This window comes from Lutra lutra, chromosome 7 (genome assembly GCF_902655055.1).
Source record: "Lutra lutra chromosome 7, mLutLut1.2, whole genome shotgun sequence".
Classification (NCBI taxonomy): domain Eukaryota; kingdom Metazoa; phylum Chordata; class Mammalia; order Carnivora; family Mustelidae; genus Lutra; species Lutra lutra.
In genome coordinates this window covers 104,810,984-104,955,162 of record NC_062284.1, presented here as the reverse complement: position 1 = coordinate 104,955,162, position 144,179 = coordinate 104,810,984, and the positions used below count along the sequence as shown (strand labels likewise).

The 144,179-nt window shown below is 36.5% G+C and overlaps 2 protein-coding genes and 1 pseudogene across 2 annotated transcripts; 1 reads left to right on the top strand and 2 right to left on the bottom strand.

The window, feature by feature from the left end:
• Nucleotides 1-35,734: 35,734 nt before the first annotated feature.
• LOC125103806 (60S ribosomal protein L10a-like) lies at nt 35,735-38,371 on the bottom strand (annotated as a pseudogene).
• A 9,145-nt stretch (nt 38,372-47,516) lies between these two features.
• Nucleotides 47,517-68,577, bottom strand: AP5M1 (adaptor related protein complex 5 subunit mu 1). The gene is made up of 8 exons (XM_047735666.1): nt 68,357-68,577; nt 62,586-63,231; nt 57,606-57,833; nt 55,373-55,512; nt 54,409-54,494; nt 54,202-54,320; nt 51,050-51,146; nt 47,517-48,237 (listed from the first exon to the last, which is right to left on the bottom strand). Exons 1-8 carry the CDS (start codon nt 68,428-68,430, stop codon nt 48,155-48,157), a joined length of 1,473 nt encoding a protein of 490 aa, XP_047591622.1. The 5' UTR covers nt 68,431-68,577; the 3' UTR covers nt 47,517-48,154.
• Nucleotides 68,578-68,881: 304 nt separating this feature from the next.
• EXOC5 (exocyst complex component 5) lies at nt 68,882-138,182 on the top strand. The gene is made up of 18 exons (XM_047735665.1): nt 68,882-69,133; nt 89,010-89,104; nt 89,793-89,940; nt 91,929-92,123; nt 96,002-96,066; nt 99,265-99,293; nt 100,473-100,582; nt 105,727-105,771; nt 105,879-106,019; nt 107,011-107,093; nt 108,117-108,326; nt 110,096-110,243; nt 127,094-127,202; nt 131,112-131,232; nt 132,445-132,531; nt 134,796-134,904; nt 135,102-135,317; nt 135,954-138,182. Exons 1-18 carry the CDS (start codon nt 69,107-69,109, stop codon nt 136,140-136,142), a joined length of 2,127 nt encoding a protein of 708 aa, XP_047591621.1. The 5' UTR covers nt 68,882-69,106; the 3' UTR covers nt 136,143-138,182.
• The last annotated feature ends 5,997 nt before the right edge of the window (nt 138,183-144,179 follow it).

Below are 144,179 nucleotides of genomic sequence, written 5' to 3'. Positions count from 1 at the left end.
GTGTTGCTGGTACACGCATCCTTTGGCGATAGTTTTCATCTTTCCCCCCGCCCCCCCCAGGCTCCTCCGGACGTGCGTTCTCAGCACCATGGTTTATGCTACCACACGTCTCGCTGCCCTATCTGGTGAAAGCACATCTATTTGTGTTTTTTTCCCTACTAAGCTGCAAGTTCTTTGAGGAAAGGGATTGGGTCTTATTCAGATTTGGGTCCCATGCCCGGGTTTGGAGTCTGACACATAGCAGACCCTTAATAGTCATCTACTGAAGAATAAATGAATGGATGGGTGAATCGGGGGAAGGCGTGCCATTAACTTCACTTCTTTGACTCTGTGAACCCATTCTCTTCTAGAGCATGATGATTCTATGAAGCACTGCTAGATCAAATCTTGCTTGGACACTATATCCTCATGAAAATTTCTTTTGCTATTAAAGCTGGAAATAGATTTCTTCATTTTTACAGACGAGGAAGGTAAGGCACTGAGAGGCTACGTGACGCGCAAGGGCACACAGCAGAGCCCAGGCTGGGTTAGGATCCTGGTCTCCTCTGTCCTGACTTTTTTCCCCCTCTACTCAGCTGCTTCCCTCAGGCACCTATAATTGTTTCTTTGAGGAATGTGTTGAGCATTTTAGCCGCAGGAAATGAACATTCCCACCTTGCAGACAACTCCCAATAGATATTGAACTCCTTTCTGAAAGGATTTTACTCCATGTTTTAGGCAGGATGGTTAAATGGAGCACCTTCCAATTCAGCTGGCCCTGGTTGCCTCAAAGGTCACCTTCTCCTCTCATCTGGCCGGGAACATGAACATGGTCTCTGAGCTAGGATCCATTTGGTGGGGTAGTGTGCCTTCCTGGTAGGTTTTTATAAAAACCATTCATAGGTTAGTCACGAAACTAAAGCATTTGGTGCTGGAGGTGGTTGGGTGGGTGTTGAGAAAATAAAATGCAAAGCTGAGAGCTGTTTCCAGGATCATTTTTCATAATAGTTTCAGCTTCTTTTCAAGCCAGACCTGGTTTTAGTGCGTGCTTCTGTTGTCTTTTCTCCCCTAGTCACTCTGTGTATCTGCCCCCATCTGTTAAAATGATGTCTCTTGATTTGTCTTCACTTTCTTTCTCTGATTACTGTACTTACTGCTTATGGCATTTAAACAGGTTTAATAAGTCAGCTTGACTGAGGTGTCCTTTAGTTATATAACATAACCCAGTTTAAATATTTGATTTATTCGAATTGTTGATTTCAAAAGTTTGTTGGGTATTTTACATTAATTTAAAAAGAGGATGTCTTATATATGGCTGGTCTGCTTGTCAAATGATTACTTTTATTATTTCTCAGGAGTTTTCATATTTCTTGTGATTGTTAAGGATGTTTATTCACCCAAAGAATAATAGAAAAAAAGCCATAAACCCAAACCCTAAGGGGCAAACTGATGCTGAAGGCTTGCCATCTTATCAAGGCTTCTCTAGGATCCATTTTGAAGCACAGATTACACACAGTGTACATATATATATATATATATGTATATATATATATATATATATATATATATATATATATACATGCTGTGGGTATGTACATATGTATCCATAAATAGATGTATTAAATATAGCTACCGTGCATGCTTGTTGGAGTATTAGGTCAAAGCACCCTAAGAAACATTCTCACCAAGGACAGGAATAATTTTGAGCACTGTGGGGAAATTCAAAGGAAGCCTGATTAAAATTATTGCATGAACTGATATTGCTTTTTCATATCAAGTATTTATCAGAGAATTTGACATTTCTTTAAAAAAAAAAAAGGCACTCAAAATGTTTACTAATAAAATCTTCAGAATCCATTTCTTGCTCACCCGTAGTTGAGAATTAATAAAAATTCTAGGTGATGGGGCACCTGGGTGGCTCAGTGGGTTAAGCCTTTGCCTTTGGCTCAGGTCATGATCTCAGGGTCCTGGGATAGAGCCCCGCCCGCATTGGGCTCTCTGCTCGGGGAGGAGCCTGCTTCCCTCTCTCTCTCTGCCTGCCTCTCTGCCTACTTGTGCTTTCTCTCCCTGTCAAATAAATAAATAAAATCTTTAGGAAAAAAAAATCTAGGTGATATGCTTAAGGTCTGTGATTACACAATAGAGAAGAAATGATTCTGGGACTGATGATGCCTTTGGATTCCCTGGCGGCGCCCCCCCCCTTCCCCCGGTCAGCGGAGGTCTGAGAATCCTCAGATTCCTTTCCCCCTGCCGGTTCTTCCCAGCAGCCTCCAAGAATGCCTGTCCAGGCAGCCTCAAGCCTCCGGTAGGGGGTGCTGTTGTCTAATATAAGGCCTATTGTTCTCAGTACAATTTGATTATCCTTCAGATCATTTCTAACCTTTGCCCTTTCCCAGGATTTAATCTGTTTAAATTGATATGGGTTATTTGCTCTTGAGTTTAATGTGAATTTAATCTTATGTTACTGTCTAATACATTACAGTGTTATTTTGGTTGCTGCGGCTGTACTGATTAGCATTAATTTTCCCCAGAATGTGTTCTGAATATCAGTGAGCCTGTCTAGGAAAATTTTGTTTTAAAAACAGTGAAATATTTGATCACTTTATAAAAATGCTTGGAAGTGAATTTTGAAGTGATCGGTTCTGGAGTCAAATGAAGACTTTAAGAGGAATTGAAATACTGGCCTTACTATACAAGTTCTGCCTTTAGAATTTTATTTTTCTACTGGTAGACAGATGCATTATATTTGCATTTTTGAGCCTGAGTAATTTTAATTCCATTTTTATTGCACAAACCCAAGAGGAACATTTACTTTGTTTTCATTGATTAGTTATACAATTATTCTTTTCAGATACTACAAGAACCATGAACCATAATATTATATTCCTTGCTAATACATTTGGCAAAAGTATTTACATGAAAACACAATACATAAATGTAATGACTTTCTCAAATGAGTACATTGTTGCCAATCACCTTTATTTTAATACAAGTAAAATTCATTAAATTTTTCTCAATTAGCAAAGCGATTTTTCCAAATGAACTAGTGAAGGAAAAACATTGCCTGTTTTATCCTAACCCAGCTGATTGGCCTTTTATTACCAGATGCCTATTTAAAGAGGAGGAAAAAAAAGGTTTTAATTTAAATACACTGGATGCAATGCTGACTTCTAGGAGATTAGGTATGCTTCTGATACACTTAGTTTCTTTTTGGTTAGTTTCAAAGTAAAAGTTAGATTCAAATGCAAAACCCTTTCAAGCAAAGATTCTACCTTCAAGACTCTCTCATGTTGAAAGAAGGAACTTGAAGGCCCAAATGAACAAATCCTTTGAACTGCAAAATTTAATTTAAACAAAAAGAATATTGTATTTGTCCCCTTTCACTAAAATGCTTAAATCTCCCCATAAGTCTAATGACCAGATTAAGTCATTTGACACAGACAGTTGAATTGAGCCTTATATCTGTAAGTGCAAATGTAGTTTTTTGGAAAAAGAATACAATTAACTTTGAATTCACATTTATATAGTATAGATTTCAGATTAATTTAACTGTCTCTTTCTAAAGTAATTTTTAAATTCTAGTGTTGGTTATTCATTTTATGTGTCTAGTGAAACATCTTTTTTTTTTTTTTCTTAAGAAAAATGACACCAGCTAGGCACACACTGAATGACTCAGGGTATGGGATTTATAAAATCTGTTAGATAGTCCTAATAAAAATGCAAAGCTAAGAAGTTAACTATCCTATGTATTTATGGGGTTCCTACTCTTAAAATACTTAATGTCACTGAATCTAATTCTTGGAATGCCTGTTTAGCATTCTTTAGATGGGTTGTAAAATGTTAGTCAAATAATATTTCTAAGGATATGTTAAGACTGAAAATTCCAATTTCTTTTTTTTTTAAGATTTTATTTATTTATTTGACAAAGATCACAAGTAGGCAGACAGGCAGGCAGAGAGAGAAAGAGAGAGGAGGAAGAAGGCTCCCTGCAGAGCAAAGAGCCTGATGCGGGACTTGATCCCAGGACCCTGAGATCATGACCTGAGCTGAAGGCAGAGGCTTACCCATTGAGCCACCCAGGTTCCCTGAAAATTCCAATTTTTAACACTGTTTTCTAGGATAAGGGACAATTAATATAGTCTCTGTCTTGTAAGAAGCTAGAGTAAGGTGTTAAAATAAATTCTACATTAATCCTGAGGAAACTTACCAAAATCTTTCTCTTTCCCTATTATTCCCAATAGCTCTTAAATTGACAGAATGGTGAAGTCCTAAAGAAAAAGGAAAAAAGAATCACAGCATTAAATTAGGGCAATATGATATTCTCTAATAAAGGAACCAGGCTCCTTGGGGACATGGCTGATTATAGGGCTGAGGGAGCAAATATTCAAGATGAACTGAGGGGATCCTGTAATGTTAGAGAGTAGGGAAGTGCTCAAAACACAAGCAGGAAATGAGGCATAATCAAGGAAAACAGGAGCCAACCTAGAAGAGCTACCAATGGACATACCTGGAAAAATTTAGGCAACAAAATAAACAAGACGGTGTTAGATTATAATCCAAAGTATAAAATAAATACGCAGTTGAACAAATACAAGTAAAAAGGGAGAGGGGAATATTTCCAAATGATTTATATAGACACTTACCACCCATCTTCATTCTTCACCCCTTGCGTGTGGGCTAAGCTTAGTGACTTGCTTCTGGACAGGAGACTGTAGGAAGGAGAAATAATAGCTTTACATGGATAAATGTGGCAAATGCTATCTGGGCTAGCTCATCATGGTTAACATCATCAGTGATGTCACACTGATAGCATGTATCCCAGATACGCTGTGACAAAAATGGCACTCACCTCCCTGGTCTTCCTCCCAAATACCCATAATCCCCAGTCTAACCATGATAATAACCATCAGAAACCCATATTTAGGGACATTCTATAAAATATTTTATCAACACTCTTCAAATTGGCCAAAGTCACCAAGAATAAGAAAAGTCTGAGAAATTGTCAGACCAGAGGAGCCTAAAGAGACATGTATATAATGTGATGTCCTAGAATATGATCCTAGAACAGGAAAAACTGATGAAACAGAATAACTATGGAGTTTACTTAATGGTAAATAAAGTACTGGTGTTGATTCCCTAGTTGTGACAAATGAATCACTATATGATGTTAACAATGGGGACATTGAATGAGGTGTTACCAGAGAACTCTCTACTGTTTTTCCAAATTTTCTATTAATTAAAAATATTCTAAAATTAAAAAGTTATAAAAAAAAAACAAAGCAAAAGGTTCTGTTACATAGGTCTTAATAGGTTTGGGGGGAGTTGGGAGTGGGAAAACAGGAAAATGTGAAAAACAAGAACTAATCCTTCCTTTAAACAGCATGTTTTAAAGTATCACACAGTAGAGGCGCCTGGGTGGCTCAATGGGTTAAGGCCTCTGCCTTCAGCTCAAGTCATGGTCCCAGGGTCCTGGGATCCAGCCCCGCGTTGGGCTCTCTGCTCAGTGGGGAGCCTGCTTTCCCCTCCCCCCGCCCCGCCTGCCTCTCTGCCTACTCCTGATCTCTGTCAAATTATAAAAAAAAAAAAAAAATCTTAAAAAAAATAAAGTATCATACAGTAAAACTGACCTTTTTTGTTTCTTTGTTTCAAAAGAAAGCACAAATAATATGTGAAAAATGCTCCCATCCCACACCCACACCCCAACTTTTTCCGCCCTTCGAGATATTAGTGATTACAATGCAAATTGGATTTGAAGAAGTCTTCCGTTTTGTATTAAGCTAATGGTTAACACAGTGGATATGCCTGACTGTGGAGGTACAGGTTAGAACTGTGATTCTGACATAACCTAGAGGACATTGGCATCTGATTGCTTTTATTCCAAGGACTCCATTTGCCTCTTGAATGTGTGGGATCCCCACTCTGTTGGACTCCCAAGTTTTTCAAAATTGTCAACCTCACCAATTTTGGGGGGTCACTTTCAGTAGCTCCATGAAAAAGGACACATAAAAAACAAATTTTGGGGAATTTGAATCTCTGAAAATGTCTCTTTTAAGCGATATTTATTTATTTATTTATTTGAGAGAGAGAGCACAAGTGCGGGCGAGGGGCAGAGGGAGAGGAAGCAGCAGAGCTCCCTGCTAAGGCTTGATCTCAGGACCCTGGGATCATGACCCGAGCAGAAGGCAGACATTTAACTGACTGAGCCATCCAGGCACCCCTCATTTAAGTGATATTTTGGCTGAGCCTAGAATGACAGAATGGAAATTATTTTTCCTGAGAATTTTGTAGGAAATACACCATTTTCTTCTAGTTTCTTGCAGTCTCTAGAGAAGTCTGTTTCTCAATCTTGATTGTTTATATTTAATCTGTTTCCTTTCTTTGGAAACACTGTGAATCTTCTAATTATCCTCTGAGTTCTGAAATCTGATATTTAGGAGCCTATTATAAGTCTACTTTTTATTAACTTACTGGATATTTTCAATGTGGAAATCATATTCTTCATTTAATTTTGGGAAATTTTCATGAATGTTTTTGTTGGTGATTTCTACCTTATCTTCCTTGTCATCCTATTATTCAGGTATAATCTCCTGTATTTCTCTTAAGCCTACTCCTGTATTTTCTATTTGTATTTTAATCTGAGTTCTGGGAGAGTTTCTCAGTTTTTCTTCTAATCCATTAATTGAATTTCTCATTTCTTTTATCAAACTTTTAATTTCCAAGAATTTTTTCTTTTACATTTTTCTGAATATTCCTTTGTAATGGAAACTCCTATTTCATGGATGCAATATCATCTTTTATTTCTCTGAAAATATTTTGTTTTCTCTGAAAATTTTATTTTATTTTATTTTATTTTTTTAAAGATTTTATTTATTTATTTGACAGAGAGAAATCACAAGTAAGCAGAGAGGCAGGCAGAGAGAGAGGAGGAAGCAGGCTCCCTGCTGAGCAGAAAGCCCGATGTGGGGCTCGAACCCAGGACCTGGGATCATGACCTGAGCCGAAGGCAGCGGCTTAACCCACTGAGCCACCCAGGCGCCCCTCTCTGAAAATTTTAATGATAGCTTTTTAAAAAAGTTCTCATGTTCCTCTGTAGTCTTTGTTTTCCTCTAAGTTGCAACTTACTTGTTTTTTTCTTTTGGTTCATTTTGTACTTTATCTTTTATGTTGGAAGTATCCCTCAGATATCTAATAATCTGTAGCTGCTTGATAATAATGAGGAATGGATTACTTAAAACCTCAATGAAAGTTCTCCGGTTAGCCTGGGAAGCTTGACGATTATGGGTCTTGCTGCAGAGTCATCAGTCTGTTCTGTTTATGAGAACTCCCAGCCCATATCAGTATTTCTAGGTCATTTTTCTTGGTGGGGTCAGATTTCCAAAAAAGAACCTTTATTACGCCTCCCTGGGTTTATAAAGCTGTCTGCTTTCTGGAAGCCAGGTTGGGAGGCGTGCAGGCAGTAGTTTCAACATTTAGTAGGGATACATTTTCGGTATAGGGTCAACATTAGTAACTTCTCCTAGGCTCCCCTCCCCACAAGTCCAGAGGCCCTCTTTCTCCTAGCTCTGTAAGGGAATAAGGTACTGGTTTTCTCCCAGGTAGAAGAAAGAATGGCATCTGGTTTAATCTGTCTACCACTCTTCCCGTTTACAGTTCATCTTCATATACATCTTCTTAAGTCTCTGGGGCTGTCAATCCCTGAGGATTTAGAAATTCAATGTGCAAAGCATGCTGGGTTTTTGTTTTTGTTTTTTTTCTTTCCCATAATTGCCTTAAGACTCAACTTTCTCTTTGTTGGCTTTCCACCTTCTAACATTCTGTTGCTATCATCTCCTTTTCTACTGTCTTTGAGACTTTATAGCTAATTAAAAAAAAAAACTTTTCAAAAACATCTTAATATTATACTTCCTGTGAGTTTTGGTAAGGGTGTCAGAGGAAATGTGTATGCTTAACCTGTCATCTCCAGATGAAGTCCTACATGTGTTTACTGACCATCTACCTGAAACATGCTGTACGACTTTAGCCTGTTGTGGCCTTGTGGAAATGAGCAGTCCAGGTTGCCCAGGGAAACCAGAAATCTGTATTGAGTATGAAATATTGAAATGAGATATTATAAATTAAATACTACAATATTAGTATGAAATAGCCCAATATAAAGTTTTTAAATATTAGCAAGTAGTTAAAAAATTTTAAACACTGTACAAAGAAAACCAAACTGAGTTGTAGATTTCCAACCTATGCCACAGTTCTATTTATCCTGGGTTCATGTTTCAAGCTTATATATACAGGGTAGGTCATTCTTAATTTTCATGGCAACTGTTGCCCTAAATTTTGATGTTAATTTCTGGGGAACAGTAAGCTTGTTAATATGCAAAAAAAAAAAAAAAGGAGATTTGGATATATTAAGAAGGGAGCCTAGAAATTCTGTATATTCTTTGCCATGGAGCAATCCTATTTTCTCAGATAGAGTTGACCCAACTCCTCAAAATCAACCTGATTTTCCAAGGTCCTTCTAATCAAAATGGATTCTGTAATACTATCTAGCTGCATAAAGGAGGAAGTCCTCTATCTATTGAAAGGAAAATTTGGACAAGATACACTGTTAGGTGGAAAAAAGCAAGATTGAAAACTATGTCTATATCATTTTCTGTGGTAAAATGGAGAAAATACAGATTTTTTTAAAGATTTTGTTTTTTATTTATTTGACAGAGATCACAAGTAGACAGAGAGAGGCAGGCAGAGAGGGAGGGGGAAGCAGGCTCCCTGCTGAGCAGAGAGCCCGATGTGGGGCTCGATCCCAGGACCCTGGGATCATGACCTGAGCTGAAGGCAGAGGCTTGAACCACTGAGCCACCCAGGCGCCCAATACAGATGCATTTTTATAGTTGCTTGTATATGCAACTATAAAATTAAAAAATCTTAAAAATTAAGAATGACTATTATTAACCTATGGGATGGGAATGGGCAGATGAGACAAGGTGGAGAGGAGGCTTTTGCTTTATGCCATTTTCTTCAGGTATGATATCACCTTTTTGAAAAATAAAATTTTTTTTTTTTTAAGATTTTATTTATTTGTCAGAGAGAGAGGAGAGCGAGCGAGCACAGGCAGACAGAATGGCAGGCAGAGGCAGAGGGAGAAGCAGGCTCCCCGCCAAGCAAGGAGCCCGATGCGGGACTCGATCCCAGGCCGCTGGGATCATGACCTGAGCCGAAGGCAGCTGCTTAACCAACTGAGCCACCCAGGCGTCTCGAAAAATAAAATTTTTTAAAGATCTTACTTATTTGAGAAAGAGAAAGCATGAGAGAGAGAGAGAGCACAAGCAAGGTGAGGAGCAGAGGGAGAAACAAAATTCCCGCTGAGCAGGGAGTGTGACGTGGGGTGCAATCCCAGAACCCTAAGACCATGATTTAGCGGAAGGTAGATGCTTAACCATCTGAGCCACCTAGGTACCCTGAAAAGTTAAATTTAACATATACACGACTTTAATGACAAATACATATCCATCTAACTTAAATTTGAAAAGGGTGTTTTGTTGGCTTATGTACTAGAATTTGTTTCTTTCTTTGTTTCTTTGTTTCTTTCTTTCTACTGGAGTTTGTGTCAACTCTCAGCTCCTGGGTGTTGGCTGCTCTCTCTCACAGCAGATGAGTGCCTCAAATGTTCAGTAAAAATGGCCACAGATGCATGAGTCATAGGCTTATATTACTCTGATAGCTTCTGAGGAAGAGAAAACATCTTTCCTTCTCTGGCAGTAAAGGCCTAAGAACTCTGGGCCATCCTTCTTGATCCCTGAACCAATCACTGTGGTCAGGACTTAACATACTGTGCCCTGATTGGCCATGCCTGGGTCACATGGGGTTGCCTTCACTTGGACCACACAGAAAAGGGAGATGTGTAATGAACCGTTATCTTCTGTAAAGCCAATTGTGCTTCAATCCAGAACAAACCTAAAGGCCCAGGCCTTTATATCTAGACTTGCTACAGAATCCAGGGAGCCATGATGTTAGGAACATGGAAAATGACCATTAACTCTCCAAAAGTACACTCTCCATTTATGTGGGCTGCCAAATTGAAACTGGAATATGACATCTTTCTCTAAGACCCTACCTGATTGCAGTTATTGTTGCAAACTGGGAAACACAATTAAGTCCCTTCCCCTCACAGACTGTTTATTCCCTCCTGGTATGGTTTTTGAGTCTAAACTTGAATGGTGAGACAAAGGAAGATTTCTGCTAAAAGAAGGAACAATATAAGAAGCTCTGGTTTCAGAAATGCTGAGTTAATATTCACAAAACTGCCACCTTTTTAGAAAATGAAAAACTCAGCTAAGCTTATGAAAAAGTCTTCTAACCTAGGGGCACTTGGGTGGTGCCAGTTGGTTAAGCATCTGACTCTTGATTTCAGCTCAGGTCATGATCTCAGGGTCCTGGGATCAAGCCCTGCTCTGGGGCTCTGTGCTGAGGAGGGAATCCACTTGGGACTATCTCTCCCTCTCCCGCTGCTGCTCCTCCTCAAATAAATAATAAATCTTTTTTTTTTTTTTTTTTTAGAAAAGTCATCTAATCTGATACCTGGAGATAAAAGAGTAGGTGTGCAGTTAGGAAGGTACCTAATGCGTGCATCTTGCAGCTTTCCAGAGCCTTGGGAGAACACATCTGCTTCAGGAGAGAATGCAGTTCTACTCAAAACTGGCCACACCCTCCATGCGTTGTGAGAGGAAACAGGGTGAGCTAAACCACTCGAATCCCTGAAATATTAGCTCCCTCAACTATAAAATGGAGATGATGAGTCTGTTTTATAAAACTGTGAAGAGTTATATAGTGTCCTATTGCTGTTTCAACAGATTACCCCAGATTTAGTGGCTTAAAACAACATGGACTCACCATTTATAGTCCTCGTGGTTAGAGGTCCTAAATGGGTTGTCAGGACCACATTCTTGCCAGAGTCTCTAGAGAGATAATCCATTTTCTTGCCTTTTCCAGCCTGTGAGGCTGCCCACATTCCTTGGCTCATGGCCACATCACTTCAACTTTTGCTTTTGGGGTCATATTTTCCTCTCTGACTCTGACCCTCTTTCCTTGCTCATAGTGATCCTGGTGATTACATTGGCCCACCTGTGTCCATTAGGACACAGGCTTGTTCGGAGGCCATTGTTCTGCACTACCACAGGAGTTTCATCTCTGTGAAGATTTTCAGTGTTGTGCTTGTCACATAAGAGTTAATTGACCAAATGCCAATTTGCAGAATATAAGTTTTGACAATTCATATATTTGACTATGCATCCAGTCTGCCATTTAATTCTTGCATGTTCAATCATCTAGTGGGGGTGGGGCAAATAATTCTATGTTCTCATGGATGTCAGCCTCACTTGTTTATATATATGAGCTCTGTGTATTGACCTCAGAAGATACCTTCAGTTTGGAAGTGAGGAACAGTCCTCGAATGGAACTATTTTAAACAGCAAAATCGTTAATATGCAAGTTCTCCATAGTGACCCTTTAATGAAAGCCAAATAGAACACATAGGTTGTGGAGAATTTTCAGAGAATACTCTGTGTCCTAAAAGATGTTCCAGCTTGTAAAAGATAGTTAAAGGGTTATTTTATCAAAATATGTTGTAAGAGGTCAAGGTTAGGCAATAGAGATGTTTGTGCCTCAGCAGATCTCCTCATTTGTATTATCAACAGGTTCCTAGGGTGTCCCCATATTCCTCCTCTGGGGAGGGTCCTGCTGACCTTGGGCTGTACTCAGTACACCCCAGTGTCCTGAATCAGGGTGGTGGATGCTAAATTTTGGTGTTTCTCTCATGGCCCATTATGCTCCAAGGACTTCAGTGGCCGAATAAGGCTCCCCATTTCTTTGAAGATTGCAGAATCCCAGAAAGATTCGTGAGGCTTTGTTAATACGTCTAAAGAAAGGTAAAGAAAGACAAAAGTCTTCATTAATTTTATTGAAAAAAAGAAATATCCATGATACCCAGAGGGGTCATTTTTTGCGGTATGATGGGCCATCCCTAGTACGTGTTCCCTCTGATTAATAATGGTCTTTGTTTGGTAGGCACTCTCCTAGGAGGGAAGGCTAATGTAATACTCACTGAGTTTTCTGTTGCTGGCTGGGAATTATCAATAGGTCATAAATAAACTACCACCACATAGGAAAGACAATAAGATTATATATACTCCTACTACCTCCAATTACAGTAAGAGCAACAATTATAAGGTTGTACTCCTACAGCCACCCTAGGGAGAAAATGAAAGCAAAATGTTCCATTAGCTTAATGAAGAGAGCAGAGCAGAGCTACAGTCAAATTTTCTCACTATTAGCACCTATGGTGTGCCCCAGCGCACAAGGGAAGCTTGGTACAGGGTAACAATTAAACTTTCTGACAATTAGCCCCTACCATGTATGTTCCCTGAACCCAAAGGAGACATTTCAAAGAATTACATTTACGTTTTTCTCTCACCTCTTGACGATGAAATTTTAGTGAGTCATTTGCTTGTGAAAATGGAGTCAGGACTGAAAGTTTATCTTACGGCTGACGATCAAGTACCATTGGCAGGCTTGCTGGAAAGTACACATAAACTGAGTGGTACATCTTGTTAAAGGAAGGGTTGTGAAAGACGGAAGTGGAGAAATGGTCACACTGACCTAATTAGGGAACAGATGGACTGAGTCAGTGTTAGTAAGTTCAGGGTTTAGAGTAACTTCATTCTTACCTGTCTTAGGAACGAGACCAGTTGGTGGGGGTGGTGCTGGAAAGGGATGTGAGGTCTCTTTATTCCAACTGCCAAAGAATCAGGTTTGCTTCCTGGGAGACACTGTATAGAGGAGGGTACTCCTGAGACTGGCTGCCCTGTGCCCAGATTCTGGCCCATCACTCCATCTTGCCAAACTCCAATTTCCCTCCTCTACGAAACGGAGGTACCAAACTTCCAGGGGTCATTGGGAGGATTGAGAGAGAAAATGCCTAAGGATTAATCAACAGTAAGTGCCTAACAAATGCTAGTTGCTACAATCTCCGTTCAGAATCAGCCTAGCACATTACGCATTCGTATGGCATAAGTAAATATTTGTGTGCAATGAATCCTTAAAATTTCCCTCTGGAGACCAAGATTTAAACTTCACTTGAGTGGCAGAGGGTAAACAGTTGACTTTGTTTCTTTTCAATTTAAGAAGTAAAAGATGTTTTTGCAATTTGGGGAGGCAACTGTCTGAACTGTTCTACAAATCGTCCATAAATATATGGATAAATAGGGACATATAACAGGTCCCCCACAGCCCCCGTTATCCAGAGCATATGAGGCTTTTGCTTGGTCCAACTTCTCCTCCACCCCACGAACTGGAATACTGACCTTGATCACACTAATCCACAATTGGTCTTGCTTCTTATTGCCACGTGGAGTTGCTGTTGAAAAATGGGTGCCCCCAGTCCAGCAGGCCCCACCTGTACAAAGAAGTCTGGGCAGGACAAAGCACTTCTTAAGTGAAGGCCAACTCCTCTTCCTTGAAGCTGGCTTTGACCAAAGGTCAACTCCAGTGTAAGCCTTTTCCCGTTTTATACCCCAGGACCGCCAGGACACCTGTTGGCCTCAGTAATTCTGAATTAGAATGAGTTCAACACAGAAGCCTCTCTTACCACACTTCCCTGGAGTTCACGCCTCCAGGAATCAGGTAACTTCTCAGTTTAAATCCTATAATTACTGATAGAAAGCTGAAAAGGAAAATGTCAAGTCAAATAGCAGACTCTATCTTATTGAGAAACAGCATTCCCTGGGATAGGGTGTTTGAAGCATTATTATCCTTAGTATCTGTGGATTTTGCTGGTGTTTCGGAAGGTAGTTTGCAACTGCAGTTAGAATTTAGGTGTTTTATGATACTGCCACCGTTATTTTATTTTTTCAAGGGAGGTTTTTATTATTTATTTATTTAGAGAGCATGGGAGGAGGGTCAGAGGGAGAGGGAGAGAAAATCTTAAACAGGCTCCATGCTCAGTGTGGAGCCTAACCTGGGGCTCGATCTTACGACCCTGAGATCATGACCTGAGCCAAAATTGAATGGGACACTTAACTGACTGAGCCACCTGGACACCTCACCACAGTTGTTTTAAAATCATTTAGTTTGTATGAAGATACTGTATTTGAAAAGTAAAAGTCCTTCACCTGTCCTTGTGACACTTGCTGTTTTGTGATAAGCAAGGTCACTTCCTGAATGGTGTAGAAACTGTTTTTCATAGCACTTGCTGCTCTCTTCTGATCACCAGAAAGTTCACTCTTGCCCCCCACCACACCTGCCTTTGGTTTCTATGACAATTGTACATTATTATGTTGTAAAAATTGTACCCCACTTCCATCCCCCAGAACTCTTCATTCTTCTTCCCCTGCCTTTTTTTTTTAACTCTAAAGAATTTATCACTACTGACATACTACATATTTTACTTATTGTTGTGATTTTGTTAACATTTAGAGCTCCAAGGTATGGGATGGTGGGCCACAAAAACCGTAAGGGAAAGTGAAAGGGAAAAGAGAGAGAGAATAAGAGAGAGAGAGAGAGAGAGAGAAACCCGAACAGGAAGCTTCCATAAGAGAAAGATTTTTATAACTCCACAACTTGCTTTCCTAACCTTGAGTCCTGTGATCATTGTCACTGCCATCACATTTTCCTATTACTAACAATTTGTCTCTTCTCTTTTTTTTTTTTTTTAAAGATTTTATTTATTTATTTGACAGAGAGAGATCACAAGCAGGCAGAGAGGCAGGCAGAGAGAGAGGAGGAAGCAGGCTCCCTGCTGAGCAGAGAGCCCGATGCGGGGCTCGATCCCAGGACCCTGAGATCATGACCCGAGCCGAAGGCAGCGGCTTAACCCACTGAGCCACCCAGGCGCCCCAATTTGTCTCTTCTTTTTTCCCAAAATTATGTGCCTAGAAATGATAAAATTTGGTTCATGTAAAATTTGTTTTATATGTACAATAGAAATACAGAAGGTGATAAGGACCTTAGAAATCATCCAGTCATCTTGTCTTCTTCCCACGTTTTTGGGATAAAGAAACTGACAATAAGTGATATAGTCATGATTGTATATGCACCAGCACTGCCTTCTGTTTCAGTTTGGGGATAGGAAAGTCTTGTGCCTCTTTTTTTTTTTTAAGTCTTGTGACTTTATAAAAAAGATTGGAAACCTATCCTTATCAAGACAGAAGCTCCCATAAACTCATGATGCCCATTTGCAATCTTGAGGTAACGACATAGGATAAGTCACTGTATCAGATGGGCTGTGTGAGTAAGATGAGCAGAGTGGTTGACGTGCTGTGATTTGAGAGGTGGTATGAAGGCCCTATAACCCAGGATACAGAACACTCTCAGGGTCAGAAATTACCCCTTTGGTTTTTATGCTAAGCTTTACTCACTCTGCAGTCCTATTTGAAAAGCAATTCCTCTGAATGGTGGAACACACAGGTTCCTAATACTTGAGTTGGGACACAGAAACTTTGAAGTGGTCCCAGAAATCTAGGATACAGTAGCACTGAGATTCTAGGATTGGGGAAGGAACAGAGTGGAAACCAGGAATGTGCTCAAAGATGAAGCAAACGTGCCGAGAGTCTGCTGCCTACTTAAGGCCTGCTCTGAGTTTCTTCTCCAGTTAAATGGGTTAAATAAAATTAAAAAAAAGGCTTTATAGTGTTAATGGTAGGATATGATGCAGAACTAGTCATGGTGTACAATGGCCCTGGAAAGCAGTGACACACAGTTATTTAACAACTGTTAATTTTACTAATTAACTCTTGGTTCTTCTCACTAAGTGAATACTGATGAACATGTAAAGATTGGTGCAGAACATCTCTGAGTGTTTTCTTCCTTTGATGTACTGGCACAAAACAAAGCCTGTTTTGTAGGCTGAGATGAAATGAAGGTATGCTGTCATGTGTTTAGGGCAGGGTGGTCACCTTCTGAGGTAGGCATTGGAGAGAAGCTTAAACACAACAATAAAACTGACCAAACATTGGTCTGGTTTTTATTGTCACGTGCCAACAATTCTAAACAATGTTAGTGGCAAAACAATTCTCTCCAAAACTGTATCTTGTGGATCTAAATTCTAAATAATTCCTGTGGTTATTGTTGAGTTGAAATAAAATATATATAAATCACAGATTAGCACATTCTGATAACTTAGCTTTAAGAAACAATGCATCCTGCATGTAAGTTAATTTGGAGAATTCCCAATTATACCTCAGCCCCCACACATGGACTTGGCTGCATCCTTTCCTTTCCATAGTAATAGCTATTGAGGATTGTTAAAGCCTGCTCTGAAGGCAATTTCGATCTTCAAACTTCGTGGTACTCCATAATACTGTGTTTAAACAGTATACTTGAAATTTATAATTTAGCACAGTGATTTTAAAGATTAAGAAACAGCTTGAGTCACTTCAATCCAGTCATTCTGGGAAGTTGTTTTTTTTTTTAGGATTTTATTTATTTGTCATTTTATGGGATTTTTTATTTTATAGGATTTTTTATTCATTTGTCAGAAAGAGAGAGAGAGAGCGAGCACAAGCAGGCAGAGCAGGCAGAGGGAGAAGCAGGCTTCCCGCTGAGCAAGGAGCCCGATGCGGGACTTGATCCCAGGACCCTGGGATCATGACCTGAGCTGAAGGCAGCTGCTTAACCGACTGAGCCACCCACGTGTCCCTGGGAAGTTTTTATTACAACAGTGAGACAACACGCTAAATCTGAAATATGAACTTTTTGCCTGAAAAGTGTAAATCTTTTTTCAAACATTGAATCTCTTACTAAATTTGAATTGTATTTCTTTTTTATTGAATTTTATTTGAATTATATTTCTTTTGTTGTATTGAATTTTTTTTGTATTGTATTGAATTGAATTGTATTGTATTTTATTTGAATTGTATTGAATTTTATTTGAATTAGTATTTCTTTTTTATTGTTAATCATTTTTTTTTTTCAAGTAAAAAATAACTCAAGGAGGGTGCCTGGGTGGCTCAGTGGGTTAAAGCCTCTGCCTTTGGCTCAGGTCATGATCCCAGGGTCCTGGGATCAAGACCCGCATCAGGCTCTCTGTTCAACAGGGAGCCTGCTTCCCTCCCCCCACCCCTGCCCTGCCTGCCTCTCTGCCTACTTGTGATCTCTGTCTGTCAAAAAAATAAATTAAATCTTTTTTTTAAAAAAGCTTTTAAAAAAGGAATAACTCAAGGAAATAGAATGCTACGTAGTGGTATGATTTAGTTATCTAAATTGTACTTTTTACAGATGTTTTGATTTTATTAAAATTATATCAGTTACTATATGCTATTATGCATTAACTGTGACAGACCACTGTGTAGGTATTAAGTTCCCCCCTTTAAAGTGCATTAGTGTAACTTATAAGTATTCATACTTTTTATTTGTTCTGTATAAATATTTCATTTTATTTTTTTCCCCATTGGCATGATTATTATGCCAAAAAAACCAAAACAAACAAAACAAAAAAAAACACCTCCCCAAAATATCCATATACATACGGTCAATAAAAGACAATTCTCACTATCTGAATTCCTTTTCTGGACATCATTCTTATTCCTTTCATGATTATCACTGAAAATAATTTTATCACATGGAGGTGATAGGTATTAAAAATAATCTACTCCAGGTGCCAAATACTCTAGTATGCCACTAATATCTACACTGATTCTACACTGAGATCTTCAACTAGGATCTAGTAACTAGTTGCTGCTTTGCAATAAGGCTTTGCCCTGTGGTTGATTTTTCCAGTGATTACTAAGCCAATGAGCCATGTAAGTACAATTCGAGTTCCATTTTTAACTTCATCAGAAGAAAGGAGTTCTTATTATTACCATTACTTTGTCTTTACTGGTTAAATTAACATTAAGCTATTGAGGTTGCTGTGCAACAGACGATATTATTTTACCTACTGTGTGTTCAAAGTAGTCTTGTCACAGTAACAGCATGCTAGCTTGAAAAGCTTTATAACAATTAGGTAAATACATGTCTCTTGTGAATCAAAAGGGGGTAATTATGTCAGCTTTATTGCCTTTGTGGGTGAACAGCTAAAAATAATTGAACTAAAAATGTCAGATAATATTTAACATTAAATACAAATAATCACAAGATTGTTATAAGAATGAGAATGACCTATAAAACATAATTTTTAGTTTCTCTTGATAAAGTATTCAAATTAGAATATGAAAACACATGCATAACTACTCCGTTATTTGCCCTTCATTTTAGGCAGCCCCAGTTCTATACACTAGAGTTTCAATTGCTGCAATTTTCCTATCAAAATAGATCTTTGCTATAAAGACCCCCAAATTATTATTTTTATTTAAAAATTTTATTTTTATGCTTTAATCAAACAAAACTCAAATAAATCTTGATATTGAAAATATTTTGGCTTCCTAGAAACATGTAAATTATCTGTATGGGATGTGCTTATTACTGAGATGCATTTAGAAACAAACACCCAAACTTGCAACAGAGCTTCAAAGTAGTCTCTTTGGTTAACTAAACACTTATTCCATTGAGTCTGTCATCGTACCAAGTCTTTCTGGAAATTCCGTTTTCTTTGTGAATGGCCTTCAAATCATGTGGCATATTCATCCAAATATTTGATTTCTTAAAAATTGAGTCCCATGAATATAAGACAGTTGATTAAGCTAGATAAAGTAGGTTTTATTTAAAGAGAAGAGGCAATCATAAAGTTTATTTTTCTTCTGTAGCTTCTAAATTAGCTTTGAAGGCTTTTGCAAAGAGAAGTCCCCTCATTATTTTTCTGGCTATGATGGATTCACTAGAATCATCTCTAGAGGAGACTAATTTGAAAGACGATATGCATTTGAATACATAAGCTGGTAGAGTTAGTGAAGTGAGTCTCATTTAAAAAAAATAGTCAAACAGATTCTAATGGCTTTTGATATAAAGCAATAATTGGTGGCATTAACTAAGTTCACTGCGTTTTAGCAAGAATGAACTGCTTAAAGTTAGAAGTCACTAGGGAACTGTCTGACATGACCAGTTTCAGATCATATTAAATTCTCTCCAATCTTTTTCTCTTAAATTTTGCCTAGAACATTATCAGTGGTAGGTTAACTACACTATTTTGCATATATAATTATTCTTAAACTTATTCTAAAAATGACTTGAGGAAACCAACAATAAAGGATATGACAATAAAGATCAATTAATGAAAATCCATATAATAGGATAGTAATATCAAATAAAAATTAGATACAAGGAGAAAATAGAGAATAGTAAAAGGAACACAATACAAAGATGATAACCAAAAATATATTTTAAAAGCTCTAGAAAATGTTGAATAAAGGTCAACATTTCAGCTTTTAGCTTTTAGTTACCAAAGCAGAGGAAATTATCTGTTAGAAGAACGTATATGTGTTTAAGTTCATTTATTCTGTGCATAAAAGGAGAAGCAGTGAAGCTGGTTAGGTTAACTAGGTGAAAACTCTTACACTGTTGGTGGGAATGCAAGTTGGTACAGGCACTTTGGAAAACAGTGTGAAGATTCCTCAAAAAATTAAAAATAGACCTACCCTATGACCTGGCAATTGTACTACTGGGTATTTACCCCAAATATACAGATGCAGTGAAAAAAAAGGGGGGCCATATGTACCCCAATGTTCATAGCAGCAATCTCCACAATAGCCAAACTGTGTAAAGAGCCAAGATGTCCTTCAACAGACAAATGGATAAAAAAAGATGTGGTCCATTTACACAATGGAATATTACTCAGCCATCAGAAAGGATGAACACCCAACTTTTGCATCAACATGGATGGAACTGGAGGAGATTATGCTGAGTGAAGTAAGTAGAGAAAGTCAATTATCATATGGCTTCACTTTCTTGTGGACCGTAAGGAATAACATGGAGGATATTAGGAGAAGGAAAGGAAAAGTGAACGGGGCGGGGGGAATCTGGAGGGGGGAGATGAACCATGAAAGACTGTGGACTTGGAGAAACAAAGTGAGTGTTTTGGGAGGTGGGGACGGGTGAGTCTGGTGGTATTTTTTTTTTTTAAGATTTTATTTTATTTATTTGACAGAGATCACAAGTAGACAGAGAGGCAGGCAGAGAGAGAGGAATGGAAGCAGGCTCCCTGCTTTTCGAAGGGAGAGGCTTTAACCCGCTGAGCCACCCAGGCGCCCCCCTGGTGGTCAGTATTAAGGAGGGCACATATTGCATGGAGCACTGGGTGTTGTACATAAACAATGAATCTTGGAACATTGCATAAAAACAAATGATGTATTTTATGGTGACTAACATAACACAGTACAAATTTTTAAAAAAGAATATTTTAAAAAATACATAATTGGGACGCCTGGGTGGCTCAGTCGGTTAAGCTGCTCCCTTCAGCCCAGGCCATGATCCCAGGGTTCTGGGATGAAGTCCCACATCGGCTCCTTGCTCAGCAGGGAGTCTGCTTCTTTCTTTGTCTCTGCCTGCCTCTGTGCCTGCTTGTGCTCTCTCTCTCTCTAACAAATAAATAAACAAATAAAATCTTTTAAAATAAATAAATAGGAGGAGTCAAGATGGCGGAGAAGTAGCAGGCTGAGACTACTTCGGGTAGCGGGAGATCAGCTAAATAGCTTATCTAAAGATTGCAAACACCTACAACTCCAACGGAGGATCGAAGAGAAGAAGAACAGCAACTCTAGAAACAGAAAATCAACCACTATCTGAAAGGTAGGACTGGCGGAGAAGTGAATCCAAAGCGACAGGAAGATAGACCGCGGGGGGAGGGGCCGGTTCCCGGCGAGCAGCGGAGCAACGGAGCAAAAATCAGGACTTTTAAAAGTCTGTTCCGCTGAGGGACATCGCTCCAGAGGCTTAACTGGGGTGAAGCCCAGGCGGGGTCAGCGCGGCCTCAGGTACCGCAGGGTCGCAGAAGGATCGGGGGTGTCTGAGTGTCACAGAGCTTACCGGTATTAGAACGGGGAAGCCGGCTACAGAGACAGAGCCGAGGAGTGACTCTCAGCTCGGGGTTGCCTTGAACCGGTCGCAGGCTCGGTCAGCTCGGAGCGCGGCCGGAGGCCAGGGTGACGGGAGTCATTGGGCGCTGTTCTCAGAGGGCGCACTGAGGAGTGGGACCCCGGGCTATCGGCTCCTCCGGGCCGGAGACCGGGAGGCCGCCATCTTCATTCCCGTCCTCCGGACTCTACGGAAAGCGCTCAGGGAACAAAAGCTCCCGAAAGCAAACCCAGCAAACCGGAGCGGATAACTCAGCCCGGCCCCGGGTAAGGGCGGTGCAACTCCGCCTGGGGCAAACACGCTTGAGAATCACTACAACAGGCCACTCCCCCAGAAGATCAACGGGAAACCCAGCCAGGACCAAGTTCACCTACCAAGGAGTGCAGTTTCAATACCAAGGAGAGCGGCAGAATTCCAGAGGAGAAGAAAGCAAAGCACGGAACTCATGGCTTTCTCCCCATGATTTTTTAGCCTTGCAGTTAATTTTTTTTTTCTTATTCAATTTTTTTTTTCTTTTTCTCTTCTTCTGCTAAATTTTTTTAACTTTTACCGTTTTCTTTTTTAACGTTTTTAAAATAGTTTATCTAATATATATATATTTTTTCCTCTTTTTATATTTTTTCTTTATCAGCTTTCTTTTTTTTAATAGTTTCTTTTTTTTTTTTTTTCTTTCTGAACACCTTTTTATCCCCTTTCTCCCCCCTCACGATTCGGGATCTCTTCTGATTTGGCTAAAGCATATTTTCCTGGGGTTGTTGCCACCCTTTTAGTATTTTACTTGCTCCTTCATAAACTCTTATCTGGACAAAATGACAAGGCGGAAAAATTCACAACAAAAAAAAAAAAGAACAAGAGGCAGTACCAAAGGCTAGGGACCTAATCAATACAGACATTGGTAATATGTCAGATATAGAGTTCAGAATGACGATTCTCAAGGTTCTAGCCGGGCTTGAAAAAGGCATGGAAGATATTAAAGCAACCCTCTCGGGAGATATAAAAGCCCTTTCTGGAGAAACAAAAGAACTAAAATCTAACCAAGTTGAAATCAAAAAAGCTATTAATGAGGTGCAATCAAAAATGGAGGCTCTCACTGCTAGGATAAATGAGGCAGAAGAAAGAATTAGCGATATAGAAGACCAAATGACAGAGAATAAAGAAGCTGAGCAAAAGAGGGACAAACAGCTACTGGACCACGAGGGGAGAATTCGAGAGATAAGTGACACATTAAGACGAAACAACATTAGAATAATTGGGATTCCAGAAGAAGAGGAAACAGAGAGGGGAGCAGAAGGTATGTTGCAGAGAATTATTGGAGAGAATTTCCCCAATATGGCAAAGGGAACAAGCATCAAAATCCAGGAGGTTCAGAGAACCCCCCTCAAAATCAATAAGAATAGGTCCACACCCCGTCACCTAATAGTAAAATTGACAAGTCTTAGTGACAAAGAACAGATCCTGAAAGCAGCCCGGGAAAAGAAGTCTGTAACGTACAATGGTAAAAATATTAGATTGGCAGCAGACTTATCCACAGAGACCTGGCAGGCCAGAAAGAGCTGGCATGATATATTCAGAGTACTAAACGAGAAAAACATGCAGCCAAGAATACTATATCCAGCTAGGCTATCATTGAAAATAGAAGGAGAGATTAAAAGCTTCCAGGACAAACAAAAACTGAAAGAATTTGCAAATACCAAACCAGCTCTACAGGAAATATTGAAAGGGGTCCTCTAAGCAAAGAGAGACCCTAAAAGTAGTAGATCAGAAAGAAACAGAGACAATATACAATAACAGTCACCTTACAGGCAATACAATGGCACTAAATTCATATCTCTCAATACTTACCCTGAATGTTAATGGGCTAAATGCCCCAATCAAAAGACACAGGGTATCAGAATGGATAAAAAAAAAAACCCATCTATATGTTGCCTACAAGAAACTCATCTTAAACCCGAAGACACCTCCAGGTTTAAAGTGAGGGGGTGGAAAAGAATTTACCATGCTAATGGACATCAGAAGAAAGCAGGAGTGGCAATCCTTATATCAGATCAATTAGATTTTAAGCCAAAGACTATAATAAGAGATGAGGAAGGACACTATATCATACTCAAAGGAACTGTCCAACAAGAAGATCTAACAATTTTAAATATCTATGCCCCTAACGTGGGACCAGCCAACTATATAAACCAATTAATAACAAAATCAAAGAGACACATCGACAAGAATACAATAATAGTAGGGGATTTTAACACTCCCCTCACTGAAATGGACAGATCATCCAAGCAAAAGATCAACAAGGAAATAAAGGCCTTAAATGGCACACTGGACCAGATGGACATCACAGATGTATTCAGAACATTTCATCCCAAAGCAACAGAATACACATTCTTCTCTAGTGCACATGGAACATTCTCCAGAATAGATCACATTCTTGGTCCTAAATCAAGTCTCAACCGGTATCAAAAGATTGGGATCATTCCCTGCATATTTTCAGACCACAATGCTCTAAAGCTAGAACTCAATAACAAGAGGAAATTTGGAAAGAACCCAAATACATGGAGACTAAACAGCATCCTTCTAAAGAATGAATGGGTCAACCAGGAAATTAAAGAAGAATTGAAAAAATTCATGGAAACAAATGATAATGAAAACACAACGGCTCAGAATCTGTGGGACACAACAAAGGCAGTCCTGAGAGGAAAATATATAGCGGTACAAGCCTTTCTCAAGAAACAAGAAAGGTCTCAGGTACACAACCTAACCCTACACCTAAAGGAGCTGGAGAAAGAACAAGAAAGAAACCCTAAACCCAGCAGGAGAAGAGAAATCATAAAGATCAGAGCAGAAATCAATGAAATAGAAACCAAAAAAAAAAAAAAAATAGAACAAATCAACGAAACGAGGAGCTGGTTCTTTGAAAGAATTAATAAGATTGATAAACCCCTGGCCAGACTTATCAAAAAGAAAAGAGAAAGGACCGAAATAAATAAAATCATGAATGAAAGAGGAGAGATCACAACGAACACCAAAGAAATACAGACAATTATAAGAACATACTATGAGCAACTCTACGCCAACAAATTTGACAATCTGGAAGAAATGGATGCATTCCTAGAGACATATAAACTACCACAACTGAACCAGGAAGAAATAGAAAGCCTGAACAGACCCATAACCAGTAAGGAGATTGAAACAGTCATCAAAAATCTCCAAACAAACAAAAGCCCAGGGCCAGACGGCTTCCCGAGGGAATTCTACCAAACATTTAAAGAAGAACTAATTCCTATTCTCCTGAAACTGTTCCAAAAAATAGAAATAGAAGGAAAACTTCCAAACTCATTTTATGAGGCCAGCATCACCTTGATCCCAAAACCAGACAAGGATCCCATCAAAAAAGAGAACTACAGACCAATATCCTTGATGAACACAGATGCAAAAATTCTCACCAAAATACTAGCCAATAGGATTCAACAGTACATTAAAAGGATTATTCACCACGACCAAGTGGGATTTATTCCAGGGCTGCAAGGTTGGTTCAACATCCGCAAATCAATCAATGTGATACAACACATTAATAAAAGAAAGAACAAGAACCATATGATACTCTCCATAGATGCTGAAAAAGCATTTGACAAAGTACAGCATCCCTTCCTGATCAAAACTCTTCAAAGTGTAGGGATAGACGGCACATACCTCAATATTATCAAAGCCATCTATGAAAAACCCACCGCAAATATCATTCTCAATGGAGAAAAACTGAAGGCTTTTCCGCTAAGGTCAGGAACACGGCAGGGATGTCCGTTATCACCACTGCTATTCAACATAGTACTAGAAGTCCTAGCCTCAGCAATCAGACAACAAAAGGAAATTAAAGGCATCCAAATCGGCAAAGAAGAAGTCAAACTATCACTCTTCGCAGAGGATATGATACTATATGTGGAAAACCCAAAAGACTCCACTCCAAAACTGCTAGAACTTGTACAGGAATTCAGTAAAGTGTCAGGATATAAAATCAATGCACAGAAATCAGTTGCATTTCTCTACACCAACAACAAGACAGAAGAAAGAGAAATTAAGGAGTCCATCCCATTTACAATTGCACCCAAAACTATAAGATACCTAGGAATAAACCTAACCAAAGAGACTAAGAATCTATACTCAGAAAACTATAAAGTACTCATGAAAGAAATTGAGGAAGACACAAAGAAATGGAAAAATGTTCCATGCTCCTGGATTGGAAGAATAAATATTGTGAAAATGTCTATGCTACCTAAAGCAATCTACACATTTAATGCAATTCCTATCAAAGTACCATCCATTTTTTTCAAAGAAATGGAACAAATAATCCTAAAATTTATATGGAACCAGAAAAGACCTCGAATAGCCAAAGGAATATTGAAAAAGAAAGCCAAAGTTGGTGGCATCACAATTCCGGACTTCAAGCTCTATTACAACGCTGTCATCATCAAGACAGCATGGTACTGGCACAAAAACAGACACATAGATCAATGGAACAGAATAGAGAGCCCAGAAATGGACCCTCAACTCTATGGTCAACTCATCTTCGACAAAGCAGGAAAGAATGTCCAATGGAAAAAAGACAGCCTCTTCAATAACTGGTGTTGGGAAAATTGGACAGCCACATGCAGAAAAATGAAATTGGATCATTTCCTTACACCACACATGAAAATAGACTCAAAATGGATGAAGGATCTCAATGTGAGAAAGGAATCCATCAAAATCCTCGAGGAGAACACAGGCAGCAACCTCTTCGACCTCAGCCGCAGCAACATCTTCCTAGGAACATCACCAAAGGCAAGGGAAGCAAGGGCAAAAATGAACTATTGGGATTTTATCAAGATCAAAAGCTTTTGCACAGCAAAGGAAACAGTTAACAAAACCAAAAGACAACTGACAGAATGGGAGAAGATATTTGCAAATGACATATCAGATAAAGGGCTAGTGTCCAAAATCTATAAAGAACTTAGCAAACTCAACACCCAAAGAACAAATAATCCGATCAAGAAATGGGCAGAGGACATGAACAGACATTTCTGCAAAGAAGACATCCAGATGGCCAACAGACACATGAAAAAGTGCTCCATATCACTCGGCATCAGGGAAATACAAATCAAAACCACCATGAGATATCACCTCACACCAGTCAGAATGGCTAAAATTCACAAGTCAGGAAATGACAGATGCTGGCGAGGATGCGGAGAAAGGGGAACCCTCCTACACTGTTGGTGGGAATGCAAGCTGGTGCAACCACTCTGGAAAACAGCATGGAGGTTCCTCAAAATGTGGAAAATAGAACTACCCTCTGACCCTGCAATTGCACTGCTGGGTATTTACCCTAAAGATACAAACGTAGTGATCCGCAGGGGCACGTGCACCCGAATGTTTATAGCAGCAATGTCTACAATAGCCAAACTATGGAAAGAACCTAGATGTCCATCTACAGACGAATGGATAAAGAAGATGTGGTATATATACACAATGGAATACTATGCAGCCATCAAAAGAAATGAAATCTTGCCATTCGCGACGACGTGGATGGAACTAGAGGGTATCATGCTTAGCGAAATCAGTCAATCGGAGAAAGACAACTATCATATGATCACCCTGATATGAGGGAGAGGAGATGCAACATGGGGGGTTGAGGGGGTAGGAGAAGAGTAAATGAAACAAGATGGGATTGGGAGGGAGACAAACCATAAGTGACTCTTTTTTTTTTTTTTTTCAGCATATCAGTATTCATTATTTTTGCACCACACCCAGTGCTCCATGCAATCCGTGCCCTCTACAATACCCACCACCTGGTGCCCCCAACCTCCCACCCCCCACCCCTTCAAAATTCTCAGATCGTTTTTCAGAGTCCATAGTCTCTCATGGTTCACCTCCCCTTCCAATTTCCCTCAACTCCCTTCTCCTCTCCATCTCCCCTTGTCCTCCATGCTATTTGTTATGCTCCACAAATAAGTGAAACCATATGATAATTGACTCTCTCTGCTTGACTTATTTCACTCAGCATAATCTCTTCCAGTCCCATCCATGTTGCTACAAAACTTGGGTATTCATCCTTTCTTTTTTCTTTTTCTTTTTTTTTCTTTTACAGCTTTATAAACATATATTTTTATCCCTAGGGGTACAGGTCTACGAATCGCCAGGTTTACACACTGCAGAGCACTCACCATAGCACATACCCTCCCCAATATCCATAAACCCACCCCCCTCTCCCAACCCCCTCCCCCCATCAACCCTCAGTTTGTTTTGTGATTTTAAGAGTCACTTATGGTTTGTCTCCCTCCCAATCCCATCTTGTTTCATTTACTCTTCTCCTACCCCCTCAACCCCCCATGTTGCATCTCCTCTCCCTCATATCAGGGTGATCATATGATAGTTGTCTTTCTCCGATTGACTGATTTCGCTAAGCATGATACCCTCTAGTTCCATCCACGTCGTCGCGAATGGCAAGATTTCATTTCTTTTGATGGCTGCATAGTATTCCATTGTGTATATATACCACATCTTCTTTATCCATTCGTCTGTAGATGGACATCTAGGTTCTTTCCATAGTTTGGCTATTGTAGACATTGCTGCTATAAACATTCGGGTGCACGTGCCCCTGCGGATCACTACGTTTGTATCTTTAGGGTAAATACCCAGCAGTGCAATTGCAGGGTCAGAGGGTAGTTCTATTTTCCACATTTTGAGGAACCTCCATGCTGTTTTCCAGAGTGGTTGCACCAGCTTGCATTCCCACCAACAGTGTAGGAGGGTTCCCCTTTCTCCGCATCCTCGCCAGCATCTGTCATTTCCTGACTTGTGAATTTTAGCCATTCTGACTGGTGTGAGGTGATATCTCATGGTGGTTTTGATTTGTATTTCCCTGATGCCGAGTGATATGGAGCACTTTTTCATGTGTCTGTTGGCCATCTGGATGTCTTCTTTGCAGAAATGTCTGTTCATGTCCTCTGCCCATTTCTTGATCGGATTATTTGTTCTTTGGGTGTTGAGTTTGCTAAGTTCTTTATAGATTTTGGACACTAGCCCTTTATCTGATATGTCATTTGCAAATATCTTCTCCCATTCTGTCAGTTGTCTTTTGGTTTTGTTAACTGTTTCCTTTGCTGTGCAAAAGCTTTTGATCTTGATAAAATCCCAATAGTTCATTTTTGCCCTTGCTTCCCTTGCCTTTGGTGATGTTCCTAGGAAGATGTTGCTGCGGCTGAGGTCGAAGAGGTTGCTGCCTGTGTTCTCCTCGAGGATTTTGATGGATTCCTTTCTCACATTGAGATCCTTCATCCATTTTGAGTCTATTTTCATGTGTGGTGTAAGGAAATGATCCAATTTCATTTTTCTGCATGTGGCTGTCCAATTTTCCCAACACCAGTTATTGAAGAGGCTGTCTTTTTTCCATTGGACATTCTTTCCTGCTTTGTCGAAGATGAGTTGACCATAGAGTTGAGGGTCCATTTCTGGGCTCTCTATTCTGTTCCATTGATCTATGTGTCTGTTTTTGTGCCAGTACCATGCTGTCTTGATGATGACAGCGTTGTAATAGAGCTTGAAGTCCGGAATTGTGATGCCACCAACTTTGGCTTTCTTTTTCAATATTCCTTTGGCTATTCGAGGTCTTTTCTGGTTCCATATAAATTTTAGGATTATTTGTTCCATTTCTTTGAAAAAAATGGATGGTACTTTGATAGGAATTGCATTAAATGTGTAGATTGCTTTAGGTAGCATAGACATTTTCACAATATTTATTCTTCCAATCCAGGAGCATGGAACATTTTTCCATTTCTTTGTGTCTTCCTCAATTTCTTTCATGAGTACTTTATAGTTTTCTGAGTATAGATTCTTAGTCTCTTTGGTTAGGTTTATTCCTAGGTATCTTATAGTTTTGGGTGCAATTGTAAATGGGATGGACTCCTTAATTTCTCTTTCTTCTGTCTTGTTGTTGGTGTAGAGAAATGCAACTGATTTCTGTGCATTGATTTTATATCCTGACACTTTACTGAATTCCTGTACAAGTTCTAGCAGTTTTGGAGTGGAGTCTTTTGGGTTTTCCACATATAGTATCATATCCTCTGCGAAGAGTGATAGTTTGACTTCTTCTTTGCCGATTTGGATGCCTTTAATTTCCTTTTGTTGTCTGATTGCTGAGGCTAGGACTTCTAGTACTATGTTGAATAGCAGTGGTGATAACGGACATCCCTGCCGTGTTCCTGACCTTAGCGGAAAAGCCTTCAGTTTTTCTCCATTGAGAATGATATTTGCGGTGGGTTTTTCATAGATGGCTTTGATAATATTGAGGTATGTGCCGTCTATCCCTACACTTTGAAGAGTTTTGATCAGGAAGGGATGCTGTACTTTGTCAAATGCTTTTTCAGCATCTATGGAGAGTATCATATGGTTCTTGTTCTTTCTTTTATTAATGTGTTGTATCACATTGATTGATTTGCGGATGTTGAACCAACCTTGCAGCCCTGGAATAAATCCCACTTGGTCGTGGTGAATAATCCTTTTAATGTACTGTTGAATCCTATTGGCTAGTATTTTGGTGAGAATTTTTGCATCTGTGTTCATCAAGGATATTGGTCTGTAGTTCTCTTTTTTGATGGGATCCTTGTCTGGTTTTGGGATCAAGGTGATGCTGGCCTCATAAAATGAGTTTGGAAGTTTTCCTTCTATTTCTATTTTTTGGAACAGTTTCAGGAGAATAGGAATTAGTTCTTCTTTAAATGTTTGGTAGAATTCCCTCGGGAAGCCGTCTGGCCCTGGGCTTTTGTTTGTTTGGAGATTTTTGATGACTGTTTCAATCTCCTTACTGGTTATGGGTCTGTTCAGGCTTTCTATTTCTTCCTGGTTCAGTTGTGGTAGTTTATATGTCTCTAGGAATGCATCCATTTCTTCCAGATTGTCAAATTTGTTGGCGTAGAGTTGCTCATAGTATGTTCTTATAATTGTCTGTATTTCTTTGGTGTTCGTTGTGATCTCTCCTCTTTCATTCATGATTTTATTTATTTCGGTCCTTTCTCTTTTCTTTTTGATAAGTCTGGCCAGGGGTTTATCAATCTTATTAATTCTTTCAAAGAACCAGCTCCTCGTTTCGTTGATTTGTTCTATTTTTTTTTTTTTTTTGGTTTCTATTTCATTGATTTCTGCTCTGATCTTTATGATTTCTCTTCTCCTGCTGGGTTTAGGGTTTCTTTCTTGTTCTTTCTCCAGCTCCTTTAGGTGTAGGGTTAGGTTGTGTACCTGAGACCTTTCTTGTTTCTTGAGAAAGGCTTGTACCGCTATATATTTTCCTCTCAGGACTGCCTTTGTTGTGTCCCACAGATTCTGAACCGTTGTGTTTTCATTATCATTTGTTTCCATGAATTTTTTCAATTCTTCTTTAATTTCCTGGTTGACCCATTCATTCTTTAGAAGGATGCTGTTTAGTCTCCATGTATTTGGGTTCTTTCCAAATTTCCTCTTGTTATTGAGTTCTAGCTTTAGAGCATTGTGGTCTGAAAATATGCAGGGAATGATCCCAATCTTTTGATACCGGTTGAGACTTGATTTAGGACCAAGAATGTGATCTATTCTGGAGAATGTTCCATGTGCACTAGAGAAGAATGTGTATTCTGTTGCTTTGGGATGAAATGTTCTGAATACATCTGTGATGTCCATCTGGTCCAGTGTGCCATTTAAGGCCTTTATTTCCTTGTTGATCTTTTGCTTGGATGATCTGTCCATTTCAGTGAGGGGAGTGTTAAAATCCCCTACTATTATTGTATTCTTGTCGATGTGTCTCTTTGATTTTGTTATTAATTGGTTTATATAGTTGGCTGGTCCCACGTTAGGGGCATAGATATTTAAAATTGTTAGATCTTCTTGTTGGACAGTTCCTTTGAGTATGATATAGTGTCCTTCCTCATCTCTTATTATAGTCTTTGGCTTAAAATCTAATTGATCTGATATAAGGATTGCCACTCCTGCTTTCTTCTGATGTCCATTAGCATGGTAAATTCTTTTCCACCCCCTCACTTTAAACCTGGAGATGTCTTCGGGTTTAAGATGAGTTTCTTGTAGGCAACATATAGATGGGTTTTTTTTTTTATCCATTCTGATACCCTGTGTCTTTTGATTGGGGCATTTAGCCCATTAACATTCAGGGTAAGTATTGAGAGATATGAATTTAGTGCCATTGTATTGCCTGTAAGGTGACTGTTATTGTATATTGTCTCTGTTTCTTTCTGATCTACTACTTTTAGGGTCTCTCTTTGCTTAGAGGACCCCTTTCAATATTTCCTGTAGAGCTGGTTTGGTATTTGCAAATTCTTTCAGTTTTTGTTTGTCCTGGAAGCTTTTAATCTCTCCTTCTATTTTCAATGATAGCCTAGCTGGATATAGTATTCTTGGCTGCATGTTTTTCTCGTTTAGTACTCTGAATATATCATGCCAGCTCTTTCTGGCCTGCCAGGTCTCTGTGGATAAGTCTGCTGCCAATCTAATATTTTTACCATTGTACGTTACAGACTTCTTTTCCCGGGCTGCTTTCAGGATCTGTTCTTTGTCACTAAGACTTGTCAATTTTACTATTAGGTGACGGGGTGTGGACCTATTCTTATTGATTTTGAGGGGGGTTCTCTGAACCTCCTGGATTTTGATGCTTGTTCCCTTTGCCATATTGGGGAAATTCTCTCCAATAATTCTCTCCAACATACCTTCTGCTCCCCTCTCTGTTTCCTCTTCTTCTGGAATCCCAATTATTCTAATGTTGTTTCGTCTTAATGTGTCACTTATCTCTCGAATTCTCCCCTCGTGGTCCAGTAGCTGTTTGTCCCTCTTTTGCTCAGCTTCTTTATTCTCTGTCATTTGGTCTTCTATATCGCTAATTCTTTCTTCTGCCTCATTTATCCTAGCAGTGAGAGCCTCCATTTTTGATTGCACCTCATTAATAGCTTTTTTGATTTCAACTTGGTTAGATTTTAGTTCTTTTGTTTCTCCAGAAAGGGCTTTTATATCTCCCGAGAGGGTTGCTTTAATATCTTCCATGCCTTTTTCAAGCCCGGCTAGAACCTTGAGAATCGTCATTCTGAACTCTATATCTGACATATTACCAATGTCTGTATTGATTAGGTCCCTAGCCTTTGGTACTGCCTCTTGTTCTTTTTTTTTTTTGTTGTGAATTTTTCCGCCTTGTCATTTTGTCCAGATAAGAGTTTATGAAGGAGCAAGTAAAATACTAAAAGGGTGGCAACAACCCCAGGAAAATATGCTTTAGCCAAATCAGAAGAGATCCCGAATCGTGAGGGGGGAGAAAGGGGATAAAAAGGTGTTCAGAAAGAAAAAAAAAAAAAAAGAAACTATTAAAAAAAGAAAGCTGATAAAGAAAAAATATAAAAAGAGGAAAAAATATATATATATTAGATAAACTATTTTAAAAACGTTAAAAAAGAAAACGGTAAAAGTTAAAAAAATTTAGCAGAAGAAGAGAAAAAGAAAAAAAAAATTGAATAAGAAAAAAAAAATTAACTGCAAGGCTAAAAAATCATGGGGAGAAAGCCATGAGTTCCGTGCTTTGCTTTCTTCTCCTCTGGAATTCTGCCGCTCTCCTTGGTATTGAAACTGCACTCCTTGGTAGGTGAACTTGGTCCTGGCTGGGTTTCCCGTTGATCTTCTGGGGGAGGGGCCTGTTGTAGTGATTCTCAAGCGTGTTTGCCCCAGGCGGAGTTGCACCGCCCTTACCCGGGGCCGGGCTGAGTTATCCGCTCCGGTTTGCTGGGTTTGCTTTCGGGAGCTTTTGTTCCCTGAGCGCTTTCCGTAGAGTCCGGAGGACGGGAATGAAGATGGCGGCCTCCCGGTCTCCGGCCCGGAGGAGCCGATAGCCCGGGGCCCCACTCCTCAGTGCGCCCTCTGAGAACAGCGCCCAATGACTCCCGTCACCCTGGCCTCCGGCCGCGCTCCGAGCTGACCGAGCCTGCGACCGGTTCAAGGCAACCCCGAGCTGAGAGTCACTCCTCGGCTCTGTCTCTGTAGCCGGCTTCCCCGTTCTAATACCGGTAAGCTCTGTGACACTCAGACACCCCCGATCCTTCTGCGACCCTGCGGGACTTGAGGCCGCGCTGACCCCGCCTGGGCTTCACCCCAGTTAAGCCTCTGGAGCGATGTCCCTCAGCGGAACAGACTTTTAAAAGTCCTGATTTTGTGCTCCGTTGCTCCGCTGCTCGCCGGGAGCCGGCCCCTCCCCCCGCGGTCTATCTTCCAGTTGCTTTGGATTCACTTCTCCGCCAGTCCTACCTTGCAGAAAGTGGTTGATTTTCTGTTTCTAGAGTTGCTGTTCTTCTTCTCTTCGATCTCCCGTTGGAGTTGTAGGTGTTTGCAATCTTTAGATAAGCTATTTAGCTGATCTCCCGCTACCCGAAGTAGTCTCAGCCTGCTTCTTCTCCGCCATCTTGACTCCTCCTCCCATAAGTGACTCTTAATCTCACAAAACAAACTGAGGGTTGATGGGGGGAGGGGGTTGGGAGGGGGGGTGGGGTTATGGATATTGGGGTGGGTATGTGCTATGGTGAGTGCTGTGAAATGTGTAAACCTGGCGATTCGCAGACCTGTACCCCTGGGGATAAAAATATATGTTTATAAAATTAAAAAAAATAAAAAATAAATAAAAATAAAAAATTAAAATAAATAAATATATAAAAAAAGAAAAAAGAAAATCTATATCTGACTTTGCCACTAACACAAACTGAACTTCTCTGTACTGCGGTAAATATGGGAATTCAATATGCTGTTTTCCCACATTTTGCTAGCACATTACCAAAAAAAAAAAAAAAATTGGAATGGAAATAATTGGGACCTACTTCCAGTTCAGAAGTTATGAAGAAAATGAAACAGCTGACATTATTCAAGGGTGAGTCAAAAGGAATGAATGAGCAACACCTATGTACTTTTTCTTTCTGCGTACTATGCCATTTAATTCATACACCAACCTTATGAGGTTAAGACTCCTGGTTTATAAGTGAGGAGCCTGGGCCCATGGCTGACTTGTGCAGAGATGGCATTTGAATTGTGTCTGCCTAGCCCAAAAGCCATATATTCTCCACAGACTACACTGCTTATTAGCCCCTCTGAGGACTTTACTGAAAAACTAACTTGAGCAGCATAATGAAAATTTACTCCTATTTTAGATTCCCTAAGTGTCGATTTCTGATTTTCAAAACCCCCCCCAAATAATTTTTCTACACTCATCTGCGTTTCCACCTTTCTGTTCACCATATACCACCTGAACTATTATTTACTTGATACCTTTCTTTATAAATGTTCATTTTCAATTTATTTTTTAAATTTAATTTAAATTCCAGTATAGTTTATACTGTTATATATTCAATTTTAATTTATATTTAAGGAGGAAACTTTATATGACTACTAAAAATGTAAAACCAGTGCATTTGCTAGAAACAGAAACGTAAAGAGAAATACTCATTAGTAGCTGTGGGTTCATGCAGTCCCTAGGAAGCTCTCAGGCGCCACCAACTGGGCATCCCCAAGGAACCCTCTGATGCTGGACTGGGAAGTTAGGAAGGTCCTCCCTTCCTTGGGTGTAGAGGAGTGGTCTTTCAGCGGGAGTTACTGAGGGTCTCAGAGGCCTCAATGTTATCCTACCATTCATTTTTCCACTTTCAGACATCAGAGAGGCTTGGCATTGTGGTCGAGACTCAGATCTGGGAAAGATGAAGAAATATGCCCACCTTCTATCAGAACTCTGCAGCTTAGGGTATTTTATTCAATCAAGCTAATTTGGGCAAAAGGGTCAGTAAAACAAAAGTAAACAAAATGTCCCTATTCTGTGGGGAAAGAGCAAATTATTTTCAACCCTTTTTAGCATTCTAAGATTTAAGTATCCTTGTTCTGTAACTTTAGATTTCCAGGAAGCTAAATTTGACAATTCAAGGAGTGTTTTATTATATCAATAAATCAAGCAGTTTGACATTAAAAATTATGTTACCAACTGAATAAATATTTTCCTATTATTTATAGGAAAAAGTATTTCAAGAAAACTCCAGGGATAACAGCTAATACTTAAAACATTTCTATATCTTTTAGATTATATATTCTGGGAAAGCAAGCAATCTTTACATTTTTTCCTATACCTAGTACAGTATGTCACATAAATGTAAGTTTCACAATATTCCAGATACATTCATTTCCTTACCAGACATAAGACTCAGGTTTAATCAGTGGTTCATCTTATGAAGAAATGACTTTCACATGTAACAATTAGTTATGAATGGCATAGACTACATCTTGGACGACATACAGAAAAACCTTCTAGAATCAAGCTCTATTAAAGGTTTGTGGGCTATTATTGTTATTTGTTTGATGTTTCTATTGGTGGATTTTATTTTCATTCAGTCTCACTTTTGGCAGATGACTGTTTTTTCAAACCTTATAGTACGAATTTTGAGGGAATGTCCTCCTATGAATAATGATGAATTGTTAAACTTTAGTAAAGTTTATAAAACTCTTACACCTGTGTAAGTGATGAATCACTGAATTCACTCCAGAAACCAATATTGCACTGTATATTAGCTGAAATTTAAATAAAACAATAAAATAAAAAAACACACCCACTCAGTTCTACAGCTGGTTTATTAATTCCAAGGGCCCGGTCAAGCAGTGGAGTAGGCATCCCTACAAGATAAGATACAGCTGAACATATAAAACCCAAGCCCAAAAGGGACACCTAACTGATTAGTCAGTAGAACATGTGGCTCTTTTTTTTTTTTTTAAATGGAAGCACTGGGGTTTATTAAACTGTGCCTTAGTATAGGTGGTGGGGCTTGCCCATGGTGCTCTTGAAGTATAAAGCCCAGACTTTCTGCCAGTTCTTCTTGAGCAATGACACCAGGAAACTGACAGCTAAGTGGATGTTGTACACAAGCTCATCACCTGTCATCTTTATGTGGTCAACAGCCACTGCAAGATGCAGCACCTTCATCTTGAATTTGTTGGTGGACTTCACTTTGTCTACTTTGGCCACCATGTTCTCATTGTGGGTCAACAAGGAAGGCAAACTGCCAGCCTTATTCAGGCCTGGGCCCAGAATTCGTGGGCTCTGCTTGATCAGAGATTCTGAAGCCAAAAATGTATCCTACTTCTTGGCCAGGTTCTTGACTAATTTTTTATTCTTGTTGAGTTTCTTTAGTGCTTCATGTCCATATGAGGGACATGTGAGGGATATCCACTGCCTTGGCCTCATCAAAGTGCCACTGGTCCCTCAAAACACATATGAAGAACTTGGGGCAGGGAGTGGACTTAAGACTGATGGCAGCCAGGAAACGTTTGTCCTTCTGAGGGTCATAGTTCTTTAGGCTCATCTGCAGTTCCACCATCTCCAAAAACTTCCAGCACATGGTTCCCATGTAGGACTTCCTGTACCACCTCCTACAGGGTCACAGGAGACTTTGCTGCTCATGGTTCCTCACGTCAAAGGAACCACAAAACAGCAGAACATGTGACTCTTGATCTTGAGGTTGTGAGCTCCAGCTGCATGTTGGGTATAGAACTTACTTAAAAAAACAAGAATAAAACCAAAAAACCCCACCAAGGTGAAATGGACAACTCATATAATTTTGATAATCTGAAGGCATAACTGTCTAATTATAAGCAGAGACGGTTACATGAAAAGGCCATTCTTAACTTATGATATAGAAGGGAAAGAACATTGAATACTTATGCAGATAACTTGGTATCATTTAAAGCAATAATCCTATGAAGCTAGGAGGAAAGGGAGGATCACAGAAGTTATTTATCCAGGACCACCCAACTTGTAAGTGGCAGGTTTTGAAATCAGCTGTGTATGACTTCAAAGATTATAGATTTCCTCTACACCGCTCTGCCTTTGTGGTTATGGAAAAAAGGTTGTAGATTTCCTCTACACCACTCTGCCTTTGTGGTTAATGGATATGTTCAAAATAATCATTTGGAATTCTTGGATACTGGTGACACTATTACGTCGGTATATGGGAATCACTGAAAGTTCTGGCTTTATGGGATGAGAGGAGTCATAGCATATCAGGTCATATTATATTGAACAAAATCAGGATCAACTCTGGTGAATAGTGGGGAACTCACAAAGCCATTGTAGAATGAGTTCCAGAAAGGATTTCTAAGAAGGGAGCACCAAGGGCTTTAAGGTTCACTGAAGCATAACTGCAAAGAATGTGTCCTATGATGGGCAGCAACCACAGGCCTCAGCTGTTGCTGGTCTAACAGGCTGAGCCAAAGCTCTGCACAGTATGTCTGAAGAAGTGTCATAAATGGTGACAATTTCTCTGAATAGTGCTATAGATGGCAATCACAGGGCAGAAATCACCTGTGCTGAATGTGGACTGAACCACTGTTTGAACAATGAACTTCTTATACACACATGCAAAACCACAATCACTCAAACACCATTGATTTGTTTTAGGTGGAAAGACAATCTGCTTTATTATGTATTTAACATTTTACTACTCCACTGAATCAAGACTAAGCTTCTTTTGTGTTTCTCATGGCACTGGGAATACAAAGATGGGAAGATAAATGTCATTGTCCTCAAGATGTTCAAAATATTGGCTTGGGAGGTGGAGGAAAGATTTGTAAACTAATAGGTGAGACCAGTGCTCTGGAGCTTATATTTCTCTTGTTTTACTTACTTATACACATGTATATATGTGCATGTATACATATTCAAATGAAACAAGGCTTAGAATATTTTCTGAAGGTAGAAGTTCTACTGTAGGTGAACTAGAAAAAACATTAGCTTATCAAATATAACATATTTTACTCTACCAAGTTATATAAGTTCTTCACTTACATATTTTCTTTATAATCCTCTTCATACACCATTCTGTTTTATTCATTGATCACACAGAGGCAAATCTCATACTAGCATATGTGAATAGGCATTCAAAATTATCAAGGAAAGGGAGATAGAGTGGAAGAATGTAAATTTAGTAGGCAGATGTGCTTTTGTATTTGCATCCTAGGGTGGAAGTTAAATATAGCAATAATTTCCTTAGAAATTTATATTTATCTCTCCAAATCTCAAACATTGGAAACCAAAAAGTATTCCATGTATACGTTTACTATCTTAGATGTTCAGGTTTCTGGAATTGTCAGACCTGCACAGATATGATGTTGTCTTTGGGATGCTCTTTTGTCCTGTTTGCCTGGGGAATACCAACCATCACTTCTTTGGACAGTTTCTGTATTAACAAATGTATAGAAGTAGCCTTCCATATTACAATGCTAATACATTGTGGGAATCTTAAGGTACCATCCAAAATCAGATAATATTTTTTGTTTTTGTGTTTAGTTCTGGAGTGGCTCGTAAGAGTACAATACAATAAAGTTTAACACTGAGTTCTTCTTTTGTTTTAAAGATTTAATTTATTTATTTGACAGATGGAGATCACAAGTAGGCAGAGAGGCAGGCAGAGAGAAGAGAAGGGGAAGCTGAGCAGAGAGCCCAATGCGGGGTTCGATCCCAGGACCCTGGGTTCATGAACTGAGCTGAAGGCAGAGGATTTAACCCACTGAGCCACCCAGGAGCCCTAAGGTTGAGTTTTTATTGACTAAATTAAGGTCTCCCTTTCAACTAGATTACACAGTAATTTTTAATGTGAAGTCACATCTTATGTTCAATTGTGTTTAGGTCTTCAATATTAGATATAATGGCATGTTCTTTTAATAGAAGGAAATAGATATCCTGGGCATGAAGCCACTGATATCCACATCAGTTAAAAAGTCCTCTTGCCATTATTAAGCTATGCACATTACTAACCACTTTTTTCTGATTACTTCCTTAGCAAAAGTAGAGTTAGAGGCTTGGTATTTGCTTTATTTAAAATAATTTTTTTTGAAAGAAGTTGCTGTGGCTGATATCAAAGAGGTTACTGCCTATATTCTCCTCTAGGATTTTGATGGATTCCTGTCTCACGTTGAGGTTTTTTATCCATTTTGAGTTTATTTTTGTGTACAGTGTAAGAGAATGGTCGAGTTTCATTCTTCTACATATAGCTATCCAGTTTTCCCAGCACCATTTATTGAAGAGACTGTCTTTTTTCCACTGTATATTTTTTCCTGTTTTGTCGAAGATAATTTGACCATAGAGTTGAAGGTCCATATCTGGGCTCTCTACTCTGTTCCACTGGTCTGTGTGTCTGTTTTTATGCCAGTGCAATGCTGTCTTGGTGATCACAGCTTTGTAGTAAAGCTTGAAATCAGGTAACGTGATGCCGCCAGTTTTATTTTTGTTTTTCAATATTTCCTTAGCGATTCGGGGTCTCTTCTGATTCCATACAAATTTTAGGCTTCTTTCAAGATATGTCTCCAAAGGCAAAGGAAACAAAAGCGAAAATGGACTTTTGGGACTTCATCAAGATCAAAACCTTCTGCACAGCAAAGGAAACAGTCAACAAAACAAAGAGGCAACCCACAGAATGGGAGAAGATATTTGCAAATGACAGTACAGACAAAAGGTTGATATCCAGGATCTATAAAGAACTCCTCAAACTCAACACACACAAAACAGACAATCATATCAAAAAATGGGCAGAAGATATGAATAGACACTTCTCCAATGAAGACATACAAATGGCTATCAGACACATGAAAAAATGTTCATCATCACTAGCCATCAGGGAGATTCAAATTAAAACCACATTGCGATACCACCTTATACCACTTAGAATGGCCAAAATTAGCAAGACAGGAAACAACATGTGTTGGAGGGGATGTGGAGAAAGGGGAACCCTCTTACACTGTTGGTGGGAATGCAAGTTGGTGCAGCCACTTTGGAGAACAGCGTAGAGATTCCTCAAGAAAGTAAAAATAGAGCTTCCCTATGACCCTGCAATTGCACTACTGGGTATTTACCCCAATGATACAGATGTAGTGAAAAGGGCGGCTATCTGTACCCCAATGTTTATAGCACAATGGCCACAGTCGCCAAACTGTGGAAAGAACCAAGATGGTTCTTCAACGGACAAATGGATAAGGAAGATGTGGTCCATATACACTATGGAGTATTATGCCTCCCTCAGAAAGGATGAATACCCAACTTTTGTAGCAACATGGACGGGACTGGAAGAGAATATGCTGAGTGAAATAAGTCAAGCAGAGAGAGTCAATTATCATATGGTTTCACTTATTTGTGGAGCATAACAAATAGCATGGAGGACAAGGGGAGATGGAGAGGAGAAGGGAGTTGAGGGAAATTGGAAGGGGAGGTGAACCATGAGAGACTATGGATTCTGAAAAACAATCTGAGGGTTCTGAAGGGGCGGAGGGTGGGAGGTTGGGGGAACCAGGTGGTGGATATTAGAGAGGGTACGGATTGCATGGAGCACTGGGTGTGGTGCAAAAACAATGAATACTGTTACACTGAAAATAAATTAAAAAAATTAAAAAAAAAGTTTTTTAAGATTATGGACAAAGATAGTTCTTTAGGGAAATGTTAAAGTTCATTTTAAATATAAACTTCTATATAGTAATTCATAACTTTAAGGTAATTTTTATCAATTCTTTCTGGACTTTAAAGTAATAAATATATAATACTCTGTAAATGTATGTTATAGACATGGTAAATAATAAAATATCTGGCAAAGAGGTTCTCAACAGCCTCCAGCATGGGCTAATAATCTTTGCTAATTGTGCCAGATAAATTTTTAGGTTGAAATGTAGAAGACTGACAACCTGTCCTGGTGGTGAATCTAAGAAAACAGTTCTTCAGAAATTAGTCAGTGCATAGGAGACTGCAGAATACTGAATTGCATTCATTAACAACTTATTAAGAGACCAAGTAAAATACTGTACTTTAATCCCCATTAAGTACTGTACTTTTTTTACTCCTAAAATATAAAAGTGATTTAAGTTGTTCATTTTAGATAGGTGAAAGCTAAAATTCTTTCTGAACTTTTAATTATTAATTACCCATTTTACCAGTACATATACTTCTTAAATTTTTAAATGTCAGACTGACATATTATCATTTGCTGTCTTGACTTTTCTCAGCTTAGTTTTTTTTTTTTCAGCTTAGTTTTTATGAGGTAGTTTAAGACAACTGTAGCTCACACAAGTGCTCACACTTACCACGCTGTTTCTCCAATGCACATAAAATATATTATTATACATTCACTTCAGCAACTTCACAGCTGTTTTCATTTTTTGTTTGATTGCTTTCAGCCCATTATCCCCTATGCACTGTTGTTTCTGGGAGGAAAGTTTTATTGAGCATTTGGAAGTAATTTGAAGTAGTATAGTCAAGCAAATGAGTCTTTTTTTTTTTTTTTAGGGGATACATTTCTTAGATGAAAATCTTCAAAAAAGAATATTGAAGTCTGATGCTTAAATATTTTGAAGATCGTTCAGAAACATTTAAGTTAAATGTCAGTTATCTTTCTAAAATGTATACATAACTCATTTTTACTATCACTCATGTACCGTACTAGTCTGGAGAAGAGTATGTTGAAGATGCAACAAATATTCTTTGAACACTTCAATAAACACAATGCAAACATTCACTTTAATAATGTTGCCTTTGTTAATACAAAACTGAGTGCATTTTTTTCCCTTGCCCCTGGCTGAGCCATGACTAGCTGAGTAGCAACAGCAGAGTGCTGAAAGAATTTTTCAACAGCAATTTGCTTGTTCTAATTTACTTTTCAAGGCTGATGATCAGGATCATTATGTTGCTTGCAAAAAGATCTATTTCTATTAATTTGACCCAGTCATTCCCCTTGTTCTCATCATGTTTAGTTTCCCTGGCAGCTTTAAGTGAATCAGAAGTGCCACTGGCACTCCGGTTCTATAGCTTACATACAAAATGAACTCCTATATTCTTTAGGAACAGAACTGTTACACCTGCTGAGAAAGTATGGGTACACTGAAATGAGGGACTCAATGAAACCTCTGCTTTTTGCTCTTCAAACAGAAATGCTCTTTTTAGTTAGCAGACCTATACAATAACACAACAAACCATTATCTGTTTAATTCTTTCTTTAAAGAAATTCTAAGAAGCCTTGTTTTTTAACTTGAACACAATCACCACTCATCGACAAGATCAATACATAGAACTTGTTTGTAATTTAAAAATTTTACATGATACATATTGAAAAAGGCTTCATACCAAATGTATAGTACCCTAAAAATGTAAAGGTAAATAACCAAGTTATTTTCTACAGCCCCAATAAATTTCAAAATAGCTAAATGTTTTCCTGATCTCCTTTCTTTGAGGAAATGTGTATTATTAGTTCCAATGTATATAGTTCCAACATTTAAAGAGCCCCAGCTAAGTGATTTGGAAAATCAATGGTAATAATACTTTTCACACTAAATACAACTATAAAACTGACAAAGGAACTCTAACTTCAATCACTGACAAATTAACAAAGCTAACAATATAAATAAAATGGATCCCACTTAATTCAGGCTATGCTTCTTAAAGCGAAAAAAATCACAGGGTTTGAATACAGTCATTAATTATCCCTTTATAGCCTGCAGAGGGCACTCAAGTCCTTTGAAAGAAAAAGTAAAAATTTTAAGAGGCATAATGATTCATTTTTCATTTTTTTAATAGTAGTATATTAACTAAACAATATTGTTTTTACAGATACTATCATTTAAAAAGAAGACATTTAAAGGAGAAAAATACAGTTTGACTTCAAATGTTTAATGGATTATTAAGACATGCAAATTTCCACATGTCTTACTGGAAAAAACAATTCAGTAGGTGGTTTCCATCCCAGGGTACCTGTCAATCCATAAATGTTACTCACCGCACATTAGCACCACACTGCTGACAATTACACAGATTAGTCAGGGCCTAAAGAAAGCAATCTGGACCTCACAGTAAACTAGTAATACAGATAAGGCATTGACTGCTCTAGGCTATACATACACAATAACATTATCATCTCCATAAAACAGCTGATGAAAAAACATTAGAAGCTGGTTGAAAAGGCTTTAGCTCCTAAGAGTAATTTTTCAGAGTAATTGCATGAGCTCTCCGTTAATTTTCATTTTATTGAGCCTCTCCATTACTGTTAACATGTTTGGAGAGAAGATATTTGACTTTAAATACTCTTCCTTTGACATTAACACAAACATTTCATAGGGAAACCCACCAAGTCAGATACAGTAACATATATTACACAAATACACACACATATGTGTATACATACGTTTCATTTAGAGTCTCTGATGGCATATTTCAAAATATACTGCAACATTTATCAACTAAATATTGACTGCATAGAGTAGTTAATTATTAAACATACTAGTTTCTTAGCAATATAGCCAGGGATCCTGCCCTTCTATCTTTTTCTGCTTCTCAATTTTGCTTTGGTATATGTGCTGCCCAAGTGAGAAGGTCAATTTTGCTTTGGTTAGGTAACTTGCTATCAGAAGATATTTAGAAACAGATTGGTTACTAAATTGGAACTAGAGAGACTGGCTTGGCACCAACATGAATTAGATGTGTACAAGTCATTGTTTCAATTCAGAAATTGGATCACAGAATGTTTGAGATAAAAAAAAATGTATGGGGAAAGTTATCTAAACATGTAACTTGTATCCTAAAGTCCTACTAGAATAATGAACAAATTATAAAGCATTTAAAAAATGCCTTGTCTGTAATAAAATTAATCAATAATAATTTAGTGTTTTAAAACTATTTTTGTTACAAATTATCATGTTTCTTTTTTAAAGAGTCAAACTTGAAATATACTTAAGGAATAAATCTCCAAATTTGGTATCTTGGAAGATGAATATTGACACTGATGTTGCTAATAGTTTTCAAAAGCTAATTCTTTAAGAAGCCTAGCATAAAACACATCTTAAAATTTTATTCTTAAAATATTGTGCAAAATTCCATAAAGTATTTTAAAGTTCAAAGTTATGGAAGAAGAGTAGCCAATTAAATGAGAAAAAGGCAGAAGAAATAGTAAACAACGTAGCAGAAAGTAGTTATTTTGATAATTTAAAATAATCTGGATTATTTTTGTAATGGCATCATTTACCTTTATGGAAAAAAAAACACATCATTCTGGAAAAGAATGTGATTATTCTTATGGTGGCAATATAACAAGCCCCTTTTTCTCAAGGAAGGACTAAGTTAACAAATAAAGCTTTGAAACCATAAGTCTTAAGATGAATAACTGTGTATTACAATATGTTTTCCTCATTGGATTTCTTTACCACATAGCATGACATTTTTTAATGGGGGGAGGGCAGGGAGAAACCATGCAGTTTAATAAAATAGAAGCATTTTCCAACCTAAGTTATAGCCACTGCTTTGATTTTTGGTTTATCTCAGGGCCAATAAGTATACATTCTAGTACATGAAACAAAACTAGAAGATATACTTAGAATGTAGTCTTTGTTTCTTCTTTCTTCAAAGCCTATGTTTCTTAAAATCATTGTTAGTCGAAGCAAAAAGAAATGTTTGTTCTATTACGTAAAGAAATAAACTTCATTTGGTATTCAATTGACTTTCTAACTTAGCAGACAGGACTTTACATCTTCAAATACTGAAAATAAATTGCATTCTTGGCCCTTGCTTTAAAAGGTTAGAGAGAATAAACGCACACCCTGGTAGTGTTCTAGTGATCTCCCTAATCTCAGTTGCACTTTGTCAGAACGAGGTAACTGGTAGTTAAGTGAAATACCCTAGATCAAAGGGGGATTAATCACCAACTGAATCCTTGCTGAATAAACCTGTCATTCAAGAAAATTATTTCCACCGAACTTAGCAGAGGATTGAAGGTATTTGCATAACAGGGACCAACGTACTTCAGCCAGGTTAAAAGGTTCAGAATTCATCCCATGTTTAGCTTTTTGCCTCCTTTTCCTTTCAGCAGCCGCATACAATGGTTTCTAATCTGATAATACAGCTAACTATCTAAATGATGTCAGAACAGGAAAGTATTGCAAAGTTTGGATGAGGGATGGATCAATTTCACTTTCAGTAACTCCTAAATCTGATTTGTTGGAATTTAAGATGTAATCCTAAAAAAGTCCCTTAAACCTGAGGACTGTTTATTAACATCCCTTTTCTGACCTTTGTCTTAGAAACAATCATTCTGCTATGGCAGCAGTCCCCACAGAGGCTCTGGATGATAACTCGACCTACCTACCTCACACGGGTGGTACAGGAGTCTACGAATGTCTGTAAAGCAGTGTGAAATACTATAATAAAAAATAAAAGAAAAATATTAGTTGTTACTGTGTAAAAACTGTGCTTTGAAAGACCTTAAATCATACAATGTATAAAAGCCACCATAATTTTAACTCAGAAATACTAAGTTGGTGTGGGGAAAAAAAAGTTTATGAGACAGACTACTGTTTAATCAAAACAAAAAAAAAACTTTTTACACAAATAATTCCCTTAAGAATTCCTGATAAGGCTATTTAATTCAAACCTGACATTTGAATCAATAATTTAAAAAGGAAAAATAAAAAGTGCCCATCCCTGTAAGGGTATTACCTTACATCGTAAGAGTATTGGTGGCTTTAAAAAGTTTTAAAAATATTGTTCAGTAAAAAAATGAAGAAGGGTTTTACAAAATTCATGAACTACTTTTTTTAGAGTACATTTTCAGAAATTTAACACATCTTGTACCTTTTGGGTCTCCTGAAGAATAATTACCCTTATGATAGACATCAAATTTCATAATCATATTTTGGCACTAAAAGGGAATTTAGCAATTTTGCATCTAGAGTATGTCTGACACCATCCAAATCTTTTACTGGAAGTAGATGCTCATATTCACTGCAAATGCAAAGCATCTTTCAAGTTAAAAAATGCAAAGAATAGTTATCAAAGAAAATGAATAAAATCCATAGTGAGATAATTTTTTAGAAAATGATTGAAGTTTTAACCCAAGAAAGGACTCTTAGAGTGTCTTATAGCTTAGAATAAGAACATGTCAATCACGATTAAGCTTCTGGAATCGGAATCCCTTTGAAATGCAGCTGTTTCTTCTTTAATTGTGGCAGCGGACTCTGAAGAAAAGAAAGGTCCAGCCTTAAAGATGAGTAAGGAATACAAAATAGCTCAGGATTAGTTGTGGAGTTCAAAGGTCGCTAATTACACTAAGGAGTTCCCAGACACAGGGAAAACATTAAACAGGTCACCTACCAAACGGGAAACAGACTTTGTCTTCAGAAATTATCCTGAAGTGACAGGTTTCTAGACAAAATCAAAAGCATCGCAGTGTGCCCAGCTGATCTCAACAGGATGAAAACATGAGTTGGTTTTAGTTCTGTAGCGTTATGTTAGAATGGAATGGCAACAGATGGCATCAGGTTCTCCTTCACCCTACACTTTTCCAGTATTCCCTAGATTTTCCTCAGGCTTCTAGAAATGTCAAATCAAAGGTTCACTGGCTTCTCTGATTGCTTATAAAGAAAGTTTTCCCTAGGGGATTATTATACTGAATATCTGTGTACTTACTAGATAAATGCCTCTTGCCTATCTTAGTGTACTTTACTCAACATTTATACAATCAAGATGTCCAAATGGCTCCATTAATATTAACGTAAGTTAAACGTTAAGCTTTCCTTCAGTTTAACAGAGATCAAATAACTTAAGTGAAATGGGTTTTTTCTTCTTCCAAAAGGAAAGTATTTACTACTGATTATCTATGATTAAGCCAGAATAATAAGTTAAAGTCCTGGTCAGGCAGTTATTCTATTTTCTTTGTTACCTGGGATAATTTTGAACATAGAGCATTCCGCCATGACAATGCCTTGCAGAAAATGAGAATTTATAATGAGTGAGATTGACCTTAATTAAAAAATCATATTTCAAATCCTAAATTTATATGCACTCTCCCTTCAAACTGTCATAGCTCTTCTTCAAGGAGTTAGAAGCTTCTTCTAAGCTTTTCCTTAGGAGACTGATTAAAAAAATAGAAACCAAGAGCTAATTTAATTGAATATGAATCTGTAATGCATATTTTTTATACTGCTTCTAATTCTGTTCCATAAAAAAGAAACTTGACATGGATTAAGTTTTGAGGATCTTGAGATTTCATCTTTTCATGAATGGTCACTTAATGTTCAACTTGACAAAGAACTGCTTTGAAAAGAGAGTGAGACATATAATTCGTAAAGACAGCAAATAAAAAGTTATGACTGGGTGGTTCCTGAAGAAATCAAGAGAATGCTAATAAAAATGCAGGAGTGACAAATTTAAAGGAAATAGGCTACTCAACATTGAAATAATATTAAGTAATTCTCTCTACCCACAGAACAGCTTTTGAATTTTTACCTGAGTTCATTAATAATTTTCATATAATAAACATGAAAAGCAGTATTATACCTAAGTTTATCTTTAAAAAATTTGGCTGCAGGCTTAAAGTGATCACAAAACACCATGCTCATTTTCTGAAGGTACCCCACCCTTCTTAGTATGCTTACTGACTTCCTGAGCAAAATGTTATTGTGGCAGATGAATAAGATTACTTATGAAAAGTAACTCTAGAACAGAGATAAACAAACACCTTAAATATAATTATTCAGATTCTTTATTAGTCGGAAAGATAGTTCTGATTAAGAATAGGTTACTATTTAAACAATATTCCTTTGTTTTCATTGACTGGTTATTTTTTTTCCCCAAGAGATTTACAGTCGTTTCTGGTATTCCATAACAATACACTGTACAAGAAACTTACTACTTAGGTTTTGAAAGAGCAGGATTTTTTATCTTTCACATCCATCTTTTTATCTACAATCCATCAGGAGTGGCTGTTTGCAGCTCTGCAATGAGAAGGAGCCTGAGCCCATATTCAGGAAGGCACAATGGAGAAAGAAGGCTACAAATGATTAGCCATGCCTGCCACAGGAGCAGGAAAGTATATATGGTAGGGTGATCCAGCACTAGTTTAAGCCTAACGTGAATCACTACTATTTTATGCTCTGAATCATACTTGGGTAAAATCAAAAGGGTAACAAAATAGACAACATTAGTCTTTAAAATGTTCTTTCAACTATGTCAGGCTAAAAATATTAAATAAGAGCATTTTATAATTAAACCAATGACTCTTTTTCTCTCACAGGTTATATGCACACACATTAAATATAAAAGACTAATGATTTAATTGAAGCTATGTTACCATTATAAAAATCCTATTTAAATATGAAATAATTACAATAATAATGATCCATATGTTACTGGTGCAGGAGCTTTAGAATTCCAGATGTAATAGTCAGAAGAAATTAGTTTCCGGTCTACAAAAAAAAAAAAAAAAAAAAAAAAAAGAAACAAATGATAAGACTGTATTACCTTAACAAAAATTCAATGAAGAGCAAAGTCATGATATTTTAAAAATGGGGAAGCAATTGTTTTAAGAAAGACAACACTTTGAAATACTCACTTTAATTTCACTTTATCAAGGCATTATAATTTTTATAACTTTAAAAATATGGGTTTTTTAGATAGTTAAATCTATCTTTGAGCTTATTTATGCCAAATTAATCCCAATATCCCTCATTTATTCCACTTTGATCAATTTTTCTCACGGTTTCCTCAAATTCTGTTTCTTATGGACCATGACATCAACTACAAAAAAATTTAAAATTTTTTATTGGTTTCCAATTCTGTGACCTCTCTTCACCAAGGTCCTTAGTCTTGCTGTTCTTCACCCATTCCAAATTTTAGAGACAGAAATAAACATCCCACTTTCTAGTAATACTTTTAAAAAGCTGCTTCAACAGTTTCTTAAAGTTCTGATCAAATTTAAGCTTTCTGTTTTAATAACTTTGTAGTTTTGGACAAATGACAACCTCTTTCAACTAAAGTTTTCTGATATGTAAATTTGAGCTAATAATGCTCATTTGGAGTTAGACTCATATAAATTCTGTTTATTACACACATTAGTAAATATCTAATTCTCTCTTTTCTACCTTTCTTCTTCATGTATTTTTTCATAATGAAAAAGATAGAGGTAGGATGTATTACTATTTATTTATTTAATTAATTTCAGTCTGAAAACCTGAAAAGCAACACAGCATACTGGTTAAGCGGGCAGGCTGTAGAGCTAGACTGCTTGGTTTGATTTCCAGTCCTACCATTTATTAGCTATGCGACCCTAATCCCTCTGTTCCATCAGCATCCTCACCTGTAAAAATGGAGATAATAATTCTCACACAGAGTGCTACCAAGGCTGTGCCTGGCACATGGTAAGCAATAAATGTTAGCCATTATTATTTAAATTAATATTATTGGCATTAATATTTTCAGAACTAAGTTGTATATTTTGAAAATAGATTGTATTGTCAAGATGATGGCAAAAGAAAGGTCTTACATAGTTACACAAAGTGGCAGTCATGTTCTGAAACTAACAGAGGAAGGAAATAAAAGATTGGTCATAATTATGCATTATAAAATAACCTTTTATTCAATATATTAATATTTTATACTAATTTATATTAAGATATACTAATATTTTACATTAAGCAGGTATATTACTGAATAGCCCTATCCTGTATTATGCTTTCTGAGAATTGGTATATGTTTAGCTAATATTAATAAGATACTTAAAATATTTTAGACATTACCTAAATAGAAAACATATCTTCCATAGACAATCTAAAATATTGGCCTGCTTGCCTTCAGTATCCCATAGATAGAATCCAAAATATTTGCATTTAGACAAAACCACTGGTTTGTCTAAATTGATAGAACTATATCATGCTTTTATTTAAAAAATGCATTGTGAAGACTCTTCCATGTATATGTATTTCTTTAAAATACAACCAAAAAATGATGCATGAGAAAACAGGGAAATCCTAAGGAGGTAAAGAATATGACTCATTCTGATTACATAGAATTTATTATTGCCATTTGAAAGCAATTGCTCAGAATTCTGTAGTTCTGAGTTCTATAATCCTTTTGAAACTTTCATGTACAAAGTCTTGTCTTTTCATGTACAAAGTCAGAAGATCTTGGGGTCATAAGTTTGAGCCCCATATTGGGTACAGATGTTACTTAAATAAATCAAACTTAACAGTTCTGCTTATGTTTAGCTAACATTTAACCTTATCCTAGTTACTCTTCTGTTCTGTGATACTGTAAGTATTTGATCTGAATTAAATAATTATGAATTCATTTATAAATTGCTTCTTATCTCCCTGTGTTTTCATGTACAGTGTATATGTTTACTTACAACCAATGGACTCACTGAAGGCTAGAAACCTTCTTTCTATTGCCCTCCTACTTGTAAAAAAAAAAAATAATGCTCATTGACTATAGCATTTGCTAAACATATTTAAAATTTTAAATAATAGGGACACCAGAGTGGCTCAGTCAGTTAAGCCACTGCCTTCAGCTCAGGTCATGATCCCAGCATCCTAGGATTGAGTCCCATATCAGGCTCCTTGCTCAGCAGGGAGCCTGCTTCTCTCTCTGCCTCTGCCGGCCACTCTGCTGTTTGTACATACTCTCTCTCTCTCTCTCTCTGACAAATAAATAAATAAATGAAATCTTTTAAAAAAATAAGTAAATAAAATTTTAAATAATAATCACATCTAACATTTATTGAAACCATGCTACACAAGTGCTAGGCACTTGGTCAATATAATTTTATTATATAATTTTATCTAAATCTCATAACAATCCCAAGATAAACAGTACTATTATTTCCATTCTATAGATGAGGAAACTAAAACTTTGAGAAGTTTACTAATTTGTCCAAATTTATGCAGCTAATAAATTGTCTGAGCCAGACTCAGACCCTTGTCTATCCAATAACAAAGCCCCTGAATAAAAGAGTATATTATAACCAGAGCAAAACAAATCCAACTTTATACTAAAGCCCACCTCTATGCCAATCCTTGCTCACCCAGACCATTTTATAAACAAGAGAAGGTAGAGGGTGATGTAAAGTACACATACTGTTACACAGGCTAGGATCAGGTCAGAATTTTTATAAATTGGGATTGTTCTCTGATCTCTTTTTGTTACATTTTAATTTTATCTTTGGTAATGATTGCATAGCACCATTTAAATTCTCTCAAGCTAGTCTGAATTTGTACAACTTACGTGTACTTATTTTTGGTTTTCCTGATGCAAAAACTTGAACTGAATGCTGATCCGCATAACAACCAGTGAGTGTATAATCTAAGATCCTAAAGTGAAGCTAGAAAAAGAAGAGAAATATACCAAATTGAGGTGATTATTGATAAAAGTGATGGCCACATTTTTTTCCCTTGACACAATTTTACGAATTTACTTCACATAGTTCACAAAATAAAAAAGTGCGTATGCATGTGTGCATACATACACATATACGCTTTTCCCCCTTCGCATTAGGAACATTTCTTTGGAAGGCTGTCATTATGAAGTGCTTAACACCCACCAGATACTTCACTAATATGGACTCTAATCTACGTTGCAAAGCATCACTATTTTACAAATGAGGGCACTGAGGTTCAGAGATGGGAGCAATTACCATCGCAGAATATAAGCAGCAGAGCTGACATGTGAACTCAGACTCAACAGACAACAAAATCTGGTGTTTCTTCCCTTAGGGTGTCTGGTATTCTGCATATTCTAAGGCTATATGATTGTGATATATTTCAGATCATAATTCCTTTACAAGCAGAAGTTATACACTTTCTAGCAAAACACAAGAATACAATTACTAAAACTGAAACAATCTGTCTCATGTTGGAAGGGAATGAGATGTTCTGCTTAATGTTCCAGAAAACTGAAATTAAGGTTTTCTAGAACTAAGCTCAGAAATCATCCTTTCTCTCACCTATGAAAACTTTCTAAAATGTAATCCATATTTCTGGATTTAATTGATAATGTGGCATCATCAGTATAAATACCAGTTATTACACTATTATTGTAGAAAGGGCCGTTAGTACTTTCTCTGAAGGCATAGTGGTGGGGTGCCTAAGTCATAGTGATATTCACATGAACTATCAAAGGTCTATGTCTTATTGAGGGAGCTCCAGTCTCCCTTTGCTGTCCTCATATTTGCTGCTACAAGCTCCTGATTTTGCAATATCTTGTTATCTTTTCTGCACTTCTTTTTTTTTCTTTTCTGCATTTCTTCTTCCATCTCTCATCCCTGCAAATTTCTCCCATTTCCTAACTTTCTCCTTTTGATTGCCAAATTAACTGACCCACATACACAGAATATAAATTTTCTGATCTTCTAAGCAACTTCTTTCCTATTGCAGCTCACATTATCTCTAATTGTGAAGGGCTTTAGCTTGCTTGTTTGATATAATTCTGGATTCTGGAAGTTATAAGAAGATTGATTTCCATATAACTAAATATTATAAAAATAAATCTATTCAGTGAACACAAATATGTATTACATGCTTGCAATGAGATTATAACTGAGTAGGTGATAAAAATTAATAAAAAAAGTCATAATCCCTACCTCTCCAAGACCCACAGTGTAGTAACATCCCACATTTTTTCTAAAAAATATCTGGAAGTAGGAATTTTTATAATAATCCTTGAAACAAAGCTTATGGATATAGCTGAAGCCAAGATAGAACAAATGAATATCGCTAGTGTACTTCTGACTTTACTACCATTTCCTCTAATTTTTTTTATTAAATAGATTTCAATCTTTCTGATTTCTCTACCATTCTATTTAGATTTTCCTGCTACTATTCTGATCACCCCTTCAATTCCTCTCAATGGGTCTTCTAAATCAGCCACTTGTTTTCTTCTTTTTGGATCTTATTCATTTCCACTGCCTCAACTATTTTTTCTCCACAGGTAACCCCTAAATCCTTATATACTGCTGAATTTCCTCTTGAGAATTGAGCTCTAGGTTTTCAGCTACTAGCTGGACACTTACATTGTGTCCAGCTATCACCAGCAACACACATGATATGTAGCCCACTTCCTCCCAACTTTCTCCATATTAGTACTTTTTCTAAGTATATTCTCCCTTCATCAAATATTTGTCATAGGAAATAAACTAGATGTTGGTGACAAAAATAATGAATGAATGACATTCATATGGTCTCTACCCTCTTGGAGCTTCAAATCTGATTTAAGCTACATTTTTTTTAATGTTTTTAAATCTTGGACATAAAACTATTTTTTGTTTCTATATTTAATTAGTGATCAATGCTTTACCTTTATCATAGCTTCTCCAGCAGTCTTTCTTTCTTTCTGTGACACTCAGAGTCATTAACTTAATACCTTTCGTCATGAAACAAGTTTTACTGTTTTTTTTCCTACTCACCTTCCTTCTCACATCCATTCCAGATTGATCTTCATAAAGTATTGTTTTCTGAAAGACCACTCCCATACTCAAAAAACTATAAACATTTTCTAACAAAGGAATAAAAATCAGAATGCAGACCTTCCAAAGCTACAGTCTAGACCTAAATACTTATCTAGCCTGATGTGTTACTACTATTTCTAGCACTGGTTCCTAGGTGTGCCTTGTCATCCTTCATTCCTTTGATTAAGTCACTTATTTACCTACATAAATGTTGGTCAATCATCAAAGTTTCATTTTCATGCTTATCTGGGCCTCAGAGTTTTACTTAAACTCCATCTCTACTGCAAAGCTCTCCTTGACCACTTTGGATAGAAATGCTCAGTTTCCTTCAAATACCAAAAGCAGTTAGCACTGATCAATTACAGACATGCATCAGTGGAAAATTTCTGGAGGGCAAGGGCTACATCTTATATTTTTTACATACGAATCTTGAATGTGATAACTAAGGGCTGGGAAACAGAACTTCGTTACTGCGATGTGTTAAGGTTATACTTAACTGTTTCACCTTAAAAATTTTTTAAGTGTTAAGTGAAACAGAAAGTGACTAATACTAAACAAAAAGAAATCTCACAAAAATCTAAAAAAAGACTTAGCACAGACAAGAAGTTCCCCACAAAAAATAGCTAGAAAACATTAAAAATCAGTTAGATATATGCAATTTAAAAACAAGGGAAGGGGAGGCGCCTGGGTGGCTCAGTGGGTTAAGCCGCTGCCTTCGGCTCAGGTCATGATCTCAGGGTCCTGGGATCGAGGCCCGCATCGGGCTCTCTGCTCAGCAGGGAGCCTGCTTCCTCCTCTCTCTCTACCTGCCTCTCTGCCTGCTTGTGATCTCTCTCTGTCAAATAAATAAATAAAATCTTTAAAAAAAAAAAACAAAAAAAAAAAAAAACAAGGGAAGGGTTTCTACTGTAGTGAGCCACATAAATGTATTTACCTTTAAATATGCTGTACCTCCAATGCAAATCTCATCAAATGGCTGCTTCTCGTGACTCTTGGCTCCAAAAGTTACAGTTCCAGAAAGACTAATTTCCATTGATTTGGGGAACTTTTGTCCTAAAAACACAAATGTACCAGTTAACTATTCTAAAGTAAGTAGATTCTACAACAGATGAATGAAAAAAATCAATAAATAAAAGCTCACCAATAATCCAGACCAATAAGCTTTTCTCTCGAAATACTTCAAGTTGGCCAAAACTAACTTTGCATTCCACATGTGTGATTGGACCTCTTTAAAAAAGAAAAGGACACAACAGAAAGAAAAAATGATCATAAAAGAGTTTTAAGAGATCTAAGTTAAATCTAGCTAGTATTACTTAATAGAAGGACAGTATAAAAGCAGATTTATATTCAAGTTTGCAGAATAAAGTAGAATAAATAACAAAAATCACAAAAAAAAAAACAACAGAAACACAATAAAAGTTTTTGGTGATGATAGACATTATTAATTCTAAAGACAACTATAAAATTATATAGAATGTCTTAATACAGCCCTAACAGTCATATGGATTGACATAATGTTAAAACTATTATTTTACTCTATCTTTAGGCATCCTATGAAAAGAACATCCTATGCTGTAGAACAAATTTAAAAGCAGAACTGTAGAAAAAAAAAAATCTTAGGTTATCATTGGCTTAATTCACCAGGAAGCTGATAGTTGGCTTTGCCTTGTATGTAAATAGGACTGAGAAATTGCTAGAAATAAAGCCAGCAGTGAAATAATCCCTAAAGAAGCTACATTGGCTTAAGTTTGTATTTACTAGTAAGTTTATTTATTTATTAACTAACATTTTTAAAATTTAAATTCAATTAATTAACATATAATGTATTACTGGTTTCAGGTACAGGTCTGTTACTCATCATCATTACATCACATTCCCTCCTATATTTACTAGTAAGTTTAACTAGAAAAATAAAGATACGTTTAAAGGTAAAGAGATTACTTTTATGATTGAATTTTGGTTCAGAATCAGCATTCATTTGAGTAAAATAAAGTTTTTAGATCTTAAAAATAAGGTAAAAAGACAAAGATAAATAATTTACTGTAGGGCAATGGGAATGTACTAAGAAAGGCAGAAATCATGGCATCAAGTTGTTTTATTCCTACCTATTATAAAAAGGTATATGAGCTTCACAGAATTCAAAATTATTTTTCACACTTTCATGAAGTTTTAAGTTAACTGTTATTTTTACTTGTATTTCTTCCTCTTTCATTTGATAAAAACCCAAAATTGGTGGGACTGGGACCTGGAAACAAACATAAACAAATTTTTGTATAATTCTCAGGTTAATGCGTCTAAAATACCAATGATGACTGAGAAAAAGGCCTTGCAGTAATGTAGTTATTATGTATAAATTACTCCACACTGTTTTGATAATAGATGAGGGAGCCATTATTGTTCTAAGGGCAAGGATTTTTCCTTCTCTGTTTCCAGAGATAAGAAAGGTGCCTTAGGGCGCCTGGGTGGCTCAGTGGGTTAAGCCACTGCCTTCGGCTCAGGTCATGATCCCAGGTCCTGGGTTCGGGCCCCACATCGGGCTTTCTGCTCAGCAGGGAGCCTGCTTCCTCCTCTCTCTCTGCCTGCCTCTCTGCCTACTTGTGATTTCTCTCTGTCAAATAAATAAATAAAAAATCTTTAAAAAAAAAAAAAAAAAAAAGAAAGGTGCCTTACAAAGGTTTGCAATACATTGTTTTTCTCGCTTGCTCATTTAGGTTCCCCTCCTCCAGGTTCTCTATGACACGCAACATAAGATGTGCACTAGACATATTGTTTACTGATGCCCTGCTCACAGTGCCTGCTGCTCATAGTTCCCTATGTTTATCTGTGACTCCTCCACCCCCTAGCTTGACAGTAGCTTACTCAACTGGTTATCAGTAACTGATTGAAGGAGACACTGTCTGTAGGCTGAAGTAAGCCAATCACTCTTTCTGGTACATTTGAAGTAATTTTATCTATATAAGTATACTTATATATAATATATATTACTTCTATTTGAAGTAATAAATAGACTCTACTTATGTAGTGTAAGGTTTCAGAGTTATAGGTCATGTGGAAGCAGAGAAAGCCAGTTGGAAGAGAAAACTGAGTAGCAGAGATGAGAAAGACAGTACAGACATTGAGTACAGAGTGATTTTAATTTTGATTTTCTTTTTATCCTTGAATAACACAGACTGCCTCTTACATTATCAAAATAAATTCCCTTTATGTAAGCTACCTTGAGTAGGTTTTTCAATTTTTTTTTAAGATTTTATTTATTTATTTATTTATTTATTTTTAAAGATTTTATTTATTTATTTGACAGACAGAGATCACAAGTAGGCAGAGAGGCAGGCAGAGAGAGAGGAAGGGAAGCAGGCTCCCTGCTGAGCAGAGAGCCTGATGCGGGACTCGATCCCAGGACCCTGAGATCATGACCTGAGCCGAAGGCAGCGGCTTAACCCACTGAGCCACCCAGGCGCCCCTTAAGTAGGTTTTTCAAACTATTGATTCATAATCAGGACAAAAGACAAAGAGTATAGTAAAAAGATTGGGTTTTAGAGTGTGGAAAATCTGGGTTTAGGGGCGCCTGGGTGGCTCAGTCCTTAAGTGGCTGCCTCCGGCTCAGGTCACGATCCCAGGGTCCTGCGATCAAGCCCTGCATCGGGCTCCCTGCTCAGCGGGAAGCCTGCTTCTCCCTCTCTCACTACCCAGCTTGTGTTCCCTCTCTCACTGTATCTCTCTCTGTCAAATAAATAAATAAGATCTTTAAAAAAAAAGAAAAGAAGAAGAAAATCTGGGTTTAAATCTAGACTGTTACTTTTCAGTTATAAGACCTTGGGCGTGTCATTTAAATTCTCTGAGACTTTCCTCATCTGTAGAATGGGGCCAGTAATACCTATATTAAGGGTTTTCAAAGTACTGGAGAAATCACATGTAAAGTGCCTAGGACAATGTCTGACACAAAAGTTACTCAACACACAGTATCTATAAATAATATTATGCATTTATAACCCCAGTTGTCTGGGATTACAGGACTTTTATGTTCATAATTCAAACCATGACTAAATTATACTAGGATCTATCTTAGGACCATGGAGTCTTTATTAGGGAACATGGAAAAAAAAAAGATCCCATGACTTTGAAAACCATTCAGTGCTGTTAGAGACACCACACACCAGAGAGAAGAGGTATCTTATTGAAAGACCTGACTCTTCATCTTCATTCAACAATTAATGAATAATGAACAATTAACAAATAATGAAAAGTTCTCATGTGGGCCAAAAGTATGAACAATTTGCTTACAACAGAATTCATAAACACAAAGATTAGTAAAGTCTCAACATTTCCAAGGTTATTTACCTGTGAAGTATAGTAGCATAAGTTGAATGACTCTAAAGGAGGAGTGAATGGAAACTTGTAAGGTCCACTAAATGCAGAATCATCCATTGTATCAATGCTACTAGAAGTCAGAATGGCAGAGTCAAGAGAAGTCACACAAGGATGAACGAGAATATCTTGAAGTGGAGACCCATTGGTGGGGAGACTCAAGCTGATGGTAACATTTGGCATGATTCCTTCTAAATCACACTGTAACAGAAACAGAAACCGATATTACCAAGATCTTAGAGGCATGCATCTTCTGGGTGAGGCTTTTGTAAATTTATCTGAGTCATTTCCCACAACTTAACTCATTTTTCTTTCAAGGTATTTTTCTTACTTTCTGTTTTCAGGTTAGTGGTTCTATTATACTTTCAGGTACCAACAGGAAGAATGGGGAGAGACTTCCTAGAGCCCTCTGCTTGTATCTAAACCCTTAGAAAACTATTTTAAATCCACTGACATCTCTTCATTTCTATTGCAAACACACTGGTACAGGCCCCTACAATTCCTGTCACAGCCCTCCAAATGTATCTAGATTCACTCTCCTCTAAACAATCCATCTCCTGGAGCTACCCTAACAAAACAGAATTCTAAATATATTGTATCCATGCTCAAGATCTTTCAATGGTTCCCCCTCAGTTTTGTATTACTTTTAAGCCTTTCATTGCTTGGTTCCCATCTACCTCTTTAATAATTTTCTACCCTGCAATTGGGAAGCTAATATTCTTGGAAGGTTATGGAAGTTGGATATGACAGCTTCACAGAACTCTCTGCTCCTGCTTTAAGGATGTGGTGGCCAGATGCAGTACTTTTCAGAACCTTCCATGAATTTCTGCTTTGAGGCTGTAACAGATAGACATGGTGGCATCTCAGACTTATCTGTGAATTCTGGCTTCTCCAGACTAAAGTCATTAGCAATTATTTCTGTAAGGCTGCAGCTAGAAGCTGCTGTCAAGAAAATTTTTGACAAAATTTTTATTCCCTCAACTCCTCTTACACCTGAGAGGAGCCTCAAAAAATTCAAAATTATTTCACAGTTTCATAAAGTTTTAAATTAACTGTTATTTTTAGTAAGCCCTAAATCCTGTATTAAATACCATTAGTCCCATAAACCTTGTAATGGCTCTTTTTTTGACCCAACCAGAATGATACACCTTACTTGTGTGTTCATGGTAATTAACCATGAACCTCTATTAAAAGCACCCAATTGAAACTAGTCAAAAGGGCCATATAAGGTTTATTGATATGTTTTGTTTGGTAGATCAAAACAAATATTTTAAGAATTAATAGAACTTAGCAGGTATAATGCTTAGCTCCAAATGCAAGCAGCTAGTTCTACTATCGTATACACAATCCACATCATGCAGTAACTGCCCACCCCCTACAGGTATTTGTTTGTGTCCTGTTTGTTTCCTTGAAACTTAAAGTTCTTTGAAAGCAAGAACTTATATTTTTCTTTGTATTTCTAGTGTCTAGCACCTTGTTATGTACAAGAGACACTCAAAAAAATGTTTACTGAATGGGCATCTTTTTCTAATTGTGGACCCTACCTTTGTTTTCCTAATGTGACATGTTTTGCTTATGTTTTATCTATCACTTGACATATATGTGAATTCAAGAATATATCTGCTATACAGTGTAAACACTTAGCCAGCAGGCATTATGAACAGTACCAGGTATTAGTACCTCATAAAGATTTTTTGGTAACAGTTAGAAAATGTCTATCACATTTGAAAATAAAGATGTTCAATATACCTTACCACAAAACTTAAAAAGATTTTAGTGTTTTGAGTTTTATTTTATTTTATTTATTTTTTTAAAAGATTTTATTTATTTATTTGACAGACAAAGATCACAAGTAGGCAGAGAGGCAGGCAGAGAGAGAGGAGGAAGCAGTCTCCCTGCTGAGCAGAGAGCCCGATGCGGGGCTCGATCCCAGGACCCTGGGATCATGACCTGAACCGAAGGCAGAGGCTTTAACCCACCGAGCCACCCAGGCGCCCCAGTGTTTTGAGTTTTAAACCATCTGCTACTTCACTCTGTATGTGAACTAGCAATAACAAAAAAAAAGTTCTGTTTTTTGACAGATATTTATGGAGATAATAAAGTGAGCAAATATTAATAGTAAATATTATTACAATATTTAAATATTCAGTTTATACTTATTAAATCAGTCTAATATTCTTACAGGGTTTGGAAAATTACAGCCATTACAGAAACCACCAATAGTTTATCTGCTGGCTAGTCATTTAAAATACCAGATCATCAGTCATTTACTATAGAATGAGGACAGTCATTCTTGAGAAATGTGGGTATTACCATTTAAACCAATTTGGCATTTGTAAATCTCACTTTTAACTAGGTATTACAAAAACAGAAGGGACCTAGGAAATTAACTGATTTTAAAAATGAGAAAAGATTGTAAAAATTATGACTCTTCCAAAGACACCAAAGAATTAGTGGTGGAGTGAGGACTAGAACTTCAGTCCACTGGCTTTTGGTTCACCAGGTTTTCTACTAGGACTAAGATTAAATGAAGATAATTATTTCCATTTATACTAGGGCTCATAATAAAGCTTTAAATACTAAGCTCCTGAAGAATTTTTAAAAAAATGTTTGGCTAACAGATGTTCTATTTACATACACACCTTAAGAAACATTTAGTGCATGGATGATGGCATACCCCCATTCTTTTTATTTTTAGAAGAAAGTTTATTAAAGAAGAAAGTTCTCCATCATGATGATTTGTATAGAAACCAATCCAATATTCCTAGCAATAAACTAGGGTCAGCCTATCAATGAGCTGAGATATTTAAATACCATGATACCAGTTAATAGCAAATTATATAATAACATATTCCCTATTCATTGCCACAAAATGAAAAAACAAAAATGGTGAATTTTCCTTTTACTTCACGACTTATGAGAAAGAAGAATTCAACTATTTCAAGTTTTATGAATGACATAAGCCATGAATACCTCAATTTCAGAGCCATTTATAATAGTTCTTTTTTTTTATTGGGGGGAGGACAGATGAGGGAGAGAGAGAATCTTAAGCAGGCTCCATGCCTAGTGCAGAGCCTGACATGGGCCTCAATTTCACAACCCTAAGATCATGACCTGGCACAAAATTAAGAGTTGAACACTTAACTGACTGAGCCACCCAGGTGCCCCATCATTCATAATAGTTATTTCTAATACATTAATAACTGGAATGTATTTTTGATCATGATAGAAGTGAGTTTAAAACAGACACATAAACTCTTGCGTTACTTTAAGGTTAAAGAAGAAAAGACCCAATTTGTCTGCCAGGACTGTTCTAATTTTCTGTTCTTGAAATCTACTTTTAGCTATAGTATTTGTACATAGTCCCTCTACATTAAGCTTGATTAAAAAGTTTATATTCAGGGGCGCCTGGGTGGCTCAGTCAGTTAAGTGACTGCCTTCGGTTCAGGTCATGATCCCAGGGTTCTGGGATGGAGCCCCACTTGCTCAGCGGGATCCCGCTTCTTCCCTCTCCCTCTGCCTGCTGCTCCCCCAGCTTGTACTCTCTCTGTGCCAAATAAATAAATGAAATCTTTTTAAAAAAGTATATTTTCCTAAGTGCAGAGAATAAAGGATATCAGAAAAATAAAAACATTTAAGAGTATTATTGCTATACACTTGTAGAAATTATAGAGGGATTTAATTTTCAATTATTATTCAAAATGGCATTCTTCACTACTAATTATATTGTTACTCCTATTGTCATTTCCTATTTTTCTATCCTGAAACCAGAGAACCCTATATTAACCTATAAATATGTTTAAATAATATAAGAGCCCTTCAAAATGGTTTTAGATATTAAAACAAAGATTTGTCAATTTCATCCTTTTGGAGAAAATGGAAAATAGGTATGATAGTTTTAAAATATTTTCACAAATTCTTTTGACATTACTCTTTTCAAAAGGTGAAGCCTAGGGGCGCCTGGGTGGCTCAGTGGGTTAAGCCGCTGCCTTCGGCTCAGGTCATGATCCCAGGTCCTGGGTTCGAGCCCCGCATCGGGCTTTCTGCTCAGCAGGGAGCCTGCTTCCTCCTCTCTCTCTGCCTGCCTCTCTGCCTACTTGTGATTTCTCTCTGTCAAATAAATAAATTAAAAAAAAAAAAAAAGGTGAAGCCTAATTCTAGTCCCCTTGAATGTGGACTGGATTTAGTGACCTGATTCTATGGAACAAAAAGTGGTGAAAGTGGTACCATCTGACCTTAGCTGAGGTAATAAAAAGAACAGCTTCTATTATGTGCCTTCTCTTTCTTCCTCTCTCATCATTTGATCTACAGGAAGCCAGTCATCAAGTTGTGAGGATATTCCTAAATAGCCTATTGAGAAGTCCATATGGAAAAGAATGGAGTCCTCCCACCAACAACCAGCACCAACTTGCTGCCCATGTGAGTGAGCCACCTTGCAAGTAGATTTTCCATCCCCAATCAAACCCTCAGGTGACTATAGCTCCAGCTGCAATCTTGACTGTGATCTCATGGTAGGCTCCACACTAGATGTTCCTATGAGGATAATAAATGTTTATTGTGGGGATAATGGGACAATTCAGTATGCAGCCATATATAGCCAATATAAATCATAAGAAGGGACTCGGTTGGGCATCTGTCTTTGGCTCAGGTCATGGTCCTGGGGTCTTGAGATGCAGGCCCACATCAGGCTTCCTGCTCAGTGGGGAGTCTGCTTCTCCCTCTCCCTCTGGCTTGTGCACTCTCTCTCTCTCAAATAAATAAAAATCTTAAAAAAAAATTCAATTCATAAGGAATGCAAAAAGGTAATATTCCAAAATTTCACATATTTAATGATTGCTATTAATGATAAAAATCAATAATGTCACATAACAATGTAAAATAAAGTTAGAAAATTTTACTTTTCTTCACTGGTGTTGAATGGTATGATAAAACAAGTATCAGAAAAAATCTCACCTTGCAAGTGACAGCTCCAACAACCTGCCATGTATCTGCTATATCCCGTTTATCATATTGCATGGATTTTACCTTTTCAGTGATAGAAATAGAAACTTGTGGTTTTCCTTTGTATGTTCCAACTCTCCAGGCTGGCTGTTTTTGTGGATGTGTCACAGAAGCAAAATTAATACTGTCCAATGAATTCTGTAAGTTGGCGTCTAACAAAGTTCCAAATGGACAAGCTTGTAGGAACAAATCAGGCAGTTGGTTCAATTTTGTATTTAACTCAGTGTCATTTTTTTGACCCAAGAAAAGAAAATCCTGTATCCCAAAAAGAAGTTCAAAGCTTTGTGAAATTCCACTAATGCTAATTAATGGCGGATGAGGGGATAAAGTTTGTTCAACTAGTGGAACACAAGCATATATCATGTTATTCTTCAGAAAAGCAACAACTGGCCAGAGTTCTCCACCTCCTACTACGAGTCCATAGACAGATGTTTTATTGATGTGTGAACAGCTATCACGACTTTCTACGAAGTCCTTATCATCATCCAATAATCTAAGTTCAAAAAGCAGTGCTTTAAGAAAGGGACCATCTTCAGGAATAGGCACATAACTTGTTCCATTGAAGACTCTGGCTCGTTTTTCAACAGTTGGATACCGTCTGAATTATGGAAACAAAAATATTATAAATGGTTCTTCCAAGGAAAATAAAAACAGAAATCCCCCCCTCCAAAACCCCAAAATAAAAATGAACCCAAAATACAAGGCTAAGAATAATAACAACAAAACACACAGTAACAAATACATATACCCATAAAAAACCACAACCAAAAAAACTTATCACATATTAAATTTCTACTGAAGTAACTAACTGTTGTATACTTGGTATATTATCTGAAATTATAATGTCATTATTTACTACTGAAAATAACTTAATTTAGTTAATTTTTTAAATAGGTAGAGCACACGGGGTAGCTGGGTGGCTCAGTTGTTAGGCATCTGCCTTTGGCTCAGGTCATGATCCCAGCGTTCTGGGATCCCCTGCTCAGCAGGGAGCCTGCTTCTCCCTCTCCTGCTCCCCTGTGCTTGTGTTCCCTCTCTCGCTATCTGTCATAAATAAATTTTAAAGAATCTAAAAAAAACAAACAAATAAATAAATAGGTAGAGCACATGGTTCTAATTCAAAATTCTAGTTTCTTGGCCACTCAGATTCCTGCCTGGTAGGCCAGGAATGAATACTTGGACTTTTTAGGCATCTCTAAGAACTCCTCCCACCCCGCCCCATTCCATCTTAGTAGAGGAGAATCAAAAGAAGTGGTTCAATTTAATCTGCCATAATTTCGGATTCATTAGTTGAGATGATGCAAATGTAAAAGGAATGTTCTATTCTACTCAATTAATAGTGAATAACAAATATCCTGGGTCTTCTTGCCAACTCCTTAAAATGTAAGAATATTTTAGCAATAAAAATGTTTATCTCGGGGCGCCTGGGTGGCTCAGTGGATTAAGCTGCTGCCTTTGGCTCGGGTCATGATCTCAGGGTCCTGGGATCGAGCCCCACATCGGGCTCTCTGCTCAGCAGGGAGTCTGCTTCCTCCTCTCTCTCTGCCTGCCTCTCTGCCTACTTGTGATCTCTCTCTCTGTCATAAAATAAAAAAAAAAATAAAATAAATCTTTAAAAAAAAATGTTTATCTCTATGGCCCTGAAAGATATTATGAGGTAATAAAAATAAAATCTGAATAATCTTTTATGGTTTGCACATCTTAGACTGAACAGTAAGTTACTAATTTATCCTTTTTTGGGGAAAAAGACTAGAAGATGCTTTTACTCATTTATAAAATGTTACATCACATTTTCTTAGTTTAAAAAAAAAGATGTATTTTTTCCTATTCCTTTTTGCTCCACTCTCATGTCCAGAACAAAGTTAGTTATAGGCTATTAACTTCTGTGTAAGTCACCTAACTTCCCTAAGTCTATTTTCTTATTTGTAAAATAAAGGGGTGTCTAAAGAATACATCAGCAATTCCCACCAAAAATCAAAACATACCTGGCTAACATATTTTTTTCACCAATACCCCTAATTAGATATTGATGTTTACTAATAATTTTTAAAAAGAAAAATAGGAATGTATTCAAAGTTATCTATATATTAGTAAACTTCACTCACTTACATTCTGATGTACTTCTTGACTGACAAAAGAAAAGAATTAGCTACCCTCCAGTAATGGCTTAGCAGTTGAATGCTATGCCATTTCTTTCTCTGGGTCTCTGGATAATAGTTGAGAACTTTAGACTAAACTCTAGCCCAGTGTCTTATCCTTTGGTTATCTGGAGGATAATTAAAGTCCTTCTTAAGTGTAAGAATTTCAATGTTGGATGTAAAGATAAGAAGTTAATCTGGGACTGTACACAATAACCTGGTATGTGCCAATAAGTATTTTGTTGGATAACTCAAGCTACCATTTCAGATTTATTCTAGACCTTTTCTAAAATAGGACTCAAATTTTGGGCCCTACAATTATGGGGTACAATAATCTAAGCCATACTTAAGCTGATACTATTACTATACATCTGGATGGCAAACTTCTAAATCAGAATCTAAACCAAGTTTTGTTTTGGGAAAATGTAATTGCATACAGACAGACCATCGACTTTTAAAACTCTTAAGTGATGGCCATTAACCTTTGGCATATATGTGGATAATATGCCAGAGTATGTATGTTTAGCTCTTACACCAGGCCCAAGAGGCCACAAAATGAAAAATAATAAAACTAATTTCTTTAATGATACAGAATTAAGAAATGACAGATGAGTTATTTGAACCCAACTTGCTCCCTCCACAGAGATGGTGAAAAGCCCACCCAGATATATCTGAACTTTTCTTCTCAAATACCCTGAGTACAATGAGGAAAAAAAAACCTGAAAACAAAAATGAGTTCTTCAAGGAACTTATTTTTATAAGCAATAAAAAAAAAATCTTATCTCTGTAAGATATTAAGATAAGTTACAAAGCCATAGATAAAAATACAGTATGGTACTGGTCCAAGAAGAGGAAATAAAGTAATAGAACTGAAACAGACCAGTATTTATAAGAGAAACATAATCACCTCTCAATAGCCCCACAAATCAATGAAAAAAATATATATATAATGAAGAAATACATTAAACATACAGGAAAATTGGCCCACCCTATAGGGAAAAATGGATTCCTCTATTAATACCACACCTGAAGATGGATTAAAGACGACCTAAACATGACAGATAAAATGATAGTTCAAAGAAGATAATATTAACAAGATAGCTTTGGAAAATAAGGATAGAGAATGACCTCAACAAAACTCCCAAAGTACTAATGACTTTGACTGTAATAAAATTAGTGGTTTCTGTTTAATCAAGTGATACATAAAGTTGAAAATGACAAAATGAGAGAAAATATCTGTAGTACCTAAAAATGGCAAAGGTCTGGTATATAGAATATACAACGAATACAAAAGAATACACAGTGAATTAATTTCAGGAGAAAATTAACATGAAAACAAACAGACTAATAGCAACACAAAGATAAAATGGACAAGGAAATGTCCAAGCAATCCACAGAAGAGGAAATCCAAAGGGCTAACAATCACAGCTACACAGAGAAATGCAAATGAAAATAAGATATCCTTTAGAGCAATATTGACAAAAACTAGAATAAAGGTTAGGAAAGAATGAATGGAGATATAGGAACTTTTGCTCACTGCTGATGATTAGAGTGTAGATTGGAGAAAGTATTCTGAAGAGATAATTACTTGGCAATATTTAGTCAAAATCAGCATAGATAGGTCCTATTAGCCTTTTGAGGATGCCTACTACATCACCGTTCTGATGGCTGAGTTGGAGGCAACCTGGGATTATCATCACTAGGGGAAGAGTACAGGTAAAACATGGAGGATTAAACCATGGAGTACAACAGAGCAATGGACTAGACCTGCATTGTCCAAAATAGGAGCCGCTAGCCACATGTGACTATTTAAACTTAAAATTAAACAAAATGGAGTTCCTCAGTTGTAAGAGTCACATTTCAAAAGCACAATAGCTACATGTAGCTAGTGGCTACAATATTAAACGGCATAGATTTAGAACATTTCTCATGTCCTTCATTGCAGAAAATTCTATTGGACAGTGCTGCTCTGGATGAACACAAAGTAATATGGATATTTCTTTAAAATAGTGCTGAGGGGACGCCTGGGTCACTCAGTTGGTTAAGCCCCTGCCTTCAGCTCAGGTCATGATCCCAGAATCCTGGGATTGAGTCCTGCATCGGGCTCCTTGCTCAGCAGGGAGCCTGCTTCTCTCTCCACCTATGCCTGCCACTCTGCCTGCGCTCTCTCTCGCTCTCTCTCTCTGACAAATAAATTAATAAATAAAATCTTTTAAAAAATTTTAAAAAATAGTGCTGAGAAGTCTGGCAAATATAAGAAAATGAAGTCTATAGCACACTTAATTGTGTAATTTGAAAAATGCATAGGCAAACACAAAGGGATAGGAAAAAGTACATAAGAGTCACCTATGAGGAGAAGAAAAATGGCAGAAATAAAGATACTCAAAGGAATATAAGCACTTTGGATGAACCAATGAGGTTGCTGAAACATACTAAGTATTATTAAACTCCTTACTTGAGATACAACAACAACAAAGCAAGCCAGGTATTCGGGAGAAAATGGTAAACTTTAATTCTGATACCCTCAGTAACCAAAAAAAAAAAAAAAAAAAAAAAGTTTGGGTTGTGAAGAAGTAATCTTTCATATCCACACTGCCAACCACTTTCCTTTAAAATCACACTCATCTTTATCTGCCTCAGTCTCAATGCAAAGCTATGCTACCTCCCCACAGAGCTTTCCTCAGAAAGAATAAATATGTTGGCAAGAAAGAACTGTCAATAGCCACTAAGAATAAAAGGTGATACAGATTACAGAACTGCCACTTACATTTTACAATGAGTTATTGTATAATTCTCATCACAGAGCTATTTTGATAGAATGTGGCAAATTCTAAAAGTGGAGCCAGGTCAGTTTACACCATCTAAGAAGAAATGAATACGATTTTATTTTTTGTACTTTTCCAATTTTCTTCAATTAGGAACTTTAAAGTAACCCATTTGCAAGTTTCTAAGAATGAAACATAATATGAAAATAATAGTCTTTTATTGATCAGCCCAGATTTTCCAGAAGAATGAGCAAAAATGTCCTTGAATGATCTTTATTAATGAAAGTAGAAAAATCTGAAACATGCTTAGTGCTCAGTAAGTTAGTTTCCTTTTCTTTTCTTTGGTCATCTCCATCTCAACCCTAAGCAGGTGAAGTTAATTTTTTTTTTTAAAGATTTATTTATCTATTTGACCGAGAGAGGGGGGGGGGGGAGAGGAAGAAGGGGAGTGGGGGAGGGAGAAGCAGGCTTCCCACTGAGCAGGGAGCCTGAAGTGGAGCTCCATCCCAGGACAATGGGATCATGACCTGAGCCAAAGGCAGACACTTAACAACTGAGCCACCCAGGTGCCCCAGGTGAAGTTAATTTTTAAGATACAGTAATGGTAATATTGAAAAACTCATAATACTTAAATGTGCTAAACATCAACACACTTAATTCTCAAAATACTATTACGTAGTGTTGTTAAAACTTCCAATTAACAGATAAAACAGAGATTAAGTAACTTGCCCAAAGCCGCGGACAAAGAACACATCCCAAAAGTACAGTACATCATCCATCCCTCGGATCCATCACCCCTGAGAATTCAAGCTGCATTTACCTGGAGAATCTGACGGTGCCACAAAGAGGAGTTCCCGGCTCGTGGCTTATAAGCCACACTGCCCGCTGGGCCATGACAAGCCCCTAAAGCATCAGCTCATCCCTAAAGTCGCCACGTCCCTAAAGTCGCCACGGGCAAAGGACACAGACCGGCCTTCTCAGATGGGCTCCTACCAGAAGACCCGAGGCCACTTTCTGCCCCACCGCAAACAGGCTGGGCTCAGCAGAGACGCTGGCTCCTTCAGGTGAAATGACTAAAACCTCTGAGTCCCTCCTGTCGACACCTGCCACAACAGTTCTGTGAATCCTCACTAGAATGCCGAAAATCTATCCTCCCCAGGAACCCCAGAACTTTCTTCCTCTAAGGTCCACTTCCGGGACGGTGGCCCGCAAGGATCATGGTTCCTCACTCGCCGCAGCGACCAGTCTCTCTGCGGTTCGCCGGCAGCAGGCTTCCCTCTCCCGCCCCTCCCGCCAGCCAAACCGGCGCGCGCAGCTCCACTTCCGGCGTACGAGGCGGTGACAATGGGAGCGGCGCGGGCGGCGCCGGGAGGCAGCTGACAGGCGTCTGCGGCTTCGCTTCATGGCCGCCCTCCCGCCCTGCCTGGGCTCTGTGGGGAGTGGGGGAGCCCGCGGCGGCCCCGAGCCAGAGCTGGCGAGCCGAGAGGGGACCTGTGCGCGGCGCCGCTGAGGCGCAGCATGTGAAGAGGAGACGGCTTCCAGTGCGAGGCGAGCGTCTCAGCCGGCCGGGATGGCTACGACGGCCGAGCTCTTCGAGGTGAGCCCCGGCTGCTCTTCGGGGAGTGGCCGGCCCGGGGTGCGGGCAGCGAGGTGGGCGGGCGGAGGGGAGGAAAGGTGCGAAAGGCGAGGGGTGGGGTGGCGGCTCCGGTGGCGGCGCGGGCGGAGCATGAAATGGGGGAGGGGTGGCTTGGGGACCTGGGTCGGGAGGTGGGCAGGGAAGGAACTGGAGTCCGAAAGGAGGAGGGCTGGTTTTGTCCGCAGGGCTGGAGGGGAGCCTCGGAGGTTTAGGGTTTGAAGATGTACTCGGGATGAGAAGTGGGAAAGGCTGACTCAGGGCGCGGAGAGAAGAGCCTGCAGCCCCAGGTTGGGCGAGCCCCGTCTTGTCGCTTGGATCCTCGCGTAATATTCTAAGGGGACCACCTGAGATTGGGACGACTGGGGGCTTCTTGCTGTTGAGCAATTACAGTTATTCCATCAGTAAACGTTACAAGTGGCCCTCAGGTGCCTGCCAGTTTTCCTTCACATTCGAGAAGGTTGAAGTGTTTTTTTAGGACAATAAAGGCCTACTTAGCCCTTCAGACTTAAGGGGGAGGCGAAACTGGAAATTAACATTTATGTTCGGGTCTCCAGGAATTTAAATGTATTTTAAAACCATGTAACCGCAAGCTGGAGAATCCTTAGCGCCTGAGACAATGAGGATTCAAACGTGTTTCCTTGAACGTTTTCACTCCCTAAAACTTAAAATTTAATTTAGTGAAATTCAATATAAGAAGAAGCTATGATGTTTGAGGTAAATAGAAGGGGAAAATTCTAATTGGACCACCAGACAATGAAACATACGAAGGATCTCTTTTTGTAAAAGAAATGAAAACAGAGATGTAAAGGGAAAGGAAGCAAAAACCCTTTCTGTGTGTGTGTTTCAAATTGAATAGCCAAAGTGTGATAAGTGAGAGGACTACGGTTGACAATAGAGAATTTCTCTTGACAATAGAGAATTTCTCCGCAAGTGAAGATTGGATTCTTTTTCTGCTTGAGTCAGCAGGTTTTGGGCTTAAAATTTGAATGCCACAGTTTTTACAACAATTGGGAACTTTTCATTTGTTACTGTTACTGTTACTATATTTTGGGTTCCTGTGAGCTCTTGGGTAGATAATGCCTTTGTTGAAGGAATAGCATACCATTGTTATAATAACTAATAATCAAATAGTAATTTGTGAGTGAACGATTATAATTACAAGAAAGAATTTGGAAATATTAATTGTATGTTCTCAGATGTAAGTGTTAGGAGGTATATTGCATTAAGTTCTCTAATTCCAAAATCGTGCCATCTGTTTATTGATTGATGCAGGAAGGGGGAGACACTCTTTTGTTAAAAGCTTTTACTGTGTATTTCTGGGTAAGATTCTAAATAGTTCTGTAGTTCCTTGTTTTAACTTTCACATCTTAGGAAGGTAGAAAGCTGTTTATGGAATTGAGATCTTTAATTTGCTAAATGAAATACGTGACCAGTCAGCTATTCATAGAAACTTACTATTTTCTTACAGGGTTCATGAAGCATTAACCTGTGACTTAATGAATTCTGTATCTCAGACCATATTATGCATATTATGTCTATTTTTCTTTAGATGTTTGACCACATGACTCCACCTAACTTAACTGAAAATATATTTGATTTCTGCCCCCCCAAGGATAAAGGGGATATATGTATGTGTTTGTGTGTGTGTTTATATATATGTAAGTATATATATATATATATATATACATGTATATATATATATATATGACTATGAAATAAATATATATTTGCTTTCTAAGATCATGCTGTTTAGTAAAATAATTGAACCAAATTAGGGTGTAATGTAGCTGAGTAACTTGTTATGTATAGCTGGTAATTGTCTTAACTGATCAGTGATGACAGAGGCAGACCAGTCCTGTCTGTCAAAGGGTTCATAGGGCAACCTTAAACATGCTTATAGATCTTAATTCATGTGACCTTCTCTTGTTGCTTCATCACATTTAAAAGCCCATTATGTTAAAAGTTATAACTAAATGTTAATAGTTACAATTAAGAAATGTATTTATCTTTTCAGCCTACGGTGCACTCTATTCTTGGGTAAGCTTTCCTCCCTACGTGAAAAGTTGGTCTTTGCTTTAGAGTAAGGAGGAAAATAAAAAACAAACCTCAGTCATTGCTGCTATTTCCTGTTGCTACTGCCACAGGATCTAGATTGTAGGACATGTCAGGGAGTGTCTTTTTCCCTTCCATTTCTTAGTCACAGCTGGAGAGCTGTAGGAAACAGGTCAGGATGTAGTCAGGATATTTTGTTTTTATGCATCCTGGTTTTAATGCATGATTAAGTTGAATTCTGCTTTCATTTCCACATTGAAAAAGAGGTTAAATCAATACAAAATTATGCTTTGAATCCATGAAATTTTTTAAGTGTTAACTCTACTTCCTTTAAAATCTTAGTGTTGGTCCTGTGAGACTTCCTTTTATAATGTAAGCACCCTCATATGACAAAATCAAACTCCAGGATATTTCTTCAGTTGGCAGAAATGCTAAAGTAATAGATGATTCAGTTACTTTAATAGTGTATATTCTAGAAATTGGCAAGAATACCTTCATAGTTTCAACCTTGTTGACAAATTTTCTGAAAGATTCTCTCTCCAGTGAGCTAAATTATTATTTCAGGATGGACATTGTAAACAGGCTTTCCCATGTGGTTTAGATTATGTTCCCTGCATATAAAAAAGTGGCTGGAGTAGTGAATTCTTCTGTTGTTATAAGTATTTCTTTTCTTCTCTTACTGCACTATTGAGGACATTGTACTCCCCTCTCACTTGCTGTTTTTCTCTCCTGTCATTCCTGGAGTCTTCTTTTTGGGCAGGCTGCCTTTATGGTAGAGTCTGTTGTTAACCAGGATCTATTACCCATTCATTCAACAAATAGCTGTTGAATACCTATTAAATTCAAGATAAGGTGCCAAGATTCATGAGGCTGCATGTCTCAAAAGCATGCCATACAGTGCTTGCTTAGGCAGCACATATATCAAAGGCATGCCATAGAAATAGGAATACTATGGAATGAGCTGCAAAAAATAGAAAATGGTTTAGAGACCAAGTAAGTTTTGGAAATGGGCATACTTTACTTTCTGAGAGAGTTACATCATACCTTAGTATATTAAAGGTTCTGAGAAGTTTATTTCCCAAACTAGTTGACCATGAGATTGTTATATTTTCTACTGCTTGTTAATTTTGTGAATTCCATGAAATGTACTTTGGACAATGTTGAGTTATATATAGAACCTGTCCTTATTATTAAATATGGGGAGAGAATGAAGATATATAACGGTTTACTCTGGAAATAAACTTAAAAATGGTGTTAAAGATAAAGTGTTATTGGAATTGAGAGAATGGGAAGATTACCTCTAGAAGTGGAAAGGTTTAGGAAGTGGTATTTGAGTGATACAGTAAGGATCTGTTAGATTTGAGTTTGTGCAGCTGGGTGGAGGGACTTTTTAATAAAGCAGACAATAAAATCCAAGACAAAAAAGGGAAGTAAGTATAGATCCTTGAGGCAAGGGAATAGTTCTACTTTGGCTGCAGTGTAGCATGCATAAAGAAGAGGAATTGCATGTAAGGTAAATTGGGGTTTAACTGTGGAGGTCCTAAATGCCAGGATTAGGAATTTAAGTGTTTTCTTTCCTGTAAGTATAGGTGCCTTGATAATTTTATTTGAGGTCAGGTATTTTGAACATGGTAACAATGGTGGTTTGACCTCCAGATTAGAATTTAAATAGCCAAGAACACATTTTTGCACACAGATACATTTATGTTTCTTGAGTTTTCAAACTAAATTACAAAATATTTAAACACAGTTACTGAAAACAGATCTCTCTTGTTCAGTTAACTAGGTAAATATATAATTAACAAACATGAGATATATAAGTAAAGACTGCCCCCTTTACCTTCTGGTTGCTGAAATGCTACTTGTTTTAGCCATATTAGCTGTTAGATAATTGTGGAACCTGGCTACTAATTAATTAATTATCATGTATTTGAGAAAATGTGTTCATTCAGCAAACATTTATTGAGTACTAGGGCAGAAGTAATCTCAAGTACTGGAGTTAAAACATGGTTTAAGTTAAAAACCTAGTTGGGGGAGTGAAAGGAAAAGAACTCTGTTCTGTCAACACCAAGGCTAGTCTCATTACTCTGACACCAGATATATGGGGATTTCACCTACAACATTTCTGTTTTACAGCAGACACTGGGTGTTCTGTAATTCATTTCAGTTCTGACACTGTCTACCAGGAGTTACCTCAGAACCCAGAAGTTAAGGGCTCAGTACCACAAGTATGTCCCCATTTTAGATACCAGTTGCAGTCCAAGTTGTCACCTGTGCATCTGACAGTCTAGCTATAAATTGGAGTTCTCATGACTCCCTCCTCAGGTTCGATAATTTGCTGGAACAGCTCACAGAACTCAGGAAAATGGTTTACTAACTAGATTACTAGTTTATTTTAAAGGGATATGACTCCGGAACAACCAGATGGAAGAGATGCCTAGGGCAAGGATGGGGGAAAGAGAGTAGCACTTTCCAGCCCTCCCTGGGTGTACCACCCTCCCAGTACCTTGATGTATTCAGCAGCCTAGAAGTTCTCTGAACCCCATACTTTAGGGATTTTTATGGAGGCTTCATCACATAGGAATTACCAGTTATTAACTTAGTTAACTCAGGAGTAGAGGGGCTTCTAATAATGCTTGATCTTTCTGGTGACCAGCCTCCATCCAGGAGCCCTATTGCTTCAGTAGAACAAAAGATACTTCTGTCACTCAGGAATTACAAGATTTAGGAGTTCCATGTAAGACATTCCTATCAACCACATCACTTAGGAAATTACAAGGGTTTTAGGAGCTCTGTGTCAGGAACCAGGGTCAAAGACCAAATATTAGAACAAAAGATGTTCCTAGCACATTTATTACTTAGGAAAAAACAAAGGCCTTAGGAGTTGAGTACAAAGACTAAAATATGTATTTCTTAAAATAAAGTATACATTTCTTATTATTTTATGGTATCACAGGGAGACATGTTAATAGATAAGACTGTTGTACAAGTACAGAATCTCCTCCTGGGATAATTAGGAAAGGTTTCATAAAGTAATGACATATAAATTGGGTGTTGATAGATGAGTAGAGACTTTTCAAGCGAAGGGCATTCCAAGGCAGAGACAGAAGTGACTGATTTTTAAGGTGTGATGTGTTTAGGAAATACTGAGAAAAGATAGGGTCTGTGTATGCATGTTTTAGGCATGTGGAGAGGTGGCTCATAGCAAGGCACTGAGACCACAGAGGCAGTTTGGTGGAATCTTCGAGAGGGCTTCCTTACAGGCTATGCTTATGGAAGCTGATACGACTTTTTGAATGGGGAGAGAGGAGTGGAGAGGCAGATGATTTTAATGTTACTGTGAAGAATGGCTTTCAGTTGGGGAAAAGATTGATAGTTGGGAAAATAGAGGGTGTACCCAACATGACATAGTTCTTGTCTTTTAGTAGGTAGTCCAGAATTATCTATTGATTGATTAATTCAGGCAGGTGAAATTCAGTGGGGACAGAGAAGATAACAAATGTGGGAAGACATTTTGAAGAAGAATCAAAAAATTTTGGATACTGAGGAGTTAATTCCAAATTTTTGAAGTTGGGAAGTAACTGTGACAGAGAGAACAGGAAGGAACCTTTCAGGGGGAAGGAATAATGTATTTATTTTTTTAAAAACTATATTTAAAATTTTAGTAAGATATTCTGGCGAAGAAGTCCAGAAGGCAGTGGGAAATATGAGTTAGTAACTCAGAAGAAAACTACAGCTAGAGATACAAATTATCATGGGAGTTGTTATTCTTTATGGGTGGCAGTTAGATAGACTTAGGAATGGATGACATCTCTTAGCTTTGTCCGTTACTATTTTGTGATCTTTGACAAGTTACCTAATCTTTTCATACCTTTTTCTTATCTATAAAATGGGGATAGTAACAGTACCTACCTTAGAGGGTTATTTCCAAGATTAAATGAGTTGATAAATTTAAATGGCTTAGCAGAATGCCATAGAAGAGTAGTAGCTTTTTAAAATTAATATTGGTAAGTGGGTTGGGAAGAGGACTAGATTGAGAATAGTCGGGGAGAAAAAAATCTTCAAAGAAGACTAATAGGAAATAATCCCAGAGGGAGGAGATAACAGTAGGAGAGAATAACAGAAAGGTGCTGTGGAAGGTTGTGTTTTTCAGGTTGGCTGCAGATCTGTTATCCTATAATGGGATGTTGATGCTGTGCCCACAGAGGGGTAGGGCCCGTGCTCCCTTCTTGAATCTAGGCAGGTCTATAACTGTATCAGAAGTGTTGCTTATGTGATTTCCAAGGTTAAGTCATGAAAGGCGATGTGCTTGACCTTCTTTTGATTCCCCCTCTTAGAACCCAGCAACTATGCTACATAGCCCATTGGGGCAATCCAGGCTTTTGGTTGACTGAACTCCCAGACTACAGTCAACATCAACTTGTTAGCTTGAAAGTAGGTCTTCTAGCCCCAAGTTGAACTGCCTCAACAGATGTGACATGGAACAGAGATAAGATTTCCCTGTTGAGCCCTGCCCAAATAGCAGATTTGTGAACAAAGTCATCATCATTCCTATTTTAAGCCATTCATTTATTGGAGTGGTTATTATGTAGCAGTAAATGATTAGAACGGGGCTGATCAACTCCTTATCTACACCAAGATTTAGTAGACCTCTACCACTCTCCTTAGAGTGGTGGAGGTAGAGGCAGATGCTTAAAGAGTAGTGGGTTTACATTTGAGTATTTTGTAGTCTGAATTCTCTAGTCAAACCAACCTGGTGGTGTACTTCTGAAATGAACAAGTCTTTAAGTTGAGGATCATTTATTGACTGTGTGTGTGTAATTAGTGTAAAATATTGAGTCCCTGGTGTGCTCAGAAGTTGAGCAGTTTAAAAATTTATATATATAAGATATTTTAAAAATTTATGCTAAGTTTTCTGATGTTACTTTCTTTCCTTGGAATTGAAATATAAAAATAATAATAACAGAATGTAGTTAACTTTATCATATGTATACATCTTGGCTTTCTAGGGATGTAATGAATTAAAAAAGTAAATGATTCCAGGGCACCTGGGTGGCTCACGTTGATTGAACATCCACATCATAATTTCACCTTGGGTTGGCAGGCTCTGCACTCAGCAGGGAGTCTGCTTGGGATTCTTGCTCTCCCTCTCCCTTTGCCCCCCCCCCACTTTAGCTCTCTAAAATGAATAAATCTGTAATAGTTTTTTTTTTAAGTGAGCGAGCCCTTGGATCTATTTGCTTAATTTGATCCCAGAGGCATTTGTTAAGTGTGTGTAAATATATTTAATGTGTAAATTTGTAAATATATTTGATTTGAAATGCTAATGTAAGATTTGTTAGATACTTTAAGTGATAATTTTCATGGTGTTTATATAATTTTAAAAGACACCATAATAGAGTGGAAAAACCCCTGATTTGAATACTGCTTTAATACCTTGACAAGATTTAAATTTCATTGCTTTAGTTACTTATATATAAAAATGAGATGAAGAGACTAGAGTAAGATGATATTTAATGACCATTCTAGCTTTAAACATTTTTTTTAATGTTACTTACTTATTTTAGAGAGAGAGAAAGAACAAGCGGGAGTAGAGCAGAGAGGAACAAGCCAACTCCACTCTAAGCACAGAGCCCGGTGTGGTGCTTGATCCCAAGACCCTGAGATCATAACCTGAGCTGAAATCAAAGAGTCAGACACTTAACCTACTGAGCCACCCAGGCACCCCTCTAGCTTTGCAATTTTTTTCTTTTTTCTTTTTTTTTTTAAGATTTTATTTCTTTCTTTAACAGAGAGAGAGAGAAAAAAAAAAAACAGAGATCACAAGCAGGCAGAGAGGCAGGCAGAGAAAGGGGGAAGCAGGCTCCCCGATGAGCAGAGAGCCCGACGCGGGGCTCCATCCCAGGACCTGAGATCATGACCTGAGCCAAAGGCAGAGGCTTTAACCCACTGAGCCACCCAGGTGCCCCTAGTTTTGCAATTTTTAACCCTAATTCTGTGGTTCTTTTGAGACTGGTATTAAAAAAAATACTATAACATTCTGTTACCTTTCTCTTAGGGCATAGAAATCAGATATTACTTTACTGTCAGAAGTAAGATATATTCTATTCTGAAGAGAGATTTTTGCATAAGAGAATCTAAAATATTTCATAAAATTCTTAAGTACCACCATTTAATCATCTTCAAAATAATTCTAATATGATTAATTGGCTAATTTTATCATAGTTGAAAGAGCTAGCATGCCCTTCAAGTTGGAATGTTAAAATTGACTTTAGAAAAGTGGGGGCACCTGGGTGGCTCATTCAGTTAAGCTTCTGCCTTCGGCACCGGTCATGATCCCAGAGTCCTGGGATGGAGCCCCACATTGGGACCCCTGCTCAGTGGAGAGACTGCTTCTCCCTCTGCCCCTCACCCAACTTGTGCTCTTTTTTCTCTCTCAAGTGCACACTTTCAAATAAATAAATAAAATCTTAAAAAAAAATAAGTAAAACTATTCATCTCATAGTGTTGCAGATAATTTTCAAACTTATTTTGGTAGAGTTTGCCTTAGTTGCCATTTAAGTATCTTTTTTTTTTTAAGATTTTATTTATTTATTTGACAGAGAGAGATCACAAGTAGGCAGAGAGGCAGGCAGAGAGAGAGGAAGGGAAGCAGGCTTCCTGCTGAGCAGCGAGCCCGATGCGGGACTCGATCCCAGGACCCTGAGATCATGACCTGAGCCGAAGGCAGCGGCTTAACCCACTGAGCCACCCAGGCGCCCCGCCATTTAAGTATCTTAATGTGCTTTATCTTCCTACCTTTCCACTTTGCCAGCCTGACACAAAATAAAGGGTTTATAATGCTTTAAAGAAAAAAAATCAATACTTATTAAACGTACTTCATCTATTAATCCCCCATAAAACATATAGTCTCGTGAAAACCAAATCAACTGAGGTTAAAAAGGAGACGCTAAATGTAGTAAAATTTAGTTCCAGTGCCAGAATTGCATAAGATTCATATTTGGTTTTTATTGAAATTTTGAGTTTTCCAAAATTGGGAATGCCTGTTCTTTATTTTTGGAGTGTGGAGTGGTAGTACTGTCTTTGTGGTTTTGGATATGTGGATCAAGGCTTGATTTTTCAAGATCCTTTGCAGGAGTTTTGGCCATGGCCCCAATTTAGCAAGTGTTTTGACTTACTGTGCATCTGTGGTGTTCAGTATTATTCTGTTGACCACAGTTGGAAGCAAGAGAAATGTATGACAGATGCTATGCTTGGTTTCAATTTAAGTGTGGAGAGGAGTGAAACTTATAAAAGTTATTATAAAACAATAAATGATACAAGTGACAGTATTGTTCTGTGTTGAGATTTGAATTTTAAAGTGTTGTTAGGGGTTTAAGTGAAAAAATCAGGGAAGGTCATGTAGGGATGGAACTCTTCAAGGAGGAAATAGGAATTGAGCTGGGCTTTGAGTAAATATAAAAAGGTGTTTAAATTGTTGGAAGAGAAAGAGTATCCTTGTGGGATGAGTTACCTGGCCACAGGTAAAGAAGTAGAGGTAGCATGGATGTGAAGAGAAGACTGGAATAGGCTGATGGTAATATGGCTGTTCATTTTGGAGGTAAAAGAAGTTGGGTAGGAAGTGTAAGAAAAGAACTTTAAAGGTGGACGTAAGAGTGTGAGCTTAGTAGCTTAGGAATTGCATAGGAAGTTTCTGACTAAAAGAAAGCAGTGTTCTAAAGATTAATTTGGCAGTGGTGTATGCACAATAAATATAATAAAAATACTTTATAGGTAGTACTTGTGAACCCATGGGTTAGTTGCTTTCATAGGACCCAGAAATACTTCCTTATGAAATCCTCTGAGCTTTATTTTTTTTTTTTTACCTAGGCTAGGGGAAAATATTATAGTTTATTTTTAGTTTGTGGGTGGTTGTAACACATTGCATTCAATCTATTTTTGGGAAAGATACTTTAAGAAAACATAGAAGTTTAGTTTTATCAAAGAAACAATGTTAAATTAGGGATTTATGTTCCTGTCCAAGAGTGTGATGTCTTAATTTTTAGTAGAAGTGACCACAAACTCCATGGTTTCCTTACAACCGGTAGCAGTTGTAAAAAATACAAAATCAGTTTAACTGACTGAAACAATAATCAATTATGTAAAGTTGAACTTAATATGGTAGTGTTTTAGTCTGTGGTGCATACTTCTGAGGTTTTTCTTTTTGTTAGGGCAATTTTTGCTTTTAATTACTGTAGTAAAATAGAAGGTAAGGATGTAACTTAGGTTTGTGAAATTCTAAAAGATTTTTTGGGGGAGTTGTTGACAGGTGTCTTTGAGAATCCTTTGGGGTGAGTTGGTCATTTGGAAGTCTTAAAATCTGTTAGTTTGGCTATCTTTCTTATTGTAAATGCCTTTGCAGCAAGGTTACATGTTAGAGAGCAAGTTACTGGGATTTATTTGGTTTTATAAGCAGAAAGCATTTTGCTTTGTTTTGCTTTTTGCTTTTTTGGAACTTTCATTGCATTGAGAGCTTTAGCTGATTTATCTTAAACTCTTGTGATAATTCAATTGCCTTTGAGGGTAAAACCTGTACTTTACTTCCAGGACCCTGTTCTCTTCTGATTTTTCCTCCTCCTTCTACTGATCCCTCCTGCTTTGTCTCTTTTGTTGGATCCTTTTCCTCCATCTATCTGAATGTTGTTGACATGTTCTTCTCTTTCCTAGATGTCATCTAGTTCTGAGATTTTAAATAACTCTAAAATTATATCTAGCTCTAGTTTCTTCCCTGTAATACAAACTTATTTTTCGGATTATGTGCTCTGCATTTTCTCTTCCTGTATATCGAATAGGTGTCCACAACAGATCATATGCAAAGCAGAAGTTGTTTCCTCACTCCCTCTTTCCATCTCTTCCCAGTCTTGGTAAATGACACCACCCACCATTCACACAGTTAACTAACTGCAATCCTCCATCAGTGTTCAGACTGCAATCCTCCATGAGTAATCATGATTTCCTTTTTAAATTTCTCCCCATATCCAATCCAGCAATTTGTATGAATACATCCTTTAAAATGTCATGAACCCGATCACTCCTTAGTACCTTCACCATTGTCACTTTCATCTGAACTATTACCATTATCTCTCAACTACCACAGTGTTGCAGATTGAGTTCTCTGAAAAGCAGACTTTGAGACAGAGTTTAGTGTGCAGAATATTTATTAGGAGGAACCCTTGGGATGAGTATCCGTGAAGAGACAAGGTTAGGATACAGGATTGGGCCTGTGGAGAAAGAGAGCTACGGTGCTGGCCCCGTGATGGTGTTATTGGCTCCATTGGGGAGTTTTGGAACAAAAATGAACTGTCAGAGTTGTCCTGCTTTGAACCAAAGTGGTCAGGCCTTTATAAAAATATCCCTATCTTAGGTATTGCTAGATCACACTGGGAAAAGTATGACATTGAGTGAATTGGTTCTCTGCCACTGAGGTGATCCCTGAAAATACTGCCGGCTGAAAGCTCTCTGCTGATAGCACAGACTGCTAGCTGCTAGAAGAAGACCCTTCTTGAAGGGAGATCTGGATGACATATCACTATGTCTACCACAGACCACTCCTGTGCCACTGGACTCCACCTTTTCCTATACATTTGGGAAGCAGCTCCTCTCATGTTCCAGTTGGGGGGAAAATTAGGAGGTTAGTGGGGCGAACTATGGCTCCCACTATTGTGGCTGGTTTCAGGTTACAACTGATACTCATTTCTCTAGTCTCTGTTTCCCTTCTCTAGTCTCCATTCTAATATTCCCTTACCTTCAGCTAATGCCCCTGCTGATCTTGGTGGCTTTACTGGTTACCATGCCCTTCTTAGGCCAGGGTTGCTGTGCTTGTTTGTGTACTTTCAGAATTGGTCAACAGAGTACCAAGAGATCTCCACGAAGAGATCTGTGTGTCACAAATATTGTTCCTGCACCTATGATGTAATAGCAGCCCTACCTCCTGATTAGAATCAGTTGCCTCTGCCAAAGATAGTCATTCCTCTTCTTGCCTTTATCCACTGGATGAAGCAGCTGAAGTGCCGAGGCAGCACTCATAGTTATTGTTTAATGGGACTTTTATTACATTCCCAGGTGAAGAGATCTTTGCCTTTGGAGATCAGACCTCTCTCTAGACCCCAAAATTGTAGGACTAGAAAGCACAAATTGAGAGTCGTTATAAGCAGGACCACTTCTGCTTCTGTTCATTGTTCTCAGACTCATGTTTTTCCTGTGGAACACAGCATGATATAAAGGTTTTAAATTCAGAATATATACTGCATCTTGGAGAATAGTGCTCCATCTTTATAGTTATTGTCTCTGAACTTCAGCTGTGCCTTTAGCAGGCTGTTCCAATGCCCTGTCAGACTAGTAGCTTCTGGGTGGTATGGTCTGTGATATGACCATTGGATCCATGGTCACCTCCTTTGCTGTAAAGTGGGTCCTTTGAGGTGATGTGGTATGTGGGATCCAGTGCCACAGAAACAATACTCCCTCTGAGGAGAGGCATACCCAACTCAAATGTTTCTATTCCTGTCAGAATGAATTACTTAACTAGACTAGAAAGGAACTAATGTAACAACATGCTACTACGTGGTTGATTAGTCTGCTTGAAGGATATGTCTCTTTCAGGGGCTTAAAGTTGGTCTTTGTTGCTGTTAGGCTCGATATTGAGCTTTGATGGTAACTGGATCAGCTTTAGTAAGTAGGACCTCATGCTCTTGGGGCTGTGTTGTCTCTGTCCTGTGTCCCCTCTGTTCATGTCCCCAGGGTGCTGATGCTAGGCAAAGGCTGACTGATGTCAACTGGTAGAGTCATTTTGTCTACCTGGTTGTTTGATTCTTCTTCCATGGTAGATGGCCTCTGGTGATACAGAGATCTTCACTCTGTGCTCACTTACATGTATCCATCCAGATGCCTCTATCCCAGATTCCTCCATCCGCAGTCTTCTAATTTTCCCCTCTCATAGCCAGTCCCTTTGCCATTGTCTTTGAGTCCATATATATGCTAACCTAAGGTCCATTCTCTGTCCACCCAATCTGATGAGCAGGTATATTTTGCAATGCTTTGCCTGTTGAAAGGATTTTTTTTTCTTGCCACTGAATTTCAAGGCCACCTGAGTGAGGTTTTAATTGCAGCTGCTGTCCATTTTTAGTCGATACCTGCATGCCTAGCCAACTCTCCACAAACCAAGCTCAGGCTTTTTCCTTCTCCATCACCTGGTTGTAAGAGATCCCCCATAAGGCTATACATGTTAATTGAAGGAGGAATGCTAGTGCAATAATGGTAGAGATCATGGGAGTTTGGACTTTCTGCTTATGCAGTTTGCTTTCTGGTTTTGTTCATGTCTGATTCTGGGTTTACCCCATCCATCTTAAGATGACGAGTTCCTCAGTCCACTTGACATAATAACTTCATGAGTCTATTAGAACCCAGCTCATGCTGTAAAGTTCTGGATACATGTTCACTTCATGCCGTGTGGTTAGGTGTGCTATCTCTGCCAGGGTCCAGTGGCACATCAGGAGTTATTTCTTAAAAGGTCTATAATTCTCTGCTATAGATGACATGATCTTGCTTTATTAATCAGAGATCTGTATTGTAATTATCCTACTGGGGCTTGCCACAACTCCACTTGACATTGTTTCCCAAAACTGATACCTTTAGTAAACACTTGATTCCTTTAATACTATAGGGTCTGTGAAGTTGTATGGCCCAGACAGCAGTGTTGGTTGTCTGGCCCCCACTTGTGCACAGCCCTTTCCTGCTTTTATGTCACTTGATATATGTGCCAGAGCATGTGCATTCAGAACCTGGAAAGGCCTATCAGGTATTGTGTGTCCTTGTGGTGGAAGGTACAAGGTACAATAATTGTCCTTTACTTTAGGTGCGATGTCTTGGAATGCCCCGATTACCTTAAAATTTTACTGATTCAGTGTGCCCTTGCGTCTTTGTATATAGTATATAGCAGTCTCTTGAGTGCGTGTATCTTATGAAGACCTCTCCAATGATGTTAGTTATATATGATGAATCAGTAAGATGTTCTTCAGAACGTCCAAAATGGTACAGATTATGTTATAATAGAAGTAGGAGAGTTCACATGGTCTTGAAGCAAAACTGTAATGTATACCATTGTCCGTTCCATGTCTGATCCTCTTTTTTAATAGGGATAGAAAATAACGTATCTAGCAAATCATCAGTCATATACCATGAAGGTAGGAGATACTACATCTGGCATGACACATGTAATGGGCTCCTTTCTGGTTGATTTTGAGATAATCACCTTCTAGGATTTGTCTGGTAAGACCCAGACTAATGAATTAAGTGAGAAAATTATGAGGAACGTAACTCCAGCATTCTTTAGATAAGAGGTTGGCATGGGGTAGATGCTGTTTTTAGAGTTTTACTAATAGACAGCCATACCCTTTTGTTTATTCATTGTCTATGGCTACATTTGTACTATGGCTGCAGAGTTGAATGGTTGTAAGAAAACTGTATGGCTTATAGGCCTAAAATACTTACTGTCTGGCTCCTTAAGAAAAAAATTGCTCATCCTCGTTTTAGAACTTTAAGAGTGACACTAAATTTTGCCCTTCCACCTGATTTACTACATTGAGTAGAGGCAATTTCAGAGACACCTTGGACTTCCCCACTATAAAAGCTCTTACTCTATGGCCCAAGTTTCCAGTTGGGAATTACATCAGCCATCAAGTGTGTCTGACACTGTTACATGTTTGCACACTGTGGAAATGGCCAGCAGTTGGAGTAGTGGAGCCATTGGATCTTGGCTAAGAATCCATTTATTTCTTGGTTCCCAAAAGTCCTCACTTTCTTGAGTCCATGATGCTTGGAGTCAATCAAGTATTGGAATCATCTAGGACCTTATAAACAACAGACCTCAAAATGTTTGAGTGTTCCCCTTTCCCTAGTGCACAGTACTCAAGTAAATGGTCATAGCTCTTTTAGGGGAAAGGAGTAGTAGAATCATCACTGCATATATTTGCTAGCATATTGGAGAGTCCTCCCTTCCAGGAACCTGGCCTTTTTTTTCAATAAATAGCTGGAAGTATATCATAATACATCCTCTATGACCTTGACATAAGCTCTGGACTCCTACTACCTCTTTTGTATCTCATCTACAATATTCTCTGCTCTAGTCACACTGTCCTCTTGTCATTGGCTCATATGTCAAGTTTGTTCTCTGTATTTGGAGCATTGCTTTCCTCCATGGCTTATTCCTTAGCTGTGTTCAGGTCTTTGTTCAAAATTTGTTTTCTTAGAGAGGCCTTGCTGATTACTTCTGCCAAATAACTACTTTAATCCATCACTCTGTATCCTCTTTAGTTTTCTTCATAGTTCTTATTTATCATTTATCTGTTCATTTGTTTGTCACTCCCTTTCATGACATCCATAGGGGCAGAGATTTTTCTCCTGCCTTGTTTACTGCTCTTTCCTGGGTTTGTAGAATAGTCAGTAACATGCACTAGGCCCTCCATGAATATTTGTTGAATGAAGGAATATTGTATTTTGAGAAAATTGAAATATTTCATATTTAAAAATGCTTACTTGTTTTTTTTTTTTTTTTTACCATGTCAGTAATATTTGTCTGCTGATGTATAAGTTTTTGGACATATATAATTTAATAAAAGTGGTATATTGAAATTAATGAACAGTGTAAATTTCAATGAAATTTGAAAGTTGAAAATTGCCATAATAAATTGCAATTTATTCTTACCGAATAATAAATTAATAACCCATGAGAACTATGATTATTAATTATTTACTTAGATGTGCATGTGTAAAATATGACAAGGAAAAGGAACATGATTATTATGTAAAGTTATTTATGGGAGTATTGTAGACTTTTGGAAGAGGTGACTACTTTCTAAATTAATTTAGCCTCTTTTATTTATTTATTTAATTTAAAGATTTTCTTTATTTATTTGAGAGTGAGAGAGTGAGAGAGAGCATGAGAGGGGAGAAGGTCAGAGGGAGAAGCAGACTCCCCATGGAGCTGGGAGCCCAATGCAGGACTCAATCCCGGGACTAAAGGATCCTGACCTGGGCAGAAGGCAGTCGCTTAACCAGCTGAGCCACCCAGGCACCCAGTTTAGCCTCTTTTAAAGAAAAAGCTCTGGATTTTACCAGAAGTGATAATTTGGACCTCTGAAATCAGATAAATCCATGTGACCTTGGATTAAATAACCTTTTTGTATCACACAATTGCATAGGTATAAAATGAATCAATGTTGATAAAACCTACCTCATAGATTTGTATTAAATGAGATAAAGTATGTAAAGTATTAGGCACATAATAAAACCTTAAAAATTAGCTGTTGTCAACATTATTTAGGAGTATTTCATATGCTTGTCAGATTTTAAGTTTTGAAGTAGCTCAGTCTCTAAAGTTGTAAGTAGCTCTAAGCAAATTCCTTTATCTTCAATCAGTGTTTCCCAATTTATATATGTAAATTAAGAATTTTTTTGACATATGTAAACTTTTATCTCAATAGAAATGAAGTAGAGAAGAGGTTTGATTATTTAAATGATCATATGTTTGCTAAATGAGTTAATTATATTTCACAGGGCCAAAATTTTTCCTTTGTGGGATATCTAATTTATCCTTAGGACTTATTTCTCAAACATGTCAGCACATGTATAAACTGTTCTTTTTTTTTTAAAGTAGCCAACAACCTTGTTTACTTTCTGTGCCTCCATCCTATCAGATAGCTTCCCTATAATGGCAATCTTTTTTTTTTTTATATTTTATTTTATTTATTTGAGAGAGAGAGAGAGACAGTGAGAGAGAGCATGAGCGAGGAGAAGGTCAGAGGGAGAAGCAGACTCCCCGTGGAGCTGGGAGCCCGATGCAGGACTCGATCCCGGGACTCCAGGATCATGACCTGAGCCGAAGGCAGTCACTTAACCAACTGAGCCACCCAGGCGCCCCCTATAATGGCAATCTTATGAGAGAAACTGGATTAATATGACAGCTATTTTTCAGTTATTTGACTGCTATACAAGAGACTTTTATAGGTAAAATGTAAAGTTTAAAAAATTTTTTTAATACCTACTTATATTGTTTTGTGTTCTTACTGCTCAGTGTTTACTTTTTTCTTTTAGCAATTAGTGATGTTAACAGTCGTAAAGGTTTTATGGTTTTCTTATAAAATATGAACCAGTTTGAAAGTTGATACTGGATTCTGCCTTCAGATAGGCATGTGACAGTGTATCAGTTGTCTGATAAAATTATTGGTATGCATTATTGGTGGGTCATATGATTGGAATGTTTATAAATATAAGTAGAAATTTTAAAAGACATGATCAGTGATGTGCATATGCCTTCATGTGGCAGTTTTTAACTTTTAGCTTCACCTGTTACACTTACCATCTAACTTTAGGTACAGGGAACTACTTGTAGTTTCCCATAGTTGCCATTCAGTTTTACATAGCAATAAAACAGAATGATTCAAATCTCAGCTCAGCTTGTGTTACCTTGGTTAAGTAATTAACCTCTCTTAATTTTAGTTTCCTCATCATAAAATGAGGATAAAATAGGACCTTCTTTACAGGTCTTATGAAGAGAGTAGTAAATGAAGTAATACATGTAAAGTATTTATGTGAGATGTTATTCTTGTTGGTACATATAAGTTGTTCGTACGTATGATAAGAATGTGCACAATGCATATTCTTATCATGATGGTTATTGTCAGCCTGACTGAAATTCGTGCTCTCATTCCTCCTCTCACATGAGACTGGTGAACGATTCTCTCAAATACCAGTGTGGTGGTGGTGGTGATGAAGATGATGATAAAAAAGAACAAGTTTATTATCTGTTCCCCTTAATTGTCACCTCTCATGTTTCTCCAGATGTTGTCCTTGTGATCTAGTCTATCTTACTTGTCAGTTCCTCTAATAGGTTATGTTCTATCTGCTCTTTCCTAATAGGAAAAATATTTGTTCCATTATTGTCTGGCTGATTTTTCTTCCTTATTCTAGTCTCAGCTGAAGTGTTAGGTCCTCTGAAAGTTTGCATGATGTAATGCCTACTTCTTGCCAGTCTTCTCTCCCTTACTGTCTTCCCATCATCTGTTCCTGTTGTGTAGGCTTAGATCCAGGACTTTTCTTTTGCTTACATTTATCACAATTATAACTAGTTATGTCTGTACTTGTTTATTGTTGGCATCCTTACCTAGATCATTCCTATGAGGCCTTGCAGGAACCCTGTCTGTTGAATTAACATTTATATTCTACTACCATGCCCAGCACATAGCAGTTGCTTAGCAAAATTTGCTGAATTAGTAAATACCACATTTCTGTTGCCCAACTACCTGTTGAGGTAACAGTTTACTCAGAAGTGTTTAATATTAAAGTTTGCACACATTCTTTCTTTTATGTATCACATATCTTTATAATTTTTCCCCTATTAGACTATGAGTTTCTTGAGGTTACAGTTTTTTAATATATCTTTTTATTCTAAAGCCTAACAGTGCTTGGCACTGGAAATTTTATTATTCATTGAATGTTTATCAATGAAAATATGTTTTAAAAACAAATGGAGAATTCAAACTAGAATCACCAGCAAATGCTACTAGTTTAAGTTACATGCTAAGTGGGAAGCAATATATGATATCCAGTTGTGTGAAAGAAGGTAGCATGAAAAGTACATAAATTAGTGTGTATTAGTCTAAAAAATTTATTGTCAGCTAATGGTGAACATTTGAATGTTTAGTTTCTTGATTGGGTCTTCTACTTGAATACTCTCTTTTTTCCCCACAATTCATGCTTTTTTTCTGAGAAAATTTAGAAAAGTGTATCCTGCTTTTTTCATCAGTATTATATATAAACATTTTTGCATTTAATTTTTTAGCATGATTTTAATAGGAAGATAGTTTTTCATCCTGCAAGTTTGTCATTATTTTTTAATAATGACTTATTGAATATTTATGAAATAATTTTGAGATATTATACATAATACTCAGTGAACATTCAGCAAAAATTGTTGTGCTCATATCTGCTTTCCCCTTAGAATTTTAAAGGTAGAATTACTGGGTTAAAGGGTATAAGCATTTGTAATACTGTTGATGTTATTATTTTTTTTTTTTAAAGATTTTATTTATTTATTTGACAGAGAGAGATCACAAGCAGGCAGAGAGGCAGGCAGAGAGAAAGGAGGAAGCAGGTTCCCTGCGGAGCAGAGAGCCCGATGCGGGGCTCGATCCCAGGACCCTGGGATCATGACCTGAGCCGAAGGCAGCGGCTTAACCCACTGAGCCACCCAGGCGCCCCTGTTGATGTTATTAAATCACTATCTGTTGTCCTTCAAAAATATTTTACCTATCAATGTTTCTAAAACATGAGTGTGTGAATTTCAGTTTACCCTCTCCTGTGTTGCATATTGTAATTACCAAAAAAATCACTTTGTCAGTGTGTGTGGTTAAAAAAAAAAAAATGATAATTTTATTTTATTTGATGATTAGTGAGGCCACAAGTATTTCATGTTTCTCATATGTCTTCTATAAATTGTACCCTTTGGTCATTTTCCATTGGGATGTTCTAACTAATTATAATACTATTCTGATATTTTAATATCCTAATTTTTATTAATCTATTCATTTTTTAAAATGAAAAAACCTTGTACATTTTAATAATATTGATGTGTTTAAATGGAAATTTAATTCCATTTTAAGACCTCACATAGTAGAACCTGTTTCATTTTTGTAGGTAGCATTAAGTTATCTCCTCTGAAACTTTTTAAAAGAACATTTATTTTGTAAACTAGGAGCCTTTTGTGGCAGATGAGTATATTGAACGACTTGTGTGGAGAACCCCAGGAGGAGGCTCTAGAGGGGGTCCTGAAGCTTTCGATCCCAAAAGGTGAAGTAAAATGTTTTTTTCCCCATAGATCCAATCTAGTACAAATTTGTGTTTGGAATAGAGGTGACTATTGAAATTCCTTCCAAAGTTTGTGTGAAGGGATTTTAGTTAATACTTGGCCAGTAAAGATAAAAGCATTAGAATTAGGGGTTTGTTTTCTTTTATATTTCTTTTATTTTAGAGAATGACTTCAACTGGTGTTAGGGGAGGGGTTTTATCGTGTAAAAGAATTTAATGTTTTCTCCAATTAGTAATAAATTAGAAAAGGTTGGTTATATCTCTAAAATAAAAACATGTTGAGTATGTTTTTTTAAGTACAGTTGTAAATCAGAGAAACAGAAAGTCACTGTTCCCTGGAATGCACAATGTTATTTTTATATAGTCTATAAATATTTTTATAGTATATATATATTAAAAATATATTTTTATCTTTTTGGCTATTTTCTATAAAATTGATTTCTATTCTGGCAAGTAGAAGAGATTCTCGGTGAGGTTTTTTTTCTTTTTTTTTCCTGGGTGAGGTTTTCATTCATCATAAAGATAATCCCAAAGATGTTCTTGAGAAAATTAACATGATCATCCGTACTTCAGGGGATGGTTATTGATACTTTATTACAAGTGAACTGGCCAGTTCCTAATGATTACTCATAGATGAATTGATATATATATTCTGATTTTCCTCTATTAGGTTATTAGAAGAATTTGTAAATCATATTCAGGAACTACAGATAATGGATGAAAGGATTCAAAGGAAAGTAGAGAAACTAGAGCAACAGTGTCAGAAAGAAGCCAAGGAATTTGCCAAGAAGGTACAAGAGCTCCAGAAAAGCAATCAGGTAAACAGTTAAGCTATGAATAGTTTACACAGGTTATAATATCTTTATTTCCTTCCACTATTAAGTTCTTTAAAAACTTTAGTTACATAATAGTAATTGTTGAGGTTTCTATCAACTGTTCCCATCCCTGGGGAAAAATGTCAGTGAATTGTTAACAGCCATTCTTAGCACTGACTTGCTGTTGATCCGTGGTTTGTGATCATGGTAGATCCTTCTTAGGTTGGAGTCGTATCCAATACAGTCACAGTGCAAACTTTAGCAGACCTGCATTTTTAGGGGTTCATGATTAGCTTGGATATTTAAGTAGTCGTTTGTATTCTCATTAAGCATAAAACAAAGTAATACCAGAACAGCTATTGCCTGGATCAGTTTTTCCCCTAATCTGGGAAGTTTTCTACAAGTCATGTGGTATATACTCAAACGAGAACTGTGATGTCACAGTGAGAGTGGATACAGAACTCTTCCTCAGTTCATTTTGGAGTAAAATCAAATCACTAGCCTGGCCCTGGGGTAAGTAAGCAACTTCCAAGCCATTCTTTTTTTTTTTTTTAGATTTTATTTATTTATTTGTCAGAGAGAGAGAGAGAGAGAGAGAGAGCGAGCACAGGCAGACAGAGTGGCAGAGGGAGAAGCAGGCTCCCTGCAGAGCAAGGAGTCCGATGTGGGACTCGATCCCAGGATGCTGGGATCATGACCTGAGCCAAAGGCAGCTGCTTAACCAACTGAGCCACCCAGGCATCCCTTTCCAAGCCATTCTTAAATCTTAAACTGAATCTGGAGCATGTGAACCCCTTTTACAGCTTGGGCCTTATCTGGAACCTGATTGCCCTTTATAAATGTAGCTCATGGAGTCCTGCTTAGCATTGCTGCCTCCCAGGGGCTGTTCTTTAATGTTAGGAATTAGCAAACTGATTTTTGCTCACATTATATTTATTTGATTTCCTTCACTTAAGCATATATGGCTGTGGAAAAATATTTAATAAAGTCAGTAATTTACGTAAGACAGAAAATGCCTTTTTAAGTAGTCAAAGTGATAAGATTCCAAATACTTAAAATGCAGTTTTCTCTTGGTAATAATAATAGTATTAATAGTTAATTTAAGAAGCTTTGGAGACTGTCTGCTCTGCCACTTACTATCGTTATAATCTCAAACAACTTCCCTGTGCCTCAGATTTTTCCATCTATAAAATAAGTTGTTAAAAGGATTAAATAAGTAAATACATGTAATGTGCTTAGAACCGTGTCTGGCACAGAGGAAGTCCTTAGTGAATGTTTGCAGTTCCTTCCTTCCTCACCTCTTATTTTAAAGTCAGAACAAAAGTGCCATACTGAATTATCAGCAATTTTGTTATTGGCAATTCTAAGGCATTCATTGTACATAACTTTCAAATGCCACATGACAGCCTGTGTACCCTGGAAAAAGGGGAAGAATATGTGAGGAAGTATTTACCTTTGCTTCACTTGAATAACTGTTACAGTCTTTTATGTTTTCAAAACTGGGCAAAATCATCTTACCTTATTTCTAATACTAGCATTGCTCTTCAGATATTTGAAATAAATGTTAAATGCTCTATTTTTAATTAATGCCTTTTATTTCTGACATTTTTGACTCAGTGTAATAGCAAGCAAATTGTTCAACCACTGGTTCCTGATACTTAGTTCGTTGATTTCAGAATCATTGTTTAGGACTTAATTTTACTGGCAATATTGTTAAATAGGATACTCTTTTATTGCTTAACAAATGTTCATGATAAAATATTATTTTTATAGTTAAAGGTATAAATGTGTGCAACTTTGTTAAAGTTTTCAGATCATGCAGTGCTAATGGGCATAAATTGTTTCTAGTTTAGCTCACATATAACTTCTGTGTTATCTTTAGTTACCTAAGTTAGAGAGTGGAGATGAGACTGATGGTCTAGTTTTGATATGAATTCACTTATAAACTAGATTCTCTGATTGTATTTTATGCTTCTGCGCATTTTTCCTAGGTTGCCTTCCAACATTTCCAGGAACTAGATGAGCACATCAGCTATGTAGCAACCAAGGTCTGTCACCTTGGAGACCAGTTGGAAGGGGTAAACACACCTAGACAGCGGGCAGTGGAGGCTCAGAAATTGATGAAATACTTTAATGAGTTTCTAGATGGAGAATTGAAATCTGATGTTTTTACAAATTCTGAAAAGGTGAGTACTGTCAGAAAGATAAAAGCACCTCCATCACTAATAACAATGCCCAAATTATGAACTATATTTATTATTTTCCAGTTACTACTACTACTACTTTCAAATCACCAAGTAGCTGACTTATTAAAACTTTTTATTGTTCTGAAGTGTGTTTTAATACACTTGCTGCAGATTACTGATGAAGTGTATATATTCAGATTTTTAATTGCAGGATTGTCTGGAATTTTTGTTTATGAAATTATGTGTGTTTTGACAATGCTGAGATAACTGTGTTAATAAGTTTTTCTTTTCCGTAGTTGACTTTTAGTATTAACATAATTTAACGGTTATATTCCATTGGGTGTGGATGTAGTCTGACTTAAATCACTGACAGGCTGAAGTATCTTTCTCCACGAGGAATGCAGAGCTTCTAATTTCTGTTACATGAATAAAGAGCTCTTATAAAGAATTCAAGCATAGTTTGGACTAAAGAGAATTGAAAAATCTGAATTGTTTATATTAATCCTTTTCATAGCACTGGTCACTTAATACTGGTCTAAGTATTAAGTATTGGCTGTTCTACAGTCTTGGAAGGAAGATATTTAGCTGACTTTCTTCCTCCCATGGGGAAAAATCAAAATGCATGAAAAAATTCTTATAGATAGTATATACATATGGTAACATTGTCCACTAATATATAAATACAGTTCTCCCTGAATTATTCCAAGTTTACTCCATGGAGTATTTTTGATAGTGGAATGTTAAAAGTTAGGTATTGTTGAAGTTTACTTTGAATTAAGCAACAAATTTTGTGAGTAGGAACTATATAGGCTTATAGAATTTATAATTTTTAGAGACCTTTGAAGAAACAGTTACATATTTTACAAAATTCCTGTAAGGAAAAGACAGTATTTTAAATAATTAGTATGGGACGCCTGGGTGGCTCAGTGGATTAAAGTCTCTGCCTTCAGCTCAGGTCGTGATCTCAGGATTCTGGGATCAAGCCCCACATCGGGCTGTCTGCTCTCTCCATAGTTTATGGAATGTTTTATTTTATATTTACTAAATATAAACATATATTTATAATATAAAAGTATATATTTATGCATATTATAAATATGTTTTAAACATGAAAAATATATAGTTTAAATTTTATAACTTGGATTACCTTGGATTATACCTATAGGATTATGAAATCTCTTTATGCTATTATAAACCAAATGTAGATATTTTATCCAATGTGAGTTGTCCTGTTTATCTGAATGCAGCCAAGGCAGCCATTTATAATCTAGGGGAAAAAATATGCCTGAACATGCATATTTTTAATCTGATTTGTATTACTTGTAATATTTTACATCAAGAAATTAGGTTCTTTACATTTTTTAAAAAACATTTTAGTTGGGGCACCTGGGTGGCTCAGTGGTTAAAGCCTCTGCCTTCAGCTTCAGGTCATGATCCCAGGGTCCTGGGATCGAGCTGAATTGGGCTCTCTGCTCAGCAGGGAGACTGCCTCCCCCACTCTCTCTGCCTGCCTCTCTGCCTGCTTGTGATCTCTGTCTGTCAAATAAATAAATAAAGTCCTAAAAAAAAAATTTTTTTTATTATCCTCAGGTAATTGTATAGTTCTTGGCATTATTGTTACCTCTTAAGTTTTCAGGTTTTAATTGGAAGAAGAAGTCTTCAAATTGCTAGTTCATTCACTTGGTCACTTAACTATAATTTTTGAGGTCTAAGTATAGATTAACGGTTTTTAAGTGAATTCCTCTTCTCCTTTGCTTCACTCTTTTCTATATTCCGTTTTCTTTCATCTTGTGTTCTTTTTTTTTTTTTTTTTTTTTTTTTTAAGACTTGAGAGAAAGAGTGTGCACACATTGGGAGTAAGGGGGAGCAAAAGGAGAGAAAGGGAATCTCAGGCAGACTCCCTGCTGAACACAGAGCAAGGAGCCTGATGTGGGGCTCGATCTTATGAGCCTGAGATCACGACCTGAGCCAAAACCAGGAATTGGACACTCAGCTGACTGAGCCACCCAAGTGTCCTGTGTTTCTTTTTTCTTATATTTTGTTCCTTTTCCCCCCAATCGTTTTATTTTTCTCTCATGTCTTCCATAAGTTTTGAGTTACTGTTTACTAACTGTGAATCATTATTTTTGGCTTGGTACTATCACAGTTAACTATACTTAGGAACTCATATATGGTATTAGACTGCTAATTATCAGATAACCTTCTGGCTGTCTCAATTTCTATCTTCCCAAAGGAAAGAAAATCACCCACATAGCTAGGGAAGTGTATGATTGTGGAAGGAATTGGAATCGGATAAGATATCTTCCTGCTCCATAGCCATTTTTGTTTTTTTAATCTTTGTTTTTCAGAATCTTTAATTTTCTTCCCTAGGAAAGACTTATTTTATGTCCATATTATGTATTTCCTCTTACCTCTGTTCTTACAAAATATGTTAGCTGTTTTTCTTCCTAGAATCACAGCTTATTGTGCTTCATGTAGATAATGCCTGATGACTCTGATTATCTTTAACATCATTTGCTAGTATGGCTGGTCTCTCACCTCACTCTAGATGTAAGCAAATGATTAGATTGTGGTTTGACAACTTCTGTACTTACTGTTGTAGTACATTTTAAGTGATGGACGACCATAAGAACTATAGTGCTTTAAGTGATTTTTCCAAAACAATTACCTATAGAAATTCAATAAAATCAAGTGTTACTTGCTACTATCCACTGCATTTATGCAAAGTTTGCAAACAGTACATAATGGGAACTTCCATCTCTTAAAAGATAGGAACAAATTTCTGATGGAAACATAGAAATGGCTATGGTCCAGGCAGGTCTTTTCTGAAGGGGATATTGGTGAGGAGAAAAGGATGGACATTGCTAGTCCAAATAAATGACATGGTGAAAAGCGATACTGCAGTATTACCTGTGCCCATGTGCAGCAGGATTGAGGGAGTGATAACTGAAAATGACAGTGACTTGCTGACTCGTAGAGAAGAGATAAGTGAAACTGAAACCTATATTCACTGTTGTTTGAGAACAGTGATGTTTTTTCTTTGACCCTGCTATTAACCACTGTTGCTTTCCAGACTTCACCTGATACTTAGAAAGAGCTATAGTAATGTTTTTAGCTCTTCCTTCATGTTTTTAAGTATCTTTTTATTTTTTAGTGTATAAGAGAGTGAGCATAAAATCAGTTATTAAGGGTGTGCTGAAATAAAACTCAGTACTTATGTGACATTTAAAGAAAAAGTGACTATTAAATAACCACCCTACATACTAGTGTAAGTAAGCGCAGTCACATATTTGCTTATAAGAACTTTAGACCCCTGACCTTAGCCCTTTAATTTTATAACTTATAAATAAGTAAACACATTTTTGTACCGGATTTCATTCAGGAGACTTCATATTAAATTCTGTCTTTGCTTTTAGAACAAGTTTTATAAATTTATGTATTTATTAAATGACAAGTGTTTTTATTGTTTTATGCATTTAGCTTAAAGTAACATATATGCAGCAATATGATCTGAATTACTTTCAAAAATCTTGTTTGTCTTTTTTGGGTTCATAAACCAGAAGAGACATTCTTGCTTTTAGCAAACAATGACTTAAGTTTTTTCCAAGTAAATTTGATCTGCAGGTTTTCATTGGGAAGGGACTGTGGCATTATAAAATCACAAAATTTCAATACCAGAGAGACAAATATTGTGTTTTATTGACTCAGTATTAGTGATATCCCAGATGTCTTTCTGTTGCTCGCAAGGTTTTATTTTTGTGAATTTTAAAAGAAAATTGTTGGAATGAGGGTCTGTGGGCTCTTTTCAAGTATAAAGATGTTTTTGATATGCATAGGGTTTTTTTTTTTAATTACTGCTTTCATTTACTTTTGAATAGATAAAGGAGGCAGCAGACATCATTCAGAAGTTGCACCTAATTGCCCAGGAGTTACCTTTTGACAGGCAAGTTTATTTCTCAAGAGCTAATTTGAATATATGCTATAGTTTATAGATAAAGTTGTATTTTTCCCTGTATGGTTTTTCTTATTGAACAAGAATTTATTGAGTAACCCCTTTGTACAACACATAGTATATAATAGTTGACTGAAAAAATGTGGTCTCTTAATATCTACATTTAATGATACACCTTGAAGTACTTTTAGTCCTTTGTCTTTCTTCTGAAAAGAAATTGCTGAAGGAGAATTTTGAAATTTACTAACATGATATTTTGAATTTTCATTTTTTGGACTTTGATAACCTGGGTGGGAGAGGACAGGGAAAATTTAAACATGGGGTCATTCAGCTGTTTTTTCTTATATGTAGATAAGAATTCTTAAACTTTTGGGGGTTTTAGACACCTTCAAAAAGCTGATAAAAGCTGTAACGTTTCTTCTCATAACTCAGATACACACAGATTATGATATGCAACTTTATGGAATTTTAGACTCTTAGCCTAGCCACAGACTCTTCCCTGGGGACACCAGGTTCAGAAATCTTGCTTTAGATGCAAGGCCCTATGGCCATTGCTAAGTTAGGTATTAATGGTTTCATTTTAAAAGAAACTTTATGGAGAAGATTTTTTTCATGATTTCCCTTTAGTCCGTAGAATGGTGGACTTTTTTTTTTTTTTTTTTGACAAACAGAGATCACAAGTAGGCAGAGAGGCAGGCAGAGAGAAAGGAGGAAGCAAGCTCCCCGCCGAGCAGAGAGCCCGATGCAGGGCTCAATCCCAGGACCCTGAGATCACGACCTGAGCCGAAGGCAGAGGCTTAACCCACTGAACCACCCAGGTGCCCCATTAAGTTAAAAATTTTTGATGTGTACCCACACAAAGGCATTTATACATACATACATATTTTTTCTCTAAGATAATTAAGTCCTAGCAAAATATAAACTTGCCTTTCATGAGCCTCAAATAAAATGGTGGACTTTTTAATAAAATCTTGGTAATAGTAGTTTCCTCATGAACATCTGAAAAAAATAAGTCTTCATGTAACAGACAATAGATCTGTTATTATTTGGGGCAGTACTTGGGGATCCTTGGGTACAGGTAGAATATAAATGTATTGCTATACTTAAAGCTTGCAATACAAACATAGGGTGAGAATGAATTCCTTACCCGCAAACTCTGAGTCATCATATAGAATGAGCAGTGATGGTCATGTATCATTTAGCTATTGCTAATAATCTCATATTTTTCCCAGCATGATGAATCATGATTTTTTTTCTGAATAGTTCTGTTTTGTTTATTAACATATTATTTTATTAGGGTCAGAAAGATATTCTCATATATTTTATAAAGAAACATTATTAAGTCATTAAAACATAGTTGAAAATCTTAGGGAAAATCTTTGTTATGTTACTACAATTTATTGAAGAGATTTAGCTCATATTTTGTGTTAAAATATACTTTGAGGGGTCCCTGGGTGGCTCAGTCGATTAAGTGTCTGCCTTTGGCTCAGGTATGATCTCAGGGTTCCGGAATCGAGCCCTGTGTCAGGCTCCCTGCTTGGTGGGGAGTCTGCTTCTCCCCCACCCCTCCCCTGCTCGAACTCTCTCGAATAAATACATAAAATCTTTAAAATATATATATATACTTTGAAAAAAATCAGAAAAGAAATGGTATCTTCAAAATATAAATATTACAGTATATTGCTTTATCCTCACCAAGAACTATCATCCCCATCTCCTTGATTGATTGATTTTTAAAGTTTATTTAACTAATCTCTACACCCAACATGGGGCTTGAACTCACAATCCAGAGATTAAGAGCTTCATGTCGTAAAGACTGAGCCAGCCAGGTGCTTAATGAGCAATGATTTTTAAAGTCACCCCCTAAAATCTCTCTATCTCATTTCAGAGTTGGACCATTTACTTAAGTAGGTTAAATGTGTGGCTCACAAAAGGTGCTTGATAATTATTGGATAATCTGTCCATCCAATTCTACATATACTCATCATCTTTCACTTCTCAGCTATATACTTCTCTTATAGTTTTGTTTTAGCCTCTCTACCGAGCCTTGGAATTGAATATATGTCCTAATTAGATTTAATTTTTTCAGAACGATCATATGGCCTTACATGCACTCTCTAATCCACCATGACTTTAATACATCAATTTTGTGTAACTCTCTAAATTTTTTTTACCTTCTTTATCTGCCTTTGCCATCTCTTTTGCCAGCCACCCTCCTCTTCAAACTGATTGCATAGGATCTCTCAACATTAATTTTCCATGATGTATCTTCTCCCTTGATACTTAAGTTTTTAAAAATTTCAAGTGTATTCTAGTATGTGATATTTCAGTTGCTGAATTTGCAAAGATTGAATGGTTAGTCTGTAAGACATGTTTCTGGGTCCTTTTTATGGCTTTTATTTTATTTTTCATATACTTACCATTGTTTTTCTTTTAAATAACAATAATAGAATTTTATGTGAAAAAATCCCAACAGAAGTGGCAAATAGATAAGTATCGAGGAATTTAAAATGTTAGTGAATAATGTGTTGAAATGGGGCGCCTGGGTGGCTCAGTGGGTTAAAGCCGCTGCCTTCGGCTCAGGTCATGATCCCAGGGTCCTGGGATCGAGCCCCGCATCGGGCTCTCTGCTCTGCAGGGAGCCTGCTTCCTCCTCTCTCTCTCTCTGCCTGCCTCTCTGCCTACTTGTGATCTCTCTCTGTCAAATAAATAAATAAAATCTTTAAAAAAAAAAAATAATGTGTTGAAATAGTAGCTCAGTGTTGGAGCTGGTGGAGTTGTTAATGTCTCATATAGAACTTCTCCCTCTTTAAGAAGTTACTGGTTATTCAATGTGAATTTCCTTAATGAGAACCAGTTACCCCATCTGAATTGCCCCAATTCAGTTTTGTTACCTGGCCTGCTTTCTCTTCTGGCTGGCTGGCTAGCTGGCTGGCTGTCTTGCTTTCTTTCTTTCTTTCTTGTTCCCGTCCCTTCTTCCCTTTTTCCCTCCCTCCCTCTTTTTCTTTTTCTTTTCCTTCCCTCCCTCCCTCCCTTCCTCCCTCTGTCCCTTCTTCCCAATGATGACCTTTAGTAAAAAGAGTTCCCTTATATCACCCAGATTCTTTTTTCCCCTTTTATTAACATCTTAGATTACTGTGGTACATTTGTCATTACTAATGAACCTTATCATTGATTTTTATCTTTCAGGTTTTCAGAAGTAAAATCCAAAATTGCGAGTAAGTTTTTAATAGTATTTCAAAGTATTTAAAATGTGTATAAAGTATTTTGTTTTGAATAGATAATAAAAATACTTGTGTAAAAGAAAAAAAAAATAGTAAAAAGAGAGATAGTGGAAACAATGTCATCCTCCCACCCCATCCCTGAGTTTGACTCCTCTTCCTTAAAATAATCATTACCAGTTTCTTGTGTATTCTTCAGAGTGTGCTGTAGATATGTAAGCATAGGATATAAATCATGTGTGCATGCGTGCGTGCATGCATGTGTGTGATTAGAATTTAGTTCTACTGTCCCCAGTTACTTTAAAATAATTGGCTAGCATACTATACAAATAGTTTTATACCATGTGTTTTTAATTTAACAATGTATCTTGGAGATTATTTTATATCCATACATATATCTCTAAAGTAGGTGTTTTTTTTAAAGGCCCAGTGCATATAAGCCTTTTGGTACTGATATGACTCCTTACATGATTAGTTTTATTCTTTTCAATCTTTGGATTATATTTTAAGTAGGTCTGTCTAGGTTTCTGGAAAAGCCACTATATTTGTAGGCTCCCGTGGTAATCTGAGTCATGTTTGGGATGCCATTGCATAGAAGGTTCAGAGAGCCACCTGTTTTCCAAGAAGAGTTACATCAGAATGACATAGATAGTTGGACTTCCTGGCACTGTTTTTGATTACTTATAGATAAGTCCTAAGTTCAGGTTTTCTTTCAGAACATTAGTAGCCTCAGTAATGGAGTGAATCAGATGCTATATATTAGCTTAAGGTGAGATTTGGTGTTGAATCCACCATTGTTCATGGTAAAGACTTCTGATCTCTAGTAAGGAGTTTTATAGTCCTCTTCACCCTTTCTATCGCTTTAGGTTTAAGATTTTTTTCCTATCTCTTATTATCAAAAATGAAATCCAGAGGTTTATCTCAGTTAACTGATTTTTTAAGTAACAGTGGTAAATGGTAATCAGACCACTGGTTGGGAATATTTTATTGTGTTGAAAATATAGATTTATGTATCATGGTACATTGTAAGGCTAGATTCACTTTGTTTTTGTAATTCTTTAAAAAGGAAGGTAGATCCATCGTCATTATATATTTGTAAATAATTCATATGTTTGTAAATAACTTGGATACCTTGAATGTCCCATTGTAGATAAATGACTTTCTTTTTATTTTTAGGTAAATACCATGATTTAGAATGCCAACTGATTCAGGAGTTTACTAGTGCTCAAAGAAGAGGTGAAATCTCCAGAATGAGAGAAGTAGCAGCAGTTTTGCTTCATTTTAAGGTAAATGGTAATTAATAAAAACAAAGTTTAGTTTTCAAGATTGTAGAAATTATATAAATTATGTATAATATAGTGACTGATTTTATTATAGTTGTATAACTGTATCACAGTGATAATTTTTATTGTTTTGATATTTGAATATATATTTCACATCATAAATAATATTAAATTTTAGGTATTATTTTATATTCAATAATATTAATATTTTATCAGTTAATTTTTATATGAGTTGACAGAGAAAATCATACTGTCTTCTTGTTTTTAATTAATTAATTTTTTTAGTCAAACATGTTCTAATAGGATGAAAGTAAGAAGATTTTAGCTTTAGGGATGCCTGGGTGGCTCAGTGGGTTAAGCCTCTGCCTTCGCTTGGGTCATGATCTCAGGGTCCAGGGATCAAGCCCTGCATCAGGCTCTCTGCTCAGTGGGGAGCCTGCTTCCCCCTCTCTCTGCCTGCCTCTCTGCCTACTTGTGATTTCTCTCTCTGTCAAATAAATAAATAAAAATCTTCGAAAAAAAAAAAAGATTTAGCTTTAAATTTCTAGTGGAATGTAGGAATCAGAGAGTAGATGGAATGTAACTAGTAAAATATTTAAATTAAATTCAGAGGATCACAGGTGGTAATACAAAGGAATATTGTCTTCTTGGAATTTGAATTAGGGAAAGAATCCCTGTATGGCATTGTATTTCTACAAAGAAGGTGCTTAAAGAAACAGTGTTTGCTTAGTTTCAGACCACAATGCTTTGAAACCAAAGTCAACCACAAGAAAAAATTTGGAAAGACCACAAGTAAATAGAAGGTAAAGAACATCTTACTAAAGAATTAATGGGTCAACCAGGAAATTAAAGAATAATTGAAAAAATACTTGGAAGCAAATGAAAATGAAAGCATGACAGTCCAAAACCTTTGGGATACAGCAAAGGTGGTGTTGGGAGAGAAGTATATAGCAATACAGACTTTCCTCAAGAAGCAAATACACAACCTAATTTTACACCTAAAGGAACTGGAAAAAGAACAGCAAATAAAGCCTAAATCCAACAGGAGAAGGGAAGTAATAAGGATTAGAGCAGAAATAAATGATATAGAAATAAAAAAAAACCCAACAGTAGAATAGATCAACAAAAGTAGGAGCTGGTTCTTTGAAAGAATTAACAAAATTGATAAACCCCTAGCCATATTTACCAAAAACAAAAGAGAAAGGACCCAAATAAATAAAATAATAAACGAAAGAGGAGCGATCACAACCAACACTGCAGAAATACAATTATAAGAGAATATTATGAGCAATTATATGCCAACAAATTTGGCAATCTGAAAGAAATGGATAAATTCCTAGAAACACATAAACCACCAAAACTAAAACACGAAGAAATTGAAAAACTGAACAGGCCCATAGCCAGCAAAAAAAATTGAATCAGTAGTAAAAAAAAAATCTCCCAACAGACAAGTCCAGGGCCAGATGGCTTCCCTGGAGAATTCTCTCAAACATTTAAAGAAGAATTAATGGCTGTTTTTCTGAAACTGTTCCAAAAAATAGAAATGAAATGAAAACTTCCAAATCTATTCTTGAGGCCATCATTACCTTGATCCCAAAACCAGAGGGTTTTAAAAGAACCCACTAAAAAGCGGAATTACAGACCAATATACAGTCCTGGTGAATGTGGATACGGAATGTGGATGCAGAATGATACTATCTAATTGAATCCGGTAGTACATCAGAAGGATTATTCACTATAACCAAGTGGGATTTATTCCTGGGCTGCAGAGGTGTTCAATATCTGCAAATCAATCAGTGTGATACAATGCATTAATATGAAAGGAAGGGTTAAGAACCGTATGATCTTCTCAATAGATGGAGGAAAAGCATTTGACAAAATACAGTATCTTTTCTTGACAAAAATCCTTAAGAAAGTAGGAATAGATGGAACATACCTAAACATAATAAAGCCCATATATAAAAGACCCACAGCTACTGTCATACTCAGTGGGGAAAAACTGAGAACTCTTTCTCTAAGGTCAGGAACACGACAGAGATGTGCACTCTTAACCACTGTTGTTGAACATAGTACTGGAAGTTCTAGCCTCCACAGTCAGACAACAAAAAGAAAAGGCATCTGAATTACCAAAGAATTCAAGCTCATGCTTTGCAGATGACATGATACTCTATAGAAAACTCGAAAGACTCCACCAAGAAATTGCTACAGTTGATACAGAAATTCATTGGTGTCACAGGTAATACAACCACAAAGAAGTCTGTTGCATTTCTGTACACCAATATTGAAGCAGCAAAAAGAGAAATCAAGGAATCAATCCCATTTACAGTTGTACCAAGAACCATAAGATACCTAGGAAAAATCTAACCAAAGAGGTAAAAGATCTGTACTCTGAAAACTGTAGAACACTTATGAAAGAAATTGAGGAAGACACAAGGAAATGGAAAAACATTCCATGTTCATGGATTGGAAGAATAAGCATTGTTACAATGTCTGTACTATCCAAAGGAATCTGTACATTCAGTGCAATCCCTGTCAAAATAACACCCATCATTTTTCACAAAGCTGGAACAAACAATCCTAAAATTTGTATGGAACCAGAAAAGACCCTGAATAGCCAAAGGAATGTTGAAAAAGAAAACCAAAGCTGGTGGCATCACAATTCTGGACTTCAAGCTGTATTACAAAGCTGTGATCTTTAAGACAGTGTGGTACCAACACAAAAATAGACACATAGATCAATGGAACAGAATAGAGAACCCAGAAATGGACATACAACTCTATGGTCAACTAATCTTCAACAAAACAGGAAAGAATATCCAATAGAAAAAAGACAGTCTCTTCAACAAATGCTGTTGGGAAAATTGGACAGCAAAATGCAGAAGAATGAAACTGGATCATTTTCTTGCACCATACACAAATTCAGAATTGCTCAAAGACCTAAATGTGAGACAGGGAAACATCAAAATCCTAGAGGAGAGCACAGGCAGCAACCTCTTTGACACAGCAACTTCTTACTAAACATGTCTGTAGAGGCTGTAGAGGCATGGGAAACAAAAGCAAAAATGATTGGGACTTCATCTAGATAAAAAACTTCTGCACAGCAAAGGAAACAATAAAACTAAAAGGCAATGTATGGAATAGGAGAAGATATTTGCAAATGACATACCTGATAAAGGGTTAATGTCGAAAATCTGTAAAGAACTTATCAAACTCAACACTGAAAGAAAACAAAAATCCAGTCAAGAAATGGGCAGAAGACATGAACAGACATTTCTCCAGAGAAAACGTACAAATGGCTAGTAGACACATGAAAAATGCTCCACATCACTGAGCATCAGGGACATACAAATCAAAACCACAATGAGATAACGCCTCACAACAGTCAGAATGGCTAAAATTAACAAGTCAGGAAACAAGATGTTGGTGAGGATGTGGAGAAAGGGACACTGTTATTGGGAATGCACTGGTGCAGCCTCTCCGGAAACAGTACGGAGATTTCTCAAAGAGTTAAAACTAGAACTACCCTATGAATGAGCAATTGCACTTCTAGGTATTTACCCAAAGAATACAAAAACACTGATTCAGAGGGGCCCATGCACCTCAAGGTTGATAGCAACAATGTCCGCTGTAGCCAAAATATGGAAAGAGCCCAGTTTTCATCAACTGATGAATAAAGATGATGAGGTATGTGTATGTGTGTGTGTGTGTGTGTGTGTGTGTACACACATAGATATGTATGTGTATGTATATATATATATATATATATATATATATGAATATTACTAAGCCATCAAAAAGAATTAAATCTTGCCTTTTTCAGTGATGTGGATGGAACTAGAGGGTATTATGCTAAGCAAAATAAGTCAAGCAGAAAAAGACAAATAGCATATGATTTCACTCATATGTGGAATTTAAGGAACAAAACAGGTGAACATGGGGGAGGGAAGGAAAAACGAGATAAAAACAGAGAGGCAGGCAAACCATAAGGAACTTTTATTTTTTTTAAGATTTTATTTATTTGACAGAGAATGCACAAGCAGGGGAAGAGGGAGAAGCAGGCTCGCTGCTCAGCAGGGAGCCCAACATCAGGTTTGATCCCAGGACCCAGGGATTATGACCTGAGCCGAAGGCAGACGCTTAACGGACTGAGCCGCCCAGGCACCCCAAGAAACTCATGACTATAAGGATCAAACAGGGTTGCTGTAGGGGAGGTAGAGAGAGATGGGGTAAATGGGCTACAGGCATTAAGGAGGACACTTGTAATGAGCACTGGGTATTATATGTAAGTGATGAATCACTAAATTCTACCACTGAAACTAATAATATGACGTATATTAACTAACTAAATAAAATCTAAAAGAAAAAAAGAAATACATACAAAAAATATATATAAAAAACTTTATATTTGTATCTGAGTAGGGAAATAGAAGTAATTTTTTAGATTTTTCATTTAAGTAAAATACCTGCATGAGTATTGAGAATGGCTCTTTAAACAATAGTATACTTTGCATTGCTTATTTGTTTTTATGTATGAATTGTTAATGAGTAAAAATCATTATAGAGAGCTTGATATGACAAATTATTTGTTTAAATATGTTCTGCTAAAATAGATTCAGTTTTAAAAGTAAATTTCCAGAAGGCCAGTTGAGCACAGCTCTGTTCAAATTCTTGTAGGGGAACACAAATGCTTTGAACCCAAGAGAGTAAAGAAGGAAGTACATACATAGGTATACATGTACATACATACATAGGTATACTTATGTGCGTATGTAAACCATTTTTCAAGATTGTGAATCTGTGTGTGAGTGCCTGCACACCACATGTTTTAGAGTTGAAGGAGATGGCTATGTGATCATAGGGCAAAAGACTTTACAGAAATCATCCCTCAGTGTTCTTTCATTCTAAAGTGCTGCAAGGATATGAACCAGGTGATCAATTTCAAAGAAAGCAACTGAGAGAAGATACTATGTTATTAGTTTTCTACATTTAATTTTACTTAAGTCCAATAACTAATTTTGTTGGTGATTCATTAGGACATAGACATAGCTTTATTACATATAATAATTCTTTTATTGAGATTATTACTATTATGATTATTATTGTAGTTAAACCCGAACTGTGATAATGTATTTCTTTCTTCTTCATAGGGTTATTCCCATTGTGTTGATGTTTATATAAAGCAGTGCCAGGAGGTAACATAATAGTACACTTTACTGGATTTTATTTTATTTTATGCTAATCTATATTTTTAAAACCATTTAAAAACTATATATTCACTATGTAAAATGGCTCTATTTAGGGTGCTTACTTGAGAAATGATATATTTGAAGATGCAGCAATACTCTGTCAACGGGTGAACAAACAAGTTGGAGATATCTTTAGTAATCCAGAAACAGTACTGGCTAAACTTATTCAAAATGTATTTGAAATCAAACTGCAGGTAATTTTAAACAACAACTAAATGGTTCTTAAAGCAATATGTGAATTTTTTTCCTCTCTGTTTTTAAAGTTTTTTAAAAATTTAGTTTATTCATATAATGCCCTTTGGGTTAATAATCTGTTTATTCAGTGAAGGGGAAAGGAATGACAGTATCATGCTTTTTTAAGAAAATACTGTTCATCAAGAAAAAAGGTACTAATCATAATCACTAAGCATCATCAGAGCATGTTTGAAATTTATTCCAATAGCAGTAGTAGTTGTAACAGGTTACAGAGGGGTAGCCTCAGATTTTAATTTTTATTGGGTGCTCACTTTGACCAATAGATGGCATATGTGAAATTGAGTAAAAATTGCAAGTGCAATCTGTAGAATTTTTTTTATAATATGTACTAACACTAAAAGAAAAAACACAGTAATTTAATTTACAAACTTGACTCCCATAGCATTATACATTAAAGCAACATTTCCCAAACTATGTTTACTACTGGATTAAGCAACATTAATGTGTTTGTTTTTGAAACATAATTCAGGACTTTTCATATGCTTTGAAAGTACTAATGTATATTGTGATTCTCTGGAAACAGGAGTGTAAAGTACAGCATTTCCCAATTTTAGAGTAGTATCTATTAATGTCTCAAGGAACACTAGGGTTATATCCAGGCCACAGTTTGGGAAATGCTGCTTTTAAGGAATTGACTATATCAGTATAGCCTCAGGTTTTGTTTTTTAAATGTACTTTATAAGGCAAGATGGGCCAGTTTCAAAAGAAAAGATATTTTGAAATTCTTAATACTTATTCCCAAGAGGGCTATAGATGAATATGTAAATATGAGAATCATTAAAAATTAAAACCTTATTTTTTTATATTCGTATATTTTCCATGCATTGCCTTTGCCATTGTATTTTAATCAGAACAATTAAAGAATGTGGAATAATTTTAGAGAAAAATATATTTAATTATCTGACAAAATGTTGACTTTTTTTTTTTCAGAGTTTTGTGAAAGACCAGTTAGAAGAATGCAGGAAGTCTGATGCAGAGCAGTATCTCAAAAATCTCTATGATTTATATACAAGGTATACTTCTAATTACTAGAAAATAGGAAAATAGTAGCACCTCAGATTTTCTTTCCTTCTTTTTTAATAGAAAATGAAGTATTCAGGTATTTTTGAGTAATAGTTTGTCAGATAGTAGTATACCTTTAGCATTAAATCTTGGTTATATAGACTACTATTGTACAAAGAGCAGTATTTTTAGCTTGTTAACTTAAGGAATTGGATATTATGCTGTATAGTCATGTACTTTAATGTAACTTTTTTTTACGTTAAGACTCAAAAATTTTGTTTCTGGTTTTAATTTTAAGTTAGTTCACTGTTGCTTCATTTTTTTTCTCTAAGAGATAGTATAATTACATTTATCTGGCATTTAAAACTTTAGAAATTGAGAAAGTCACAAATTCTTAGCAAATGACAGTTTCAGCTGTAAGTATAATATGAAAATTTACCTTGGGCTTTGTAAATGAAAGTGTAATATTTGGAAATACTGTATCAGAAGCTTCTTGTGGAGTTTTTTCCCCAGTCCTTTTGCTGTTCATCAGTGTCATCATTTTGAGAGGAAGGTTTTCAAAAATAACCATAGTCAGGAAGTCCATCCCAACAACTTTTATCATGAGCCTGTCTTTAATAATGTGAAACAAAAAAATTAGGGGAAAGTCTACATGGAAAAAGAAAAAAGAGAATGAAAGAAAGTAGATCTCTCAGTATTCTGATGTGGATACCATATCAGGAATGGCATTAGAACATATTGAAGTCATTCTGCCACTGTTGCCATTTCTAGACTGGTCGGTTGCTTCAGTTTCCTCTCCTAGAAGCAAAATTATCTGTAGTCAGTTTTCTAAACCACAGTGTTGTTTGTAATACCCATTCTGCATTACATATAGCCCTGTGCAGCTGCTCTTTGTATCCTAAGTGCCTTCCAAGGTTTAAGAAATGGTGGTTTAACATGTTATTAAAATCACATTGTAAAAATATATATTCCTTAGTATTATCACTATACCTAAAATATACATTAATCTTTTTTTCCCCCTTTTCCATGAAAAGAACCACAAATCTTTCCAGCAAGTTGATGGAGTTTAACTTAGGTACTGATAAACAGACTTTCTTGTCTAAGCTTATCAAATCCATTTTCATTTCCTATTTGGAGAACTATATTGAAGTGGAGACTGGATATTTGAAAAGCAGAAGTGCTATGATCCTACAGCGCTATTATGATTCAAAAAACCATCAGAAGAGATCCATTGGCACAGGAGGGTGAGTGTTTTTGTTAAATGTTGTATTTAAGCTAAAGATTCTTAAGAACTTTATTAGATTTGGACAGAGTTGTCAAATATTAACAGTCAGTGAATTTTCTGTGAAGAACTCCTCTAACCCAGCTCATTTACACCATTGATCAAATCCTGTCTCTTGAACCATGTGTTGAAATGGAACATAATATAATTAAAACGTAAAGCAAAATAACAGCACTATAAAGAGTTCTATAGTCTCCTTTCTTTTCCCCCAGGCTGAGTGAATTATTCCAGGTTATTAACTAGAAAACACATTGTTTCTGTTGTTGCAGGTGTGTGGGAAAAAATAGCAAATAGTTTAGTTTAGATACCTTGAGCTTCTTGATGACCTGGGGATAAAATTAATATCTTGAAACCTATAATTATTCACATACTACAAAAAAATGATTTGCTATAGGATTAGTGGTACCTGTTATCCAGATCTCAACCCATTTGATTCTAGAATGAAGCAGAATGACTTAAGCAGACCCATATAATTAGAATATAGAGTACACTCAAATCAGTTTCTTGTTTCCCAATTGGTCATATACTAAATCATGATCAGGAAGTGGTTATAATTAGGAATAAGAAGTGACATCTGAAAGGCAGCAGCAAGTAAGGGAAGAGAAAAACTAAAGAACAACCATGAGAATTAAAAAAAAAAAAGTAATAGTTTGGGGTGCCTGGCTGGCTCAGTCAGTGGAGCATGCATCTCTGGACCTCAGGATTCTAAGTTCAAGCCCCATGTTGGGTGTAGAGATTACTTAAAAAAGAAAATAAAATCTTTATTTATTTATTTTTAAAAGATTTTATTTGTTTGAGAGCGAGAGAAAGAGAGCATAAGCAGGGAAAGGATCAGAGGTAAAGAGAGAAGCAGGCTCTCTGCTGAGCAGGGAGCCTGATGCGGGGCTCATTCGCAGGACCCTGGGATCATGACCCGAGCTGAACGCAGATGCTTAACTGAGACACCCAGGCTTCCAAAAAACAAAATCTTTAAAAAAAAAAAATTCATAGTGGTCTAGAGCTAGGTATTCTAGGAGCAAAAGAAATCCAACCTTCTGAAGATACCACCATATAGTAAATGTTCAAAGTAACCCTCAGTCATTAAGAAAAGCTAAATTATGTTTAATATATCTTGTTTAATAATGATAAAGAAATGTGCAATATGCTCAAATGCTTAAATGTATTTTAAAACACGAAATTTTAAAGTTTATTTTAAGCAGGACCATTAGTTATATTAACTTATTTGGAATAGTCCACTTTATAAGGAAACCAAACAAGAAACTTTTGGCTATTGAGTCAGAATTATAGAGCGAAAAGAGACTTTATGGGTCATAACTCCAAATATACTCATTTTTCAGAAGATAATTTTTTGTTTAGAGATTAAAGCTTGAGGCGCCTGGGTGGCTTAGTCGTTAAGCGGCTGCCTTCGGCTTAGGTCATGATCCCAGAATCCTGGGATCGAGCCCCGCATCAGGCTCCCTGCTTGGCGGGAAGCCTGCTTCTCCCTTTCCAACTCCCCGTGCTGTGTTCCTTCTCTCACTGTGTCTCTCTCTGTCAAATAAATAAATAAAATATTTTTTAAAAAAAGATGAAGAGATTAAGGCTTATTTTACTTTGTGGAACTAATTATTGGAATTAGAACTTCTAGGTCTGGCAATTAGTCCATTTTTTTCTGATGATGTATACTAAGTTGAAGAGTACTTGAAATCTGTGTAAAGTGTTCTCTTTTCATTTGTTGTTATGATGCATTAGTATTCAGGATTTGAAAGAGAAAATTAGACAACGTACCAACTTACCACTGGGGCCAAGTATCGATACTCATGGGGAAACTTTCCTATCTCAAGAAGTGGTGGTTAATCTTTTACAAGAAACCAAACAAGCCTTTGAAAGATGTCATAGGGTAAGAGTAATTATAAATTTATTTTATTTATATGGTTGTGTTTTTTAATCTTTGCCTTGTTTATAATATATAAATATGCTCTCTGGTTAGGAGTAACTATTTTTTGTAATAAAAAATGATAGAGGGTTTGTTTTGGAGAGCAGAATTATTTTAAAATTATTTAGAAGCATATTTTAATATAACTTTAAAGATGAATATACAAATTTTTCTTCTATAAGTGATATTAAATCAAGATATAAAAGGGAGGTTTAGAGCCATCTCATAAAGAAAGAGAGCTTTAGGGAAAGAAGGGTGTTTTAAGAACCCAGATAGCAAAGGAAAAGTTGACTCCATTAAAATTTAGAATTTCTGTCCAACAAACACTTTAACAAAGGAAACAGATAAGTCACAGCCTGTGAGAAGGTATTGTAACCAATATTACTAGCAGAAGATTATGTAAAACAAATAGTGGCAAATAATTGTATAGCATATGCTATGTCCCAATGCTCTTTAGATATACACCAGCTCATTTAATCATTTTAACAACCTTGTGAGGTTTTTATTCCATTTTACAGATGAAGAAACTGAGATACATACTTCTTAAGCAGTAGAATGGAGAGTTGAGGTAGTCTTAATTTTTTTACTTGTATTGATATATATGGTCTATATTTTATATTGATGGACAGTAAATCAGTATAAATTACTCATATAAATATAAATAAGTAGAAAACAAAGACTATTAAATGCCCGTGTGGGTTCTCAGTACATAAAGTAACTATCATCTTAGTCCATTATATGTGGTAGCCAAGAGTGAGGTCTCTGGAATCAGCCAGAGGAGAACTCAAAAGCTGGCTTGACTACTTCTTGTAGCCAATTACCTAATGTCTTTAAAGCTCAGATTCCTTACCTACAAAGAGGAGGTAATATATGCAAGTTATTTTGAAAGAAGTTTTGATAAACATATGTAAACAAATACAGAAAATGTAAATTACCAGTAAGATACTCAATCTCACTAATAGGAAAATGAAACTTAAAATGGGAAAATACTGTCTTATTCTCATTCAGTCTGCAAAAATTAAGTCTGATGATACTAAGTGTTGGTAAGGATGAGGAGCAATAGAAATTTTCTTATGCTACCAATGGAAGTAAAAATTGGTATAGTGTGGATAGTAACTTGAGAATTCCTTAGAAAAACTCGTAGGTCTATATACCATGTCTAACATCATAGCAGCATTGTTTATCATGGTGAAAAATCAGAAGCAAATTAAGTGTGCCTTGAAAAGAGAATTGATAAATTGACATTGCTCATAAATTAGAAAGCTGTACAACAATTTAAATGACTAGAGTTATACGTATCATAGTTATATGTATCGTATATCTCAAAAATACATACAGTGTTGAGAGAGAAGAACAAGATGGGGGAAAGATATATTCAGTATAATACTATCTAAAAACTATATAAAGTTTTTAAAAAGTAGAGGTATACCTCATATTGTTTAGGGATGTGCACAAGCATAAACATGATAGATTCAGGGTAGTGTTTGCCATGAGGGAAGAGTACCTAAGGGACTTTATTCATATGTAGGACTTCCCTTCCTCCCTACCCCCCAAAAAGAAAAAAAATCTGAAGTACATTTGGAAAAATGTTAATATACGACACATCTAGGTGGGTGATGGGTGTATTTGGTAAATTACTGTCTCTAATGGAGAGGAGAAGGGAGTTGAGGGAAATTGGAAGGGGAGATGAACCATGAGAGACTATGGACTCTGAAAAACAATCTGAGAATTTTGAAGGGGTGGGGGGTGGGAGGTTGGGGGCACCAGGTGGTGGGTATTGTAGAGGGCACAATTGCATGGAGCATGGGTGTGGAGCAAAAATAATGAATATTGTTATGCTGAAAAAATAAAAAAAAAATTACTGTCTCTAGTTTTCTGAATGCTGGAAATAATGTTAAAATATTTCTAAAGATCGGGCTCAGTGCGTTAAAGCCTTTGGCTCAGGTCATGATCCCAGGGTCCTGAGATCAAGCCCTGCGTTGGGCTCTCTGCTCAGCGGGGAGCCTGCTTCCCCCACCTGCTGCCTGCCTCTCTGCCTACTTGTGATCTCTGTCAAATAAATAAATAAAATCTGAAGGAAGGAGTCAAGATGGCGGAGAAGTATCAGGCTGAGACTACTTCGGGTAGCGGGAGATCAGCTAAATAGCTTATCTAAAGATTGCAAACACCTACAAATCCAACGGGAGATTGAAGAGAAGAACAGCAATTCCAGAAACAGAAAATCAACCACTTTCTGCAAGGTAGGACTGGCGGAGAAGTGAATCCAAAGCCACGGGAAGATAGACCGCGGGGGGAGGGGCCGGCTCCCGGCGAGCGGCGGAGCAACGGAGCAAAATCAGGACTTTTAAAAGTCTGTTCCGCTGAGGGACATCGCTCCAGAGGCTTAACTGGGGTGAAGCCCAGGCGGGGTCAGCACGGCCTCAGGTCCCGCAGGGTCGCAGAAGGATCGGGGGTGTCTGAGTGTCGCAGAGCTTACCGGTATTAGAACGGGGAAGCCGGTTGCAGAGACAGAACCGAGGAGTGACTCTCAGCTTGGGGTTGCCTTGGACCGGTCGCAGGCTCCGGTCAGCTTGGAGCGCGGCCGGAGGCCAGGGTGGCGGGAGTCATTGGGCACTGTTCTCTGAGGGCGCACTGAGGAGTGGGGCCCCGGGCTATCGGCTCCTCCGGGCCGGAGACCGGGAGGCCGCCATCTTCATTCCCGTCCTCCGGAACTCTACGGAAAGCGCTCAGGGAACAAAAGCTCCCGAAAGCAAACCCGAGCGGATGACTCAGCGCGGCCCCGGGTAAGGGCGGTGCAACTCCACCTGGGGCAAAGACGCTTGAGAATCACTGCAACAGGCCCCTCCCCCAGAAGATCAATGGGAAACCCAGCCAGGACCAAGTTCACCTACCAAGGAGAGCGGCGGAATTCCAGAGGAGAAGAAAGCAAAGCACGGAACTCATGGCTTTCTCCCCATGATTTTTTAGCCTTGCAGTTAATTTAATTTTTTTTTTCAATTTTTTTTTCTTTTTCTCTTCTTCTGAATTTTAACTTTTACCGTTTTCTTTTTTTAACGTTTTTTAAATAGTTTATCTAATATATATATATTTTTCCTCTTTTTATATTTTTTCTTTATCAGCTTCCTTTTTTTTAATAGTTTCTTTTTTTTTTCTTTCTTTCTGAACCCCTTTTTATCCCCTTTCTCCCCCCTCACAATTCGGGATCTCTTCTGATTTGGCTAAAGCATATTTTCCTGGGGTTGTTGCCACCCTTTTAGTATTTTACTTGCTCCTTCATAAACTCTTATCTGGACAAAATGACAAGGCGGAAAAATTCACAACAAAAAAAAAGAACAAGAGGCAGTACCAAAGGCTAGGGACCTAATCAATACAGACATTGGTAATATGTCAGATATAGAGTTCAGAATGACGATTCTCAAGGTTCTAGCCGGGCTTGAAAAAGGCATGGAAGATATTAAAGCAACCCTCTCGGGAGATATAAAAGCCCTTTCTGGAGAAACAAAAGAACTAAAATCGAACCAAGTTGAAATCAAAAAAGCTATTAATGAGGTGCAATCAAAAATGGAGGCTCTCACTGCTAGGATAAATGAGGCAGAAGAAAGAATTAGCGATATAGAAGACCAAATGACAGAGAATAAAGAAGCTGAGCAAAAGAGGGACAAACAGCTACTGGACCACGAGGGGAGAATTCGAGAGATAAGTGACACATTAAGACGAAACAACATTAGAATAATTGGGATTCCAGAAGAAGAGGAAACAGAGAGGGGAGCAGAAGGTATGTTGGAGAGAATTATTGGAGAGAATTTCCCCAATATGGCAAAGGGAACAAGCATCAAAATCCAGGAGGTTCAGAGAACCCCCCTCAAAATCAATAAGAATAGGTCCACACCCCGTCACCTAATAGTAAAATTGACAAGTCTTAGTGACAAAGAAAAGATCCTGAAAGCAGCCCGGGAAAAGAAGTCTGTAACGTACAATGGTAAAAATATTAGATTGGCAGCAGACTTATCCACAGAGACCTGGCAGGCCAGAAAGAGCTGGCATGATATATTCAGAGTACTAAACGAGAAAAACATGCAGCCAAGAATACTATATCCAGCTAGGCTATCATTGAAAATAGAAGGAGAGATTAAAAGCTTCCAGGACAAACAAAAACTGAAAGAATTTGCAAATACCAAACCAGCTCTACAGGAAATATTGAAAGGGGTCCTCTAAGCAAAGAGAGACCCTAAAAGTAGTAGATCAGAAAGAAACAGAGACAATATACAATAACAGTCACCTTACAGGCAATACAATGGCACTAAATTCATATCTCTCAATACTTACCCTGAATGTTAATGGGCTAAATGCCCCAATCAAAAGACACAGGGTATCAGAATGGATAAAAAAACAAAACCCATCTATATGTTGCCTACAAGAAACTCATCTTAAACCCGAAGACACCTCCAGGTTTAAAGTGAGGGGGTGGAAAAGAATTTACCATGCTAATGGACATCAGAAGAAAGCAGGAGTGGCAATCCTTATATCAGATCAATTAGATTTTAAGCCAAAGACTATAATAAGAGATGAGGAAGGACACTCTATCATACTCAAAGGAACTGTCCAACAAGAAGATCTAACAATTTTAAATATCTATGCCCCTAACGTGGGACCAGCCAACTATATAAACCAATTAACAAAATCAAAGAGACACATCGACAAGAATACAATAATAGTAGGGGATTTTAACACTCCCCTCACTGAAATGGACAGATCATCCAAGCAAAAGATCAACAAGGAAATAAAGGCCTTAAATGACACACTGGACCAGATGGACATCACAGATATATTCAGAACATTTCATCCCAAAGCAACAGAATACACATTCTTCTCTAGTGCACATGGAACATTCTCCAGAATAGATCACATTCTTGGTCCTAAATCAAGTCTCAACCGGTATCAAAAGATTGGGATCATTCCCTGCATATTTTCAGACCACAATGCTCTAAAGCTAGAACTCAATCACAAGAGGAAATTTGGAAAGAACCCAAATACATGGAGACTAAACAGCATCCTTCTAAAGAATGAATGGGTCAACCAGGAAATTAAAGAAGAATTGAAAAAATTTATGGAAACAAATGATAATGAAAACACAATGGTTCAGAATTTGTGGGACACAACAAAGGCAGTCCTGAGAGGAAAATATATAGCGGTACAAGCCTTTCTCAAGAAACAAGAAAGGTCTCAGGTACACAACCTAACCCTACACCTAAAGGAGCTGGAGAAAGAACAAGAAAGAAACCCTAAACCCAGCAGGAGAAGAGAAATCCTAAAGATCAGAGCAGAAATCAATGAAATAGAAACCAAAAAAACAATAGAACAAATCAACGAAACTAGGAGCTGGTTCTTTGAAAGAATTAATAAGATTGATAAACCCCTGGCCAGACTTATCAAAAAGAAAAGAGAAAGGACCCAAATCAATAAAATCATGAATGAAAGAAGAGAGATCACAACGAACACCAAAGAAATACAGACAATTATAAGAACATACTATGAGCAACTCTATGCCAACAAATTTGACAATCTGGAAGAAATGGATGCATTCCTAGAGACATATAAACTACCACAACTGAACCAGGAAGAAATAGAAAGCCTGAACAGACCCATAACCAGTAAGGAGATTGAAACAGTCATCAAAAATCTCCAAACAAACAAAAGCCCAGGGCCAGACGGCTTCCCGGGGGAATTCTACCAAACATTTAAAGAAGAACTAATTCCTATTCTCCTGAAACTGTTCCAAAAAATAGCAATAGAAAGAAAACTTCCAAACTCATTTTATGAGGCCAGCATCACCTTGATCCCAAAACCAGACAAGGATCCCAACAAAAAAGAGAACTACAGACCAATATCCTTGATGAACACAGATGCAAAAATTCTCGCCAAAATACTAGCCAATAGGATTCAACAATACATTAAAAGGATTATTCACCACGACCAAGTGGGATTTATTCCAGGGCTGCAAGGCTGGTTCAACATCCGCAAATCAATCAATGTGATACAACACATTAATAAAAGAAAGAACAAGAACCATATGATACTCTCCATAGATGCTGAAAAAGCATTTGACAAAGTACAGCATCCCTTCCTGATCAAAACTCTTCAAAGTGTAGGGATAGACGGCACATACCTCAATATTATCAAAGCCATCTATGAAAAACCCACCGCAAATATCATTCTCAATGGAGAAAAACTGAAGGCTTTTCCGCTAAGGTCAGGAACACGGCAGGGATGTCCGTTATCACCACTGCTATTCAACATAGTACTAGAAGTCCTAGCCTCAGCAATCAGACAACAAAAGGAAATTAAAGGCATCCAAATCGGCAAAGAAGAAGTCAAACTATCACTCTTTGCAGAGGATATGATACTATATGTGGAAAACCCAAAAGACTCCACTCCAAAACTGCTAGAACTTGTACAGGAATTCAGTAAAGTGTCAGGATATAAAATCAATACACAGAAATCAGTTGCATTTCTCTACACCAACAACAAGACAGAAGAAAGAGAAATTAAGGAGTCCATCCCATTTACAATTGCACCCAAAACTATAAGATACCTTGGAATAAACCTAACCAAAGAGACTAAGAATCTATACTCAGAAAACTATAAAGTACTCATGAAAGAAATTGAGGAAGACACAAAGAAATGGAAAAATGTTCCATGCTCCTGGATTGGAAGAATAAATATTGTGAAAATGTCTATGCTACCTAAAGCAATCTACACATTTAATGCAATTCCTATCAAAGTACCATCCATTTTTTTCAAAGAAATGGAACAAATAATCCTAAAATTTATATGGAACCAGAAAAGACCTCGAATAGCCAAAGGAATATTGAAAAAGAAAGCCAAAGTTGGTGGCATCACAATTCCGGACTTCAAGCTCTATTACAACGCTGTGTTCATCAAGACAGCATGGTACTGGCACAAAAACAGACACATAGATCAATGGAACAGAATAGAGAGCCCAGAAATGGACCCTCAACTCTATGGTCAACTCATCTTCGACAAAGCAGGAAAGAATGTCCAATGGAACAAAGACAGCCTCTTCAATAAATGGTGTTGGGAAAATTGGACAGCCACATGCAGAAAAAAGAAATTGGATCATTTCCTTACACCACACACGAAAATAGACTCAAAATGGATGAAGGATCTCAATGTGAGAAAGGAATCCATCAAAATCCTCAAGGAGAACACAGGCAGCAACCTCTTCGACGTCAGCCGCAGCAACATCTTCCTAGGAACATCACCAAAGGCAAGGGAAGCAAGGGCAAAAATGAACTTTTGGGATTTTATCAAGATCAAAAGCTTTTGCACAGCAAAATAAACAGTTAACAAAACCAAAAGACAACTGACAGAATGGGAGAAGATATTTGCAAATGACATATCAGATAAAGGGCTAGTGTCCAAAATCTATAAAGAACTTAGCAAACTCAACACCCAAAGAACAAATAATCCAATCAAGAAATGGGCAGAGGACATGAACAGACATTTCTGCAAAGAAGACATCCAGATGGCCAACAGACACATGAAAAAGTGCTCCATATCACTCGGCATCAGGGAAATACAAATCAAAACCACCATGAGATATCACCTCACACCAGTCAGAATGGCTAAAATTCACAAGTCAGGAAATGACAGATGCTGGCGAGGATGCGGAGAAAGGGGAACCCTCCTACACTGTTGGTGGGAATGCAAGCTGGTGCAACCACTCTGGAAAACAGCATGGAGGTTCCTCAAAATGTGGAAAATAGAACTACCCTATGACCCAGCAATTGCACTGCTGGGTATTTACCCTAAAGATACAAACGTAGTGATCCGAAGGGGCACATGCACCCAAATGTTTATAGCAACAATGTCTACAATAGCCAAACTATGGAAAGAACCTAGATGTCCATCTACAGACGAATGGATAAAGAAGATGTGGTATATATACACAATGGAATACTATGCAGCCATCAAAAGAAATGAAATCTTGCCATTCGCGACGACGTGGATGGAACTAGAGGGTATCATGCTTAGCGAAATAAGTCAATCGGAGAAAGACAACTATCATATGATCTCCCTGATATGAGGGAGAGGAGATGCAACATGGGGGGTTGAGGGGGTAGGAGAAGAGTAAATGAAACAAGATGGGACTGGGAGGGAGACAAACCATAAGTGAGTCTTAATCTCACAAAACAAACTGAGGGTTGATGGGGGGAGGGGGTTGGGAGAGGGGGTGGGGTTATGGATATTGGGGAGGGTATGTGCTATGGTAGTGTTGTGAAGTGTGTAAACCTGGCGATTCGCAGACCTGTACCCCTGGGGATAAAAATATATGTTTATAAAGCTGTAAAAAAAAAAAAAAAAAAAAAGGAAAGAAAGAAAGGATGAATACCCAAGTTTTGTAGCAACATGGACGGGACTGGAAGAGATTATGCTGAGTGAAATAAGTCAAGCAGAGAGAGTCAATTATCATATGGTTTCACTTATTTGTGGAGCATAACAAATAGCATGGAGGACAAGGGGAGATGGAGAGGAGAAGGGAGTTGAGGGAAATTGGAAGGGGAGGTGAACCATGAGAGACTATGGACTCTGAAAAACGATCTGAGAATTTTGAAGGGGTGGGGGGTGGGAGGTTGGGGGCACCAGGTGGTGAGTATTGTAGAGGGCACAGTTTGCATGTAGCACTGGGTGTGGTGCAAAAATAATGAATACTGTTATGCTGAAAAAATAAAAAAATTAAAATAAATAAATAAATAAATAAATAAAATCTTAAAGAAAAAACCAAAAAAAAAAAACAAAAAAAAATATTTCTAAAGATCATTGAACCTGAAGCTGTCAACATTATATTGTTTGAATCATAGTAACTAGCTCTGTATCATGACCTTTTGTCTGGAAATTAAAAGATGGAAATTCAGTTGAAGTTCAGTGCAATCTGATCCAAGAAACATGTGTTTATTTTGTAGCAGCAGCTATGTTAGACATTGAGGATGTAAAAATAAGACATATCTATTACTTTTGCATACTGTGGAGAAAGGAGGGAGACATATAAATAATCAGTGCAAAATAGGTACACCCTGCTGGAACCAAAGACAATGCAACCAGCTCTGCCTGGTTAAAGAATTGAGGAAGAGTATTTATTTGAGAAGTTTTCAAAAAGAAGGGAACATTTTAGGCCTGAGTCTTAAAGCTACGTAGGTTATCTTCAAGAAGGTGATTCTTGGAGAGAATAGTTCATGTAAAAAGTAGTATGGAAAGATGAGCTGTGCAGCATAAAATGCTTGAAATAAAAATATACATGGAAGAGTAATGAGAAAGGAAGTTGAAAAGATAAATAGACTTTTTGCATACCATGCTTGGAAATTTAGATCTGACCTTGTAGATGATGATGATGCAAGCTTTAAAGGATTATTTTAAAAGGGCAGTGTAATGAACGGATTGGTGCTTTTTTCCCTTTCTTTTTAAAAAAGCAACTTTGAGATACCTTTGACATTTAGTAAACTGCATATATTTAAACTGCACAATTTGATAACTTTGATAAGTTATGTCTACATTTCTGAAGCTTTAATTTCAGCCAAGATAATGAACAGATCCATCACCCCAAAAAGTTTCCTTTTGTCCTTTTATAATCGTCCTTTTCTCTTCATTTCTGTCCTCAGAGAACCACTGATCAGCTTTATGTCACTATAGATTTGTTTTCAAAAGGAGGGTCACATTTGAGGATTGAGTCTCAAAAGCTAAATAGGATATCTTTAAGAGGTTCATTAATTTTCTAGAATTTTTTGTAAATACTATGTTATAATATGTATGTGTTTCTGGTTTTTTTCACTCAGCATGATTTTTTAGAAATTCATCTGTGTTGTAAATGTTACTTAGTATACTCCTTTCTGTTGCTGAGTCGTATTTCCTTTCATGAATATACTGCAGTGTATCTACTTATTGATAGACATTTAGATTGATTTCAGTGTTTGACTATTATGAATGAAGTTGCTGTGAACATTCACAGATATGTCTTTATGCAGACATATGCTTTGATTTCCCTTGGGTATATACTTAGTAGCAATATGGCCGAGTCATATGGTATCTCTTTTAAAGGAACTCCCAAACTCTTTTCCAAGGTTGTTGTTTCTTTTGATATTCCCACCAGCAATGTGTGAAAGTTTCATTTGCTCCCCATGATCTCCAACATTTCTTATGATCAGTCTTTTTAATTTTAGATAGCCTAATGCTGTGTAGTAATATCTTATTATGGTTTCAGTTTGCATTTTCCTAATGACTAATTGAGTATTTTTTCATGTGTTTATTTGCTATTTGTACATATTCTTTGGTGTATTTTGTGTATTTTGTGCATTTAAAAAATTAAGTTATTGTTATCCTTTGAGAGTTCTATATGCATAGATATAATAAATGATATATTCATAGATAATAAGTGATATATTCATTTATCAGATAGATGATATACAAATGTTTTCTTTCAGTCTGTGACTTGTCTTTTTAATCCTTTAACAGTGTTTTCAAAGACTAGAAGTTCTATTTTATTTTATTTTTTCAGTATTCCATGATTCATTGTTTATGCACAATGAACACACCCAATGTTCCATGCAATATGTGCTCTCCTTAATACCCACCACCAGACTCAACTAATCCCCCACCCTCCTCCCCTCCCCACACAGAAAACCCTCAGTTTGTTTCTCAGAGTCCACAGTCTCTCATGGTTCATCTCCCACTCTGATTTCCCCCAATTCACTTTTCCTTTCCTTCTCCTAATATCCTCCATGTTAATCCTTATGCCCCACAGGTAAGTGAAACCATATGGTAATTGACTTTCTTTGCTTGACTTATTTCACTCAGCATAGTGTCCTCCAGTCCCATCCATGTTGATAGAAAAGTTGGGTATTCATCCTTTCCAATGGAGGCATAATACTCCATTGTATATATGGACCATATCTTCTTTATCCATTCGTCTATTGAAGGGCATCTTGGCTCTTTCCACAGTTTAGCGATTGTGACCATTGCTGCTATGAACATTGGGACACATATGGCCCTTCTTTTCACATTTGTATCTTTGGGTTAAATACCCAGTAGTGCAATTGCTGGGTCATAGGTTACCTCTATTTTTAATTTCTTTCTTTTTTTTTTTTTTTTTTTTAGATTTTATTTATTTATTTGACAGAGAGAGAGAGATTACAAGTAGGCATAGAGGCAGGCAGAGAGAGAAGGGGTAGCAGGCTCCCCGCGGAGCAGAGAGCCCAATGTAGAGCTCTGTCCCAGGACCCTGAGGTCATGACCTGAGCCAAAGGCAGAGGCTTAACCCACTGAGCCACCCAGGCACCCCTATTTTTAATTTCTTGAGGAATCTCCACACTGTTTTCCAAAGTGGCTGCACCAACTTGCATTCCTACAACAGTATAAGAGGGTTCCCCTTTCTCCACATCCTCTCTAGCACTTGTTTACTGTCTTGTTAATTTTGGCCATTCTGACGTGTAAGGTGGTATCTCAGTGTGGTTTTGATTTGAATCTCCCTGATGGCTAATGATGATGAACATTTTTTCATGTGTCTGTTAGCCATTTGTATGTCTTCTTTGGAGAAGTGTCTGTTCCTATCTTCTGCCCATTTTTTGACATGATTATCTGTTTTTTGAGTGTTGAGTTTGAGGAGTTCTTTATAGATCTTGAATATCAGCCCTCTGTCTGTAGTTTCATTTGTGAATATCTTCTCCCACTCCGTGGGTTGCCTCTTTGTTTTGTTGACTATTTCCTTTGCTGTGCAGAAGCTTTTGATCTTGATGAAGTCCCAAAAGTTCATTTTCAGTTTTGTTTCCTTTGCCTTTGGAGACATGTCTTGAAAGAAGTTGCTGTGGCCAATGTCAAAGAGGTTACTGCCTATGTTCTCCTCTAGGATTTTGATAGATTCCTGCCTCACGTTGAGGTCTTTTATCCATTTTGAGTTTATCTTTGTATATGGGGTAAGAGAATGGTCGAGTTTCATTCTTCTATATGTAGCTCTTCAATTTTCTCAGCACCATTTATTGAAGATACGGTCTTTTTTCCACTGTATATTTTTTCCTGCTTTGTTGAAGATTATTTGACCATAGAGTTGCAGGTCATTTATCTGGGCTCTCTGCCCTGTTCTGCTGGTGTATGTGTCTGTTTTTGTGCCAGTACCATGCTGTCTTGGTGATCACAGCTTTGTAGTAAAGCTTGAATTCAGGCAACATGATGCCCCAAGTTTTGTTTTTCTTTTTCAACAGTTCCTTGGCGATTCAGGGTCTTTATAGGTTCCATACAAATTTTAGGATTGCTTGTTCCAACACTTTGAAAAATGCCAGTGGAATTTTGATCGGGATGGCATTGAAAGTATAGATTGCTCTGGGCAGTATAGACATTTTAACAATGTTTACTCTTCTGATCCATGAGCGTGGAATGCTTTTCCATCTTTTTGTGTCCTCTTCAATTTCTTCCTTGAGTGTTCTGTAGTTCCTCAAGTACAAATCCTTTACCTCTTTGGTTAGGTTTATTCCCAGGTATCTTATGGTTCTTGGTGCTATAATCAATGGAATCAATTCTCTAATTTCCCTTTCTATATTTTCATTGTTAGTGTATAAGAAAGCAGCTGATTTCTATACATTGATTTTGTATCCTGCCACATTATTGAATTGCTGTATGAGTTCTAATAGTTTGGGGGTGGAGTCTTTTGGGTTTTCCGTATAAAGTATCATGTCAGGGTGTTTGGGTGGCTCAGTTGGTTGGGCAACTGCCTTTGGCTCAGGTCATGATCCTGGAATACCAGGATCGAGTCCCACATCTGGCTCCCAGCTCTGCAGGGAGTCTGCTTCTCCCTCTGACCTTCTGCGCTCTCGTGCTCTTTCTCAAATAAATAAATAAGATCTTAAAAAAAAAAAGTATCATGTCATCTGCAAAGAGAGAGAGTCTGACTTCTTTGCCAATATGAATACCTTTTATTTCTTTTTGTTGTCTGATTGCTGTTGCTAGGACTTCTAGTACTATGTTGAATGACAATGGCAAGAGTGGGCATCCTTGTTTTGTTCCTGATCTCAAAGGGAAGGCTGTCAGCTTTTCCCCATTGAGAATGATATTCGCTGTGGTTTTTTCATAGGTAGATTTTATGAAGTTTAGGAATGTTCTCTGTATCCCTATACTTTGAAGAGTTTTAATCAGGAACAGATGCTGTATTTTGTCAAATGCTTTTTCTGCATCAGTTGAGAGGACCATGTGGTTCTTCTCTCTTCTCTTATTGATTTGTTCTATCACACTGATTGATTTGTGAATATTGAACCACCCTTGCATCCAAAGACTAGAAGTTCTTAATTTTAGTGAAATCCAATTTTACACTTTTCTGTTATGGATGATATTTTGTATGTAAGAAATCTTTGCCTAAACCATGGTCACAAAGATTTCCTATTATGTTTTCTTCTAGTAGTTTCATAGTTTAAGGTTTTATATTTAGTTCTCTAATTAGTTTTGAGTTAACTTATACATGTCCCATGATGTATGGATCAAAGTTCAGGGGTTTTTTTGCATTTAGCTATCCAATTGTTTAAGAGTTATTGGAAAGACTGTCCTTTTTCCACTAAATTACGTTGGAACCTTTGTCAAAAACTGCTTGACAGTTTATATGTGGATCTGTTTCTGGACTCTATTCTGTTCCATTTAACTATTTGTCTTTGTGCCAATACTACACTGTCTTGATCACTATAACTATTAAGTCTCGAATCAGGTAGTGTCCATCCTCTAATATTTTATTATAAATTATTTTGCATTCTCATTGGTCTTATAATCAATTTTCCAGTCTCTGGGGGAAAAAAGTTTGGGATTTTGATTGCATTGAATCTATAGTTGGGTTTGTGGAGAAGTGACATCTTAGTAATACTGAGTTTTACACACACTATGAACAAAGTATATCTGTTCATTTATTTAAGTTTTCTTTAATTTTCCTTACCAGAGTTTTGTAATTTTTAGTGCTATTTTAATGTGAGTGGTATTTTTTAAATTTATATTTTGGATACTCTATTGTTAGTGTAGAGAAAAACAGTTGATTTTTGTATATTGACTTTACACCTAACCAAACTTATGTATTAGTTCTAATAGCCTCTGTGTGTGTGTGTGTGTGTGTGTGTGTGTGTGTATTGCACAAGATTTATAAATAAACTATCATGTTTTCTGCCAATAAGCCAGTTTTACTTGTTTCTTTCTGGTATAGAAGCCTGTTATTTTGTTCTCTTGCATTATTGCATTGCTCAGAACCTCCAGTACAATAATGAATGGAAGTGATGAGAGCAAATACCTTATATTATTCTTGATCTTAAGAATAAAGCATTGAGTCTTTCACCATTAAGTACGACATTAATCATAGGTTTTTCTTTATCAGATTGAGGGAATTTTTTAATTTTAGTTTTCCGAGTTTCTATAGGATTAGTTATTGGATTTTGTCACATGCTTTCTTTTTATTCTGTTAATGTGCTGAGTTACATTGATTTCCAAATGGTAACCTTTCATTCCTTTGATAAACCCTCATGGTCATCGTGTATTATCCTGTGTATATTTTGTTGGATTAGGTTTGCTGAATTTTTTTGTTTAGAATTTTTGTGTTTGTGTTCATGAGGGATATTGACTTACACATATATTTTTTCCACACTATGTCTTTGTCTCGTTTTGGTTGTCAGGGCAATGTTGGCCTTGTAGAATGAGTTGGAAGATAGTTCTTCCTCTTCAATTTTCTGGAAGAATTTGTTTAAAATTGGTATTATTTATTCCTTAATTGTTTGGTAGAATTTATGAGTGAAGTCATTTGGGCCTGCAGTTTTCTTTGTAGAGTTTTTAACTACAAATCCAACTTTCAAAACAGGTTTAGAACTATTTAAGTTACCTGTTTCTTTTTAATTGAGCTTTGGTAGTTTGTCTTTAAGGATTTTTATATTTCACATAAATGTTTGAATGTGTTGGGATTAAGTTGTTCATGATATTTCCTTATTACCCTTTTAATATTAGAAAAATCAATAGTGATGTCACCTCATCATAATTGATACCAGCGATTTGTATCTTATTTCCTGATCAGTCTGGTTTATCAGTTTTATTGATTTTCCCAAAGAATCAGCTTTTGGTGTCACTGATTATTCATTTTGTGTTTCAACACTTTCCATTCTGTTACTTTTCTGCTGCTTACTTGGATTTCATTTGCTCTTCTTTGTTTAGTTTTGTAAGGTGGAAATTAAGGTTATTGATTTGAGACAGTTTTTCCTTCTCCAATATAAACATTTAGCCTTATAAATTTCCCTCTAAGGTAAGCTTTAGTTGCATACCACAGATTTTGATATGTTGTGTTTATTTTCATTTAGTTCAAAATACTCCCATGAGTGAATTTAGAAGTGTTTTAGTTGTCAGCTATTGGGGTATTTTTTAGTTTTTTCTGTTATTTGTTCAAATTTGATCCTGTTGTGGTTAGAGGACATACTTTGTATGATGTGAATCCATTTGAAATTTGTTGAGACTTGTTTTCTAAACCAGGATATGATCCAACTTTGTAAATGTATATCCTGATGTTGTTAGATGGAGTAATCTATAAATCTCAGGTCCAGTTGATTGACAGGGTGGTTTACATCTTCTGTTTGCCTATCAATTTTCTGTCTACCTCTTCTATCGATTATGCATGGATATATGAATGTATACAGGGGGGTGGAAAATTTATTTATTGTTTGTTAAGAGCATCTGTTGAGCATCACTGCGCAAAAAAAGGAGGTGAAGATAGTGGTAGAGTGACTAGTGAAGAGTAAACTTTGAGGTGGTATTAAGATCAGTAAGGGAATTGGGTAATACCAAATTGGGTCTTTAAAGGTAAATGAATAGAGACTACAGAGGCAACAATCAGTTGATAAATAATATAGGAAGCAATAATAAGATTTTGAGAGGTAGTTTTCTAACTTTTTAAAAGAGAGAGATAGTTTTCTCACTCTAATTACTGATAAGTCTTCTGAGTAGTTAATAATTAGCAGTACAACAGAAAAATGAACATTTATTATTATTAAGTTTACTGTGTACCATTTGTGCTTAAAATACTTACGTGGATTTTTATATTTTTATTCTCACCTCAGGACTAGGATGTAAGTAATGTTAACATTATTCCCACCCTACAGATGAAGAAATTAAGGCCTGTTGGGGTTAAGTAATATCTTAGGGGTGATGAAGCTGGGCTTTGAGCCTGTCATATTTTAGAGTGCATTTGTTACCGATTTCCCTATTCCTACCCCTCAATAGAATAAAGTATCCTTTTTATTCTGAGTTTTGCTAGAATAGCTTTTGTTAAAGTTGGTGACTCTGAAACTTCTTTGACCACAACCTACAAGAAATGGATTTTACATAGCAGTCCAGTGGATATTTGTTATATGTATGTGTATGTATATGATGTTTTTGTGTGTATTTATTCCATAAAACTATATTGGCTTTAATATGTACATTATACTTTATTTCCTGCTGATTATCTCATTGCTTCCCTCTTTCTTTGTTGTCACAATCCACTAATGGATTGCAACCCAGGTGAGAAAAACATTGATGTAAGCCAGGAGAATTGTGTGTAAATATGGAGTGTTGTAACTATGTGTCAGTATATGTGAGCGAGGCATTGGGAGTGGAGAGGAAGAGGCATAAGTAATTGTTTTTATACCTGAATACTGGCTACATCTTATACAAAGTTGATTGCTTAAAAAAAACAAACAAACAAACAAAAAAAAGCACTTTTTAAAAGACTAGAGGAGTGATGTATTTGGTTTTTGTTTTTGAAGCTCTCTGATCCTTCTGATTTACCAAGGAATGCCTTTAGAATTTTTACCATTCTTGTGGAATTTTTATGTATTGAACATATTGATTATGCTTTGGAAACAGGACTTGCTGGTAAGTATATTTATTTGTATTATACTTTGTGTTAAATCCTTTGATCATGCTTAACTATACACATAATGTGTTGTATATATTCAACACTATATATGTCAAATTCAGTTCAATGCAATGAATAATGCTTTTTGAGCATCTGTAATGAAAGAACTTGTCAGGTGCAGAAAGTTACACAAAGACACAGTTCTCTCACATTACTTACATCAAGCAGGACAGGGTAAGCTACATAAGTCACTACAGTGTATGTATACAGAATGAGGTACAATGCTTAAGTTATAAAATATCAGAGGAGCAGAACTGAAGGTGAAAGCAGTTTTGGTTGAAACAGTTGAGTAATGTGAAGTTTAGAAAGGAAAATATTCCAAAATAAGCCTGGAAAGTAATAGATTCATATTAAAATTTTTCCTTTGCTTTTTGTCTTTTGGGTTTACTGGTATTAATAGGATAATAATGATTTCTTTCCTAAATTCCAGCCACATTAGTGCAGTTTCCTCCTTGAAATTTCCACCTGTTCAGTGTGCATCTCAAATTTAACATATCCCTACTGAAACTCTTTTATCTTCCATTTGAACCTGGTCCACTCTCATTCTTCCCCATGTCCTTAAAAAGCATTACTATTTACTAGTTGCGCAGGCCCCAAACATTGGAGTTGCCGTAATTCTTCCTTTTCATCAAACCTGATAGCTAGTCTATCAGCAAATTCTATCAGTATACTTCAGACATAACTTGAATTCATTTACTTTTCTCAAGTTCTACTGATGCCACCCTAATTAAAATACCATCATCTTTATCCTCTCCTAACTGCTCTTTCTGTGTCTTCTCACTTCTCCACATGACTTACTCCACGTTAACAGCCAGTTTGATTATCATTTCCTTGTTTAAGACCCTTTAGGAACTTCCTGATACTTTTAGGGGGAAAAGAATAACAAACTTTACAAAAACATGGCTTTTGATCTGTCATCTTCTTATGTGTACATCCACTTCTCATATTGTACTTCTTCTCACTACCTTAGCCATCAGCCCCTCTGGCCCTCATTCTTTTTTTTTTTTTTTTTTTTTTTTTTTTCCCCTGACTCAGGCTTTCCCCCCTATTTCCCAATTCCTTTTCCTTTAGCTCTTCTCATGCCTGACATTTCGACTTCTAATCTCAACTGAGATATCATCTTCTTAAAGAGGGTTTTGTGGATTACCCTAGCTAAGATAGCCCTCTAGTCTCAGCCTAGTTACTCATTTTTTCATCACTCAATTAATGTTTTTCATAACACTTATCACAATGAAATTTTCATCTGTTGATGTCTGCCTCCACTTACCAGAATTCATTCATTAACACATACCTTTTAAGTGCCTACTCCTGTACTCATGGAGCTTTCATTCTTAGATAAGATAGATAAATGACTAGAAAGTGCAATGAAGAAAAATAAAACTGAGTAAAAGATAGTGAGAAGTGTTGGGGAGGTGGGAGGAGGAATTCAGGAGCCGAGGACTTTTTTAGAGAGATGGGTTAGATGATGCCTCTCCAAGGAGATGTATGAACCAGAGAGCTGAATGGTGTAAGAGAGTTAAATGGAGTATTTGGAGAAAGCATTTTAAGAGAACAGCATATATGCTCTTCTGGCTAGGAATCTTTTTTTTTTTTTTTTTAGGCTTTTATTTATTTATTTGACAGACAGAGATCACAAGTAGCAGAGAGGCAGGCATAGAGAGAGAGAGGGAAGCAGGCTCCCCACCAAGCAGAGAGCCTGATGCAGGACTCGATCCCAGGACCCTGAGATCATGACCCAAGCCAAGGCAGAGGCTTTAACCTACTGAGCCACCCAGGTGCCCTTGGCTAGGAATTTTATCTGTCTTATTCACCATTATTATCTAGTCCTTAGCACATAGTAGATGCTCAAAAATGTTTGTTGACTGTATATCACATCCTTTTAAAAAATTTTTTAACATTGAAGCAAAATTACCCATAATTCAGTAAACTTGTGAAGCATTTGTATTCTGCTTCTTTTTTAAACTTAATTACAGTGGACTCTTTTTTTAAAAGTTTATTTATTTTCTTAAGTAATCTCAATACCCAGTGTGGGGCTCAAACTCATGATCCCCAAGATCAAGAGTCACATGCTTTTCTAACTGAGCCAGCCAGGTACCCCAATTATATCATACTCTTGACATCAAGTGTTTAACATTTGCCATTTGCAAATGACTTAATGTGGCAGTTTGTATTGGGATAATAATACCTCAAAGATATTAAGAAAATTAAAGAAGATAATGAAAAAAAGTAACAATAATTTGAATCCATATGGTTATTTAGCTCATATGGAAATCTAATATCTTCATTTTAGTAGCTATATTCACAATTTGGAAAGGCTTAGAAAATTTACTGGTAGGATGAAAATGTCTCTTATAATTCATAAGTTTTCTTCCATGTAGCCATTCAATTAACAATTACTGTTGTTATTTCTAATGATCAAAATTTGTCGTGTGTGTGTGTATATATATATGTGTGTGTATATCTATATATATATAAAATAAAGTTAAATGAAGTTAACTATCCCCTATTACTAGACATATTGGATTTTTTTCAGCAGTTTGGTAATTTAAATAATGCTGCAGTGAACATTGTAGAGCTTAAAGTGTTTTCCTTATTTTGAATTATTTTCTCTATGAATTCTCAGAGGTGAAGTTAGCAGATCAAAGTGTGTTACTAGAGGCACGTGGCTGGCTCAGTTTTGTAGAGCATGCAACTCTTGATCTCTAGGTTATGAGTTTGAGCCCCATATAGGGGCTAGGGTGTACATTAAAAAAGGGGAAAAAAAAAAACCCCACAAGGTGTATTACCAATTTTTAAAAATTTCTGTACATATAGAATTTTCCAAAAGGGTTTTTTTACACTAATTTACACTGCTGTTGGTATATATGCTTGTACCAGTTCTTCTGCATAACATTGAATACGCCTTTAAAAACTTTAGTGGTTAAAAACATACATAAATAACTACCTTCATTTTAATATCTTTCGTTAATAGTAAGGATTTTCCACAAAATTTTTTTCTCTTGTAAGTTTATGTTGGAGCCTTTAATTTTCTTATCAGTCGGTGATTTTGACTTTTATGGGAAAATGAAACACCTTTGTTTTCATTTTTAAAACTTTGAAAAAAATCATCATCCTATAAAGAATTGTAGTTATTAATTTCATTTTCTAATATGTGAATATTTTCCCTAACCCACTATGCCTTTTAATTTTAGCTAGAAACATAAACATCTAAGGTTTGAATGGACCTTAGAATTTACCTATTGCTCTTTTACAAAAAAGAGGAAACTGAAGTCTGGAGAGGTCAGCTTTCTTTTGGAGTCAGCATATTGAGTTGGCTGAGTATCATGCTGAAAATAAATTTATTTTGTAGACAGTGAGGAGACTTTGAATATTTTTGAGGAAATAATGGAGAGCAAGATGAGTAAAATGTGTAAGTTTAAGTATGTTACTCTGGCAACACTACAGAGCAGGAAAGAGTGATTTGAACCCAAGAAACTAATAAAAAATTATTTTAACTGTTACCAGAGATAATGAGGCCTTGTTAAAAGAAAAACGGTGGAAATGTATGCATGGCTAATGTGGAACCACTAGGCATGAAAATGGGAAAGGAAAGAAGATACAGTTCAAGATGATTCATTTATTGATTTATTTTTTGATTTATCTCAGCAAATAATGAAGACTGGGTAGATGGTGAAATTTTTCATGTAAAAATTTTGGATTCACTTTATTAAGTTATTGAGCTTAATTTTACTCTTCTATCCACAAAAATCATTGCTGAGTTATTAAAATAGGATTTACTTTTATTTATTATGCCACGTTCTTTTTTCTGTTGCCAAGATGAATTTCTTCAAGTATGATTCTAATACGTACATGCCTTCCAATTTTAGGAATTCCCTCTTCAGATTCTAAGAATGCAAATCTCTATTTTTTGGATGTTGTGCAACAGGCCAATACTATTTTTCATCTTTTTGACAAGCAGTTTAATGATCACCTTATGCCACTAATAAGGTTAGTCAAATTGATTTTTCTTGGTATTTCAGTGACAATTATAATGCTATATGTATAAAGGTACGCAACAAAAATTTTATAAGATTAATTGGACAGATTTTAATAAGGCATTAAATAAGATTTGGTTTATATCTTCCTATCAGTTTATGTGAACTTCTAAAGTATGTGAGGATTAAATAATGTAGAGTATACGCACATGAACATGCCTTATAAAATTTGTATGTGTACTATTATTAAAGAGGAAAAATATTTTTTAAGAAGAGGAAAACTATGTGTAAAAGATAAAATTTTATTTTATTTGTTTATTTTATTTATTAGAGAGAGAATGAGAGAGAGAGCACAAGAAGGGGAAAGGTTAGAGGGAGAAGCAGACTCCCCGCTGAGCAGGGAGTCCAACTCAGGACTCTATCCTGAGATTCTAGGAGTATGACCTGAGCCGAAGGCAGTTGCCCAACTAACTGAGCCACCCAAGTACCCCAAAAGATAAAATTTTAAACATCTTATTGTACACATTGATATCCCAAGAAATTAGTTCATAAACAATCTCAAAGATAAAGATAACTTGTGATCCCTGAATCACACTTTAAAAGGAAATGTACTATTTTAAGAGCTGTAATGCCTTATGGTGCAAAATTCACATGACTATTAGGGTTGCATATTCCTTAATAGTTTAGGTGGTTTTTGACATTTAGATGGCATTCAGAAGGCAAATGTGATTGTCAAATTTGTTTTCATAATATAGGAAAGCTAAATACCACTGGATTGGCTATTAGTTTCCAAATTTTAATTAGTATAATTTATTATATTCTTAAGACTCTGGTGATAGCCTTTGGGGTTTGTTCATTTTTGTTTTACTGTTAATCTAGATACTTAATTAAAAAGGAAACCAAATAATCCCAAAATTTCAAAATCACATATATTCTTAAGGGATATCTTCTCTTACATGAAAGTAACAAATCTAAACCTTCCTCTTCCTTCTCATATAACTGGTTAATTTTTCCTAGTGTGACTGTTAGGCATAGTGTAATACTACTTAATTTCCTAGTATTAAATTGGACATAGACATTACTATGTAATGTGCTTCTTGAATTTGTGAACAAATTAAAACTATACATGTGTATTTATAAATGTTTATAACAATACACATGTGCATATGAAAAACTTTTATAAGGCTGCTAATGTGATTTTTTTTTCCCTTTAAACATTCAATAGCTCTTCTCCTAAGTTATCTGAATGCCTTCAGAAGAAAAAAGAAATAATTGAACAAATGGAGACGAAATTGGATAATGGTATTGATAGGCAAGTTGTTAGTTTTACCTTTTATATTTTTTATGTTTATTTTTAATTAATTTTTTAAAGATTTTTAAAAAAGATTTATTTATTTATTTTAGAGAAAATCAAGCTCTGGGGAAAGGGCAGAGGGAAAGAGAATCTCAAGCAGACTCCCTGCTCAGCACAGAGCCAGACACAGGGCTCAGTCCCATGACTCTGAGTTCATGACCTGAACTGAAATCAAGAGTCAGGTGTTTAACTGACTGAGCCACCCAGGCATTCCTTTAAAGATTTTATTTTAAAGTCCACACCCAATGTGGGGCTCAAATTCACAACCCTGAGACCAAGAGTCCTATGCTCCACCAACTGAGCCAGCTAGTAGCCCCCTTTTTCTCTTACGTTTTTTAAATTGTAAAAATACCATTACAAATGCAACATGAAAATGTTTTTCAGTATGTTTAGGTATGCTTTTAAACTAGATTCAATTGAAAACCATTTTTATAGGCCACCACTTTCTCCTCCTCTTCCTCTTTCCCTCTCTCTGTCCAAACTCCTTAAAATTGGTATGTAACATAGAGGATTTTATTTTCATTTAGAATTTTCAGGCTTATGATCTGAAATGCTTTAAATAAATATACTTGTTTTCGTAAATTTCATTAAGTGAATACAAACTCTGTATTCAGACATTTTGTGTAACTTTTTTTGTAGTTAATCACCTTATTAATATTGTAGAGCAGTGGGTCTCTTTTCTTGAGATGATGTGGTGGGCGTATATTAATGATGATGATAGTTACCACTTATCAAGCATTTGGTGTATGCTAGAGACATGGGGAGGTTAGATATGTTAAAATTTCGGAGATATAGGAAAGATGTATTTTCTTGGTGTCTTCTTAATATTTTTCTGTATAAGCCTTAATCTCAGAGTCTTTGCACTAGTTGATGAATTGAAGACACAGTATTCTGTAGTGGTCTCATGAATGTGAACTTCTCATATTTTACCCATGTACCATGGGGCCAAGAGGTGAGCAGAGCATTCATCTGATACCTTCTGATATTTTCAGACCAGTAACCATCTATAGGTGTTAGGTCAGAACCCCCTTGCTTTTAAAACTCACATCATCTTTTCTTATTGCTATGTCTCTCAATCATTTATGTTAGTCTCCTGCATTTATTGAGGATTTGGGCATCTGGCTTATAGTTTTTCTTTTAACCTTAAATCTTAGGTTACTTCTACTTCTATGTGTGTGACCCATTCATTTTCTTGATCATCTTCACTTTAGCTACTTAATCTCATATCCTACTAGACCTCATTATCATTGGTAACAAAAACCTCAAACTTGAATATCCCACTGGTTGCTCACAGTCTCCTGTTCTTCCAACTCCATAACCTGCTTTCTGACCTCCGCAGGAACTCCAGCCCTTAATATATTTCTCTTTTGCCAATCTACTATCCTTTTCTTTATTTATTTTTATGCTTAGGTTGTTTGATTCATCTCTTAAATTAGTCCCTTATAATTACCATAAAATCTGTTTCCATTAACCTTATCTATCTTATTGCAGATCAGTGCAGTCTCTTTTATTCCCGTAACTGGATGGCTGACCACTGTTGGAGAATGACACATAACTTAAACGTTATCGGTGCTGCTGTAAACCCATGTTCTCATTTCCCCACTGAGTCATTAGTACCATTTGTTCAGCTTCCTGCTTATCCTTAGACTATGAAACTCCTATTCTTCTCACCAGTTCTTCCAAACGTTGGCCATTTGTCTTAAATCCTCTATCTTCCCCTCTTCCTAACCAGTCTCTGTATATGGTGGTTTGTTTTTTTTTAAGATTTTATTTATTTATTTGACAGAGAGAGACACAGCGAGAGAGGGAACACAAGCAGGAGTGAGAAAGGGAGAAGCAGGCTTCCCGCCGAGCAGGGAGCCCGATGTGGGGCTCGGTCCCAGAACCCTGGAATCATGCCCTGAGCCAAAGGCAGACACTTAACAACTGAGCCACCCAGGTGCCCCTCTTTATATGGTTGTTAAGGAAGTAAGTTAGTGACAGGTTTCTCACATCTTTAAGATAACCATAAATAAAGTATTGGGCAAGAGCAGGAAGCTAATAAAACCAAGAGTTCATTTATAGCAAGACCTAGAATTTATTTTTTCTAAAATCTAAAGTCTACCAATAGTAAATAATTTTATGGTGCTCTGAAATTAAATAATTTAATTTAGTATAAATAATATAAATTAAAGGAAATTTAAAATAAATGGGTAAAATGTATGGTGTTCTTAATTCTCTAGGACATTAAATTGTATGATTGGACAGATGAAGCATATCTTGACTGCAGAACAAAAGAAGACAGATTTTAAGCCAGAGGATGAAAACAATGTTTTGATTCAATATACTAATGTGAGTAAAATAATTCAGTATACCAGTAAGAATATCTACTATACATAATATTTTCATTAACATTTTCATTGGTGTGTCTTACTGTGCTCTAAATTTTTTTCTTTTATACTTAGAGATTAATGAGACACTGTATGTATTTTCTTATTAGCTAAGCTGATACACATTTCTATGTAATAAGTGTAGAAAAAATTTTACAGGCCTGTGTTAAAGTCTGTGCTTATGTAAGAAAGCAAGTGGAAAAGATTAAAAATTCCATGGATGGGAAGAATGTGGATACAGTTTTGATGGAACTTGGAGTACGTTTTCATCGACTTATTTATGAGCATCTTCAACAATATTCGTACAGTTGTGGGGGTGGCATGTTAGCAATTTGTGATGTAGCTGAATATAGGAAGTGTGCCAAAGACTTCAAGGTATGTATTCACAAATATAAAACTTGTCAGTAGGCTCAAGAACATAAGTCAGACCATTAAAAATGCATGCTGACTTGTAATCACTGCTGAAAAGTTTAAAACTTGTTGATATTGTAGTGAGACAGATCTAACATTTCCTAACTGAAAGAGTAATGTTCTAATCATATTTTCAGTCTTAACACGTTTTTGCTCTCTGCTGTATTTTAGACAAGGCCATATTTCAGTTCAACAGTCCAAATGACATTGGTGACTTCCATAACCAGTGCTGTGTATATATCACACATCAGGAAAATAAGTTCTTTCTTCATGTACATCTCTGTGAAATCAGTTTTCCTTAAGGCTTAAATTATTTAAGAAAACTGCTATATTAATGGTAACTAATTCTAATCCATAGAAGTATAAATGACAACTGTTGAAGGAAATTGGCATGAATCTTTTCAAAAAGATTATACCAAGTTTATTTAATGTCTAAAATATTTAGGTTTTAACAATTTCAGGAGGTTTTTACACTTTTTAATATTGAATCCTCCCACATTAGTAAGTCTTAACAGTATATAAATAAGAAGAATTTATAAAATAATTATAAAACTAGAAATTGTTTTGTGTCAATGTTATTTTTTTCTTCTTTCAATTCAGATTCCACTGGTATTACAGCTTTTTGATACTCTGCATGCACTTTGCAATCTTCTGGTAGTTGCCCCAGATAATTTAAAGCAAGTCTGCTCAGGAGAACAACTTGCTAATCTGGACAAGAACATTCTTCACTCCTTTGTACAACTTCGTGCTGACTATAGATCTGCCCGCCTTGCTCGACATTTCAGCTGAGGTTGAATATGCAAGGGAAATGTGTTGTACTTCAGCAGGCCTTGGTTGATAGAAAGCACAGGAGATTTCTTATGACACAGCCAACATTTTATGGAAAAATGACTGTTTGGAGAAACAGCAGCCATACTTACCCTTGAGATTTTATTTGAAATTTGGACACTACTGGCCATATTTTGTTTTTTCCCCTTAAGTTGAGTTTTAATTCTGTTCTTGAACTTACAAATTTCAGATTCTAAATTTCATATTCTGTGAAACTACATGTCACTGTTTTCATCCTGGAAAATGTTGGTGTCAGAAGACAAATGTGATGTTATCAGTGTTCCAGTTGACATTCTTTAACATATTCTCTTGGGAAGTTTCACTGTCCTATTTTGCATTAATGGTAAAATACAACAAAACTGCATTTATTATTTACCAATTTTTAATGACCTTTTCAGCACTTGGTAATTGTTAAACAAGTTATTTTAGGTTTTCCTATTGAACTTTTGCCTCTTTCAAAAGGTTAGTAATTGAGCATAATTTCTGTAGTTGGTTAATTGGATTTTTTCCTGAGGTATAATAATATTCCAAGAAAAATGTTATAGACTAAACTAAAATGATGAAATGTTTTATGTAGATATTAGGTGTGGATCAGGATACATCTGCTTTCTGGGTAAAAAAAAAAAAAAAAACAAACCTTAAAGTTTACTATTTCTTATTTTGTAAACAGATTTTAAGCCAATGCTGGCAAGAAATTAATAAGTCTGCCTTATTTTATATTTCATTTAAGATAAGGTGGAGGACCTTAACTAAAGGACCCTATTTATTCATTATTTTAATATTATAAGGGAAATAAAATGAGGTATAGTCTAAATGGTGAATATGAGAAATATTGACAGTGTTTAGCAACAGTACAGTCCTTTAAGATTTCTTTCTTAATGCTAAACTGGAATAAGATGGGATGGCTAAACATAAGTAATCTATTTTAAGGAGAACCAGGAATTGATAGCATTATATATTCTACATCTGGAGATGAGCTTTGTAAAAACTGGTTGCTTTTTAGATCTATAGTTTCTGTCATTATCTTTTTCAAAGTATTTCTGAAGCAGTTCTTACTGATTGGAATTAATTGAATTGGCTTAATGTAGTGACATAATAAATCACTTATAAAATTTTAAACATCAAGTGGAAATTTAGAAAGGCTATTACTCTACAATTTCTATAAACTTGCTCCGTATGAATTCATTCTTATCTATATGTAGTGTTTCAGCTTCCTTTGTGTTTTTCATAATCATCTAGGGACAGATAAACTTTAATGTTCAGCTCATTCTTGGCATTTTTTTTCCCTTTAAGAAGATTTTTGGCCTAATTTTGGCAAACTACTTTTCTTTTAAGACTATGTTTCTGAATGGTCATCAATTTTTCCAAAACTTCCAGGTCCAACGCTAGCTACTGTTTAAATTACTATTGACTAAATATTCTTCATTTTCTGTTTAGCCCAGTGTTACCAAGGTAAGGAAGAGAAACAAAGTATGCCAACTTTTATCAAAGCATTTCAGGAAATCGTGGCAGTTTTAGAAGGCTGTCTAGTTTTCTATTCCTTAGCCAAGGGAAGCCAGAACAGATTTTGGATACTAGAGAAAGTCATATGCTTGTACTATTGCCATTTTAGAAAGCTCTGATGTGAATTCAAATTATACCTCTGTTACTTAAAGCCAACAATTTTAAAGCAGTAGTTTTACTGGCCATTTGAACTCTTTGTACACAGTGTCAATTTGTAAAAAAAAAAAAAAAAAAAAAAAAAAATCTTAAATAAAACATGTGAGAAACATTTTAAGACTTCCAAATCAGAGAAGTGCTTCAAATTATTTTGTTTGGATTAATTTTTAAAATGTAAAGGCTATACATGTTGCTTAGATATTTTGTTAATTATTATTTCCATGCTTGAGTTTTGTGCAATATTTTCCATTATGTCCATTGACCAAGGCAGTGATAAAGAAAACTCGTAAGTGAATACTTAGAAGTGTTAACATTAATGCTTTAATAAACAAATTCCCTGCAGTTGTTTTTTTATTTCACTCCATTTTTACATCTTTAGGATATCTGTACTTAATTTTATAAATTATTTCTATTCAAGTTTTCAAGATGTTCCTTATTTTTTATAGCATAGGTCTTCTCACTTCCTTTTTTTAGCAGAAAAGTACTTTATAACTAAGATTAGACATTTAACCTAAACTGGTTATCTTTCTCTAAGAAAAAAATTGTTTTTTTTATAAACCCTTATGCATTCCTTGTATTCTTTGTATTCCAGTTTTTAAAGTATTTTTTATATTTGTGGCCACTATAAAATTATATCCATAATTTATGACTCAAAAGAGATGATCAATAAGTAAGATTTTTTCATGTGCACATGGTAAAATTTTAGGTTAGCAGGACCAGAACTTTGTGTATTAGTAACTTTAGCCAGCATTGAATAAGGAAAATCTTTACAGTTTTCTACAGTTCCACATGAGCTAACAGGCAACATTTAGGTAATGTTTGGAAGTTGCAAATATGCACCAAAACACTGCAAATTATATTTCTTCAACTTGAGTATATTCTGTTTGCATAAAATGGTACAGAAAGTGAAATACAGAACACAAGTTTAAGAAGTCTAGCGTGTATGTTATGATATTGAAAATGACAGTCAACCAGAGTAGATGAATAGCCCTTACGAAGAATTATTGATGATGCTTGTATGGACCTTTAGATAGTTGACTACTTCAAGACAAGTACTTAGCCTCTTTTTGAGCATCACCATGGTTGCAAGTCCCTAGCACCTTCCCTTTTTAAGTAAGAGCTGCTTTGATATATTTAAATGATTTTCTTTCCTCTTTCATTTAAAATATTTCACTATCTGAATATCAGCTTCTGACTTACCATGAAATAATTGAATTATCAGACCGACTCAAAGTGGAGAATTTACTGCTTGCTTAAAATGCCTTTTTTTCATCTGTGATGGTGAATAGTTACTAGTATCTGGATAAAGAGATTTTGATTCCTGAAATGCCACAAAACCTTTTAAGGTTGTCATGTTTATAAGATAGCGGTTAAGGCATGCTTGAACGTATGAGAGTAAGCAAGGTTCACTTAGGGCATAATTTGTCATTGACTTAAAAAGCTCACCTCTGGGAATTTAATTTTTTTTAATACAAAATTATGGTGTGTATTACCTATATATTAACTCATTGACTCAGAAGTGTGAGATGTTTCCTAGAAGTGTACTGAATTCTTATGATTTCTTTTGGAGAATTTAACATCAAAAGTACTTTATGCTTTTATCCAAGTGAAATTAGTTTAACTATATTCAGTTCCTGTAGTACTTCTTCTTCTTGAGAAAATTGGACCTGAAATATATTGTGTACTTTGGAGGAAAAGACCAGCCCATGTTGTTAGAGTAAATAATTCTGCCTAAAGTAAAAATAGCAATTTTGATGCATAATAAAAAATAATGATAGCTGCATTTATCTAGTCAGGTTCCATGTACTATGCTAACCATTTGTATACATGATCTCATTAGATTCCAAAGCAGCCTTAGGAGTTGGGTACTATTACCTCCTTTTGACAGATGAAACATCTGAGGCACAAAAATGTTAAGTAGACCTACTCAAGGTCTATAGCTAATAAAAGGCTCAGATTGAAACCTAAGTCTTTCTCACTCTTTATGTTCTGTACACTCTTCTTGTTTAACATTTAAATAGGCTCTTCGTTTTGATAGCCTTATTAATTTTTGCTTAATCTAATCCTCTTCTTATCCAATGTTTGGTTCACTGTAGTGTTTAGACTGTGAAGTTGGTACACAGGATCAGTAGCTAATTTACTGTTGGATTTTTTAATGTGCCCAGTGTATGATCATACTTTTTAAATTTGGTTTTTAAAATTTTATAAGTGGTCATGAAATTTTAATTTAATATTAAGCTTATATTTAGTAGAAATATTTCAACCAAAAAATTCTTTTTAATATTATTTTACTTAATTATAGTACTATGTCTGCTTAAGAATTTTTACAGAAGGAAGAGCCCAGATATTTTGTTTCATATTTTATACCATAGGAGTAAATGACAACTCTACCTTGGAAAATAGGAGAAAATCAGTATTTCTACCTTCAAAAACAGACTACTTTAATGTTATAGTTTTGCCAATTCTGTTAATTATTTAGTGTGTTTCATAGTTTTTAAGTGACTAATGCTGGAGTGAAAATACAGGGAAAATGTACTCTGTATTAGCAATAGGTAGGTATTTTCATGTAATCAAAAATTGCATGCTTAATCTTTTAAAAATTGCCTTACCTCTTTTACTCTTACCACTGATCAGTCCTTTCTCTTTCCAAATTTAGGGGAGAAACAACTCCTCAAGTGTATATGGGAGAGAAACCTTACACATTACAGTGTTAGAATTGTAACTGGTGATTTGGAGCAGTTAGGCTGATAACCCTGGGCTTAACAAGGTTGATATTTTTAAACTTGGCCCTGTATACTTGAACACTTTTATTTGGGTGGTAACATAAACTTCAGTTCTTGTGATAAATATCACTTTTGGGGGGAGGGAAAAGTAATTAACCATACTTGTTCATTTTATAAGTGTTTTAGATTGTGGCAGTCTGCCTCACCATACAAAGCCAATTTAAATATGAATATATCACATCATACTCCAAACACCAAATAACCTCAGAGGAAAATCATTTATTCAGAAAGCATAGATTTGTGCTAGACAGCAGTGATGCATTACAAATATATAATTATTTGCACTAATATTTGAGCAGGTGGAATGGATTAGAACATGGTCAACATTATGCTGCTGATAACATGTATTTTTCTATATTAATATGTACTGTGCAACATGTATTAAAATTGTCAATAATTCATTTTAGCCAAGATACTAATATTTATATTACTATGTTGAAGAAACAGTATCCAACTGAGCCACTTTTAATTTAAAAGTCTGAAACTGGAATTAAGTTTACTTTGAAAAACCACTTAAATTACTTTATAATCATGAGAAGGTCAGTAAAACAGAATTATCAGTGACTGGTGACTTAATAGGAAGAAGTGTGGAGGTTTGAGAATAGGGCTAGGAATCTGCAATGAGTAAGTTAAGTTTCATTTATTTATAGCTCAGACGAGTGACTTCCTTTTATTTTCACTATTAGCAATCTTAAATGAAGGAAAATGTCTTATCCCTTCCAGAGTATCTTCATATTAATACGCTAAGTCTGAAGATTGGATGGAACTAACTCCCAAGGAATTAACCTCCAATGGTGGACTTTAAAATCTTTTAGATTAAACTTGGAGAGGTAGGAAGCCTTCTTGATAACCCCTGTAATCTTAAACAGGCAGGTGCCTTTAAGTGAGACCATCCCTTTTTACCTGCCTATCATTTTAATCTTTTATATTGTGGGTAAATTTGGTTCCTTTGAACTCTGGTGTTTTGTAGTGGAAATTCTATCAAATCTGCAGCTTTTTGATGTAGAGAATATTATCTAAACGGAATCTGAACAGTGCTGACCTAAGGAGAACTGTGACACTACCTCCAAGTGTATTGTTTGCAAATGCTGTGTGCTGTTTAGAGGATTCACATTAAAATATGTGAAAATACTTGATAAGGAATAATTCTAAGTGCCTCTATATTATGATTCTCCAGTAAAATGTACTTTCATTTTTTGCCACCAGGGGGAGAAGTTATTTTTATAATAATATCTACATTTTTATTTGATTTTAAAAACAGAACTCAAATAGTTTCTCTCTACTGAACAGCACCTATGAACATATCACTATCCTAATAGGAAGAATGTGTGTTTGTATGTGTGTATGTGCGTTTAAATAAGATTGTGAAAATTTTCTGGGTCAATTAATGACATAAAACTAAGACAGTTTTGGTGAACCTGTATGTGCACAGTGGACACAGGAATTGGAGAAAGTTCATTATAATTATGTTTTTGGAGTTATATAGCTCATTGAATTACATTATCAGCTCTTTAAGAAAAATCTATTGATTAGTTTTCTGCATTCTGCTTTCTAAAGAAAAAATTTTGAAATAATCTCAAGCTTACAGAAAGGTTGTAAATACTGTACAAATAAAATTTTTCCACTATGAGATTAAGTCGCTGTCATGATGCCCTATCACCCCTACAGTACTTTTATATTTCCAAAAAGAAAGAATTTTCAATATAACCGTAATACACCCATCAAAATTAGGAAATTAACACATATTTCTCCCTCAGACCCTATCTAATTTTCATTAATTGTCCCACTAATGTTGTATGAAGATATAGTTCAAAATCACGTTGCTTTAGGTTGCATTATCTCTTGTTTCTTTTACTCTGTAACAGTTCCTCAGTCTCTCCTTGACTTCTGCTACCCTTGACTTTTGTAAGATTATAGGCCAGTTATTTTGCAAAACATCTTTAAATTTGGATTTACCTGTTTACTTTTGGTTAGATTCTAACTGTGCTTCTTTAGCAGGAATATTACAGAAGCAATTCTGTGTTCTCATTGCATTCTGTTAGTAGTGCATAATTTCATTTTGCCCCATTTCTGCTGATGTTCATTTTGATCACTTGTTTATTTATCAGGCTTTTCCACTATGAAGTTACTGTTTTTTTTCTTTGTATTTTTTGGGAGAATTAGCTAAAGCTGTGTATATATCCTGCTAATCAAATTTTCAATTTATTGATACCAGTATGAATTCATGATTTTCCAGTCAATGGATTATTATCTGTTACTTCCTTTGAATCTCAAATTGTCCCACATTTAGCCAGTGCAGGCCCCTTCACGTTGGCTCCTATGCTCTTTTGATATGTTGCCATCATTTTTTAAAGCACTTCCTCAGGCACATAGGATTCCCAAACTCATCTTGTACTTACCTCGCCCCAGCCCTAGAGTCAGCCATTTCTCTACCATTTAGTGGGAATTGGTATTTAGACGCCATGATTTGTGTGTGAGATGTGTTTTTGATGACTGAGATGTCACTGTCACTACTCCCTCAGTGGACAGTGCTAGGGGGTTTTGTGTGTGTTTATACACACTTTTATTTTTTTTTTAATTTATATACATACACTCCCTCTCCTATGTAACATCCTTCTCACTCCACTTGAGCTCCAACAGCGCATATTGGGTTTCTCTCCCACTCTGGAGGGCTTCCTCACCCCATTCAGCCACCAAAGTTTTGGCTTTAGGACAAAGGGGAATGAAAGTGGTCATTACAGAAAACATGTAAAAATCTTAAATAAAAACTACTCATAATTTAATCACTCAGAAAAAATTATTTTTTGGTGTGTTTTCTTTTACTGTAGTGAACAGTTAAAGTCACATTGAGAATGGTTAAAGTGTTTATGCCAAAACACAGCACTTTCATTTTGAAAGAATTAAATTTGAAGTCCATGTCATATGTTTTTCTTTTTCCTACTGTGAGTAGTTACTAATTAATGATAAGGATACCTCAGAGAAACTGATTGTGTGAATGCAAATTTGATACCAATAGGATATCTTTACTAATAAAGCTCAGAGGGAAAGGGATCATACAGTTGTCATTTTATAGGCCAAAATATGTATATATGTTTTAGTAAGACAGACTTATGTGAGAAAAGGGTCAATATCTGGGACGAATTTAATACATGTTATAATGAACTTCATGTGAAATAGGAGTCTGTGCATGGACAAATTACTCAACTCTCAGTTTCCTTGTTAGGTCTCTATGATTACCAAAATTCTTTAATTCTGAATCCAAGAAGATGCAGGCATTCTATTAAGAGCTTATAGTGATGTCAGAAATAGATTAGCTCAACAAGCCACCTCTGAGCCCAGCTGAGAATATGAGAGAGCCACCTCCCCTAAGCTACCAGGATGCAATGACCATACACCATTGTGATTAAAAGTTAAGGCTCTTGATCAGACAAATGGCAGATGCACATCTTGGCTTTGTGACCTTGCGCAAATACTGTAAAGTGGGGAGAAGAGATACTTAATGATTGTTTTTCATTCTCACTGATTTTTTTTTTAAGATTTTATTTATTTGACAGAG

Excerpts from the sequence above, each read along its gene's own strand:
- EXOC5 (XM_047735665.1), top strand. The coding sequence starts at position 69,107 with ATGGCTACGACGGCCGAGCTCTTCGAG. Across the intron at positions 127,203-131,111 it reads TTTGGAAACAGGACTTGCTG|GAATTCCCTCTTCAGATTCT; the intron begins GTAAGTATATTT and ends TTCCAATTTTAG. Across the intron at positions 134,905-135,101 it reads TTTTGATTCAATATACTAAT|GCCTGTGTTAAAGTCTGTGC; the intron begins GTGAGTAAAATA and ends AAAATTTTACAG.
- AP5M1 (XM_047735666.1), bottom strand. The coding sequence starts at position 68,430 with ATGGCCCAGCGGGCAGTGTGGCTTATAAGCCACGAGCCGGGAACTCCT. Across the intron at positions 57,834-62,585 it reads TTGGAGCTGTCACTTGCAAG|TGTGATTTAGAAGGAATCAT; the intron begins GTGAGATTTTTT and ends TTTCTGTTACAG. Across the intron at positions 54,495-55,372 it reads CATATACCTTTTTATAATAG|AGGTCCAATCACACATGTGG; the intron begins GTAGGAATAAAA and ends TCTTTTTTAAAG.